Genomic DNA, 106,952 nt, shown 5'->3' with positions numbered 1-106,952 from the left:
CTGTCTTTAAAGATCTTTTAATTCTTGCTGGGTTTTTGGGTTTTTTTTTCCTGCAAGCTGCATGATGTAGTGGCTAGATCTCCTCTGCTTCTACTCTTATGATGTTTTAGTCTATAAATATTGTGGATTTTTAATAAAAAAAACTATGAAAGACAAAAAGATGAAACTGCAAAAAGCAGGGCTGATAATAATAAGAAAATACACGTTAAAAAGGCATCTTTTTTTCAATTTCTACACTGAAATCCCTTTTTTATACATTCGAGTACTTTTATTTGCACTAAATGGCAGTTTGAAGCCATTTTTTTTCTCGAGCTTCTTGTGATAAGGACATGCTTTATGTCAGTTCAGGTTGATATATGAATGCAAGCCACTGATGGAGCCTTTCAACTGTTAATAAGGGTTCTGGGAACTTGGCGCTCTCAATAGCAAACAAGAGTTTTTGAGTTTGGTGTTGAGAGGTTGTGATGTCTTAGTTTTGCCTGCTGCCTAAAGACCGGTCCTTTGTGAACGACGTTCTGTGTTGTTGCTCAGCTACAGTTGCGATGCCCGCCCAGCATGCAAACGCTGCTGATAGTCAGACACCTAAACTGGCCTCCTGCACTTCTTCCTCATCCTTTGGCTCAGGGCCGTAAAAAGCTGTCTTCACCTATTTATGCTTCACGCCAGACGTGTCCGTGAGGACCACTAAGAATGTTGTTGCACCACTTCTTTGCAAAGGATCGTTACCTCTGAACAATGCTGTGCCTTTGTTGTAAGCTAGCCTTGCCAACGACTCGAAAACATGAACTGATTTCCTGTTTTTTATCACGTATCACAACTGCAAGCCTAATTCAAGTGAACTGAATATCATAGCTGATTACATGTTGTGTTTGTATCATATTTATAGTTTCCAGATCTGCATTGTAAGTTTTGATATTTTAATACTGTAGATCTGTTTTTGTCTTATTTAATGTTTTTTTACACAAGCTGTGAAAACAATTCTGCACTTTAATCCTGAACGTGAACATTCAGACTCTGAGGAGTTGACTGTGTTTGGTTTCCTTTTGATCACAGCTTTGAATAAAACTGTTACTCCTTAAACAGATCCGAGACTCAAAGGGTTCTTTTTTCTGTCTCAGATTGTAAAGTTTTTATTCTGAGGTGAAATCCACATAATTCACCATGTCCTTCTGCTACTAACTGGAACTAGAAAACTCCTGAAGAAATTTCCACACACCACAAACATCATATACATAGACCCGACGTGGACTGGAGCTGATGTAGCGGCAGGCTGCCATCTTGGATGGGTTTCCATTTACCCCCAGTGCATTTATTTCTACTGAATTTACCCAACAAAATAACGTGTTTTATTTAAATTAGACACATGGTATGGCATGATGGTTAAAATGTAAATATGATCAAATAAAATAAATTGAAATGTAAAATCTCAAAATGTAGCTTAAAAAGGTCAATAGTAGTGTCACGTGATCTTCTGTCAATACTAGTACACCGGTTGTTGCAACCGTAGGGTGCACGAAAAACGGGCATAGTTGCTCACTCTGCGTTGATTCCAGTGTTTAGCAAGTAAGGGACCTATCCAAGATGGCGGCAACACTGTCACGCTTTCCAGCACCCAATGGCGCATTAACGTATTCATGTCTGACTGGCACAAGATTTTGGCCATGTGCCATAAGCTAAGCCACTGTATGCACCAGGTCATCAGCACCTCAAACCCTCTTCAACAATTGCGCATGTCACCAGTAGGTGGTGGAAGCGCCTCGTGATTTTTATCTTGAGAGGCGCTATAGAAATAATATTTTCTTCTTCTTCTTCTTCTTCTTCTTCTTCTTCTTTTTCTTCTTTTTCTTCTTCTTCTAATGAGTGAGGTATGGAAGTTTAACAACTTCAACAACAGAATTTGAACAAAAAAATTAATTTGCTGAAAATCATCTGCAGATTTTCTAAGTAAAATTTTCAACTGCAGAAGTGGGGTGACCTTCTGGTGATCCAAGCCACAGCAATCATTAGATTCATGGAGGACCCAAACATGGAGACAGCCACTGAGAAGGAACGCTCAGCCAGATAAGAGGAGAACAACTCCAGAGCAGATCCTGATGGGCCTACCCAGTATCCCAGTTTATCTAGAAGCAGGTGATGGTCAACAGTGTCAAAGGCTGCAGTCAGGTCCAGCAGGACCAGAACAGAAAACTGTATCACTGAGTCAGAAGGTCATTAGAGACCCTAAGAAAAGCTGTTTCAATGGAATGAGCTCTACAAAAGCCTGACTGGAAACTATCATAGATGTAATTTTTTGAGGGGAAGGGGGGAACATACCCCCACCCCCACCCACCAACACCACTTGTACCAAAGTCAAGTTTTGACCCCTGCACTTTTTACCGTCCAAAAGCAACATCACGCTATAGTAACTAGACACTGGTTGAGCACTAGGACCAAGCGGAAAACAACCATTTGAGTTGAAGTCGTTTCCATTCTGTAAAGATGTCTTAAACCTGCACTCTTTTCCCTCTTTCCTATTCACTCTCTCTCTCTTTCTTTACATTTTTATCACACTTGTCTATTTTTTGCTCATTTTAAATAAATTTAAACATTTTCTAAATTCATTTTTATATTTGTACATTTTTTGTTTTTGTGAAGCGCCTCGTGATTTTTATCTTGAGAGGCGCTATAGAAAAGATATTTTCTTCTTCTTCTTCACTCTGAAGTTGCAAGTGTGACATTTTTCTGGCCAGAGAGGGCAGTGGGGTCTGAGTGGCATTTCATCAACCCTGTAATGCAGGGGCAGGGAACCTATGGCTCACGAGCTGTATGTGGCTCTTTTGATGATTGCATATGGCTCTCAGGTAATTCACAGAAACCACAGTGTTAAACATAAAAAACATTCTCGTGCATTTTAATATCCATCCATTTTCTACCGCACCTGTTTAATAAGCAATACATTCTCACTCTCAGCACGTCAAAAACCAACACTTGGTCAGCCACCCTCCGCGTCAAACCCCGGACGCCAAAAGTGCCCTTTTTCGTCACTTATATACGAAAAGGGGGTTTTCCTTTTCTGACTGCTTATATATATATATATATATATATATATATATATATATATATATATATATATATATATATATATATATATATATATATATATACACACACACACACATGACTCTCAGGGAAATACATTTCAAAATATTTAGCTTTCATGGCTCTCTCAGCCAAAAAGGTTCCCGACCACTGCTGTAACGGGTCATTTAGCACATACTGGCTAAAAAAAGTTATTTTAAAATTTTTAAAAATTGCATAATATGCCTTTAAATATTTGCTCTGAAGACGTGCATTTTTTATTTTGGCCAGCAGATAGCGCTAAAGTTCCACGTGAGACCTGTGTGTTGCCTACCAGTCAACTGGAACGGTCCTGTTTTTCCAGAAGAGTTAACCGTATATCTTCCGGTGACCTTTAACAGTCGTCTCTCGGTAAACTGCGTTTCTCCTCAATTAAACGGATTAATGCTAAAATCAGGTCACTGTTCGCTTCTAGGAAGATACGATTTGTGAACACATCCATCTACGTCTTCCTGGAGCAGTCTTGTTTGCTAATTTAATCTCAAACGCTGGCAGCGGTAATCTGAGATTTTTCTCTGAACTATTTGCATATTGTGTTTGGCTGTGTCGATAACAAAGACTCAAAATCATTGCTTTTTATTGCTCACCTTTTATTTGTTGTCAAATTTCACATCAATAAATGCAAACCTTTGTTTTCCTCATTTATGAGATCTTGTAAAATGGTTTACTTTCACGCAAAAAGGTTTCATTTATTCAGGCTGTAACCGTCTACTTCTTTTAAAAATCGTTTTTACTAAAGCTCTCATCAGTGGCTTCTTTTTCCCTTTTAAAATCATTGTAATTGTATTTATTTACTTTGATGACGCGCTAAACGACTCACTTCACTTGAAAATAATAAAACGCAATCCGTGGGACTATGGGACCCTGGCAAGATCCACGTGACAATCCTCCCATCCAGTCCACGTGCGATTGTTTTCATTCCGACTGGAGAGACACTCTGACGGTGCTGCTGCAGAGCGATGCTGCAGAGCCTCGTACGTCGTGACGTGACCGAGTCGTCTACAGCCAGCAGGCGGCTCGTGAGTTTTAAACAACCACAGCGGTCGGTGAGTGGAGCATCAGAGGCAGCTGCTGCCCTAACACAAACTGACAGGCTGACTGGCCGAGGACCAGGCTCAAACGCCGCACAACGCACCGAGTCGCGTCTTTCTCTCTTCGTGTTCACGTTCTGACGGGAAACTGAAGGGACATATCCACGCGGGAAACTTTCTAATGGAAAATTCGTCCATTTACAACAACCGGCTTCGGTCCGCAATGTTCAACCACGGTGAGTCTCTCTCTCTCTACAACTGCTGTGCATGCTTTGTTTTAATAAATGATTATTCAGAACAATCAGAATTATTTATGCTGATTAAACGTCAGTGAAAACGCAGCTATCCTGACGTCATCAGAGCATTTTTGTGCGCGTTAAGATGTATTTTTCCTCGTGGGTGCTGAAAATTTCCGCTCAGACAGCAGAGCTGGAACACTCCGTCCCGTTAAATGGAAACCAGTATAAAGCCTGGCAGCTCGAGAAACTGCAGCTATGCAAAACTGGGACCAGACTATGCACACTTAACCATTCCTGGATCAGGTAGGGTTGCGTTGGCAGTTTTATTTACATTCATATTTACAAGCAGCTCTAGATGTCTTTATGAAAACTGAGCTGCCAGGAAGCTGTTGGGTGCATCTGATTAAAGGTGGAGAACCAGTAGCCTGGTTGGTTAAGTGTTTGGACACAAATCATCATGTTTTGGACATGTATACAATCTACATCAGATGTGGGAAATTCCTGCCTTCCAAGGCCACACCACCTTACTTGTTTGAGTTGTTTCTTTGCTTAAACACACCAGATTTGAATCAAGAGTTTTTTTTTATTTCATTGAAAATGTTTGCCCAAGCAGGCAAGAATAAGTAGAAAGTGAGCTAAACAGCCCTTTTTCTAAAAAAAAAAAATAAATAAAAATAGGAGTACATATTTCAGCATAACACCAGATCTAGATTCATATACAGAGCAAGTGATCATCACCTACCTGTCTTTTTCCAGTTCAAGTTTTAAGTCCCGCCCCCTTCCTGGTAAGTAAACTGGACAAACTAAGACAGCCACATGAGTGCAGACACTGTCTCAAAAGAAATAAAAACAACATGGCAGCACCTGTAAATCCCAGTTTAACTGTATGGAAAATGGTAAATGGCCTGTATTTAATATAGCGCCTTCTAGAGTCCTGGAACCCCCCAAGGCGCTTTACAACACAATCAGTCATTCACCCATTCACACACACATTCACACACTGGTGGGGATGAGCTACGATGTAGCCCCAGCTGCCCTGGGGCGCACTGACAGAGGCGAGGCTGCCGAGCACTGGCGCCACCGGTCCCTCCGACCACCACCAGCAGGCAAGGTGGGTTAAGTGTCTTGCCCAAGGATGCAACGACAGCGACAGACTGAGCGGGGCTCGAACCTGCAACCTTCCGATTTCGGGACGAGCACTTAACTCCTGTGCCACCGTCGCCCACACCAAGAATGTGGAGAAGGGCTCTTTACGCACGCGTCTTGACACTGAGATGACTGATCAGGTGTTGCAAGTCAAGCATTCTAAACTTTATGTTATAATGGGTTTTTAAAACTAAAATCATTCACTTATCAGGAAAAAACAGGGAAGACAATGTCCACACTAATCATTTAATAAGTAATTTCTTCATCTTCAAAGTGTGTGAATGTGCATGTTACATCTTTGAGCGTCCCCGAATTCACCTTTTACATCTCTGTGAAATCATTGTGTTTTTGCCTCAGATTTGACATCATGGTGATAAGTTCAAATGTTGGTTTTTCCATGCATCACTGGTGCCTCACTGGCAAACTTACAGCGTATTTAAAACCTCGCCAAAGTGTCATTTATACACTTCAGTGTTTCATTCCTGAATTAGTTTTATTAATGATTTTTGAACCCAAATCTTAATGCTGCTGAGATTAGACTCTTTTAGAAACGTTTAAAGGTAAACAGCAACTGCCGGGACAATGTGTGGAGGGAATGGGTGGTACGGTCCACCATGGTTAACATTCCTCAGAAACCCCAGAGGAGAAATGTTGCCATCCTCCCTGCTGTCTGTGGCTGAGCTGACACCAACACTGGTGGAGGATTACAGCAAGGAGGAACCACAAGAAAAAAAATTGAAAAATGACAAATCACTATTACAGAATACCCACTGGGTTTTAACACTCGTGTGTCCCGTCCCAGCTCTGCCTAGCATCTGTGGTGGTTTATATTTCATTGATCTGTTTCTTTGTTTACATTATCTTCTATCGTCATCTTCTATCGCTTGTGTGTGTGTGTGCGTGTGTGTGTGTGTGTGTGTGTGTGTGTGCGTGCGTGTTTGTGCGTGGTGACAGCCAAACAACTGCCTGCAGCATTTGCTTCTGTTCCTTAAGTGATGGTAAACGGTGGCAGAGGCCACAATAAGGTTTCCTGTTGTCTGATCACGGATGGCCCAGAGAGCTCTGAGCCATCGATGGGTTTAAAGAAACAAATCAATATTTGTAATTCTGCCAGCAGGTTTCCCTTAGAGGGCAGTTAGGAGTAAAGACATTTGTTGTGCTTTTTCGAACAGACAGAATCATGAACGACTAAAAACACGAGTCATTTAGACCATCACTACTTACATATGGAGCAAAATGTTTCAGATGGGCCAGACTCTGAGATTAGTCTATCATGTGTGATAATTGTATTTACTTAGATTAATGCATCATTTGGCTTTCTAAAACCCACTAAAAATCCATTCACTAGTTTATTTTAAGCATCAAAAGTCCAGAGAACCAATACTGAATGTTCAAATTGTATCTCTACTAGGGCTGTGCTTGCTTAAAATTAAAAGGTACCTAAAGTAGAAATCTAGAGTTTTTACTCAGCATTGCACCTCAAGCCCCTCTCTCTACTTCTGTGATTATAGCTATAATACATTGACGCCTGTCGTTTATACACACACACACACACACAGACACACACACACATTTATATATAAACTTGTAGACTGATGCAGAGTCTACAAGTTTCTGCAATCGCTCAGAAATGCTCTGTGATTGGCAGCAGTATTAAGTGGTCTAATCAAATTGCATGGGTTTCTATTGAGGGCAAGTTCAGCAAATACTAGTTTTGATGTATTTCCTACATTATGTCATAGTACAGGGTAAGAGTATCACATTTGTGGATTTCTTAAAAAAAATCAAACAAAATTGATGAAATGGGGAAAACTGATTAAAGTCTGGACCACACTCAAGGCCGCCTTAATGCACGGGCCAACTGGGGCTGTGGCCAGGGGCCTTTGAGGTTTAGGGGCCTATCAGCTGGTTAAGGTGACCCTGACCACATCCCTTGTTGTGAACATGAGTGTGATTTGCAAGTCTGTGGCCGTCCAGTGTGACCGGCTCTGTGACAGCTGTAGCGCCAGTGCCCTATACACTGGCACTACACCACACAGAAATGACACATCTGGCTCCTACAACAGCTTATTGAGCACTCTCACAACCAGAGTTAGCTTCCAAAAGTCTTCAAGCACTGCTTGAAAACCTACAACTCCCATCTGCAATGGACCAATGAAAATACACCCAGGGAGTGACTCGAACAACTAGTAACAAGAGTACAATGCAAGAGTAGAATTAGCTACATTAGCAACAGTGGAGGTTACATGCAGGTACATGTGGACCACTTTTTTTTTTTGGGGGGGGGGGGGGGAGTTTTGTTTCAAGTCTAATAAAAGAAGTGTTATTGAAATCTTCCTGCCTAAGAAAAGGTGTGAGTAGGTGTGTTTGCAAAGGCTGGATTTTCTTGTTTTGTTTTGGGGTTTTGTGTTTTGCCATGGTACTTTTTTCTCTTTTCAGCATTGCTGTTTTGGTTAGCTGTCTCACTTTTTGGGGGAGTGTGGTTGTGACCTAACATGTCCTACAAGAGCAAGATCTTGCAGCATACAGCGTGCCACCTCACGAGTCCTCACAGCGTGGCATGAGCAGTTCTGTGCAACGGCTGAAAAACCCCAGTGTTGTCCAGGCTTTATGTATTTACTGATTTTTGAATTTCTTCCAACATTTTCAAACATTTCTGAGAATTGCAGGAGTATCATGAATGCCACAAGTTGCCACACTTTTGGGACATATTTTTGTTGGTAAATAATGAAGATCTTAATGTTCTTGGAGCAACACTTTAGTCACTAAATCCAGTCAGTGGTCCAGGCTTGTAAAGAGATGGTTTCCCATCCAAATGGAGGGAGAGAACTATCCAGTTACCTCAGAGTGCTGACATCAGTCCTGTCTCCGGAGCTCTCTTTGCATAAATGTTTCCCTAACCAAAGCTTTGTTTTTGTTTTCCCTACATGTGCCTGACTTCTGTTGGATGATGGAATAATTTCTCCTGTTGATCATTCACCCTCCTCTGATCAGACGATGAGGTAAGGCACCAACGGTTTTATTCACTTCTGCTGCTGAGAGACAAAACAGGCTGTTTGTTAGGACCCCTCTGACCTCTGTTATCCCACATAAATGACATGATGGTTGGTTAATGCCAAAGCCTTTTACACCCGATGGTCATCATTGTTCACTTTGGTTTTATTAAATTATTAGCTTGATTAAAATGTTTGCAGTGTTCAAACTGAGCCTGATTTCTTTTGTGTGTACGCTGGGTGTGTGTGTGTGTGTTGGATCATTATGTTTTCGACAGATTCCTGCCTAAGAAAAGGTGTGAGTAGGTGTGTTTGCAAAGGCTGGATTTTCTTGTTTTGTTTTGGGGTTTTGTTTTTTGCCTTGGTGTCAGCTGAGAGTCAGCTGTGTTTGTTTTTCTTATTCTGATGTTGAGTTTCCCAGATTTAGTGATGGTGATCTATTGTTATCCCTACCAGAACAGTCTCGCCTCACTGTTACGGCTCACCCGTGTCTCCTCTGTCCGACGTCTCGTCTACACCACCAGACCTTACAGCTGTGTTTGACCTGGCTGAGTGGGGTGAAAACTCTCAGTCTGGTGTAGAGGAGTAGATCTGCTTGTGTGTGTGACGATCCTTGGTTTTTTCCTCAGTAGCATTCCTGGCCTGTGTGACAAAGCTTGTGTTGATGTTGACAGAGGGAACACCTTGTCAGCATCTCCCACTTTAGCTTCTGGCAGGGTGACATGTTTTGGGTCCTTTCACTTGTGATCCAAGTCTTAATAACTTTGATTTGTACTCTGTAACTCCCACCATTAAACCAAATGGAAATCCCTTCTGAAAGTCATCACTATGTCCAGACTGACGTGACTGAAGTGTTCTTCCTCTGCTGCACCCACACATACCCGGGGCTGCAAACCACACGGGACTCTGGGTTGTGGTGTAGCTTCCTTTTGTCAGCTGAAAATATAACTTAGTCTCACACACACACACACACACACACACACACACACACACACACACACACACACACACACACACACACACACACACACACACACACACACAGTGATGTCACTTGGCGTGGACAATGCCAGAAGTGGATGGCTGTCTCTTTTGGAGAAGCCTTCTCCACAAACACAGTCCACACTTACATTCCTCTGTGGCTTTTACTCAACTAGCCATTAGCTTCTTGTGCTTTAATTTGCAGCTTCCCTCTGCAGTCCATGTGAAGTCAGTCTATACCGGGAGTTTATTAGCACATTAGCCTGCTAGCCTTTGCAGAAGATGCTTGTTTCCACCTTCCTCCTTTTAGCCACATCTGTTTTTCTCATTTGTCGTCGCTGTGCATGTGTGTGTGCATGTGTGTGAGCGTGTAAGCGTGCGTACACTCTTTGCATTCATTCATAAAAACTGGAATGACAGAACCTGCAGCTTTGTGCGACCACATCCGCAGGTTCACAGACTGACGTGTCTGTTGGATTACCATACAGTAAGCAAAAACATGACAATGATGCCAACAGAATGACACTGGATGGGTTGGGTCTAGCCTGGCCTGCCAGACTCGTCCTCTGTTTAATTCTAGACAGAGAACTAGTCTGGTTACTCACAGGCAGAGATAGGGATGGGTACCTTTGACATTTGAAACGATCCGGTGCTAATTCCCGGTACCTAGGAAACGATACCGGTACTTAACGGTACCAATTTTCGATACTTTTGAGTGTTTATTATTTTAATTCTCTTTTATAATTAAATATATATTTTTCTCAATATATAACAATATTTGATATATATCACGATAGATAACATTCAACTGTTTGTATTTTAACATCGTCCTTGTAGTTTTATAAGTTATAATTAAACTGAAGCAAACATCTTTACTGTGAACTTAATTTACTGTGTATCTTCATTCCTTTTGCCATATTTTTTCATTTGATTTTTCGTACTGGGAAGTTAGAATTTCCGAGGAGAAAGCGAACACACCATTAGCTGATAACAATGGTAGCAATGGAAATGGAAGCTAACATACCAAGCTAACGTTATCTTAAACAGTTTTTTTAGCTGCTGGAGCAGATTAAAACGATGATGCCTCACACTTAGATCGTTGTCACTGGTTTCGTCTTCACCCGTCACATTTAGTAAAGTGAAGCCAAACTTTAGAGCGCGTTCATATTCTTCTAGTCAGGAATTCGGAGTTCCGAGGAGAAAGCGAACGCGCCATCAGCGAAACAGAAGCTAACATATCAAGCTAATTATATTTACCTACCGGAGCAGATTAAGATAAGGATGTCTCACTTAGATCGTTGTCGCTGGTTTCATCATCACTCAGTTACCCATCACATTTAGTGAAGTGGACCCAAGCTTTAGCCTGCGTTCTTTCTACCATGCTGCTCTGTTTACAACACGCTCGCAGCAACCGACGACATGACGCTCTTGCGCATGCGCAGCTGTCTTGGCAAGTTCTCGTTATGATGGACGGGTACCCAGACCCATTGCTTCCCATATAAGGAAGCATGGGGCTAGATGGCCTGGCTAGGTTGGGTCATGTTGTAAAACTTAATTATAACAACTTGTCTTTGTTGCTCAACAGCATGTTATTCAATGAATCAGTCTCTTAGTTCTGATGTTTGTAGTTCCATCCTCAGATAACACAAGTTATTAAAGGTGTTGAACATTTGTTTAAAGGGACTTTAAGGAAGTTTAACAGCCAGTACATGTATAGAAATTTAAAGTATCTTTCTCATACGTTCTCCTGCAATGCCCTGGTCTTGTAGAATCAGAGTACATTGTTTGTCTTATTTATTAGAACTGTGTAGAACAGTCTAAACCTGTAACTTGCACCGGTACGGGACTGACTCAGCAGCTGTTTTCGTTCAGAACTGTACACGTACAGCATGCACGAGCTTACTATTGAAGCTGCAGTTACGTCTTTAGCCTGAGGGGGCAATCCCGAGCATAAAAATTTCAAACTCCTTAAAGTCCCTTTAATCAATACATTTGCATTGGTCTCTATAGGCATGAATGATAAATGATAAATGACCTGCACTTGTATAGCGTCTAATTTTATATTAGGTGCATCTAACCAGTTATATTTTTCTCTGAAATGAGATCAAATCAGTGCTTCTATGGGTTGTCTCCACTCCGCACTAGAAAATTTTACTTTATTTAGAGACGTGTCATAATTTCTCCCCAAGCCCCACCGCCACAGCCGGAAAAAATTCCTAGGGGAAACACTGCAGTGCTCAGTAAGTATATAGACATAAATGCATAAAAAAATGTAAATACTTTTGTCAGGCACAGTCGGGCATAACGTTAAATCTCTTTTTTTAAAAGCAAAAATACATTTTAAAAATGTACAGTGTACACTCAAAACAAAACGTATTGGCTTTCGTGTTATTTAAATCTTACCGAGGAGAGTCAGACTCTGTTTCATTCAACTGTGCGATGTGCTTTCTCTTTAAGTGTTCATGCATCACCGAGGTGCTGTCTTGATACGCAAGGACTGCTTTGCAAATAATGCAGGTAAACTTTTTATTTGCCGAATCCAGGCTAGAATGCTCCCAAACTTTAGATGTTTTGGTACGCGTAGCTGCGGTGTTGGACACCGCCATTTCAGTTAGTTGGCACTCAGCAGAGAAGCTATTGCGCATGTACGACTCTCGGCTGAGATTGTAATGAAGTGAGGTGCCTCACTCGGTTGGAAACAACATCGACGATGAATTTCATTGTCGACTATTTCTATTGTCGATATTTGTCGACATCGACAAATCGTTGCAGCCCCATTTTTGAGTACGATTTAGTTACGGCACCCACAGTCCTGCACTGTCATTCAATCTCTTGATTACATTATCTGAATTAATCTGCATGTCGACAGCAGTGCCACACGGTGTGATAGTTTTATAGGGTGAGGCACATCACTCGTCACTGAAAACAAGCCCTAGATGAGGTATGTGGGTCGTGTCTTCTGAGCTTGTAGTGATGCAGACATGCTTTCAGCCTGTGGATTTGGCTTTGACAGGCAGCCCTCTGGGTATGTGGAGTCTGATGTGAGGGCAAACAATCAGGTTAGGGGACAGGAATACAACACTCCACTGAATACGAGGCCACTGTGAGACAATGATGAAGAGATGGTGGAAGATGAGTGATAAAAGAGGGATTTGTTCAGTCTTCTTGAAGCTGTACAAATCCCTGTAAGCTAATGCTCTTTGTACAATATCTCTAATGCAGCACTCATTTAGAGGTTGTACTTTTTAAATCTCTTTGGTTAAAAAAAATGTAGCTCGAACGGTTTCTAAAAGGCTATCCAACCATATTTGGCCAGTTTTTTTTTAGACGAGTGTCCAATCAGACTTATTAGTGTGTGGGGCAATCAGCAGTGTGGAGAAGATAAGGAAATGTTTATCTGAACGACACCTTAGAGCAAGTGTATCAGATGTGCTCCGCGGAGCATTTTTATGTGGCCCGCGAGATAAATATAAAAAATATATAAAAACTGACCCGCTGGTTGATTTTACCTCAAAGACTACAACTCCCATGATGTTTTGCGGCGTTCGCGCAGAGCTGAAGCGCCCCCTCCTTTGTGTTTTTTCCAGCGTTTGCTGCCGGTGTCTGCAGCTCCGCTGTCTCGGACAAACTAAACACTCCTCTCACTCAGGGCCGAGTTTACTCAGCTATTTGCCGATGTTGAAGCCCAGAAACAGAGATTCTAGCCGCTCAGTAATGTGTTCACGACTGAAAGAGAAAGTTTTCCAACTAACTTCCAGACAGAGCTGATATAACTCCAGCGAGCAGCGACACGCTCAAATCAGCATGACTCTGTAGCTGCTGTCGTTTTTATTTTTCCTCCCGGACACACAACAACGTGGTCAAGCTGCTCATGTTCATCAGCACAAACCTATGTGAGCACCTGTTGTCATCTAATGATGTCATTATTATGATGAAGATGAACAAAACAACAGGAGTCTCCTCCTCAGCTCTGATCAACCCCATGATGCAGGTATCTGGCTGGAACAGGTGAGCATCACAGTAAACCAGTGGAGCAAACTGAGCTTAAAATATTTTGGTTTTATGCTCTTTTTCTGCTCCAAAACATGAAAGTTAACAGGTGAGATATTGCATTTTCATTAAAGATAAAATTATAGTTTCATTTTGTTGTTGGCCCGTGAGAAAAGATTAGAGTAAAACAGGAAGTAGAAAGGCTGCAGATAGATGAATAGAATAGAAAATCCCTTTATTGTTCCTCAGTGGGGAAAGCTAGACGTCACAGCAGCGATGACACTTATTACAGGAGAAAAAAAGGAGAATAAAAAATAAGAAAAATGAATAAACAAGAAAACATAAATCCTGAATAGATTTTAAAAATGCTGAATATACCACAAGTAATGAATACCACTGATGCCTTTTATTTAAAATTGACTTGCTCGTGTGTAATTTGGTTATTCCACATTCATGTTAATGCAAAAATAAGTTTGTTTCCAAATTAAAAGGTTCAAAATTGCATATATGTTGATAAAGAAAATGTACAAGTTTACCGTCACTTTAAAAAAAAAATTAAGTTTGGGCGACTTTGTCCCATATTTTCATTTCGGCCCAGTGTGAATTTGACTTTGACGCCCCTGCCTTAGAGCATGAATGTCCTGCAGTAAGCGTTAGGTGGATTTAGTCTGTGGGGATCTGCTGCTGGGGTCATGTTAACCCACGTGATCTCTGCAGGAATCACTCAGCAGACCAGTTTTCACATTAATGCATAATTAATCATGCTTTTATTAACTTTAGCTGCTTCAGTTTCAGAGAAGCTTCTTCATGTTGATGTTTGTGGTGTTGTGCATTTTAGCTCACTGTCCTGTTTAATATTGTCCTGAGAGTCATTGTGTTGCATTCGTTCAACAGTGGCCTTTAAAAAATGATGTTTTGATCTGAAAACACTCAAATAAATGAATATTTTGGGCACTTTGGAGTGCGTTTGTTCAAAATTTATAAGTTTTTACCATGTACCTCTTGTGAAAAGACTTTGCACTTTTATAGTGGTTCATTTATTTTTATTGCTGTCAGTTACACAATAAAAACAACTTTCGTGGAAGTGTAAATGTCATCATCAGTAGGTCAAATCCAACGAGATTTACCTAAAATTTCAGTCATGTAGGATGTAATCTCCATTTCTACAAACACAGGTTGTTCAGGAAGGGATCTACATTTGAACTTTTACACAGAAGCACATTAAAAAAGCCAAATATCATTTTAAAGTTATTGATGCCGCCACCAAACACTTTCCCTTACCAATGTCTCAGAGACATTATGTCCAGCATCACAAGCAGTCTCCTCTGAAATGTTTTTTTTTTCAATTATCTTTTTATTGGGTTATTTTCAATGTTATTAGCAGGAAGAAAAAAGGAACCGTGTGTGTGTGTGGGGGGGGGGGGGGGGGGGGGATTACATATATATGCTCTGCCCTAACAGACTTAGGACACCTTTGCCATACAGTTTGCTTTCAAGTTTCACCTCTGCTAAAGATCTAGTAAAGGTCCCCACATTTCTTGAAACACATCTTTTTTGTCTTTTAAGATAAATGCACGTTGTTCCAGTCTCAGAGTGTCCTTTAGAGTCTGTAGAAACAAGTTGAGTGATGGAGGTTTTCGATGGTTCCAGCACAGAAGAATACATTTCTTTGCTATGTAGGATATGACATTGATCCTCTTGGAGTGTGAGGGGTGTAGTTTCTTGTCCAGAACGTACCGAAGAGGTAGTATACAGGGTTAATGTCCAGTTTTGGTGATACCACTTTGGCCGTCAGGTCATGTACTGGCCTCCAGAACTGCTTGAGTTTCTTGCATTCCCAGAAGACATGAATAACCGATCCACCGCTGGATCTACAGCGGTGGCATGAAATGTCCTTTTTTAAACGTCCTGATCCCAACTCCGCTTCACCACTTCCTTCCTGTTCCTCCACTTGGACAGCTGAACCGATCTCGAGTCCAAGTGGCTTAAATCTTCACTTCTGCAGATGTCGTACGTCAGCCTGAGCTTCTCCAGCCTCCACCCTCAACGCTGTGCATGTAGTTTGGTTGGAGGGCGACCTTAAACATTCCTTTAGTGTTTTCTCTTTTGGGGGGTGGGGGGGGCTGCCAGGCCCTTTACTGCTATAAATAATCTCAGCCCAGTTCCCATGGCTCCTCTGCAGTCCTGTCATTCAGATGTGGGATACGCTGAAATGTTCTCTCTGATAGGTTTTTTAGACAATCACCATTGCTGTTGGTGCTGTGCAATGAATTAAAAGAAAGGAGCGGTCGGAATTGATATCACACAAGTGAAAATGTGCTAATATTTAGCATTATGAAGATCTTCTTCCAGCAAAAACCAGAGATGTCCAAACCTCCTCGAACGCCTCTATCCTGCATGTTCTAGTTGTTTCTCTGCTCCCACACACCTGAGTCACATGTTCAGGAGGTCGGTAAGCTCAGCAGGAGCCTGTTTATCACCCACTGATTAAAATCAGGTGTGCTGAAGCAGAGAAACCTCTAAAACATGTTGGTTTGGGACCCAGCCAGTACATCAACTCTTGTGCTTCTGATTTCAGACCAGTAAATATTCACTTAAAGGTCTTTAAACATCACTTTCAAACTTGGCTGCAGACCATAACAGGACCAGGATTAAATTAATCCCTGATTCTCAGTGTAGCTTAACTGAAACAGACATTTTATTATTAATATTTAAAAATTTAAGACATCATATCATGACTTTTTTTTTTATGGTCAAAGTTCCAATAGCAGGTACATCTTCATTTTAGCCACTGTGGATTAGCCTGACAAGCCGTTAATATATAATCTGGCCACGACCCGGAGAAAGAGCTCGGTTGTTGGGTGGGATCTACTGTTGTCTTTCAAATAGTGTCCCCATGGAAAGTGTTTGGACCAATCAGAGCAACGCACAACATGACATCGCTACGGAAGTCAGTCAGCGGGGCAGGCTACCATACACCGTCTGGAAGAAGGAAATCCTTTTTCTAAATAAAGGACTTAATTACCTCTATCTGCTCATGTCTCAAAGAAAAGCCCAAGTCTAAGTCTTCCAGAGACTAACCGTGGACATGAATAAATATAAATTTTTATTAAAAAGAAATCTTATTGAGTAATATACCAACATATACACAATTATGCTATAAATCAAGTTATCCACCAGCAGTGAGCTCCTTCATGGTGGGTGAACTTCATTCTAAATAAAAAGTCTGTCACACTCCTAATTCAATTAACACAAAATCTACTGTGTGACGCTGCTGCGGGTTATCGTGATGGGAGACGTGTTGTTAGATGAACAGGAGCTAAAATCTTTTCTTTTTCACAGTTTTTTATCACAGGACATTTTCAGAGGGAGTACATGAAGACTGATGATCAGGAGCCTGACTCAAAACTCAGGATGTCTTCATCTAATCTTTGTTCTTCTGGGAATAAAGTAGGAGGGGTTAAAGTGCAGGCCCAGTGAGGCTGATAGCAGCTAAGGAGCCAGCGTGGCGTGTTCAGTGTCAGAAACCAGGATGTGACCTGACGTCTTCAGAGAAATTCGCAACTGCTGAATGAAATAAATAATATTTACAGTTATTCAAAATAATTATTTGCAGATTTTATTTTAATATCTCATCCAGCACCGATTAACTCCTCAGCAGCAAACGGTCCCTGTTCTCTTTTAGTTGTAAGGACAGGTTTTTCCACTCTCAGATTTCTGTGATGGTCTGGGTACTTTTGCATTAGACGTGATTACATACTGATGCATAAAGATGAGACCAGCCTGGTGCTCAGCTGCAGCAGCCTCCGCTCCCCTCTTTAGGAAAACATTTGAAGATGATCCCACCGTACTGCAGGATGGTGAGAGGAAATTCCAGCCGACACAAAAAGGAAGAGCTGGAGAGATGGTGGAGATGTCCACGAGGATGGTTGCTGTCCCTGAGCAACATCACCTCCTTCATCATCCTGGACATCTATACAGGGACATAAATGCAGACCATACATTTTACAGACATCCAGATGGGCTTGACACAGCATGCTGACTACTGACGTAAAATAAAGAAGCTGCTGCCTCCGTGTCATGTCAGAATTAAAATCTGAATGTTTGTCGGAGCAGGGTGAGAACAGCTGCGTTTTTACTCTGTAAGGTTTTGCTTTTTTTCTTCTCAGGCCGTGTGTGTGTGTGTGTGTGTGTGTGTGTGTGTGTGTGTGTGTGTGTGTGTGTGTGTGTGTGTGTGTGTGTGTGTGTGTGTGTGTGTGTGTGTGTGTGTGTGTGTGTGTGTGTGTGTGTGTGTGTGTGTGTGTGTGTGTGTGCGTGTGCGCGTGTGTGCGTGTGTGCGCGCGCGCGTGTGTACGTCACTTAGCAGCCAGCCGTAATGAAACCAGACCCTGAAGCCACAGCGGCGGTACGCCACTGTTCAGTAAATATTTACAGCTCTCTGGGTAGTTTTACAGAAGAAGTTTTTTGGGGCTTTTCTTTAAAAAAGCTACATTTCACCCTGAAAACTAAAGAATTGTATCTGGTATCCAGTTGTCCGAGAGGAGCAGTGGTTTAGTTGCCATTAAATTTGTATTCAGACAGTAGCATCACTTTGTATTAACCTGTATTAATTTAGTTTTCTATTTTGCCACAATCTGATATTTTATTAAAAAGTAAATCCTTCACGACAGAAGACCTGCTTGGAGAAGTGATCTTTAATTGAAGCGTCAGCTGCTGCTGACCGAGTGTCCTGAGAAGGAGATGCTTGAAGTTTCTGTCCTCTCCTGACCTGATGCGACTTTGCATTGGCTCATTTCTCTCTGGCTTTTCTTTTGATCTTCATAAATGTATACATTTCATCTTGCTGGTATGATTTTCTTTGTGTTAGGAGACTAGGGGTTTGATTGTGTGGTGAACGTGTTGAACAAATGAAGCGTTTTGGGGTTACGCAGATGGCTGGGTTTGCGAGTAAAGGGTTTGAAGTGTGCGTCTGAGGATTTGGGTAAACCTTGTAAAGACGAAATGTGTGTTTCATCGAAGGATCAAAGGCGAAACACGTGGCTCATGGCTCCCATGGTGTCCTGAGCTGTTCCACATCACTCTCTGTACCTTTTTCTACCTTTTTTCTTCCTGCTCTTTGTCGCTGGGGAGCCGTGTTTCAGGCACCTTTAGGTTTTCTTTTTAATTCTCTCTGCTATTTGCTACTTTAATACCGACTCAAAAAGTCAGTCAAATATTTCAGCAGTTTTTAAATAATGATTTTATTTAAAGAAGCAAAGCTATCCAAACCAAAGCAAAAACTCCACTTGTTTAATCATGAATTATTTTTGATTAACCGCCTCATTTGGACAGCTGCGTTCGGTTTCACTAGTCAAACCCCGACCTGATCGTTGCCAGTTTTGAATTAAGAAATCACTTCTGTAAAACCTGTCTGTCAACATGAAGCTGAGAGGTCAGAAGAGCCCAGAACATCTAAAGCCCAGCAGGCCTCATTTGGTCAGGGTTAAGATCAGAGGTCACAATTCTTCTGTGAGAAAGACGAGGTAAAACTGATATCAATGGGAGAGTTGCAGTGTGACCAGAAGGCATCTTGGTCATCCTAAAGACTTTAGGAAGATCTGCTGACTTAAGAGACAAAAGAGGAACTTTCTGGAAGACGTGCATCTCCCATCTGGAGAAAAACTAACAAGCATTTCAGGGTCAGAATCTCTTCTTGCTGTAATTGATGGAAACATGAATTTTCCTCTCTTCTAGAAAGATGGAATGTCTGACCTTTGACCTTAAACACTGGGGCTGAAAGAGTGAGACAGTGACATGAGAGCCTCGTTACTTGCACTGATTGTAGCCCGTTTAAAACAAGTAGTGGCCATCTTTGTTTTCTCAGTAACATCCCACCAACAGAGCGCTGTGATTGGCCCGCTATGAAGCCGTCGCCATCCTTGTTTCGCTCAGTTGCAGAAACATCCCACCCACCTGGCTGATGGAGCACTGTGATTAGCCCACCAAACAGAGCGCTGTGATTGGACCAGCACCAGTAGTACGGAGCTGCTTTGGTTCCAACGGAGCATGACTAGACCGATCATTTAGCTTCGGCAAACTGATGGTTTATAGACTAGTGGTTAGGTTTAGGGGGCGATAACCTTTTCTATACAGAGTCTAGTTGGTTTGGCTAACTTTTAATCATAATGTTAAAACTGCATCATGTATTTACTCACGTTATCGGGTCTGATGTTAAAATGTTGACAGAAAGTAAAACTTCAAAGGGACAAAAGATTTTTCACAGGGCTGTATGTGGTGGCAGACTTAAATTAGAACATTCTCTTTGCTCTTTAAAGGTTTTGGTTAGAGAAGTATAAAAGGCAGTAGCGCTTGAAATAATATTTTCTAATTTAAAGGCACTCCCAAAGAATTTGCAAATATTGCTTGAGATTTAACCAAAATTGCTAAAATACAGTTTTCAGAAAGCCCTGGTTGGTGGTGTGGCCCAGCAGAGAGCCATAGATTCAATTACCGTTTCTCTGTGTAGAGTAACTTTAATTAAAGGCAGTCGTGTGTGTGTCTGTGTTTAAGGGTACCTATAATCTAAAGTTAAAAGAATACAGGGGGCACTCATTACTGTCTGGTTCTTGGAGCTGACCTTACGAGCAGCTAATGACTTCCCTATTTCTACTGTTGGAAATAAAACCTCCTCAAGTCTGTTTTTAGTCTCCTGGTCACTGAAAGAAACCAGAAAAACATCCGGAACTCGGAGAAGACCTACAGGTTGTCAAAGCAACCTCATTATTGTGTGAAACGCCACCTATTCAGATCTTTATCGCTGGTGTTTATTTTATGGTTTCCTTGTAAAAAAGGTATTTAAGACTTCACTTAATTCTGTTTCTGTTCTAATATCTGGTTTTAACATTTTTCATCACCACGGAACAGTTTGAAGCCCTGGTCACAAGATTTGAAACATCTGTAGACATATGATCAGAATTTCATCTATTTTTTCAATAAATCTGCTGTGGTCTCTGATATGAATGAAGGACTTGTGTCATTTTCGGTGGGGAAAAGGAGCTCTGGTGCTCCTGTTTGAGGGGTAGAGGTTTGTCTGAGGTCTTGAGGTTAGAAAACAGCAGGATTACGAGTCTTAATAATAATCATGATTCATGATATTCATGATTAGCTAATGGCAACGTGACTTTTCCGCTGCCTCTGTTCAGTCTTATTTCTCAGGTTAAAAATGCAACATGGATGTGTTATGTCCTTAATCAAGTCTGTACGTATTCTGGCATCACTTTCAAGGCTGCGGCTTGTACAAAATACCGCTACTAGGTTCATCTGGAGAGCCAAAAAATGGGAGCTTTGTAGTGGCTCGTTGTAAAATACAGCTTTGTGGTTAAGATTCAGTTTTTTATTTTTTATTTTTTTTTTCAGTCTCTATATCAGCATCGCCCTATTTAGCTTCACTGCCTTCACAGTATTCACCTGTTCTATCGTCCTGCTCTGCTCAGAAAAACCCATAAGCCTAAGTTATACTTCTCCGTCTGTGTCGGTACGGAGACACGCGATGCCATTATGCGTTGGCGCAAGGGCTCTCCAACGGGCACGCAGAGGGTGACGGAGACATGCCCAACTTTTTAACTATTCATCAAAAGTGACAGAAGTCGCAAGCTTGTGATTGGTCAGGACGCCGCTTCCTTTAAATTTGTCAACAGCACCATCATTGCACCCTCAAAAATATTTAGCGGCAAACACAGAACAGATTGAATAACGCCTCGCGGAACAAGGCTGAAATTATGAACGTTTATTCACCCGTGACTGAGGGAATACAAAGACATGCAGCAAGTGTTTTTATTTGTGAACGGAAATGATGAGAAATGTGGGTTTAGAGGTGGCGGTCGCATGAAGAGGTGGAGGAGAATGAGGGACACATTTGTCCATGTTAAAAAGTCTCTGAAATACATTAAAAGAATATAAACAATAGTACATACACTATTGTGGACCAGATACTGTAATGGTGGCAGGATACCCCAGAATAACGCTACGCCCTCTGTTGTCCTGCCAGGGAATTGCTTTGCAACAATCCCCAGGTGACGGAGAAGTCTTAAAGTAAAATGTCTGCATCACTGCGTGTGCGTCTCTTCCTCATAGAGCTGACGGAGAAGTATAAATCAGGTTTTAGTGTTTCCTCAGTCCAAACGTAGGTCTACGGATCATTGTGTATTTGCTGTTTAATTGGCTATAGCAGGGGTGGCGTTAGGCCCGGCTACTTGGGCTGAAGCCCCGGCTGTTTCATGAAAAGCCCCGGATCTAAATCGTGGAAGTAACATGCAGTACCAAAGTCCAACAGAGAGGGAGCAGCTGGCAGTAGTTTGTATACAGCCTGCCTGAGCCTCCACCACTGAAGAAGAAGCCCTTCAGCAGCCGGCTTCTTCTGCAGTCTCTGCCTGAAACGCATGAGTGAAGATGGACATAAGGACGTTTTTTAGACCAAAAGTACAACGACAGAACCCCAGCTTTGATGAGACTGGTGCTGACTCAGGTTTGTGAGTCTTATTTGAAAATATTTGTTGTGCTGCTGGTTTGCCTAAAGTTAGCTTACTATCAGGTAACGTTGATGGAGAAAGAACGGGAATATTTACTATCATCTCACACTAAACACTAACAGGAAGTTCAGAACAATACTCTGCCCTGAAAATGCTTAATATGTAGCTTCAGATTAAAAATTATGTGGTACAAGACATATATGATGTTGACTAGTGTGTGTCACGTGTGTGCGCGCGCGTGTGTGTGTGTGCGCGTGTGTGTGTTAAGCTCAGGCCCCCACAATGCAGCTCTGAAATTTAGTCAAACCTGGAAGTGAAATAAATTGCTGTTCCAACCTCATCCGCTGGGGGCTGGTGTCAGAAGCGAGCAAATCCTCATTGACTCCCATGTTAAAAATACCAATTTCACAGCAGAAATAAACATGTTTACAGCCTGGTACCAAACATGTTTTTTGTTTAAATGATCTAGTTTATACTCATGACAACTCTGAGGGGGGTGAATTTTTTTCTCACTCTTCTGTTTAAGTGTATTAAAAGCCTAAAATTCTGTATAATTAATGAGCATCAGACCCACGTGACCACAGAGCTAGCTCCGGGGAAAGGCCTCAGTAGAGCCTCGGCCTGGCTTGGAAACTGCTCCGTGATTTTGAGTCTCTGTGTGTGTGTATTCTTGTTTGGATATTATTTGTGCAATTGTTGGACAAAATGACTTGATGTGGCATTAATTGCACTAATAGAGCGTCCAAGGAGTCTCCACTTCATTTTTTTCGGTAAGTAAAATTATATTTATGTATTTTAGGTCACTGCCGAGCTGAGCTTAGATTTTAACATGTACTGTTTAACCATGAAATTTAAATGTAACAGGGTAAAACCCAGTGCATTTAACATAATGCTGCACTTTAGAAAATGGGTTGAAATATAACATGTTGGTGGAGCTGGGTTCCGACTATCGGCTTGTGGAGCTCTCGGGAGACCGATGTTTTCCACCCTTATCCCCTCCTCGCAGCCCGGTCCATCTCTGTCTGATCGCGACTTCTGTTAGCTGCGCGGGCAGATGGCTTGTGGAGCTCTGGGATGGAAACCTTTCCACCCGGTTCTCCCCAGCGGCAGCTCTGCGCATCTCTGTGTTCCACCCGGTTTTACCCAGCGGTCAGCCCAGCGTATCTCTGACTCAGAAGCTCTGGTGTTGTGCACAGTTAACTCCGGTTGTAGCTAGGTTGCTACCTCCGTTAGCTTAGCTCCCACCTCCGCATTAGCTTTTGGTTAGCTTCAGGTTAGCTTGTAGCTAGTTCGACCGGGTGTCGTCAGTCAATCCCAGCCTTACAGCCCCACCCTCAGCTCCACCTCTCTTCCCTTTTATGGAATGCTATAGGCTTTGGAACAAGTTCCACTCAATATTAGACGGTCTTCCTCTTTCCAGGTTTTTAACCCTTTGATGCATAATGGTCACTACAGTGGACAGGTACTCAAAAAAGATATATATATTTTTTTGCTATTAAGCACAGCTGCTGGAGACTTTATTACATTTCAGCCCCTCCATTTGGACTTCATTAGGTCAAGCCAACATATTTCATGTTCAGAATGCACGCTGTCCACTGAGGTGGACATGTAATAAATTATTAGTAAATTAATAAATGTTATAAAAATATTTTATATTATATTATATAACATTTTCACACCTAGAGATGAGTGAAAAAAATTGTTAAAAAATCATGGTTGAAGATTTCATAATTCATGCATCAAAGGGTTAAAGCTAGGTCAAAGCTTAATTTCTGATATCTGGTTTAGTATTTATCTGTTTTTATTGGTTCATGAGTTTTTCAGTGTTTAACATTTTTGTCCTCATGAACTTTTGAGAGTGGCTTTCTCTGACCCGAGTGTTTCCCTGTCTATTTTCTTTCTGTGGCTAATACAGGAAATAGGGGTGGAAGACTATTGTTGTGTTTAACCTGCATGTGAAACTCTGAGTGATTGGGTATTCTACTATTTTTTTTAGTAAACACAACCTTTAAAACACATTGAAAGGCTGATTCTCTCTTTTTAAATTTCAATCTGAACAATCTTGGATCATATTGTGACCAAGGACAAAAATGTGCAGAATGTAAAGCGTTCCTCCTAGAGCTCCTGAAAGACACCTGTTCCACAGCAGACCACCAGCTGCCTCTTGTTGCTGCTTGGTCTGATATTTATGTTCAGGAAAAAAAAAACTTTGATGATCTACTGGATTTAATTACAAAGAAACTTTAAAATACGTGAGGTTTACTTGTTTTCACTTAACACAGCAATTGTTTTTGGATAAAAGGCCTTTCAGAGATGTTAAAATGATTTTAGCACTGGAGTTTTTAACAGTTTTGTTGAGGATAAACCATTTCGGCCGACAGGGTAGTGTGGTTCTGACACCAAGTTTATCTAAAATTACGTCTGTGGTCTTTTTCCACTCAGTGGCTTTTCTTGTGACATTGTTTCTACTCTAAGAACAACCACATCAAATTACATCTCTACATCCCATAACATCCCAAGACAATGCGGACCAATCCCTGGTGCATTAAAGAACAACACAAATAGGAATTCCTGGGAGACTCGTGGAAGCTGAAACCCTAAACCTCTGTCAGGTCTAAGAAATGTCAGAAACCTGACAGAAGTTTTTAGTTGTTGTGAAGTTTAGACCCATTTTTAACTGATATCTGGTCAAAACCTCATTATTCTTGACTTCATAAGACAGAGAGGGAGAGAGAGGGAGAGAGGGAGACTGTTTTCCTTTGGAGTGAAAGGATTGGTTCATTCTGAACTAACCTAAAGCACCAAACGGCTCCGGCTGCTGACTTCAGGATCCTCGTGTTTTCTGGCGTCTGGGCTATTAATAGAGCTAGCCTTAGAATTTGGTTTAGGGCAGCAATAAGATTCCTCCCCCCTAACTGATGGAGAAGAAAAGGGGGAAGCATCTCTTCCCCAAAAAATGTGAATTTCTCATCTTTCTAATTATGTATTTAAACCCTTATGCATGTTTCTGTGGTAAAAGCTTTTAATCTGACCTCATCGGTTTCCTTTACATTCTTCCTCTGGCAGCTATTTTTAGGCGGCATGGCATGTCTTATCATTTGTATGCTGATGACTCCCAATTTTATGTTTCATTAAAACCTCATGAGTCGGTGCAACCGGCCGTGGATTGCCTGAATGAGGTGAAGGGCTAGCTTTATAATAACTTTTTACATCTGAACGAGTCAAAGTTGGAGGCTATTTTATTTGTTCCTCCCTCTCCCACTGCAGTTAGTCCTGTCCTGCCACCCTGTTTTCGCAGCTTAGTGAAGCTAACCATCACTAACCTGGGGGTGGTTTTGGACCAAGAGCTGCGGATGGACTCTCACATTAGCCAAGTGGTTAGATCCTGCATTTTCCAGCTTCGCCGGCTATCAAAGATGGAAGTCCATCCTGACTAGACGTGACCTGCGCACAGTGATCCATGCATTTGTGATCTCTTGCTTGGATTATGCGAATTCCCTTTTTTTATGGATCCACATCTTCCTCGGTTGCGCGCCTACAGCTGGTGCAGAATGCGGCGGCCCGCCTTTTGACACACACCAGAAGGAGGGAGCCATTCCTCCTGTTCTGGTCCAGCTGCACTGGCTCCCGGTGCGCTACCGCATCCAGTTTAAAATTTCACTTCTTGTTTTTAAGTCACTCTATCTTTATGTGCCTCTCTTCTTGACTCTGGTTCAGCCCTACGTACCTGGTCGAATTCTTCGATCAGCAGACCACCATCTGTTACAGGTCCCAAGTGTTTGGGTGGGGGCGCGAGGAGAACGAGCGTTCTCAATCTGCGCGCCTCGTCTCTGGAACCAACTCCCTCTAGCAGTGAGAATGGCCCCCTCTCTCTCTGATTTTAAATCACCCCTGAAGGCTCATTTTTATTCCTTGGCTTTTACTTCAGCCTAGCTAGCATTTTACTATGTTTTTGTTTTATTTTTATTGTTTTTATAGTAGTTACTGCACTACTTTTATTACTTCTTTCCGTGTATTGATTTTTATGCTCTTTAACTGTGCAGCACTTTGGTTGGCCTCGGCTGTGTAGAAATGTGCTTTATAAATAAAATTGAATGGAATGGTTCCTCTTAGGTGTTAGATTGATTATTTTAATACTAAATACATGAAAGGTAAAGTCCAGGCCCAGAGGTGTGTTCTGCAGGTGCTCTAACCAAACGTACCCTGCTGACCGACATGTTTGTTTACATGTTGACGAGAGCGTCTGTCCACACCGGAGCTGCACATTATATCAAATATTTATCCTCGTCACAGTATCAGTGTCACAAAGGCTTGGTCTGTTGTGTCGCCTCCCTCTGGGGGAGTCCTGGGCTTACTAGGAGGAGACCTTGGGGCAGATCTGGGAACACCTTGGGATCTTCCAGGAGGAGCTGGAGAGAGGAATGTCTGGTAGGGTTGGGCATCGTTCAATTTTGAACGATTCCGATTCCAATTCCTCTTTTCGATTCCGGTTCCTATCAATTCCCGATTCCGATTCTTTGAAGACATGACATGTTTTACATGAGCCAGCTAACCACGATCCTGCTAGATGAAATCTTAACTTCAACATGAATTCTAACTATGAACAATAACATCGCCTTCATTTAGACAAAAACATGTTTTGGAGAAAAAAAGAAAAAGACTTGCAGCACAACCAGTGTGTTTGTTTCTGACCACAACCAAAGTCTGGAAGAAGCGTCTGGGATGAGAGGCTAAATGTCTCCAACACATCCAGAAACGTCCAGCTGTTTTCAGCTAAAACTCTCAGGATGATCATGTCCAGGATGACTGAGAACTACACCTCCATGCTGCAGCAGCATTCAGTCAGAACAGAAAATGAAACCTAAATGTAGCTGCTGTCAGTAACAATCTAACAGATTTTAAACATTAAAACTCTCAACAGAAATAGTTCAGAAAGGAAATTTAAATGTTCACAACTTTGTGTGTGATTTATTATTATTATTATTATTATTATTATTATTATTATTATTATTTATTGTGGCAGAAGCTGGTGTGGTCCACCACAGATGAGCTTCTCTAGCATGATGACTTTTATTATTCTGCAGGTTATTGTTCAGCCTTCTGACGCTCCGTGTGTGTTTTTATTTCTGCAGTGAGACAGACTCACCTCACACCGTCCAGAGTTTGTTCTTTAAAGCTTCTATTAAATCCACCGTGTTGCCGTATCTTAACAAGTTTCCTCTACGCTGCAGGAGTTAAAGTTTACATTACTGAGTAAAAGTTCGGCAGACGCGTTGAAAAGCATTGATCACAATTTGCAGATCACGTTTATTTTTCACGGAGATCGGCCGCAGATTCCTCTTCTGTCGGCATACTAGGAATTGAAACTAGGAATCTAAATAAAAACCATTAAGCGATTCCGGGAAAAATGAACAGTTGGAACCGGTTCCAATCGATGCTCGATGCCCAGCCCTGTCTGGGCTTCCCTCCATGACTCAGTGGTGGAAAACGGACGGATTTCCCATTTACCAACTGGTAGATGCTTTTGGCTGAGATGATGGGATTTTAATGATAAACTAAATTAGAGGAAAATGAGATTTTAGTGCAAATTTTAGTATTGTTAAATTCAAGATTTATACCAATTTTCCCTAATGTTGTGTAGCTCTAGGACTTTATAGTAGAGGCTGACCGATATGGTTGTTTTTGGTTTTTTTTTTAAGGCTGACGCCAATACCTATTTTAATTAATTTTGTTATCTAAAGCCGATTATTAAGGCCGATATATATATATATATATATATATATATATATATATATATATATATATATATATATATATATATATATATATATATATATACAGTACAGGTCAAAAGTTTGGACACACCTTCTCATTCAATGTGTTTTCTTTATTTTCATGACCATTACCATTGGGAGATTCTCACTGAAGGCATCAAAACTATGAATGAACACATGTGGAGTTATGTACTTAACCAAAAAAGGTGAAATAACTGAAAACATGTTTTATATTCTATTTTATTCCAAATAGCCATCCTTTGCTCTGGTTACTGCTTTGCACACTCTTGGCATTCTCTTGATGAGCTTCAAGAGGTAGTCCCCTGAGATGGTTTTCCAACAGTCTTGAAGGAGTTCCCAGAGTGTTTAGCACTTGTTGGCCCCTTTGTAAACGGCCATGGTCATGAAGATAAAGAAAACACATTGAATGAGAAGGTGTGTCCAAACTTTTGGCCTGTACTGTAAATACGTTTTAGCAGCACATTGATTGTGAAAGACAACTGAACACTCACTGTGTGCAGTAGAGATTAAATAAGTCAATAAAGCTCTTAATATTTATTGAACATGAAATATAAAACTACTGTGCACATCTGATGATATTGAGGGGAAAAAAATTATTGGTGGCCACGAGATACTTAATGTATCTCGTGGCCACGCATTAATATCTCGTATCTTATTTAGCTCTTCATCTAATCTTTTATTTACTTTGCGCTACATTTGAATGTCAACAAAATACTGTTCATGGCTCCAATTTCCGCTTCGTTCTCAGTCGAAAATGCTTTTTTCTTATTGGCCAGTACTTTTGACTCATTTACAATTAACGGGTAATTCAAACTTCTCTGTCAACAATGCATCTGTTAGCTATAATTTTTTTCCAATTAGGTAATTAAAACAAAACAATAGATGGTGTAGTTCTGCTTTTTCTTTCATGTGTCTTTGAGATGATGTTGATTTTATTTCCAACGCAGATGTGGTTCAGTGGGGCGTTGTTGCAGCGCAGATGTTGGTGTTTTTGTCTTAATCTTTCCACTCACTCAGACACACACACAAACATTAGTGAGTGCAAACACACACTAGCACACATCTGGAGTGTTCGAGTTTGACCCAAACACACAGGAGTATCAGATCAAATGTGATGTGATGATGAGTTTGGTGCAGACGTGTTTAACTAGTGAAAATCTGACGAGTCAAAACTACATTTTTGTTCAGCAACTTAACCATGTTTGTCCTTTTGGGGTCAAGCTGGAAGGGATGGGAGCCAAAGGAAGGAAGAAACAACAAAAATCCCTGTGGATAGTTGAGATTATGCTATAATTCAAGACTCTAATCTGTGGATCTGTGGGGTTGCTTTGAGCCTTTCTCCCGCTTCCTTGGCCTCGTTGTGTTACCGTTGTTAATTCCTCCAAACTTGCCCCTCACCCACATCCTTCTCTGCGCATCACTGTCAGTCTGCCACCGTGACTTCAACAACGCTGCTCTCAGAAGCCACGAAGACCCGAAGCACTCTGAGAGAAGTTCATCCAACTGCAGCTCAGGAAAAGGCTTTATGCTCGTGCCAGTTCAAACTTATTCATTCAAGTCAGGATTCTTGTTTTCTCCAAACTCTGGAGCCATGCCCAGATGGTGCATTTGGCTACTAAAGAAGAGCATTCACTGTTTAAAAGGTTAATAAAAATCAAATCAACCAGCCTATGCTGCACAGATAGTTCAGTTAGTTGGAATATTTATTATTTGTATTTTTTTAATATAATTTCAGCTTTAAAAAAAGGATTTTAACAGACTTTTTTCACAACTTGGCAACAAGAGTTCCGGTGTTACAGCTGGTAGGAAAGCAGCTCTTAATGCAATGCCATCTTGGGTCTGATGTTTGTTACGCAACTCTTTCCACATCTGCATGAATCCCAGTTCCAAACTGGTTCCCACCACACTCACGCCTGAAACCAACAGCTGATTATGAAACTTCCAAATTAAATCACTTTTATAGGTTTTCCTCTGCTAAGCTGCAGCGTAATAAAAGAAACTGTCTCAGCTAATATGGTCATTCCCAGTGATATAATTGATCATAACAGTGTCTGCTCTGGTTCTGAGTTATAATTGGCGCAGTGCTAGACTGCAGACACTTTTATCACCTGGTGTGCGCTTTAGGTGTGAGCTGGTGTGTGCACCACATGCTTGCTCTGGTGTAGGTTTAAGAATCACACAAAACTCTTCAGGAGCTACAGCAGGACCCATTTCTTATCCTGATGTGTACTTTTAGATTTCTCAGTGGGTTATAGAAGAGCAACAGGAAGAAAAGGTGCAATTACTATTCAGCAGTTTTTATACTTTTGCACCCATATCTGGCACTGATACTGAACTAGAGAAGTCGGTCTGCAGCATTAAAACAATACAGCAGTTAAATGTAATGTCCTGAAAAACCTAGCTGGTATGCCTCAAACTGTAATCTGATGCTCGGTTATTTTTCTTTCCTTCCAGCGAATCTCAAGAATGTGGCTCTAAAATTAGCTAAATGAGAAAAATTACTTTTTCTTCTGTCCAGCACTGTGTGTAATCACACTCCACTGAAAAAAGGCAGCTAGAAGCCCACAACACACCTCATCCCTGGTGACGTCCAAACCTCAGGTTATAGTTAACTATAAGATTAGTTAATGCATGAACTGCTTGTAAACGTTAGGATTAAGGTTCAGTTTATGCTATTCTCAATCCAATAATCGAGTTTAGTATTCCTTAAAACGGCCACTGTGCAGGTGTGTGTGCATCGGTATGTGTGTGCATGTGTGATTGTTAAAGTTTAACAATGTTTAAAGGAAAATTATCTTTTTCATTTTTAGAATTAATTTTCCTGAGCCCGTATGCGTTAAAATGACCCTTTTACAGGGTTAATGTAAAGTCAGTCAGACCCCTCCGCCCCCCTGTGGCCAGAGTAACACACTTGCAACTTCTGAGTCACCGTACTGCTCCCCTTAAATCATGTATCTTGCATGAAGCAGTAACACTTTACGGCAAACCATGTTTACACCTCAGGGCAGACGAGCTACACCTGGTTAGCATTTATTGTAATGTGTTTTTCAGGGCGGAGCCTCAGAAGAGACAAAAAACATTTATCTTGTGGAGCTAAAAAAATAAAAAGAATGTCCGACCACAATAGGGGTCAAACAGAGAGTCAAGATCAAGAGTTTTCTGAATAACAAGAGGTCCGAGACAAATAAAGATTCAAACTGGATGCAGACCTAACTGTAATCCTTTTACGCTTGTAAGTACAACTTTAAAATGTTGCGCACTTTCACTGGGTTTGTAATTATTTCTAAATACGTTTGTTGGGTGGTAGTGATCACGTCCCGTTCCGTCACTGATCACGCACTCACCCCAAGACACACACAAGCTCTCTTCATACCAGGCAAACACTCAGTCATCGATGCTTTATCATCGGTCCTTGTGTCTTCATACACCATAGAATTCTCAGAGCACTGCACTGACCCTGGCTGGTGCCTCCAGCTGTGGCTAGCTGCTTGGATTGTAACTTGCCTGCCTGATCACCCTGCACTCTGACTCCATGTTTGGGTTTGCCAATACGCTACAAACATTTCCTGTGGTCACATTATTCCTCCTCTCAGGAGTCATAATATTTACTGGGAACTCTGCTAGTCAGTAGTAAAGTGGCTAGCCGACACACTGGTGTTGCAGTCTGCTTCCAGCATGCTGCTGCACCTGCATGTTTAAGATCAGGGGTCCCCAATCCTGGTCCTGGAGGGCCGGTATCCAGCAGGTTTTGTGTTTTTTCTGCTCCAACAGATTTGATTCAGTGGTTGAAACGCCTGTGCAGCAGCTCATCAGGCTCTGCAGAAGCCTGTTAATTAGCTGCTGATTGAAATCAGGTGTGTTGAAACTGAGTTCAAACTAAAACATGCAGGATACCGGCCCTCCAGGACCAGGATTGGGCACCCCTGTTTTAGATTATGAACACAGTTGACTTGTTTAATTAAGTGATGAATCATTCCTGTAGACACTCATGAAGGCTGAGGAGACACTTCGGTAGTTAGATTAAAGTGTTATAAACATCAGCGTACAGCGAGGAGGAAAATTTCAGTTTGGTTTTATGACAGTGAATTAAAATAGGCACCAGGGGGTGGTAAAATCAAGCCGAAACTGCAAAGATTCCTTTAAAGTCTGATATCTTTGTCTCTTGTGCTGCACCTCTGATCTAATTCTTTATAAATGATAAATGACCCACACTTCTATCGCACCTTTCAGAGTCAGAGGACTCCAAAGTGCTTTACACTGCAGTTTATCATTCATCTATTCACACACACACACACACACACACACACACATTCACACACTGATGGTGAAGAGCTAAAATGTTGCCACAGCTGCGCTGGGGCACACTCCCGGGATTCGGGATCGATCCTACAACCTTCAGATTACTGGACAACCTGCTGTACCTCCTGAGCTACTGCTGCCCCTTATATGCAGTATATAAACATAAAACATTATAGGTCTGGTGTGAGAAGTACGACTCCTCTGCAGCAGTCTATTCTAGATCATCTCGGTCTTCCCCTCTCATCACGAGCAGTGTCACCAGCAGTGATGGCTGATGTGTGCATACAGCTGGTAGACCGTTAGTGTGTAAGCGCTGCAGCTGAAGGTGAAACGAGGTTTTCCACACAGACATGGAGCAGCTAACAGCTGGTTGGCATACTCCTGTCGGATCGTGTGTTTCTCGACCATCTGCAGGATGGTAAGTGAAGTGTGTCTTCTGCATTTGGAGGAGAAATGAAGCGGGCTGTGCAACACGACACAAGGCTCCTGCACCAGGATCCTTTATTAATGAGCTTTTGTTTATTTTGATTATGTCCTCCAAACCGCTTTGTGCTCCACCTGTGAGGATGTGGCGGTTTTAAGGGTTCAGGAATCTGCTGTAAATCGTTTGATTATTCAAACACAACCCAGGTGTGAGTCCCATGTAAAGGATGTGATTGATGCCTAAGTGTCTGGCTTCACATACGAGTTAGTTGGCTTCTGACTTGTTTGAGCATCCAGATTAATGAAGTGGATTATATCCCTGAGGAGGATAGCAAAGTATGTAGTTAGAGCTCAGGTCAGCCAGGTGTCACCCGAGTCACTAACATCTGTGGAGGCTCACAGATGTGACAGTCTGGTAAAGCTCTGATTCAGAACAAGCAGGCATCCCTATTTTTCCTGGGATTGTGACACTTTAGAAGTGGTGAGACTTAAAGGTATTGCAACAGTTTTTAGGAACAAATAACATCGGTCGAAGTCTGTAAAGATCTGCTGTATGATGCAGCAGCCTCCTGCTGCTCAGCGGTCCCTTGTGTGGTGTCTGTCTGCAGGCTGCTGCTGCCTGTCGATCAGTAACGACTCAGTCAGGACGGAGAATCTTCAATGAACCTGAAAGATTGGAGGGAAAATTGAGGCTTTGCACCAAATACTGGACCCAGATGAAACATTAAAGTGTTGTTAGTTAGGAGAGGAAATGCTCATTTGCTGTATATTTATCTCTATTCTGATCTCAAACTTTATTTATGAAAGAACACACGCCAAAGGACGTTGACCCGGAGCTGTTGCAAAATCATGCTTTTGTTGGAAGTCTCTCACAGACTTCTGGATCTGACTCTGGTTCTCACACTTTCAGGATGTTTTGTTTTTCTGTGGTGTGAATATTTAACAGCTGTGTTAAACTTTTCACTATCGACTGGGATTCACACAGAAAACCTAAATAATAGTATTTATGTGTAATGTATTAACAGATCCTATTTTTCAGAACGGGTGACATGTTATTAGAAATAAATTGAATATTTTTTTCAATAAGACTGGGTTTAAATGGTATTTTTTCTGTTTTGCCCTGCAGTGTTAACTCACACTTGACAAACGTGAACATCTTGTGAGTCAATGGGGTTACCGGCTACCGTTAAAATAAGTGATGAGTCTCTTAGTCTCATTGAGGCTGGCACCTTTAAGGGAACACAGGAAGCTCAGTCCAGACGCTGATGTAATTTCTCTTATTGCATCTTTTTAAGACACAATGCAGCTGTGTTTCAGCAGATCTGTGGCTCCCACTTCAGTCCTCAGCGGTGTTGTGATAAGGCACAGCGGGAGCCAAAAATCACACAAAGTGGTTTTGTGTTTGTGTAACGTGGGAGCTGGACGGGGCTGGAATTCACCGTAACAACACCCGGGCCACACACACCAACCTAACCCGCTGACTTCCTCACACCAGGGCAAATGGAGTCCACCACCAACTCATGTTGGGTTTTGTTGGTCTCCTTTTGTCTCACAGGTGTTTGCTTCAGTGCAACAAGCTGGTGTAAAATGTACTTCTCGCTCCTGTTTCACGCCGTCATAGGTGACTTGTGGATTCTTGGTGATTCAGCAGCAGTTTGGGATTAAATTCCTGTGTCTTGTTTTGAATAATTACAGGAAATGAGCCCCACAAGTCATAGAAATGTCTGTCTGCCAAAGGTAGTAATATAGAGGGCAATTGCCCCGTTCAGGGCAAACCAGGCTTTCTGTTTTTGGCTTTAGATTGGCTTGATATTGTACTTTTTTCATAAATTATCCAGGTTAGGTTACACCATCCATGGTGCTGCTAATGATGAAGTTCAGAAACAGCTACAGATTACAAGCAGGGCTGCACAAACACCCTAAAATCCACAGTAGAGGCTGTAATTATTGTAGTATATGCAGCTCCTTTAAACATTTGTGCTGCAGACGTCTCCTGAGGAGTCTAATGGTGAAAATAAAAGGCTGAAGTGATCCAGAGGGATACGTCTGAAAGTCGCTCTCTGCAGGCGGGTGTGGGTTCACTGAGGTTACGAGGTGTGCATACAGCCTGGATAAGCCACAGATTTCAGAGAGACTCTTCCCTTTGCTCACAAACCAGAGTGAACTTGAATTTAGGGTTGATGCATTTAAGTGAATCAAACAATGGAATTCCTAGCTTGTGATTTGTGCAAGCCTTTCCCTTAACCTTTGTTGTGCATTCCTACCTTCTGGGGGGGGTAAAAACAAAAGTGAACAAACTGGTTTCCAACAGGAATCTCTCCTCATCAGATAAAGATCCTTAATTGAATGGAGGAGGAAGTGTAGGAAGTGTAAGTTCAGCAAATCCAGCAGCTCCGGGTTCCTTTACTATTGTGCACCAATATTTATGTTCCTGCTGAGATGCTGCTAAATGCTTTAGAGGGCGTCGGCGTGAGCTGGGAGTTACTGTACTGCAGCTGGGACGTTTGAGCCCACATTAATGTGTCTGCACACTTATCCCGACCTGTGAGAGCCACACGGGGTCTAACCGTGCGACCGCTGCACTTTTTTAGTTTGAGATGAATGAACACCGCTTCACTCATAATTGTGATGAGATGTATCGTTCGTGCTTCTGTGAGCGGCCACTTAACAGTCAGAAGCAGCAGGTGGCACTGTCCTTCCTCCCGTTGTCCATGCTAAAGCGTCTGCTCAGATATGTGCATAACGAGTCCTGCTTTCATGCAGATGCAGGCTGGAGATCACAGCTCTGCTGCTGAAGCTGAGCCAAGGCCCTCTGGCCTGAGATGACATCACAGTACAAACGACAAGAAAGTGACCTTTTTTATCTCGTTGCCCATGATGATGTCCAGTTTGATCCTCCCAGCCGTGTGACGCTTTGCTTTTCTCTGTGTGCGCAGGCCAGCCTGCAGGTTGGTGCAGCCTGGTTTTGTGTTTCTCCGGCTGCGCCGCGGTCCGTGATGATCACCGTCATGATAGAGCCAGAGAATATCTAAGCAGCCGCCTGCCCAGACAGCGTCTGTCGTTACAGGAAGTAAACGTCTCCTTCCTGTGCTTTTCTCCTCACCCTCTCATCCAGGCCAGCTCTGAACATGTGTCCCATAAAACGGGGGATTTGCCTGCTGTGTGGTTTGTTTAACTGGTGTGTGTGTTGACCTGATGCTATTTTAGCTGCTCTCTGTCTACCACTTAAAGCGGTAGCAGTTGGCACTCCAATGTCGGGATCATGTAACGTTTTTCTGCTTCTGGGGGGAGAACTAGCTCCTGTTTATCCTCCTCGGTGTCACATTAGCATCAGATCTACGCCCAGACACAAGCGCAACGTTTTCAAACTACGTGTTTTTTTGTTGTTGTCAAATCTCTGGTTGTGCTTCATCTCTGGGTCCGTCACTCTCCGTTGAAGCCAGAAGCACCATCAGCCACTGTTTTGCTTCACTGGTGTTTGGCTTTTTGCTACAGAAACTCAAAATGCATCAGCTCACACTTTTAGACTCCTTCACATCTTTACAAAGTCCAATACGGGGATTTAATCACAAAACCCTAATTCTTTAAGAATGAGGGATATTCCCAAAGATTATAGGAAAAGCTCTGTGCTCTGGCCCACTTGGGTGTTTGTGTGTATGAGCGTTCGATAAAAAGATTATTTGTAGTATGTAGGCCACACACTCTCACACACTCACACACACGCTGGTTTTGTGCTGCACTGACCCTGCCAGCTGGGAGGTTTGTTGGATGTGACGGCCTTTTTAAGGACCCAAGCTGCCATCTTCTAATTTTGAATTTCCACTTTTCTTTCTACCTGCTGTCCACGTTAAAGTTAGATTCATCCTGTTCTGTTGCAAAAAAAATATTTGACAACCATCTTTTGTGGTTTTCTAAAGGTGCAGCTCTAAAAGCAACATAGATTTCCTTCATGTCCCGTTGTTGTGTGTTGTTCTCTTGGAGAATGAGGTCACATGAGGCTCTTGTCCAGATGACAGGGCAGATGTTGGTCTCCCCGGCACTTCGTCTTAAGGCAGGAGACTCGTGCACACACAAGCTGCATGAAAGCTGCAGGTCAGGGAGGAGACTTTGAAACCCTCCAGATTCAGAGAGGCAGAAACTGAAGCTGTACCTGTCCCCCAGTGTGAGGGGATACGTAGGGAAGAACTGGATCTCGTTGACTAGTGCTGAGGCAGGGACAGTGGTTTTGTTTGTGTCATGTGGAAATCCTAAAGACAAAGGTACCTCTCAGAGGAGTTTTCTACAAGTTTCTGTTGTAATTCTAGAGCGATAAGATGGCAGCAACCTCAGAAACTAGCAGTGACACAGAGGTATGTATTCTTCACCTTCTGCTGGCATTATACTTACTATCTCTCAGTATGTTTTTGTGAATTGTTACCAAAAGATTAAAACTGAAGCCATATAAAACCTAAAACACTCACATGGGTGTGTGTAAACAGGCTGTCGAGACTTTTTTCCTTCCTGTCTGTCTTTAAACTCATCATGTTTGACAGCTTAATGCATCATAAGTGTTGAGTCTGGTATGCTATACACCATTAGAATACTACTGGTTTACTTTGAACAGCAGATATGGAGGAATAAGTAGTGTTGTGATCATGTGACTATGTGATCCTGTTGCTGTAGGATGGGATTATTTCTGTCCCGTGTCTCTGCGCTGAGCCAGCTCCACACAGAGCGCTGCTATCACCATCCAAACAACCACAGCATTCACACAGAGCGCACATGGCTCGCTTCACCACCTGCTCCTGGCCTCGTCTCAAAGAAAAGCATTACTGGATTTTTAGGAAATTACAGCATTATGCTGTGGCCGTATGTGTTCACGCTCTCCCACACAATGCCAGCGTGCATGTGGGTTTTGGTGCCAGCGACTGTGTCGGCTGTGTTTCCTGTCATTCTGAAATGCGCTCTCATCATCGTGCATCAATAACACCATGCTGTATAGTTTCTTTATGACTTCTGGCGTCTTCTGATGGCATTTCCCATGTCGTACAGGGAGCATTCAAAGAGGGCTTTCCCCCCTGAGAGCAGCACTAAACGCAACAAATCATCATCCATCAGCGGCATGTCGGCCAAACGCACAGCCACGATCCAAGAGTAACAAAGCTTCACATTCAGCTTGTTTATTTTCTGCTGGGTTTCATGTCCTTCGATTGTTTCTCAGCGACTGCGTAGAGGTTTTATCCCCAGTGAAAGCCATGCATTGCTTCCCTCTGACAAACTTGGTGTTATTGTCCTTACGGAGGTTTCTTTGATAGTCTGACTGCTTATTGACTTCAATTAAAATCTCTGGTTCTGACTGTATATTCACCAAACAGCACCATGGTTAGCTTTAGTTTCCTATTTGTGTTGTGTGTGTGTAACAAACAGCAGATTCCAGGCCAGCTGAGATCTCCAGGAAAAAATTCTGCTGTTCCCGTTTTGAAGCTCAAAAACACCATAAGTGCATTTTTATCAGTATTCCAGGAAATGCCAAAGAAGCCTGTGTTGCAGTGAGATACGTCACTGCCAGAGACAAAGTTTTTGTCCGCATGCCGTGGCTTAATTTCCTCATTTATTTGGCGTTGCTGAAAACGTTGACGGGAAGGAAGTCCTTAAAGCATATTTGAGTAATGTGAGGAAGTATTTAAGCTGTCTCCCTACACTTTAAAGTTTATTTGTCATTACCTAATTCAGACCCAACTCAGACCTTCTGCAGGGAGGTTTTCACATGTATGACATCATCAAACCTAAAGTCTGCTTGGTCTGAACTGACCCTGGATCTGATGCAGAAATTCTAATTGGTTCAAGTCTCAGATGACATGCAGCCTTTTGGGAGCTTCTGTGTTTTAATAAAATGTGTTAAATTGCGGTCAGAGTCCACCGAGTGTTATTCTAGTTTAAGAATCCCCTCACGTGCTGAGGACGTAGCGTGACCAAATATGGTTAATTGGGGGCGTTTCTGTTTGTAAATGATGGCGAACGAACACAAGCACCTCGGTACGCACAGGTGGGATTTATCATCAGACGATTGCGGAGGAACGTGTGTAGGAGACGCCGCCGCATGTTTCATAAATCGGTCTTCTGACTGTTTGTACACACATTCTAAATTTGAGTCGTAGGAGGGAATATAGGACAGTTTCCACACAGGTGTTTCCAACTAAAACCTTCAAGCTTATGTTGTGTTTTGCCATTTATCGGTGTCCTGGGTCATTGGGAGCCCCAGCAAACTTTCATATGTGATACAGAGGCTCAAACAACAGTTTCCAAGTGTCAAACAAAATCCTTTCTTAGGACACTTTTAATGTGTTGCTGGAGGAAAACATTTTGTGAAAGTAAAGCAGGTTGCACGTTCATCTGAGATCATCGATTATCAGTTTGCAGCTCTGGATTGTTTTCCAGTTTAAACCTTATCTTTCTGCCTTACAAAGCAGGAGGAACGTACATCCTCTGCCTGCACACTGTGAAGTCTGTCCCATCATTAGGTTTTAAAGGTGATGTAACCTGATAGCATCTGAGGCTTTAAGAAGCTCTGAAGCTACACTCGTGTTCAGGAATGCCTCTGAGGGAAAGAAAATAACAGAATGCCTCTTTAAAATGTCTCAAAGTCACATTTAAATGGATCATCCGAGGTTTATTACAATTTAATTATTTAAATGCATGCTTCCCCTCCAGTCCTCTGTCGGAAACAGAAACTACTAGTAGTTTAAACTCCTGGTGATGTATTCAGCTTGTAGCCTATGAATTGGTGGCGTGAGGCTCATCGATGCTGCTGACCAGTTCCCCGGGGCGCTGAGCGGCTCGATGAAGCCGAAGGACACCGTGTCCTCTGGGACGGAGGTGTATAAAAGCCAGAACTGCTGCTCTCTCTTCTTCTCTGCCTGCTGGAGTCTGTGTGAGGAGCAAACAGGGAAGAAGAAGCAGCTCTGCATTCAGATAACAGGGAAACAGGTGAGGAACTGGGAACCAGTAGGTAATGGTCTACATGCAGGAAGGAGGTGTAAACTTAATTTTATGATCCTCTATGTGGGGATGAACTGATTAGTGATTTGATTTAATTCCAGTAATGAATGAATGAATGTGGTATTAAGAGGAGTGGCTACATGATGTTTTTACTCAGCTTTGCCACATATTCAAGCAGAAACGTGGAAGCTGAGGGTGATGAGCTCTGTGGTCCTTTATAGGTGGCAGAACGCTGCCGGTTGGACATTGATCTGAGGGTTAGAGCACAGGAAATGAGGCCCAGTTCCCCCTCTGCCCTCAAGCTAGACATCTCAAATTAAACAAACACAAACTGTAAAATTACTGAAAGAACTTTTAGATTTTAAAGACAGGCGTTTAAGCATTTAAGGAAATTGTGGACATTTAAATTATTATAAGGGTTAGGCCGACGGAAAACAACCTTGTTTTTTAGATTGGATCTTTTTTACCTAATCATTAGTGACTTTCTGGGTATCTGCAGCTGGGACTGTGCTGCTGTATATCTGTACCATTTATCTGCTTAATGGTACATGGTGGTTGTTGTTGTTGTTGTTGTTGTTGTTGTGCATTTCTCTGATTCCTTTTCATTTCTTCATCCTTTTTTCTGTCCGGTCTGGAATCATTCTGTCCCTCCGTCTCACCACTCCTGCCTCTCTGACCTTGTGCATCGTGTGGATTTTGGGGATATTTTTCCCTTCCCTCCTTTTGTTTTGTCACTTCCTTTCTGACTGGAGATTACGAAGTGCAGCATAGCCCCATTTGCAATGGAGGACAGTGACCATGAGCCTCCCACTTCGTCAGACGAGCAGGACTCCTGTCCATCGTCCCCTAATCACAGCATCACCCATAACGCGACTCAGGTAGCCCTTAAAACAGTCCCAGAAATCCTGATTTGGCTTTTGTTGTAATTAAAAGTTTTAATATTCAGATAAAGATTAAATTGTATTAATTCTTTTAATAATAATTTTCAAAGTAACCATTGAACTCTAAAAATACTACATTGGGAATTAAAATCAGCTGAAAAACTATTCTGTACAATTTAAAGCCTTAAATTAGAAATATTTGTTATTTCTAAAAGCGTGTTCCCTTTCATATCGGTTTGTACCGTTCCCCGTCTGTGTTTTCCTTTATTCTGTACCGATCGCTTTCCTCCTCGCCCTCTGCCACTCCGTCCTCTCTGTCCCCCACCTCCTTCAGCATTCCAGCCATTCAGACGACTCAGAGGTGGAAAACATAATGCATGATCCTCCACATCATGGAGGCCACAGCCATCAGCACCCGCTCGAAGCTCACGGTGCAGACGGCGAGGCTGAGGGCCTGGACTGCCCCCACACCCCGTCTTATCTGCGGCCCCCGGTGGCCGGGCGGGCTCAGTCAGACTCGGGTTCAGACATCAGCCTGCCTCTGGGCAGAAGTGTGGAGTTTGAGCTGCCGTCTCCTGTCAGTCCGTCCAGACCCCGGAGCCCCTGGGCTCTTTTTGACCCGTACAACAACAACGAGGTAAAACTGGTGGAGAGGAGAAAAGGAGCTGGCTGGTTTATTCGCAAGTGTACTGATGTGTCAGCAGGTGTTTCTGGCTGTTTTTTATAGAAACTTGTGGGATTCTGATGAAATTTTAAGCATTTGATGAAATTGTGGAATCATTACACAGCCATCAGTGAAAATATGCTTTTCCATGATGAACCTATGTTCTGTTTGTCTTTAGGACCAGGACAAGGAATATGTGGGCTTTGCAACACTACCCAACCAGGTGCATCGTAAATCTGTCAAGAAAGGATTTGACTTCACGCTCATGGTGGCTGGTAAAGCCTCGTTTTCTTTTTTTTCCTGGACATTTGATCCTAAGCCCCCAGCCCGTTTTCCTTTGAAGAGACGGCTAATCACAGGGTTTTTAGGCCTCGCTGATTTTGTCTTTGTTGTTCTTTGTTTGAAGGTGAGTCTGGCCTGGGAAAGTCCACGCTGGTCAACAGTCTGTTTCTCACAGATCTGTACAAAGATAGGAAACTGCTCAACGCTGAAGGTGAGGACACCACCACCACCACCGTACACGTTAGTCTCGTAGTGGTTGATGTTTTAAACCAGAGCCTTTTCCATTTCCTCCCAGAGAGAATCACACAGACGGTGGAGATCACCAAACACACGGTGGACATAGAGGAGAAAGGTGTGAAGCTGAAGCTCACCATCGTGGACACACCTGGGTTTGGTGACGCTGTAAACAACACTGAATGGTAAATGCCATTAAAGAGTGGAAATGTAAATGAAGCAGGCCTGTCCAGTAGCTGAGAGCGTAACCGTGCAAATGTTTGTGTTAAAGCTGGAAGTCTGTGGCCGACTACATCGACCAGCAGTTTGAGCAGTACTTCAGGGACGAGAGTGGACTCAACCGCAAGAACATCCAGGACAACCGCGTACACTGCTGCCTCTATTTCATTTCCCCCTTCGGCCATGGGTATGGGAAAGCTGTCTCTCTTTCCTCCCCCAGTGGGAGATGTTAACCCACAAACGCTGCTTTAAATAATTACTAAAAGGATGGACACTTCTGGTGCACTTAGCCCCATGAAGCAGTTCTCAGCTTCCTTCAGCAGACTCCAGATCAGCTGCAGAGCTTTCGCACTAATCAGTATTTGTGCTGATTTGGTGTTTTTAAGCATGAGTGTGCACACGCTGCTGTCCTCTTTGACCAAGCTCACTATTAAACTCAAATGACCCTGCAGAAGTGAAGAAACTGCTCCCTCTGCTGGCCGACCTCAATAATGACACATCAGATATGTGCATGCTCTCTTCCTCCAGCCTCCGACCTTTGGATGTTGAGTTTATGAGGGCTCTGCACGAGAAGGTCAACATCGTCCCCATCTTGGCCAAAGCAGACACCCTCACCCCCATTGAAGTAAAAAAAAAGAAGTTTAAGGTAAGACCATTTCTGTTGAAGCAGCTGAAGATCTAGAAGTGGCAAACAGAAACTCGCGTCTGTCCCTGCAGATCAGAGAGGAGATCGAGCAGTACGGAATCAAGATTTATCAGTTCCCAGACTGTGACTCTGATGAGGATGAAGAATTTAAGCAGCAGGACCTGGAGCTGAAGGTGAGCTATGTGAGTTTCTTCAGAAGGTCGTGAAAAGCCAAAAGACACACTGTTGCACTAAGAGAAGGAAACACAGCTTGGCTTACAGATTGAATTCGTTGTGGAGATTTTATTTATTTATAGCTGGTTTTACGTTTTGTTTTTTAAGGAAAGCATCCCTTTCGCTGTGATCGGCAGCAACACGGTGGTGGAGGCCAAAGGGAAGAGGGTGCGAGGCCGGCTCTACCCCTGGGGCATCGTTGAAGGTTTTACAATCCCTAAAAAAACAAACGATAAACTCCACGTCTGTCTGCTTTTAGCTTCACCTCCTTCCACCCAGCCGCGACGCAGCCTCAGCTGCTCCTTCTGTGTGTTTCAGTGGAGAACTCGACACACTGCGACTTCATCAAGCTGAGGAACATGCTGGTCCGAACTCACATGCAGGATCTGAAGGACGTGACCCGGGAGACGCACTATGAGAACTACAGAGCTCAGTGCATCCAGAGCATGACCCGCATGGTGGTGAAGGAACGCAACCGCAAGTAGGTTCCCGCTGAGGGACACGTGGTGCGCTTTGACTGAAATCTGAGCTATAAGACGAGGATATTTAATTAAACTGTTGATTGTTGATGAATGTCTCTTCAGTTGTGATGTTTGAGGGATTTCCAATGTGTTCTACAGTAAACTAACCAGAGAGAGCGGCACAGACTTCCCAATCCCCATGGTCCCCGGAGTGGCAGAGAGCGAGACGGAGAAGCTTATCCGAGAGAAAGATGAGGAGGTACGGCACGCCGACCGCGCACCGGACTCCGTTCCCGACCGAGAGCACGAGTCTCACCAGAGCTCAGAGCAGCAGGAACCCTCAGATCCGAGAGACGACCGAGAACGCTGAGTTCCTCTGGCTCAAATGTACCCAGATGTCCTTTTAGAAACCTCACGGTGTCGTTTTAGAGGCTGGGAGGTCAGACGCCGGTGTCGTCTCACCTTGGAGGCTCATCTGGACCCAGAGCTTTAGATCGGTTCCCAAAAGTAGAAATAAAAGTTCATTATTAATTATCGTCTTCCTAAACAGTCAGCATGGCTTCAGCCTGAATAAATAATAAATGAGGATCACTGGTGAGTTCCCGGTTTGATTCACATTTACCAGTAAGAACTCCTGAGGGATTTTTATTATAGATTATTAGAGCAGATAAACTGTGTCCTCTTCTATGTTGATTAAAAAGGTGTGCTAGGGTTACAGATAATATTATGGCATCTATAAAAGAAAAAACATAGTTTTTGTTCCTGGCTTTGCACGGCAGAAATACGTTTACATTCCCGGTGATGTGAATGTTTTCATGTTTGATTAGCTGGACTGTTTTGTCTGAATTATTTATGAATAGTAAATTATAGCTGATAATGTGTCAACATTGTGTTTTATCATTCATTGTCTCCCTAGATTATTCATGCAATATCTATTAAATAAATAAACATTTATTTTCCTCAGTGTTTTTATTAATTTTTGATGTGAGACAAAAGTTTAAAACGTCACTTTAAGAATAATCCGCCAGTGCGATGGCTGGATCATCTCCAAGAATCCAACAGGAAGTCCAATCATCTAGAACTCGTGATTAATGAGAGTAACGCTCATTTGGATTTCTACATTGTATAAATCAGCAGCAAGCTGGTGTGTAGGTGCAGGGGGCAGGTCATGTGATCTAACATGGAACACGTGACCTCTGATATTGATTTATGCCGTCACGTTTAAATAATCCAGTCAGATTAAACCCTCCAACGTGCTTAGACTACTGCTAAACTCTGAAATCTTCCTCTCATCACAGCTGCGGAGGATGCAGGAGATGCTTCAGAGGTACCAGGACCATCTGGTCTCTCAGAAGGACGGCCATTAACGATGGATCAACGTCCACATCGGAGACAACGGGAATCTTTCCTTCCACTTCTGGACACCGACGCTCTGAGGAGGTGGTAGGAGGAGACGTCTGATCTTCCGCTCCACTTTAAAACATATCAGAACTTTAATTTCCCCGCGTCATCACCAGGGCTAAAACTCACTTTTCCTGTTTAATTTCTATCTGTACGTTTTCTTTCATCTGTTTATTTTCTGTTTCACACTCGAGCTGTCCCCCTTGTCTTAAATGTTCCAGGTTTTATTTCATACGGATTATAATCTTTTTGACGTTAGTTTTATTTGTCTGTACGTTTGTTTTAAAAGTTTCTGCTTGTGTTTTTTTATATTTTCGGCCTCTGATGCCTGACTTTAATATCGAAGGTCTTCAGTAATAAATCCAATAACTGGTGCACATTAAAAGAACATTTATTTGCAATAATTAGATTTTCCTGAAAGTAGAGACGAGTAGACCCAATGTTTGCAGGAGAGTTGCATCTTTGGATGGTGTATTTATTTTTGCATGTTTCTTTTAATGATAACTCTGATTGCAGATGTTTGTGACAACAGATGTTTTTTTTTATTATTTTGCTTTATCTTGATGTTTGAGTGTTTATGTTAACATTTACTTTACTTATAAATCTTTCTATCAAAGTCTGATGGATTCATATTTCAAACTTTTTTATTAAGAATTATGATCAAAATGACTTCTGTGGAAAAACAAAGCATTCCTTGAGTTTTGTCAGGTAATATTTCTATTTCTGAATTTGTTTTATACTAAAAGTTGATTTATGTTATGGTTTGTTTGTTTTTGGGATGGGGGGTGATATATTTATGTACTGAATTTATAATCTGAATGAATATAAGGAGGAAAGCATACAAATGATACTATAATTCTACAATTATATTGTAATAAAATATGAATATAATTTTCTCCATCAGATATTGTTGATTTTATTATTTATTTTTTATTTTTATTTATTTATTGAGAACCTCATTAGCTCACACCATAGTGTGGAGCTATTCTTCCTGAGGTCTCTTTCAATTTCATTACAAATATTTTACAAAACACCCCCATCCCCATCCCCACACACACACACACCCAACAACAACAAACTCCAGGAGCTCATTATAATCATACCACCTCAATTGCTATAATAATATACCAATAAGTTACCACACACTTCAGAGTTCATGAAAAATCTAAATAGGTGAAAACGGAGAGTTTACACAGAGCAATAAATAACTATATTCAAGAATCAAAAATCATATCGCATCACATCCATAACAAACAAAAATTATAGAAGCTGTCATATCAGTCACATTTACAATTCACTGTGCAAAATTTACTGTTGTGTAAACAAAAAAAGCTTTAACTTCTTTTGAAAACATCTTCTATTGTTCTCTAATAACAAAAATCTCGGTATGGCATTCCATGCAACCATGGCTCTGTAATAAACTGCTCTTTGCCTTTGATTAGTTCTGCAGCGCGGTAGTGCGCACCTTATGTCACTTATCTGTCTCGTCTTGTAATCATGATTGTCTGAAAAAAATGATAATTTGTCATAAATTATTTTAGGTATTTTTGTAGTTATTATATTTCTTATAAATGTGATCAGTGAATATTTTAATCTGCATTTCACTGTTAACCAGGCCAACCTATCATGCATCATACTAACATTTGTTCTATAATAACAACCCAGAACAATTCGTGCAGCTTTATTTTGTGCCACTTGTAACTTATTTAAATTCATTTCACTTGTATTAGACCAAATAACTGATGCATAATCTAAATGAGACAGTACTAATGTTTGAACTAAAGTTTTTATCTGCAAACGAGGAATAAATTTACAACAATATTTGATCGTGCCCATACTTCTTCCAAGTTTCAGCAGGACATGATTTATGTGACTAGTCCATGACAATCTAGAATCCACAATTACCCCCAACAGTCTTGCTTCTTCTACCTGCTCTATCTCTGTTACCTAGCTTCAAATGCAGTCTAGGTGTCATTATGTGTTCAAACACGGCTCATTTAAACTGAATTACTTTTTTTTACGCTTTATATAAACCCCTTAAGGTTTATTGAAGCAAACTGAACTAATCCTGAACTATAGAGGATAGGGGCGACGGTGGCACAGGAGTTAAGTGCTCGCCTCGCAATCGGAAGGTCGCAGGTTCGAGACCCGCTCAGTCTGTCGCTGTCGTTGTGTCCTTGGGCAAGACACTTAACCCACATTGCCTGCTGGTGGTGGTCGGAGGGACCGGTGGCGCCAGTGCTCGGCAGCCTCGCCTCTGTCAGTGCGCCCCAGGGCAGCTGTGGCTACATTGTAGTTCATCCCCACCAGTGTGTGAATGTGTGTGTGAATGGGTGAATGACTGATTGTGTTGTAAAGTGCCTTGGGGGGTTCCAGGACTCTAGAAGGCGCTATATCAAATACAGGCCATTTACCATTTACCATTTTAGTTTTATAATTTAATTTTATTTACCAACAGGAGGTAAAACCAACCATATTTACCAGTTTTAAAGTGACTGTGTGTATTTTGCCTGGCAATAGGGGGCAGTACATACCTAAATGCAAGCAAGCAGTATTTTTGTGTTCGAGTAGGTAAGAACTTACCAACGGATGGCCATTAGGGTCAAAAATCCCTGAGACCACAATCTCCAGGAAAAGACACGTTCCGACTTCCTTTCATAGCTGGCAACGAGTAAAGAAGTAAATGTGTAAAACAAAGTTAATGAATGTCCAAAGTTTTGTAACCATTTGTAAATGTGTTTTGTCCTCACGAGCTCCCATAGAAGGAAACATGGTGTCTAATGTGGCGTCGCTCAGAGACTTGGACCCACTCCCGTATAATTTGTACCTAATTTGTATGGTTATATGTTATGAAGCCGCCAATATTTTTCAACAACTGGACATCATTTAATACATTTTCATCAACATTTCTATGAATATTTCCAGAGATTAATGGTGAAAACTACACGTTGTCTCTTTAACATCAGTCCACTTTTGATTACAAAACCAGAGTCTAAAAAAGGGTCAGTTCCAACTCTGCCTGGACAAAATTAAGAGAAGTATTTGGCAAATTGTTTATTTATAGTTTTTATTGGTTTGTTTTACTTGATTTATTTCCTGATTATCATATTTGTAGGGTTAAAGAGCTTCATTTTTTTTTATTTGCATTGAAATGACTGAATAAACTACACTCAAATGCATCATAAAAGATCATCAGCTTACTTTATGTGGCTAGTGTAATGAGTCACAAAATCTGATCTCACAACTTTATAAAACAGATTATTTTATTCAATATTTTGACGTTCCTTTTGAAGTGACAGAAATCATTGCTGGTAAGCTGATGAAGGTGGTTGTTTGGATTTTCTGACCCTGTGTACCATCTAGGGTTAAGATTTCATCATCACTCTCTACATCATGATTAGACCTCCACCGTGCTTTACTATAGGTAGGCTGATCTTCCATGAATCACTGTTGCCTGCAGCATCACTTGTAAAGAGCAGGTTCACAGAGAAATCATTTTTAGTGATCTTTCAATGAGTTTAACATGCAGGCTGACCATAAAATTTGATGGAAAATGCTTGAGTCAGGATAAACCACATAGATCTATGTCACACTAAATTAGCATTCATGGACTCATCTTGGCTCGCAACGAGGAAAGTTGTTGTTTTAGCATCAAAGACAGAGGCGAGCATGTCTCAGCTAGTAGAAGCTAACTGTTAGCATTAGCAGCTCCACCACATGGCAGAATTCCTTCAGGCTTCCGTTATTTGTGGAGATAAAACATTAATGTTGCAGATAAAACAGTCAGTTGTAGAGTCACATTGCCGTTAGCCAATTAGAGGTAAGTCCAAATGTCGGGAAATAAGACTCAAATTCCTGCTGTCTGCTGCCACTTTCTCCAGCTGACCTCTACGTCCTTAACAGTCTCATTTATTCATACTAGAGACCAGTGAAAATCTATTAAAGGTGTGGGAAACTTGTTTAATCAATAGATTTGCAGTGGTCTCTGGTAGAAATGAATGCCTTACAAGCTGTACTCCGGGCAAAAATAAAGCCCCTAAGTGCTTGGATCAGCACGCAAGTCTGCTGCGGCAGAGAGTGGCAGAACAAGACATATCTTGTAGTCTTACTTCCTGATATTTGGACATCTTTCCTGGGATTGGATAACAGCAACGCGACTATCACTGACTCACAACATGGATGTTTTATCTCCACAAATGACACAAGCCAGGAGTTTTTTCTGTGGTGTGGTGTTGCTAATGCTAACAGCTAGCTTCTACTAGTCGGGACGTTCTCTGCTGATTCCTGGAGGGTAAACCAGCCTTCCCCGCCGTGAGCCAAGATGAGCGAGTCCATGAACAGTAATTAAAAGTGTGATGTATATCTGTCAGGCTTTTCAAATCCTAGATTTTTTCCATCTATTTTCTCTCAGAAGCTAATGCAGGACATAGGTGTGGGAGACCATTTTCATGTTCATGACTGATTATAATCAGAAATAATCATAAAAAAAAGTTTTTTCAGTGTTCCACACCTTTAAAACATGAGTAGACTTTTAATTTTTTTTTCTACAAATCCTGCTCAAACCTTCTGATTCCTTCTTTGCACCAAGTCCTGGAAGCATCCTCAGTTTAATAGTGAAAAGTTCTTCAGTAACATTTCAGGTCGAAATCCAGGGATTAAGAAGTTACTTTAATTCATCAGATAAATGAATCACAAAACAGGCAGGAAATTTGTAAACATATTAGAATTTATTCCTTTTTTTTTTTTTTTTTTTTTTTTTTTTACAAATTTTGAGTTGAATATATTCTCCAGAAACTTTTTACAGAATACATGTATCTCTATAAGCAGTCCAACATTTACAGGCTATATACAGCTTGAACTTTCTCCATAGGGAAAAACATACAAGGATACTGTTGCTTCTTCAATGACATTTATTCTTGTTCAGCTAAAATACAAAAGTAGTTGCTCAGGATTATTTCAATAAAGTAGTGGAAAAACTGTTGCTTGATATTTATACTACAAAAGAAAAAAAAAGTTATTTTACAAAAAAATATATTAAAGTGGCCAAATATTCTCACAGCAGAAGAGCTCTGAGTGGGTTAATATACAGCATTGTGCATGGTCCCAGAGAGGAAAGGTTATAGAATCGACTACAATAATAAGCAACAGTACGTTTAAAATAAAATACAAGTTTGTTTTGAAGTGTAATGTGACTTAAATGTGTGTCATCTGTTCACAGATCAGTACATTCACATGGACTCAGCAGAGCTCGGCTGCTCTAAGTGCTGTCAGGCTGACAGTAGAAATGTTCACAGTGCAAACTTTGTAAAAGGATGATCTTAATTTACACACATTAGCTGAATTCCTGTCTGTGATTAAATATGCAACAGCTTTAGTAAATATCTCTGCAGCAGCTTGAGGTTCATTCTCACAAACACACATCCCACCACGGTAAAGGACAACTAAAAGCCTGAGTTTCTCACACAATATCCCAAACCATCTTTGGGGTGTTTATGTAGAAATGAATCATATTTGGCAAAAAAATAAAATTTTAAATAAAGAAGCAGCAGTGATGAAACTAGTTTGTGTACAATCACCAGGATGTTGATTGCCATAACTAAACCCTGACAGAGCTGATTTGTTGATCAACGTCATACGTTTAGCACCAACAGCCAGAAGGGGGCGCTGCTGCTACATACTCGCACGCTGATGACTGCAGCTTCTGTTCGGGGCTCCAGCCTGACAGCACGTGCTGCTGGAGGGGAGGAGCTGCTCTGGATCACATTCTCAGACTGCTGGGTTTGGTGGTCTAGCTCTCTGCCAAGGCAAGGAGGAATCTGGTTTCTGTTCAATAACCTGTTTCATTGTACGGGTCTAAACGTCCGATGAGGACTGCCAGCAGCCAGCTGCTTCTTGAACCAGGTCTCCAGGAACCTGTAGTAGCGTTGTTTGGTTGTTCCTGACTGAGTCTACTGTTCTTAGATCAGGTGCCTCGCCCTGATTCAGCCCGACCTCAGCCATGGAACTCCTCCCATCTGTGCCTAGTGGTCCTGAGGGGAGTGTTCAGGCCAGCTTCAAAGTGCTGATGGGGAAGGAGGGCATGGTCACCATAGTGACAGGGTTAAGCACCGTCTGACCAACCAGCTGTGGATGGTGTGCCATCATTTGGGCACTAACTGCTCCCTGCTTACCGACGATGGCGGCCTGGGTGGGAGAGGTACCGTTCATGTGGGGGTGGCCGTGGTTTAACGTGTGAGTGATATGACCCACCACGGCCGGCTGCGTGACTGCCACCGGTTGGGGGTACAGGGTGGGGATGTGCTGGCCCAGGTGAGCCACAGAGTGCACGGTGATGTGGCCGATGGGCTGATGACTCGAGGTGGTGGAAGGAGCCAGATGGGGGATGTGTTTAGGACCCACACCATGGATGACGCGGTTCACTGCCTGAATGACGGAGGGGTGGGACATCGAAGCGTGGGCGATGACAGTGGGGTGCAGATTGGATGCGGTTACTATGTGCGTCTGAGTGGAGATGGGAGGCTGAGTGGGAGCAGTGGGAGTGCAGGGTGGTGGAGCTGGAAGAATGGACTGTGGCTGGGGGGGTTTGTTTTGGGTGGAGACGTGCTGAGCGATGATGGAGGTGGGCACAGCTGTCCCAGGTGGAGTCTGACTCTGCGTTGAGGACCGTGTTTCCTCTGTTGTGTCTTCGCTCAGGTCTTCATCCATTATGTCCTCACCCTCTGCAGTAGAACAGGTGAATCATCATTCCCAAAGAGAACATCCAGGATAAGAAGGAATGTCTATCCCTCTAAATCCCTTGTCTTCTCCCTACCTGAGGCTGTGGAAGTGGAAGCCTGGTCCTCCTCTGGCTGCACCGTCTGCCGGAGGATCCGGTCGATCTCCATTACATCCATCCACTGATTCAGCTCGTTCTTCAGCTCGGCCAGTCGCTGCTGGGTGGCGATCTTCTCTCTGGCCAGTCGCTCCATGTCGTGCTCGTACTCCTTCTCTTTACGCCTCAATGTCTGAAAGAAGACCGAGAGGAAAATGTTTGGATTCTGTTGGAAACGTTGAACAAGAACTACCGGATAGATGGAGTGTCCGTAAAATTAATCTCGACTTTTGGCATTAATTTATTTATTGAAAATCACACAGCCTGTGAGTCTGGCTCTGTCAGAACCTGCTGATCTACTGGGATTTTAATCCACAACCATCTACGGTTTACAGAGAACGGTCCCAAAAAGAGAAAATATCCGGTGAGCAGCGGTTGTTTATGTCAGGCGGTTCTGAAAGTAAAACTGGGTCCAACCAGGTACTGGTGATGTAAGCTGATCATATTTACTGAAAGCAAAGTGAACTAACAGGTTAAGCTCCATCTCTCTTTGTAATGGTGGGTTTTCTGACTTACAGATGAAATAATAAATTTCAGATCTTCACCTATTTGTACTTTAGATCTGTGAGTGGGTTGGGGGTTAAAGTAACGACTCCATAAAAACGAGGAGGGAGAGGGATGGAAAGGACAAGTATGGAAAGGAGGAGGTCCTTCTTGGAAGTGACTGTGCGTGCGTGCGTGTGTGCATGTGTGTGCGTGCATGCGTGACCCAGTTTGCCTTTACCAGCTGACTGAGCTGGACTTCTTCGCCTGCAGGAAAATAATACATCTGACAACTCTGCCAGAGCTAAAAATCACAGAGAACTACTAATCCCTTTATACAGCTAAATGACGGTTAATTTTTTCTTTGTGTGTGTGTGTGTGTGTGTGTGTGTGTGTGTGTGTGTGTGTGTGTGTGTGTGTGTGTGTGTGCGTGTGCGTGTGTGTGTGTGCGTGTGTGCGCGTGTGTGTGTGTGTGTGAGTGTGCGTGTGTGTGTTCCTCCACATTATTTACTACATGTCTGATACAAGCAGGAGGAAGTGACACGGTGAAACCTGATGACTCCAGATCATAAAGTCACTTTCTCAAAGGCCACGCTTCCTGTTCATGTTCTGATGCGTACCAAAGGAACACTTTAGTTTTGTGGCTCCGCCTACGCTGAAGGGTCAGGTTTCTCTGCGGAGCGGCACAATGCTCTCAGACGTAAATAGCAGAGGGACAAAAGGCAGGCCATGTGTGAATGGTCACCTGTCCCTGTTCAGTCCTGATCCAGGATTAGAAACGCACCAGACGAGCTCTCTGAGCTGCGTCCTACCGTCAGCCACAGAAACACGTTCACCTGTACGGTCAGAAACATGACGAGGCTTTGTCCCACATATCAGGACATTTCCTGTCTTGATTATTGACATCATGAGTGGACAGACGTGTCCTCGGCTCTCACGTCAGTCGGAAACCCTTTTACAGTCTCAACTCTGAAATGTCCATCTTTGGTTGTCTGGGTAACAAGCCCTCCCACGTTTCCCTGGCAACCCTGAATGAACACGTACGCCTTCGTGTGCCGGCGGCTCTGAGACGTAAATTGTTAATTTTATACTCAGTTTGTCACACAGACTGGCGGGTAGTCGCCACCTTTTCATCCTCGCACAGCCAAAGTCACGGAGCTGTGACTCAGAGTGGGATGAGAGGAAGAACGTTCCTAAAACGCTGAGAGTCGCTGACGATGGACAGAGATTAATCATGTAAACCAAGTCTGCAGCACACGGATCACACACGACTTCATCGTCACATTAATCATGTCACCAGGTCGGTGGGAAGTAAAGTGCCAACAACCTGCTGATGACCACATGACCACGCTCCCCCCCTCACACAAGAAAAGCCTCACCTGAGACCTGTGTGAAAATCTAGATTAGAGATTGACTGAACTCTGTATTAGTGCACGCACGCACACACACACACACACACACACACACACACACACACACACACACACACACACACACACACACACACACACACACACACACACACACACACACACAGGAAACACTGCTGAAAGCGCTGTCACAAGCAATGCGAGTGCCGAGCACATGGCCTTCTAAAAACAGGGAGAGGGAGGACAGGAGGTGGTGGGGGTGATACAAGCTGTACTGACTGACTCACTCCTGCAGCAGCACACGCCGAGTTCTCTTAAAGGGCCAGCAGCGCACCCGGCCACGTTGCAGCTCATGCTAACTGATCTGGCTGCTGCACACAGGTCTTGTGACACTTCTGGTAACCATGCGCCCTTGTCTCGCTCTGCCTTCTGGCTGAACGGAGAACTTCACATGGTGCCTGACTTCCAAAGGCTGGTTTATCAGGGGGAATACCAGCTTTGTTACTGATTCCTTTTATGTAAGGGTTTTTAAGTCACAGCTGGCCTAATTGCCTCATATTAGCTCAGCTCTAAGTGCTCAAAGGTCCTTTATTGTAGCTGTGTTGTCATAATGAAAAAAAAACATTCGCTGAAGTTTCACTTCAAAACTAAACACAACGAAACCGAGAGCTTGTAATCAAATCAAATCCAAGCATTTCCAGATTTATCCCAGCATTCCTGTTTTATCCGAATGACGGCATGTTTCAGGCTGGGATTCAGAAATGAGCAGTGGAGGAACAGGTTGGGTCAGGGAGGGGGTGGAGTAAACTGAGCCTTGTGTTTACCGCTCCACGCTCCCTCCCTACTGTTATAAGCCTGGTGGTACAGCGAGTCCTGCCTGTTGCAGAGCTGGGCGGGGGCCCAGCGTGTGTGTGTGTGTGTGTGGGGGGTTATGTCTCGCAGCTCAGGGTAGCCATGTGCTTGCCGCTCATGTGGCCTTAAAAAATCTCAGAGGGGAAGGAGGAGGGAGCAGAGAGGAGGCGCGTTAATGCATCGGCTTACTTTACTTCTCAGGTTTCTACGCTGCAGGCTCACGAGAAACCCTCTAGGACCTAGATGCATCAGATTTAAAGTTAAAGAGAAACGCCATCTATGGGTTTGGCTTTTCCTCACCCCTCTGAGATCAAATATGAGGAAGTGGAGCTGCTCAGCCTGTTAGAAACTCTGGGAAAAAAAACATGGCTATGCTACAAACTACAAACCAACAATTAGATAACGTTTAAGATAAATTAAATGTGATGCTGAGCCTAAAGCCTCTTATGTGTTTTTGTGTGGAAGCTGCTCCACCCACGTCCTCCTGTTGGCAGCAGTGGACAGGGACACAGGTGGGGAGGGGGGCAGGCAGGAAACACGTCTGCACCAGTCATGTCCAAATACTCTTTTTGTTGTTTTATTTCCAGTTCCTGTTTGTCTCTCCACAACCCGAACATAAAAGCATCTATGTGATAAAGAGAATACCTGCAGCCGGACTGGAACTGTTTAAGAAGTAAACGTGTAAGTGAACGTGCCGGCTGAACACCACACACAGCAGGCTCTTTAATCACATGGAGCTCCTGCTCTGTCCTAGTTTCCCAGAGGACGGGCCAGTACCAGAACCAGCATCACACCTTTCAATGACAGTAAACTGGGTCAGACGTAGACCTTTGCACCAGAGCTTTACAACAGCAACAGCCAGACCCAAAACACACACACACACGGTGACTCATGACCATTTACCAGCAGCACAAATTCTACTGAAGTACAGCTGAGCAGAACACCCAACAGGGGCTGAGGCTAACAGAAACCAGAAGCAGGAGAACTTTTAACAGAGTTTTAAATGAAAATCTAAATTCTTCTCAGGGGTGGACATTAACTTCAAAACCAACCGGCCAGCCGGGCCGGTAACTCTGAATATTTACCGGCCCCGCCAAGAATCTACCGGCCCCGCTGGTCAACTGCCAAAATGAGTCAAAATAACAACTGAACCGTTTTAAATGTAATAAACCTTTATTTTGTACACATTCACAAACATAATAACGTATTCAAGTTTGAATTTGTTTGTTTCAGCTGCTCTCTCTCTCACACACACACACACACACACACACACACACACACACACACACACACACACACAGAAAAGGCAGAGAGGAAATGGAGGACACCAAGTAGTTAAAAGAAAAACTACAGCTGAGCCGAGGCGCACCTCGAATGGGGCGCATCTGATCTGAACTGAGGAGCGGCGAGCAGCGGCCGGACTTCGTGAGCGATTCGCTTCTCGGCGCTTCGGGCGCTTCCGCGGCCGGTGTGTCCCTGGCGTTAGGGTAAACGCCGGCTTTCAGCCACGCCCCCTGCTGCTTCCGTCTGCTCTCGTCTGTTTTCCAGGCGAGGCGCTGCTCAACTCGAACACGGCCATTCTCTGCGCCTCCCGTCTTCTTTAAACCGCCAAGAATCATTCCACCTACGCACACGCTTCTCTGCTTCATACCGTTTTGAACTGTCTCGCTTCTCCTCACCAGTTTTAAAGCGTTTTTGCCGGAGATTTCATCAAGAAATCCAATCCCTGTGGTGGCGCGATCTTCCTACGTGCTTGTGTGTTTCTAGCGTGGTTCCACTTCGTCTTTAATAGTGAACTTATAGTTCACGTGACTATAATTATGCAGTACGTGCACGAATCGTACAAGTGCAGTACATTGCTAGAGGCGCGCAGGTTCACGCGCGCGAAACGAAAACGGCAGCTTCCTACAGGGCGGGGCCATGATGTAGGTGAAAGCCGGTGTATAAATGACAAATAAGGCTTGGGCGCCACCCGGGCGGTAAGTCGTCAAGTATTTACCGCCCGAGGAGAAAATTTAGCGCCATTGGCGCTCGGGCGCTTTAAAGGTCCACCCCTGCTTCTGCATCAGGAAGACTTAAAGCTGCCCGTCTCTCTGAACTCCAACAGGAAAACCTGTTCTGCTGCTCACTCAGTAACATGAAATCTTTAAAAATGGAGGCTGCACTGTTTTGTAGCGATCCTGAGTCCAACTAAATGGGTACAAGGGCCTCATCATCACACACAAACATCTGATGAAGGTTGAATGCAGGCTGTGATGGAAAAGTTGGCCTAGATAGGTAAAATGAGTAACTAGATATATAGACAGCAGCTATTTCTCTAACTTCATACCAGAGCTGAGACCTCGTACACACACACACACACACACACTGAAACAGAACAATCCTCCATCACTCACCTGGATGTATCTCAGAGCACTTCTCAGCACACTCAGGTTGGAGGTTTTCTTTTCATCAATGTTTGGGATGTTCTTCTTCAGCGTTTCAAAGCACTCCTTCAGATGAGCTCGTCTGACACACACACACACACACACACACACACACACACACACACACACACACACACACACACACACACACACACACACACACAGATTTAAACACATCACTGTTTGATTCCTCCCATAAGAACAGATCTGTCATATTTAAATAGATTCTCGTATGACCTGAACTCACCTGTTCTTCTCCAGCTTGTTGTGCACCTCTCTAGTGCCAGCCCTGCAGAGCACAGCCAAACATTAAATGTCTCAAAATAAAACACAAACACTAAAATCCTACCTGGGCTCTTTGGGTTTGTTTTAATTGATATATATAAACGGCCAAATAAACGTTGATAACAACCAACTGGTTCAGACGTACCCTCCAGGCCTCTTCTTGCTGTCCAGCTGGCGGCTGTCGTCGGTAGGACTCCCCTGGCTGATGGGGGCGTTTTGTGGGGGAGTGGGCTGAAGCACAGGGCCCGGGTGGGGCAGTAAGGCATGGTGCTGTGGGGTAGAGACGACTGAACCAGGATAGCAATGAACCAGCTGCTGGAGCGGTTTAGTGTTGTTGATTGGCTCGATGAGCTGTAGGTGATGGTGGTGGTTCTGTATGGGCTGCATGTGGTCAGTAGGGGCTGAATGGTCCGATCTGGGTGGCGGGGAGCACAGCACGCCTGCAGCGCTTTGCTCCTGAGGGGAGTGTGGGTCTCTCAGCGGGGAGGCCAACGAGGGAGCAGCTGGAGGGGAAAGTGTAGTAACAGGCAGAGTGGGCGAAGCCGTAGGGTCGGGGGTGACGACGGGGATGGAGGGTGGGATGGGTGCTGGGCAGAACTCGGCTCTGAGCGGTTCCGCTTTAGAAACATTGTTGATGTGATCTGTTGAGTTACAGTTCCCATCAGGGTAGCTGTAGTCGGTCTTCTGCTGCAGACGAAGCTTTTCTCTCAGCTCATCCTCTGGAAGAAACGGGAGGAGTGAGAGCCTGCTGACACTAAAAACTACACAAACACACACAGTGTGTGTGGTTCAGGACTGAAACTAGGTAGGATGGTGGTGATTATGGGCAAGGAATTCATTAAACTGAATTTAGATGAGATTTGTTCTAATAAAGGCTGAATACATAGATCACATTCTGAAAAACATGTAGTAAAGAGAATTATTTAAAAATAGCTGATGATGGTTTAACAGCTCTCCTGTTACTGAAAATAAATCAAATAACAGATTTACATAATGTGAAGAATGAGACCTTCCATAATCTCTAGCATCACGGTCATTTTAACGGAGGAAGTTTGACAATTCAATAAAAGAACATCTGCCAGCATCACAGAAAAAATAAAACACTGAAGTTAAATCTATCAAACTAGCAGCTGATCTCTGAGTGAGGAAACGAGACAGGTGTCTGTGTCTAATCATTCAATTAGATTAAAAGAAGGTTTAACGGAAGATGCCTCACAAGCCTGAACGTTACAAAAGACCCCCTGCTGAGTGAAATAAACCAGAATGGTACCTTTAAAGCTGAGAAGAGTTCAAAGTTCTAAAAGATCAAAACCTTAATGGATCCAAATATTTTAAATGAGAGAATAGTCAACAAGTTGTTCTGTTTTGCGAAGCATAGATTTCTATGAACTTAATTTTATTTGCGTGAACAGGTGCTGATGCTATTGTGTGTGTGTGTGTGTGTGTGTGTGTGTGTGTGTGTGTGTGTGTGTGTGTTATTGTGGAAAAATCATGACAGAAAAAACACAAAGAACAAGATGTTCTGCTGACTAAGGAAGCCCTTTTGGTGAGATATGGTGTGTTTTTCTCCCTCAGACCGATGATTCTGTGTCATCATGTTGGCACAAACACACAGCAGCACCTTTTAGCTCAGAAAAGCGGTAAAACGCTTAAAAACAGGCACGTTTCTTTAGATATTATATAACTACAGCAGCACATAGAGACACTGGCCTACTTTCTTCCACACACAGTGACCTGCTCTACAGCAGCAGAGGAGGAGGAGGAGGACTCTACCACCCCAGTGCAGCAAAGCAAGAGGAGCGGATGAGAGGAAGCAGAGAGGAGGTCTCACTCGGAGCCCTTTCAGAGAACAGATAACTCCACCAGAGCTGTTACTGCTGCATTCACTACAAATATCAGACGTGTGTCATTCTAATAAAAGTGAGCAGATGAGCAGGAATAAACAAACACTCGTTTACTGCAAATTGAGCAAGATGTCATGTTGATGAATAATTTAGCAGCCAACCTGCATTAGCACACAGTTTTACTTCCCTGTAACAGTTTGTGAGGGAAGAAAAAATGAAATCGGTGTTTCTCTTTCTTAGCCTTGAGCCTGTTACAAAAATCTGTGCTCAGCTTATACTACCGTCCCATGCTAAGTATGCTTCTGTCAGAAGAAAGTACTAAAAATGTACTTGGAATGAGTTTTATTTGATAAACTGGACGTAAATAAAGACCTTGGTTTTTAAAATCTGCTTCATGTGTATAAATTACACGTCTTTGATTTAACTGCTGTTGTAGCTTAGTTTAGATGATGACCGATTACAGACTTTCATGAAAATTAAAGAAATATATTATTGTAAATAGTAAAGACTATTGTGTCTGTAAAAACAATGAAGTTTAAAATCCACAAAGTTCTAATTATTGCATTTTTAACTTGTAAAGAGCATCAGCAGAAGGGACAGATATGTACTCGGCTAATGTGGTTTTCACCTTCATCTTTATGGCAGTGATATGGTTGCTATGGTTACGCTGTGCCACCTAGCAAAATCCCCAGATAAGTAAATTAAACAATACAATTTCAGGAGTTAAATTGAATTATGGGACATAAAAAAACAACCTTAATAAACCTCGTCCTCGACACATCATTGTTATTTAGTAGAAAATACCCATACAATGAAATTTCACAATATTTTGTGTTATACTGAACCGATATATGAAAAAAACTTGAGAGATAAAAATTATTTTGGGATTATTTCGTATATCTGAGGAATGTAAAATGATTTTTTTTATCTATTTACTGTCTTTGAGCAACAGACAACTCTGTCTTAAATTTCAAAATTTATTTTGCTGTTGATGGACTTTATACCGCAGTGGCGCATCTTGAGTAGAGACAATCTTTGGGAGGGATTGCCCAGCGCGCACGTGGTGAAGTGGGCGTGACCCGGCTAATGTTGAAACATTAGGGCGTGGCTTGTTGATAACGCGTCATCGACAGACATTCAAAGCCCCCCTAGAAAGCGCCTGAAAGGAGGACGACCTGGTAGCAGATTTGATTTATTAAACATCGTCGGTAACATGTAGTCACACACTGGTGTCATAGAACAAGTAATTACGTAACCATGGCAACTCCCCGGGGGTCAGCAGAAGTTTGTAAAGCAGACATTTGATTCCTGTCAGGTCTTTATATAAAAAGAAGTTTGGCATTCCCAGTGCCACCGCCCTTTATCCCTCCATGTTTGGGTCCTTGGATTATAAATGTTACATCCAGAATAATTATGTCCGCGTGCGTGTGTGAAGCCCCCGTGTTGCAGCTGAGCTGGTTTATTAATGCAGAGGCACTGCAGCAGAATGTTTCACTGCCACCACTCAGAATAAAAGACACACTAACCAACTTCAAACCCTGCTACAATGAATAGGAAAGTAAAACTAAATTCCTGGCGGACATTTATTAGAACTGTTGGTATTTTTTATTCAAATGCGCTACACAAAGTTAAACCCGTGCTAGTAAACGGTTGTTTTCAGGCACGTTTTCATAATCTACAGAGCAGTTGGAGCAGAACCATGGTTGTTTGCTTTCTTCCTAAATCTGCAAGGTGACACGGGGGTATAAAATGTCATTTTATATACATCTAAATATAAACTTACCACGTGCTTTCTGTTGTTGCTGGGCTTGCAATTCCAAAAACTTGGCGGCTTCCAGGAGCGTCTCGATGCTCATGTCTGTCTAGTCGGGAGGAACCGAGTGTATTTTTGATAGAAAAGCAGCGGAGAGAGGGCGGTCCGCGCCTGATCTACAGACCGGGAGAAGTTCCCAGTAAAGCTGGAGCAAAACGGTAATCGGACCCTGCACCCCCCCCACCCCCCCCCAAACACTAAAAACTCTACCACTGACGTAGAGGAGTTACAAACAAGATGGCGCCCAAACGGTAGTAGGAGCAAATGTGCGCCTGACTCCACCCACAGACGCGTGCGTGCGTGCGTGTGTGTGTGTGTGTGTGTGTGTGTGTGTGTGTGTGTGTGTGTGTGTGTGTGTGTGTGTGTGTGAGAGAGAGAGAGAGGCGCGGGGGGGGGGGGGGGTCGCATGTGGGCTGTTTCAGGTTTTATTTGGTTTGGATTATTTTTACTCATAAATTATATTTTGCAATTAGAATTGAAAAAGAATTTTAAAAAGCTGCTTTATTTGCCATTTTCTGGAATGGAATTAGGAACTTCTTTTGCACAAGTTTTCCCGGTCATTTATAACATTTAAACAAATGATCAAAAGGTTTCAAATAGCCTAGAATAGATTAAAAAAATGAAAAAATATTTAAAAAAACTTTAATTCTCTTATTGAGTCCGTTAAAGAATGGCTACTGAGACCATATGGACTATAAAGAGTTACAATGATCCATGTGAAAGAAATACTTAAAAATATAAATGCTGCAGGATGTCATACTGTTGTCAAAAACAAAAAGTATGACGATCCGACTGGTAAAATCACCCATCAGGATGTCATACTGTTGATAAAAACAAGTATGATGATCTGACAGTGTATGCCACCCATCAGCAAAAAAATAAAAAATAAAAAGTATGACGATCTGACAGAGTATGCCTGTCTGACTGACTGAGTCTGTCAGACAGGCATACTGTGAAATACGGGTATGACAGTCTGATAATGTATGGCGACTGGACAGAGCACTACACCTGTTATGATCCGTTACTGTACTGAGGCTCAAATGATGCACAGTCGAGATAAACATTCATTTCTTTATTCTGTTTGTGAACAAAATCCAGTAAGTTTTAAAAATTCATCATGCAATGATTTAGAATTATCTCTTATTTCTGTTATATATGTATGAGTCATTTCTACAAATGTTTCATCTCAAACTTTTATACCTTTCAGTTATTTAATGTCCAGTTGATTTCCAGCTAAAGACATCCTTAAATTTATAGTCTTATACTCAGTGGCGGATTTAGCAATTTGGGGGCCCAAGGTGACCACAGACATGGGGCCCCCTTACACTAAATTTTTGACAGTCTTATCTTTAACTGGATTTGCGAAACGCTCCCCTCTTCTGACGAGTTTTCACCTTTTATTAGTCCTCATCTTTTTTCCTGTCTTTCTCTCCCTTTGAGTGACTTCTTCCTGTCAGCGCTCCTGTGCTTTTGCCTTTCTTTTTTTCTTCTATTTTCCCTTGTGGCCTATGTTTTCCTTCCTTTAAACATTTTCCATTGTCTTTCACTTTCTCCTTTTTTCTTTCTTTCTTTTTTTTATGTTTACATTGAAAAACGATGTCACTTTCGGAAGTGAAGATAAAAGCTTTTTAAAAGCAAGCTGCTTTTTTCTCTTATTGGAGCCACTAGGATAAGTCCATTTCATGCTTCATGTTTTGACTACTGCTTCAAGTTTGTTATGGACGCTCCCGCCACTATTCTTCTTTTTCTGCTTTCTTCTTATATTATTTGTGGTCTTATGGCACTTGGCAAACAACAATTTATTGCATTACTGCCACCAACTGGATTGGACTGGAATGACTACCAATCACTTCCTGTTTGTGCATCGGCATCTTAAAGGAATAGTCCATTGTGGCATTAACAGAGGGGTGCCGGCGGTCAGGGCTAGGGGGCTCCCCAACATAAGGGGCCCCCAGGGGGCCCCAGGCGGCCGCCGACCTATGCCTAATGGCAGGTGCGCAGATAGGGTAGAGGATGGGAGGGGCTGCCCCCCCCCCCCCCCCAGATTCAGATCGACCCCGATCCGTCCCCCCCAACTAAGGCCAGAAAGAAAACAAAATCGGAGGTTAAGCGCTTGAAGCTCATTTTCCCAATTACAGTGAATGCAGCATGACGTAAACAAACACTGACTCCAGAGGTGCCAAAGTGGTTGCTGCTAGGATGCAGGATGAAGCGAAAAAGGCAAGCAACAATTACTGTGTATTTAAAAAAGACCAACAGTGTAAGAAGGCGGGACCGATCTGTTTATGCATGTTGGTTCTAGTTTCAGTGCATTGTTGTCAGTGTTGGGACTTACTCGTTATAAGCGCCAAAGCCTCATTGCTGACTTTAACAAGTCTCATCTACAAATATGATCCCTCATGAAGTTACTACTTTACACCAGAAGATAGTGGAGATGTGTAACCTTCAGGCTGAGCAAAGTTTGGGAGTTTTTAGAGTTTGAAAAATGCCACCGAGAGGCTCCCAGTCGGGGAGAGGAGGAGACGCGCACAACATGAAGAGCGCAAATATTAGATAAAACGTATAATTTCCGGCAGGTCTGGTCTTTGTTGACTGATCACTTTGTCTGGTCATGACTGACTCTGATTATGAAGCAGAATATTGACTCTGATGAAGAAATTCACTCATCCAGCCGGGACGATTGACGCTGCTGCAGCATCAGACAGCTGGTGCTGCACAAGAGGTGTGTGGAGCTTACGAGCTCCAAACGTTGGGTTTGATGTTGGTTTAACCTTCTTTGGGATGTGATGGATGTAGAAATAATGGTAAAACACCGCTAACGTGACCGACGTAGCGACAATGTAAAAAAAAGACGTGAAAAAGAGGCAGATGCCGATGCGTTATGTATGGAAGTCAAGTGTGCCACATAATCATAACAAAAGTAAAATATAAAATTTAAAAAGAGATTTATATATTTATGTATAAATAAAAACTTTCCAAATATATGACAAATTCTAAATAACATAAAAATAAGAAGGAACATCTGTTGGTCAGGCTGAAAAGTTCGAGAACCACTGCTCTAAGTGATGAGTGAATTTCGTTTTTAAATATATTTTATGTGCAGTTTTTTAGGGCTTTTATGTTTTCTGTAAAGATCGGTATGCTGAAAATCATTTAATGTTTAGCATAAAGCATGAGGTTTTGGTTAGTAATTGATTGGGAGAATAACAAATGACTGATTAAAATAGTGGGGCACCTCTGTCAGTGTGCCCCAGGGCAGCTGTGGCTACATCGTAGCTCATCACCATCAGTGTGTGAATGTGTGCGTGAATGGATGAATGATATACTGTAGTGCAAAGCGCTTTGGAGTCCTTACTCTGAGAGGCGCTATACAAGTGCGGATCATTTATCATTTATAGTGTTGATCAGGCAGAGCTTTGTTGCCAACGTTCCACTGCATAATGGCTTCAAACACGTATATAAAAGTGTTAGTTTTTACGTTTCATTGGATGAAATTACACAAACTGACTGAGCTCTAGTTAAGGCGCTTGCAATAGTTTGTGTATGTGTGTGTGTGTGTGTGTGTGTGTGTGTGTGTGTGTGTGTGTGTGTGTGTGTGTGTGTGTGTGTGTGTGTGTGTGTGTGTGTGTGTGTGTGTTTGGGGGAGGGTACATTGGAACTTTGTCCCCCCCAGTTTGAAAATCCTATCTGCGCACACACACACACCAATTAAAATAATGCTGATAGCGTGGACTAGAAGCCAGTTGATGGGTCACACATTTAAATGATGATCAGGCAGCTGTAAAATGTAATCTCCATCCACATCCAGACAGAATTATCCTCTATCTATTTGCTCTGCTCTTGTCTGGGCTGACGTAGCTGACGGTGCGCGCGGCGCGCCTAACTAGCGGCTGATGCACATTTTACGCATTTGGAGAGGTGGGCTGGATGCTTTGCTTTTACTGGAAGATGGTCCACTTAACGCACGGGTGTAGACTACATATTAATGACAAATGAATGAAAATTAAATTGTGAGTTTTTACTTCATATTTTATAAATAAAAATGATGGGGGAAAACATTTATGATATCTTTTTAAACTAAATTTTCTAGCGCGACCTGCCTGCTTCACTTAAGTCACTGCTTATTAAGATCCGTCCAAAATGGGAAACGGGTAATAATGGCTCTTTGATGGGAACAGGTTGCCGACCCCTGGTATAAGATCTGAGCTGGTAAAACAAAAATCCTCATCAGCAGGCTTTTTTGAAAGTGGGGTGGGGGTGGGGGGGGGGGGGCACAGTTGCCAATCACAAATTTTGCCGGGGACATGTCCCCGGCGTCCCCGGTTACAATGACGCCTATGCACACACACACCAGTTCAGGCCATGACCGGGGGACATGTCATACCAGCAGGAACTTTTTGTTTTTTACAATTGGGATTGTTCATCTTTGTCTACAAAAGTCTGCATGTTTAGGTCGGTTTTCCTGGTATTCAGTAGACATACAGTGGAAGTACAGGCACACCTCAGAAAATTGGAATATCGTGCAAAAGTTCATTGTGTTTTGTCACTCGTTTCAGAAATTTTAAGTCATGTTTTTAGATTCATCAGTGAAAGAGGGTAAACCTGTATTTAATGTAATTTTGCTGATAATGGCGAACTGATAACAAAACCTAAAACTCTGTGTCATAGATAATTACAGTTATGTGAAACAGATGTCAGATGTCTGACATTGTCCACAAGGACAAGAAGCAACTAAAATCCTCTCTAAAGAAGCTGCTTGTTCTGAGTGTCGTATCCTAGGTGTACCAGCGACAGAAAAAACTGCAGTTTTGTCACGACTGTCAAGCTGAATCCAATCAGGAATATAGGGGAATGCTGGAGTCCCTTCTGCCAGTCAAGGAACTAGTGTGAAAAAGGTAGTACTCTGGTCGTCGGGGAATTCAACCCCGGTTTCCCACGTGACAGGCGGGGATACTCACCAATGAGGAGCTGTTGCTGCGGCCAAACATGGTAGAAATCCTGATCCAACTATGTTACAACTGTGATGGTTTTTCTCCAGGTTTTGCTGACAACTCACTCAAACCTTTTTATTCAACACAACATGAAATAAGCCACTTTTAACAACATGTCTGAAATTTCTTCATTCATTCAAACTTTGCTCTGAACTGACAGCTCACATGGAAAACTATTATACTGCCCTCTAGTGGATTCATTTAAAAGTGACCACTAGCTGTCTGAGTGACAGTAAAACACATTTCAAAATTGAGTTTCAAGGCATTTTGGGGCCAAACAATTCTCCATAATTCGGGTCTGGATATGAAGCAAAACAGGAAGTGACAAAAATTGTAGTTCCAGCCTCATCCACTGGGGGCTGGTGTCCGAAGCGAGCAAATCCTCATTGACTCCCATGTTAAAAATACCAATTTCACCGGAGAAATAAACATGTTTACAGCCTGGTTACAAAACATGTTTTAGGTTTAATAGATCTAGTTTACACTCATGACAACTCTGAGGGGGGTGAATTTTTTGTCACTCTTCTGTTTAAGTGTATTAAACGCCTAAAATTCTGAATAATTAATGAGCATCAGACCCACATGCATGAGGCCTCAGTCTGAGCCCCGGCCTTGCCTTAAAACTGTTCCGCGATTTTCAGTCTCTCAACTAAGACCATTAGTTGTGCTGTTTGTGCGTTCTTTTTGGATATTATTTGTGCAATTGTTGGACAAAAGGACTTCCTGTGGCATTAATTGCACTAATAGAGTGCCCAATGAGTCTATACTTCATTTTTTTCAGTAAGTAAAATTATATTTATGTATTTATGTCGAAGATTTTAAGTCACTGCTGCTCTGGCACTAGCTGAGCTTAGATTTTAACATGTACTGTTTAACCATGAAATTTAAATGTAATAGGGTAAAACCCAGTGCATTTAACATAATGCTGCATTTTTGAAAATAGGTTGAAATATGACTTGTTGGTGGAGCTGGGTTCCGACCATCCGTATGGTCTCCCTCACCTCAGTGGCAGCTCGGCGCATCTCTGATCGCAGCGGTGCCTGTCTGTTGCGCGGCTGCCGGCTTGTGAAGCTCTCGGAGACCTCTGTGTTCCACCCGGTTCTCCCCAGCAGTCAGCTCGGCGTATCTCTGACTCAGAAGCTCCGGTGTTGTGCACAGTTAACTCCGGTTGTAACTAGGTAGCTACCTCCATTAGCTTAACTCTCACCTCCGCGTTAGCTTTGGGTTAGCTTGTAGCTACATCGCTTCAGTTCAATGGGTGTCATCATTTGATCCCAGCCTTACAGCCCCACCCTCAGCTCCACCTCTTTTCCCTTTTATGGAATTGTCTGGGCTTGATGGAACTTGTGACACGGTCAAAATGGCGGTGGTGGCCACCTCCTATTTTGGCACAAAAACATAATTGGATCCTATGGACACGAATTGTCTAGTATATATGTCGATGGGGCCAAGGCAAAACAGCAACACCCCCCCCCCCTCCCCCCAAAAACAAAATTGTCCGACATTCTATCTCATCCGATTCTTTTCTAAACTCACAAAAATCTGTCAATAACAAAACTATTTCAAAGCCGCCATTTGTGGATTTTCTGAAAGTTTCCATGGAGTCCATGACAATTTTTTCCCCCATTGATCCTATCGTCTAATCTCACAGCTGAAACAACGCATTCTTAATAATTTGTGCACAGCAGGCTTTACCGATGCGGCAGTAAAATACTAGGTATAATAATTTCTAATTAATATAACATTGTTACAGCACTAAAGCAGCAGAAAAATTAGATTGTGCAATAAATATGCAAAATATTTACATATGAATTGTTTTAGAGCCCTTTTGTTGGCAGAATCTGATATTAATTGTAGCTCTTACACCTGGGAAAAAATGGTTCCCAACACGGTTTGTGTGGCTTTGGCATAGCGTGACATCATTAGTAGTCACAGATCCCCTATCCTCTTTTTTGGAAATGGAAATATAGTCACCCTAATATACTATGCTAGAACGTTAAGAGGCATGAACATTTTTTAAGCTAGTTTGTTTTCCGAATTTGCCTTTGTAGCTTTAAGGGTAACACGTAACAACGTTTTCCGCTTTTACGCTTTTACATTAGATCGAGTCAGAATGTCAGTTTACAAAATCTGCTTTCATGTGAAGCTCAAAAGCTAAAATCCTGGAAAATAAAACTTTGCATGAGAACTGAGTGGAAAACACTAAACTAAACCAGTCCCTTCGGTCAGTCAGGGAACTAGTGTGAAAAGGGCAGCCATGAATAGCTGTAACAGAGTGACAGCCAATGAAAATGCAGCATTCCTTGCTGCAGGATGCTGAAGCTGAGCCACATCAAAACCATCACTTATCTTCCTTCCTGATCTGTTCAAACAGCACAAAATAAAAGCTGTTGTTCAAACATTGTGATAAATAAGTGAAAGTGTTTTGTAAATGATTTTCAAACCCCATTCCATTGTTCGTATTTATGACAACATAAAATGTTCTCACAAAAATATTTTATTGCCAAAGCTTTTCATTTAAATGCAGCATTCACAGTGAGTATTGGTGACTTTCACAACTGCAAGGTTTGTTTATGTGTTGCTCCAGACAAACTGAGCCAGCAGATGTTGATATGTACAAGTAGCTGCTGTAAGCAACAATTTAAATAACATTTTGGTGCAATTAACTATAGAACAATTTGTTTTTTATTGAACATGAACCAGATGAAACCAATGTTTCAAATATCTATTTATGATGGTATTTTAATTTAAAAACTATATACATTATATACAAAGAAACAAACTAGTCCCAATGTTCCAGTGACAAACCAAAATAAAAACAAGTACAGATGTTAAACTTACACTTGCAAATTTACATCTGATCAGTAACCTAGAGAGGATAAAAAAACAATGAAACAATCCTCTGAGGATTTACAACATTTTCTATTTACATAAATACACTACAACGAACTAAATAAACCCAAGTTGTTCATTTGTTCTTTTCCTCCACCCATCTTTGCTTTTCTGCCTCGTAGAAAGGAGACTTACTGAACTCCTTCCAGCTCATCTCTTTGACCATTCCCTGGCTTTGGTAAAGAGCGAACACCTTGGAGGGACAGTAAATATATTTTCCTGCCACTCCGGGGAATCCTGTGTGGATGTGTGGGCTGTTGGGTCCCTGTTTCAGCTCCATGAACCTACAGAGACGGCGATTCTGTCCTTCGCCTTTTCTTTTCGGTCTTCTCCTGCACTCGCGTCTTGGTTGCGTCCAGTTCTCTCTGAAAAAAGTCAGTGGCTGAAAAATCTTCAAAGGACATTTTAGGGTTAGAGAGTCCTTCAGCAGCATAGCTCTGGTGCACCTTTTGTGAGCAGTAAAAATACCGCACATGCCCCCGTTGATAGAAAAAGTGGATCGAGGATCCATCAGTTTCAAATTGAGACTTTGGCTGTCCGCAGGAAAGACAGGTCTTTGTCTGTCTTTTCTTTTGCCCTGGCGGGAGCTGCTGCTGCTGTTTGCTCAAAATGCCCTCTACGATTTTTTCCAGAGAGTGTTGAGTCAGAGGTGAGGACAAAGCAGGTGCAGGAGGGTTGAAAGTAGCTGGCTCAGTAGTGACCACATGAACATGGGATGACTCACTCCCCTCTGTTAAAGAGTGCCACAGTTGTTGTGTATCCTTCAGTTTCTCTGGGCTTATGTTCAAAGAAGAACTGGTGTTGAGCAGTTTCAGCAGGTGCTTCACGTAGCGGGAGATGTGTAGTCTGGTTGTCGGATGCAGAAGGCTGTTAGGATCAGCACAATGAACAATGGCTGCGTATTCCTGATCCACAAGCTTCAGCATCTCCTTGTCCCCACGGTGCTTCTGCAGCAGGTCATCAATGGCCTCTTTCATGGGTGGTGTCCATGACCCACCCACCTGTTTTTATGGGTCCAACGCGGGCGCTACTTGGGTAGGCTCTCAGAGGCAGAGGTGGAGCACATGAAAGATCTGAAACACATTGAAATGGTCATGCTTACTCAGCTGATTGGTGAACTATCTACAATAAGGTGCAAAAATGTTGAAAACATTTCAGTGACTTACCTGGTGTGGTTAGAAATTCCTGAACATCTTCTTTCAGGAGGCCACCAGCAGAGAGTGGAGGGCTGACAGATGGAGCTGAACCCAAGTTGGAGGACGACGTCTGGTTGCTTAAGATCCACCAGTCATTGGTAGTTCCATCTTGCCACTCCTGTCACTCCCTGCGCCTGAAACAGTTCAGTGGAGGCATGGGTTCCGGTGATCCTCTGGGCCTGGTGGAAATGGTAACCCTCTTGTTGTGATGTACCTCTGACAGGAATCCAGATGTTGACCTTTGCTCCTTCTCCAGGTACATGGTTAAGCTGAAGAGTGCCACCATACCTGTACATGATCCTCTCGGAGATTTCAGGGTCACTGAGGCATTCACGGAGAATATGCACTTGCTGTATGCGCCATGTCTTCAGCATGGAGGGTTTAAACAGAGGGACGTCGTTTGGATCCTTAGCCAGATGAAAATGGTTGATCACTTTTTCCACTCTGTCCAGGTGCTCTGTGGGCTGTGGTATCTTGGTCCTGCAGTGCTCCCGTATGTGTTGTTTGGTGGGATTGGCTGGCCGGATACCACAGAATTCGTAGCTGTCCCGGAGCTTCTTGAGGTCTTCCTGATCCACCACAGAGAAGGCAGAAGAGAGAAGCTGGCAGAAACTGCTGTAGAGGGGGTGATGCTCAGACGTACACTCCCTTGAAAAGCGCCTGAGACAGTGAAACAAGTCCAGTTTTATTGCAATGTTGGGGTTGTAATGTGATCGAGAGGCACAAGTATTAGTCACTGGTCCAGAGGTAGCTGCATTCACAATGGCAGGGGTTGTCTTCCAAGCATCCCAGAGGAAATGTTCACCAGGGATGGAGTCTGGGATCTTGAAAGAAGCACAGCAATCCCTGATCGGAAGATACACAAAGATGCAGAATGATTAGAATCATGTTTTTGTCTGCTGTGTTTGCTCTCTGAGCACCAGGTTTCCTGGTTCTGTTAGGATGATGTCATCAAACAGCTGGTCATTATCTTGATAAACAATAAACACTTCTTCCTAATGTTTTTTCCTTTTGCATCACTGTGTATTATAACAGTTTCATGAATTTCTTCCAACATTTTCTAATTTATTAGAAACGTATTTTTTAAAAATAAAATGAAAGAATTGTGTTTTCGTTTGTCAGCCATTTGTTTTTTCTCCTAATCGCTAAGGTTTCACCTTAAAACAGACATAATCAAACCCACAATCATGATCATTAGCAGATTGAAAGGTAAAGAAGAGAGAAGATGTCTGCTCTCACCTGCCCACCCAGTGGTAGCCTGCCTTCTCCACTTCAGCTTCAGCGTACCTCCTGGCCACTCCCTCGTACATCGGCTTCAAGGACTTCTCAGCCTCAAACTGAACCATCACCCAGGAAACAATCAACCAGTTTTCGTTCATGATCGCAAAGCTAGACATTGTCCCTGATGCAAGTGTCACTTTGCGTGCAACTTGTCTGGTGTGGTCAGACCTGAAGGTCTGTCCAAAAGAACCTTGAAGGAGCCTGGACATGGCTGGCTCTTGGCGTCTGTACTCTTCCAGCAGACAGTCGGTGAGATAGAAGCTGGAAACAGAAATTCCACACCACCCACTGACATCTTCATATGAGCCAAACGGACGTGGTGCATTTTCCTTTCTCACAAACTGCCCAGTGGTCTTCTGTCCATGAACTCCTGCCTCAGCATCCCAAACGCTCTCAAATGCCTGCAGGTATGCCAGGTGAGCTCGCTCATATTTGAGATGCATGAGTTAATTCACCTGGTTTGCCATGTCTGATGGTGATTTGCCCGTGCGCCTCAGCTCATCCATTACAGACTTGCAGATGGCCTTCTTATATGTCAGAAATGCAGGCAGAATGTTTGTGAAGTGGCTGGGCAGCTTTTTGCAGCCACCGGGGACTGTCTGCAAACCAGTTTCTCCGACAAGACTTGCAACAAAGTCTGGAGGAAAAGATGTAATACCATCCACTGGTGCCAACAATCACCCGAGGCCTACCCACGCCAGCAGAGACCACCTGAGGATGATGACACCCATGAAGACAGGGCAGGTTGTAATTGTTCCTCAGTCTGATCATGATGTTGCTTTCAGGCTTCCAGATGAAAAATGGGTGCAGCTGGAAGAAGTTGGGTGATGGGAGGTCGGCCACTGTGTCTATCAACTCTGGTTGTGGAGGAAGACGCCAGAGTGGAACTGCATTCCCAACGACGCGAACGGGACGAGAGCTAGGCCACAGTCCCAGATCCTGTATTTCTGTCTTCATCCACAGTTTCTGGTGCTGAGAACAGCTCCAGCTGTTCATATCAAGGTCCCGGTCAGGCAAGAGTGAAGGAGCAGGTGGCTGGGCCGAGGGAACTGATATTCAAAAAGACAGATGATTTTAAAGTCCTTTCAGTCAAAACAAATGTTAAAGAATGCGTGGAACAAATGATTAAGCTAAAGTTAAGTAAAAACGTTAAAAAAAAGCTGTCTAGATGATTTCCACTCTCACCCTTTTCACCTCTGTCTTCAAAATCAAGCATTCTCTGTGCAGAGGAGCCAGCAGATCTTGTGTTTGAATCTGAAAAACGGAGCCATCTTTCTGTTGTTGTTTCAGGAATAATGGATCAGATCAAATCATGTGATGTAGTTGTGCAATTATCAGCAATAAACAGATGTTTAGTTCAATATTAGTGGAGATCTACCGTTAGATGACTCCAGGCTCTTTGTGAAGCTTGATGTTTCCTTTGCCAGGAAGGCCAGCTCTGGTGGCAGGGCCACAGGTGTCTTCCCTTGTTTACTGGTTGGCACTGGTCCCAGAACAAGGTAAAGAAAAAAGTCTTTGTGTAGCCTTGATAAAAAAAAACTGTTGAGAAAACAGAGCTTGAATCTTCTCACCATCAACTGTTGAGGTTTCCAGTTGCTCTGGTGCATCAGGAGGAGGTCTGGACAGCGTTGCAGACGGGACTAAAAGAACAAGCATCAGTTATTCCAGCAGTTACAGAGTGTGCAGGTGTTGGTGTTCGTATGAACTCAAACTCACACAGTTACTTTTCCTGCTTACCACAGCTTTACACATAATACTGGGAAGGTCAGTAACAACCTCTCACTAATCAACCTAAGCAGGAGGAGTAACAGCACCCAGTGCACAAGCATGCATTCAACTTATAGTGCAAACCCCCACTTCAATGTTTTTAGTGTACAAGACATGCAAAAAATAAAAATAACACATACTCACTGTGTCTGGAATCACATCTTCTCAGCAGGAATTCATAGTCCTGAAGGACTTTTAGTGCAACAGTAGGAAGAGACACGTGGAACAGGAACCTGGCCAGAACGTGGCCATGACAAAAAGCAAAGGCAGAACACGGCTCAGTTTTGAATGGCAATTCTTCATGCAAGAGAATAGCTCTCCAGTCCTGAAACCTCTCATTTAAAACCCTGGTTTTGCTCGTGGAAGTATTCTTGACACATCCTCTTCTCTTTTTGCTGCAGCTACAGAAACTGGTTACACACACACAAAAAAAGCAAACATCAAGAAATGGGATACACAACTGCAAGTAAGACTCAAGAATAAACTGACTGCATTAACAGTGTTACCGACTGCTCGTGCTCAGCAGGTCAGAGGGTGAGATGTTCAACATGGTGCTCTCCAACTCTTTGTCCTCGTCCATTACTGTAGTGTGGACAAAGATTACAGCACACAGAATGACAAATATGATATCAGTTCAGGATAAATGTCAAACATTACATGTTTCTGTCATTTCAAAAATGAGAAACAAGATATGAATCAAGTTTCTTATGCAGAGGTTCAGGTGGCATGCTTGTATCCTGTTCAGTGGGTGTAGAAGCTGAGGCAGATTGATGTCTCCCCTGCAGGTACTGCTGCAGCTTCTTCATGCGTGTCCCGGGGAGGCAACTCTTTTTCAAGATGAAGTCAGCATACCCATCAGCTCTACTGTCCCAGATTTCCTTCCATGTGCTTTTGGCCCAGGAGCCAAAGCCAACCTGCTGCTCATCTTCACAAGAGGCTTTGACAACACCTGCCTCGTAGCCGAGGACAGACTTGATCTGCAAAACTGAGAGCAAACTTTACAAATGTCTGCAGGCTGACCTTGCTGTGATCCTCAGCTGAGCTACAGACCCAAATCCTCCTCCTTCTGGCGGTTCTTAATGAGGTACAAAGTGTATCCCACATCATTTTCTAAAAGCCACCTTCCTTTATATTTTCCAAATTGAAGGATGTAGTCTCCCAGCAGCTCTGTAATGTCGGTGGTATCCCCTCCTCTCCTACGAACTGTGGCCAAAGCATTTTCCGTACCATGTCCTCCTTCATGGACGCAGACCTGTCCTGCAAACTGGGGTCATCCTTGATGCGCTTGGCTTCAGGAGAGGGCGCCTGCAGGAGATATCCAAGGGGCCCCTTACGGAAAACCACACTCAGCTTTCCTGGATAAAATACCATTGTCCTCTGCATCTTCGCCTGGTAAAGTTCAAGGACATTTTTGATTTAGTTATTAGACACAACAATATAAAATATTTTAAGATTTGCTTGCATAGTTTCGATAATGATGTCTTTGTTCTGGAGCTGATTAACTTCAATAACATCTCTATCAAAAAATGAACCCAAAACTGTGTGTGTCTGTGTGTATGCGTGTGTGTGTGTGTGTGTGTGTGTGTGTGTGTGTGTGTGTGCGTCTTCCCTTCTCATTACAACATTCTAAAGATACAACTGCAAACAAGATGAAGAGAGGCTGCGTTATATTTAATACTGTCATCACACCTCACTCGACTATCTGCCTTTATTAACCCATCTCTATATTTATTGGCTTGATTAACAAACTAGACAAACTGTTCCTTAGTAGTAAAGCTCATTTGATCCTCTTATCTTTGTAACACAACACCAGTTATGTGACTCGCTGTCTGTATTATAGAATCAAATAGAAAACAATAGTACTTTGAGTAGGTTTAAATAAAGTTTCTATTGTTGCTTCTCACCTGAGGAACTCTGTCAGCACAAACTGGAATAGCTGGTTTTAAACTGTAGTGGGCTGTTTCTGATGAACAAGCTGCAATAACATGTAAATCACCCTAGGTCATTGATCTCACTGGGGACGGTGCCTCACCGTATTCCTGGCTCCACCTCCTCACACGCTTCTAGTCAGCTGCGCCTTGATTCGTGGAATAACGTTTTACCGTCGTATAAAAACACCGTCAGCTCTGATTTTTGCTAATCACCATGAAGTTTAGTCTGCTGGAGAGAAACATATTCCTGAAAACAGCTGCTGACCACAGGGTAATATGATTGTAATGAAATAGCAACTCAATAAAGTTAGGCCCAGACTTATTCAGAACTCTGATGAATCTAGATTTAAAGAGATTTTCTTTCACTCAATAAGCAGATTTTAAAAATGCGAGCCATGTACCTCTCTCTAAAGATAATGGCTTTTATGCTAGCTTTCAATAGAGTTACGGGGGGACAAATTATACCAGGCCTGAACCTGCCACCTGTCAGAATAATAAACAAACATCCAGAATTCTTGATTTTTAGTATGCAAACACATCTTATGACCTCCAGATCAACCTCTCATTCCAGGTTAGGTTTGATGTTTTTATGCAGGCATGGATCTACCCATCCCTCTGGACTGTTGGTGCTGCAGGATTTGGAGTTGGATTATATGATAAAGTGTTGATTTGTGTGGGTGTTCTGTGTTGTGTGATGTTTGTGTCTTTCTTGTGTATCTCAATGTTTTTTAAACTGTTATTGTCCTTTTGTTTGTTTATTCTTTCATTTTAGATTATTTGTTTACATCCTGTTTTTTCTTCTGCAGGTCATGTGGTTGTGTCGAAGTTTCTTCTTCTTTTTGTGACAGTGCATGGGACTTGGCACACCTGATGCTGCCTTTTATGGGATTTGTGAGTTATTTTATTTCTTTTATTCTGCTGCATCCATGTGTCCAGAGGCTCTGCTCCAGGTGCATCCAGCTTGTGCGTCACTTGTTTACTGAGGTTAATAATATAACTCCGATCACTAAATCTTCAGTTTTACTAAAATTGGTTGAAGTTAAAATGAATACACCCCACAACAAAAACTACGACATCTAGTATTGGTATGACCACTGTGATTTTCAAAGACAGCAACAAGTCTTCTAGGTGTGGAATTAACAAGTTGGTGACATATTGTGACATCTATCTTTTTCCATTCTTCAAGAATAACTTCTTTTAGAGCCTGGATGCTGGATGGAGAGTGATGCTCAACGTGCTGCTTCAGAATTCCCCGCAGGTATTTGGGTTCAGATCAGGAGACTTGGCCTTTCAATCACCTTCACACTGTTCATCTTCAGAAATGTAACAGTAGCTTTAGATGTGTGTTTTGGATCATTGTTGTCTTGAAAAATGCAAGTCGACCAAGTGCACGGAGTGATGGCAGCATCTTCATCAGTATAGAGCAGTACGTTGTTGAGTTCATGATACCATCAATGAAATGATGGTATCATGAAAGCTTCCCAACACCAGCAGCACTCATGCAGTCCCACATAATGACACTGCCACCACCATGTTTTACTGTAGGCACCATGCATTTCTCTTTGAAGTCCTCACCTTTACGACGCTGTACAGTTTTAAAACCATTAGTTCCAAAAACAATGATCTTTGTCTCATCACTCCAGAGTATAAAGTCTCAGTAGTCTTCTTCTCTTTCAGCATGGGCCCTAGCTAATCCTAGGTGTGCTTTTTTTGTGCATGGGCTTTCGGAGAGGCTTCCTTCTTGGACGATACCCATGAACGCCAGTGTGTGCTGTATGATGTCACCGGAAACGGTCACTCCAGTTTAGCTTTCTACTACTTTAGCTAGCTGTAGTGACCTTGCATGGTGATTTTCAACCCTTCTCATCAGAAGATGCTCTAGTCTACTTGTTAACTTATGTGGATGGTCTGGACGTCTCTGTAAGATGGTTGCACTTCCATCTTTTTTAAATTTCTGGGTCACTTTTGCTCCAGTATTTAGACCGTAATGTAAAGCTTTGCTGATCTTGTAGCCCTCGCCTTTTTTGTGTAAAGAAATTATTTCCTTTCTCAGATGTTGTTGCATTTCTCTTCCATGTGGAGCCATTGCTGACAGCATGAAATTGGAAGGGCTTTAATTTGTAAATAATTTTATAGTCACCTGTCTGCTGGACACCTCTTAAATTAATCTTTACTCACCTGTGGTTGAGTTTTTTTTCTTAAGTGTGGCTTTTCTCCTAAGAGTAAAACTGGGGTGTACTCATTTTTGCAACATGGGCTTGAACAGATTTGTTAGAAAAATCACCTTTTGTGTGCAAATGAACAAATCTTGTTTGCAATCAATGGCCCACGTTTGTGGGAATATTTTGTAGTATGGTATCCAATAGAAAATTTTGATTCTGAAAGGAAACTAAATGTTTTCTGATGAATTTAGTGGAGTGTACTCATTTTTGTTCAGCACTGTATGTTTATCTAAGATGAGGGCACAACATTGTTGTCCCTAAATGAGCAGAAATGTGGTCTGTGACGTCAGAGCAGACGTACAGATTGTAATCAGTCTCTCCCTGCATGGGTATAATTAATAAACCATATTCTGATCAGTTCTGTAACCATGACTCTTGTTAAGATTAGTTTTTTTGTATGCTAATAGTTGGTACATGTGGACTTCTGTGATAACTTTTACAAACAAGGTCATATGTGTACTAAACTTGCTTTGAGCCAAATGGTCCTAGGGGCTTGGAGGAGGCACTAAGGTGGAGATGAGGCACGTCTCCCTGAGAAACTGAACAACTGCACCCTGCAGCTGTAACTGATTTTGATGATACAGAAGCAAATTCTTCAACTACAAAAGGTATGATAAATGTAAATCATTTAGACTTGTGTATTTAATTTTAAAAATATTTCATCTAATAAACGAGGTTAGACAAAAACCTGATTTTAATGATGACCCATCCTACATACATCTACCCCCTCTTATGGCCATACAAAGGTTCTGCATCAATGAAATAAATGTAACAATTATTAATACTTATTTTGACATTAAACGATAATTATTCTTAATTCTCATTAATATTAAAATAAAGAAAAAATGCAATAATATAGAACATTTATTCAAAATGTTTACAGAATTTTGAGAACATAGTATAAATCACCCTTAAATGTAAACAAAGCAGGAAATGTGATACTGATACTAGTATAAACTTGCAGTTTTCAAGTAAATAAAACAAACAAGACTTTTCAAAATCCGTTCTAAAAATCAATACTTGTGTTTGTCTGCGCAAACCATTTTAAAATATATCTCATTTACTGAACACTTGCCACTGATTTCAGAAGGGAATTCCTCAGGTAAGTGCGCAGCTGGTTCATCAGGTCCTTGTTGTGACCCTCGACCCAGTGCATCTCTACACTTACACCTCCTTCCTCTGCAATCACATTCAGCAGACACTTGAACAGAAAGTGTTCCAGAGGGCCTTGGATCCGGGGCTGTGAGGGAGCAGCAGGGTTTTCCTTCAGGTCCCTTTCCTGCACCGTTTCTGTGCAGCTGGAGGAGTCCATGTCCACATCCTCACCTGCTGCACGTTCTGATACATCCTCTGTTACGTTTTTTCTTTCTTTGCTCGACTCATTTAATGACACTGGACACTTGGCAGACTCGTCTTGGCTGCTGCTGTTTGCTGTGGAGACGGGCTGTCTTTGGGAGGAAAGGGCTGTTTCTGACGCAGCCGTGGTCACACTGGTTTGACAGCTGGTTCCAGCACAGGGAGGAGCTCTGGGAAGCTCTCGCAGCTGACGGTTCTGTTCACGTCTCTTCTGTCGCCCGTGGATCCAGGTGTTCTCCACAGCTGTCAGAAAGAGACTTTGCTGCTGGGCTGTGCAAGGCACACGTTTATGCAGCACCTATGGAGCACCACAGAGAACCATTAGACCCAAACCAGCCAAGTCTTAGGAGATGATTGCTACCTTAAAGATGCAGTTCAAATAAATGAAAAAGACAAATGCAGAAAAGGATCACTAAGACAAACTATATCAGTTTCTTCACGTCGAGCTTACCCTGAGCTCCGTGAGAGTTTTCTCCAGCAGAGTAGTGACGCTGTCCACAGAGCTGCTGCCGGTGCAGCCTGCTGCCGAGGCCTTGACCTGGAGCTCCTTTAGTCCTTCCCGAGGAAGCGTGAAGGACAGCGGCTTCTGAGTCTTCTCCAGTTTACGCTTCTTACTGGGAGGAGACTGGGACAAAACATTCAGGATGAGGTGACCAATCTGCACAGGACATTTTTATGTCCAAAACCAGCACCAGAGGGAAATGCTGATTTTTTTTTTAAGTTCTGAATTTCCCCCCAAATGGTTGAAGTAGGTAACTAAACACCAATCTGATTGTTAGGTTTTGTGGTAGATCTTCTGGTCTGGCATCGGTTAAGAGACGGGAAACTATCTGAAGTCTAACAGCAAAACAACAGTGCTGCCAGCAGGGGGCAGTGTGTTCCCAGCACGAGTTATCTCACACCTTCATGTTAGACACTTCTGACAACAAAGATGCTTTAATGATGATCCAAAGACACATTTCCCAAGCTACATTTATTGTTCTGCAACCTAGGAAGAAGGAGAGGTCCATGAAACCAGCTGAGTGACTAAACAACAGCCTAAAACAAAAATCTGATATTTAACCTTTGTTGTTTTATTCTATTGCCCTTTTTAATTGAAGGCTAATTTTAAATTTAAGAATGACTCCCGAATCAGTAAACATTTTTATCCTGGATGGATGCTCGTTTCCCAGCTTCTTCTGTCTCATTGCCTCTAAAGAGATGATGGTGGAGGTCGTTATCCGGCCGTGTCTGAATGGAAACTGCACCAACACTGCAGTCAGGCTGTGTGTGTAGGTTGGGGGGCAGCAGGAGGGGTTTACAGGAGCACAAGAGGAGCGACAGAATGGCCGACTGACCTATAAACAGCAGAGAGGAGGAGCAGACCGCAACCTTCACTCTGCTGCACTGATTTTAAGTTTCTGTTACTGTTTTTTTTACAACGCTCATAAATAACTGGACATCTCCATAAAAATGCTAAATAAATACATTCTGTAAATGCATGTGATCTGGCTGCGGGTTGGATCTTATTTATCTCTTGTCCGTCTCAGACGTCTCTCCCGGTTCCATCGACACTATGAGCCCTGCAGCTCTTTGCACGAGGAAAATAAATCAATAACATCCATCAGGCTGAACCTGCACCCAACATCCTTGACACAAATTCTTTACCTGATACAAAGACACACAAACACACAAAGACTTCAAATCAACAAGCAGGAAACTCAGGTGTGCAGCCCTACATCCCGTCCTCGTACCACTCTGCTGCTCTTCACTCTATCATTCATCCTTCTTACCCATTCCCACCTCGCTGCAAGCTCTCCTGTGGTGAGAGAGGGACAACATGTGACCCATTTTTTCAAAATGTTGACACTTTGAAAACATAAAAGTCTTGATTTTCAGATTTCACCTTCAGGCAAACATCACAAACCACAGTCTGATTCTTTCCAACCCCCTTCCCCCCCTCCTATCCCTACCCCTACCCCTAGTCCCAAACCTCTGGACAGGCTTTCCTGATTTGATCTCCAGCCAGAGGTGTGTATGAGCAACAGTGAGCCTCCAGGCTGTGTGTTCATCCGTGTCTTTTATCTGTATTCAGTAGATTTAGACACAGTACAGTTTGTCTCCATCTTCTTCTCCTAAGCTCCAAACAAACTGCAGCAATCACAGCAGAAAATATTTCAGTTGTTTGCTCTAAAACAGCCAAATGTACAGGCTGAAGTCAGCTGCAACAAAAAAAGGACCATTGTTCCACCATTTCTCCAAGACACCACTGAGGAAGAGGATCTAAGCTACTAAACACAACATCAATGGGTGTGAAAATTAATATTCCAGCATAAACGTAAACAATAATAATCAGTCTGCAACACCTTTAACATGAGGAGTCCCACAAGGTTCTGTTTTAGGGCAGGGGTGTCAAACTCATTTTAGCTCAGGGGCCACACTGAGGGAAATCTAGTCCCAAGTGGGCGGGACCGGTAAATTAAAAACAACTTCAGATTGTTTTCTTTGTTTTAATACAATCAATATAAAACAAGGCTGGAGCCTGAGGACAGTGTAGTACAAGTACAACACCTGAAGTGTACTTGAAAATTTGGAAAATAAATAAATAAACATTCCTTAGTGATTCAAAGAGCTTACAGATCACATGGCTAGATCAGTTTCATGCAGCACTTAAAAGTATATTTGACTCACTTTACTTTACATCTTTTAGCTTTCACCAGCACATCAATATCAGAAGTCACATCCTGAGTGGCAGCCAACTTCAGGATGTGATTCAAGTTCTTGTGTGGGCCTTGAGAGCAGCTTTGTTGCATTTATACTCATTACACAGAAAACTTGCTCACAAAGATAAGTTTATTTTCACTCTACATTGTAAAGTATGAAAATAAAGTTTACACAACCATCTCGCGGGCCGGATTTAACCCGCTTGCGGGCCGCATATTTGACACCCCTGATTTAGGGTCTTTAAAAGACCAATTTCACTCATATTTTTAATTCATTAGCAGTGTTTCAGAAACTAGAAGTGAGCCAGATCCGAGTTGGGCTTCAGACGGCAGGATTTAGAGGCTTATTTCCTTTACCTTTAAATTTGGAAATCTGAATCTCTCACTAGATAGAATTTACTCTCCAGATGTTTTCATCTGTTTACGAGTGTAACTGGTCATAGTAACTAGGAGGCTGCAGTGGTAACAAGGTGGTTAAGTGGGTCACAGTTGTCATATGCTGCATGAACAACACACACACACACACACACACACACACACACACACACACACACACACACACACACACACACACACACACACACACATCTACGGAAACATGCAAACAGAATTAGGAAGTGAACCGTTAACAGAATCAGATGTGCAGAAACTTCAATCATGTGACCGTTTACTCCACACAGTACACGTGTTGGTTGGAGTGGGGGTGTTGATGACAGCGATCTGCTCCCTAGCGTGAATCATGGTGGATCTATGTGGAGATGGAGGAGGATGGAGAGGGAGGAATGTAGGCCAATCATTCTGCTCAGCTGCTTTAAAGACCATAGCAGAGGACTCCTCCACCTAACTGCAGCTCCATCTCTCATCCTCAACCTTGTTTCTTTCAGACTTTCTTCCTGTCCAGACAAGTCAGTGCCCTGGCAACCGTTGCCTGGCCACAGCATGGCAGCAATTCCATAAACATTTCCCCTGAGGAGGTGAGTAAATAGCACATAATAGAGCAGGGTTTGGGATGGAAAAAGGACAGAAGTAGTGTAGTTCTGCATAAAACTCAGGACGTGACCGTGTTCGGCTCCAAACCCGTCGAAAACCCTTTAAGACCTTTAGGACGACTCATTTTCTGTTTCTAATTTCAGACGAGACCGTTTGTTGTTTCTGTGAGGAACCCTGGGAGTTGTTTTTGGCCTGGATATGTTCTTTACTGCCCTTAAAGGAGAAAACAGCTCTTTCACCTTCACGATACAGCTTAAAAAATAAAATGACTAAATTGTTTCTTCTGGGTAGACATGATTGGTTAACTCAATCTGAATCTACTCAATTAAACTGACTTCTAATTAGATGAAAGAAAATGGATAAATAAAATAAACAAACATGTGTCCTCTGCATTAGACACCGATGACCCGATCGTAGCTAAGGAGGTGACTTACAGGGACAATCACGTCGTCATAGAAACTCCAGGCCAGCGCCCATCTCATGGTGCGACCTTGGCAGAACTCGGTGTGGGTCACTTTAGGCACCTGAATGCGAGAGAAACACAACACAGCTGGATGTGATGAAAAAAGTCCTACCAGCAAACTCAACACGTACAATAATCGAGTTATAAAGATGCAAATTAACTAAATCATCAGAATAAATAATAATGAGAACTACAAACGTTTCTGTCAGTGATGATCGTCTTCCATTTGTTTTAGGACTAAAGACTCAAAATGGCATCTTCAAATTAAATTAAACCTGATATACTGTTGGAGAAGCTCCTTTAGATGAAGAACAAAGAAATCAGCTGAGGAGAGAATTAAGCAACGGGCGATAAAGCTTTAGTGCATTAACGAAATAAGATTTCTTTTTACACTCGGGTTAAATCGCAGCTTCAGCCTCTTCCTGGACGTTGGCCAGAGCTCTGCACTCAGTCTGATGAGCAGCGACGGCGGCCTCAGACCTCCGGAGAAGGCGAGCAGAGGCAGGTTTTATTTGTGGCTCACACAGGAGCGTTTTAACCCGCAGTTTGTAATTCCTGCACCGATTTAAACCAGCTGATATCAGAACCAGCGTTTGCTCCTTTGCTCGGTAGAACTCACCCTTTGCTTCCTCAGCTCCTCTTTCAAAGGTGCCAGGCTACATTTCTTCCCCAACATGCAACTGTACCACCTGCAGAAAGAAAAGCCCACATCAACCATGACCCAGACTACAAAGCACAGATCAAAGGGTGCGCTTTAGGGAGCAGAACACAAAGAGGGAGGAAAACATCCGGTGTGCAACATCCTGCAGCGAAAACAAAAGCAGTTTGAAGTCGTCCCGAGGTGGAGGCCTGATCAATAATCTCTGCTGTGCAATAAAGAAGAGAGGTCTGTCTTAATCAGTGAGTGGTAGAGTCCAGCTGGGGCAAAGATGAACACATGAGGGAGTCTGGAGGCGAGATGGGTTAGGCTGAGTCCTCCAAGCTAAAGAGGAGAGACACAAACAGCCCAAACAAAACATCTGTGATGTTATGAGGACACAGGGCAGCTCTGACAAAAGCTGAGCCCAAAAATAAAAAAGAAACAGCTGCAGGAGCAGTAGAAGCAGCCAATTACTGTTTACTTTGTTATTTGAGTGAGGAAATATCACATCATGCTCTCAGCGTCTGCAGCAACAGCATACCTCAGTAGTTACTGAATATTTTAAAACCCTTTCAAAACCAGCAAATGTGACCAAGAACTCAAGCCAAACAAAACAATGCTTCTTTCAGTTTGTGGGTGCACCTTTGTTTTTTCTTTTTTATCTTTTTGTTTTTGTCCTGCACATTTTAGTGGATTCACATGCTCCGACATCAGTAAATGACCTCCTCAGCTGAGGCCTGCTGATCAACCAGGAGCAGATCAACATCTAGAACATGCAGGACGGGGATCTTCAGGGACCGGGACTGGATATTAGAGGGAGACGGATTAATGTAGCGACATGAATGGCCTCATATTTGTAACCCAAAGGTCACAATTTCCCAGCTGGGTCAAGCTGGAACTTTTGTTCCACAGATTATCCATCAGGAGCCGGGAAGTCTGCTACACATCATCTTTTATCTGTCTGCTGTTCCGTCCCAAGATGAAGGACACCAAGATTTTAAAATAATAATTTTAATAAACTGTTTTTACTGTTTATTACAATCATATAATAATCATCATAAATAATCATCATGGTTCAGTATAAATGTATTTAATTACTGAAATGACTTATTATTCTTTGGGTTAATAATAATTATTATTCATGATAATCAGTAATGTGTGATCAGTGACCAGAAGGTCATTCACACGTGTACACCTCATGCAGGACTGAATCCAGGGCTGCATGGTGGCGCAGTGGTTAGCACTGTTGCCTCGCAGCACGAAGGTTAGGTTAGAAATTGTAAGTCGCTTTGGATAAAAGCGTCTGCCAAATAAATAAACATAAACATAAAAGTTAACTTGCTCTCACATGTCTTTGCTCCATAACAAATAGCTTTGTGACGCTGAGAGGGCGTGTTCTGAGGTTTTGTTAAAACCAAATCGCCACAGCTCAAGTTCAGTTCTTGAACCAACCAGAGGACGAGGGACGGCCGCCTGAATCCTCACTAAGCGTTCGGTCATGCCGATAGAATTGCTCCAAATAAACGCACCTGTAGCCAGCTGACGTTAAACTCCTTCTGAGTTATTGATTTTGAGACGCAAATAGTTTCATCAGTCGTCGTGACCCGGAGACATCTCAGGACCGATTTGAGTCGCACTAAGGTCCTTCTACCAACCTCGTGCTCGGAGTAAACCATCTCCACCTGACATCTCGGATCCACAGAGGGTCTCCTGAACTGGGTGAGGTAGGCACTTCCCGACAGATGGCGTCTAATGCTGTTCTCTCTAAGAAACCATAAGTTAGCTGCAAAACAATATTTTTCACCCAGAACGCGTTTCTCTCTCTGAAAGAAATCTTCTGACATATCATCCAGGCATCCAAACCTCACATTTTATTTTAGCTTTTCATTCAGACACAGGTAAAGCTTTTAATAACAAGTTTTAATATCAAGCTGTTACAAATTATCATTTCAAATTGTCACCTTTAAATTGTCACCTTTAAATTGCTAGTGATAAATTCTTAACTTTTTAAACCTGACTCTTCTTTGAAATGAAATACAGAAATAGTGTATATTTGGTTATTGAATAAGCAAAGATTCCATTAAGTCTTTTGTTTAATAAATAAACTTTTGCTATTAATTTAAATATCTTAAATTAATATTTGGATTAAATATAGACCGAGCCCGTTGGCGTATGAACTTCTATCGATTATATTAATATCCTAGATATTTATATATGATAGAAGCTTCATTTGCTAACTTGTTTGATCTTCTTCAGAATCTAACAAAGCTGATAGCAAACAGCATTAATTCTAGTATGTTGTAACCACGCTACATTAATCAGTCCAAGCCAATAATCAGGAGATCTGTCTGATACTTTTTTTGTGTAAAATAAATATTTATTTTAATGAAGCAACTATAAATTTGTCAAATGAAGGGGAAAAAAACATAGATAAGATGTAAGAATGACCCAAAGGTGTGTGTGTGTGTGTGTGTGTTTGTGTGTGTGTGTGTGTGTGTGTTGCAAGCATCAGCTGACATAATAAAAGATTGATCATCTGTAATATTCACAGATGTTGGCCACTTTCCTCACAGCAGGAAAGAGGAACACCCAGAATCTGCTCTGAGGAATCAAAGAGAGCAGCTGCAGCAGCATTTAGTCGCTCCTCTCATGACTTCTAAAGCACAGGCATGTAATTAAAGTCTTGATTAAAAAAAAGAACTTTTTCATATCAATAACTATGAATTAGGAGCATTGCATCAGCTTCAAATGCAGCTCTGAGCTCCTGTTTGACAGTAATTAGCCTTTTGGTGAAAGGAGGAGGAGATCAGGGTGGTGGGGGTGTCTCATGGACCAAATGTTAACGGCTGGCACAGTTTCCATGGACACCTGGTAGCTCTGGTGTCCCAGCATGCTTTGGGGGAGTGACAGTCGGCTCTGGTTGGTTTGTCTGGAGCGTTGGGGTTGTTAAATAAATCTGGATTCACTCCAGCAGTCTCCTCGCTGCGCGGGTGTGACGCAGAGACACATCAGAGCAGGCAGGTGTTAACATCCACGCAACACACGCTGAAAGAGGCAGAGCAGGTGTGACATGTCTGATCAGTTTTAATTGCTCCACACTGCCCGGGTCTCAGTCGGCTGCCCCGGTGACAGCCCAGCTAACGGGGGTGGGGGTGGGGTGAAGTGACACTCCTCACCCATCAACGCAAACACAGCTGCTCCCTGTGGATTCCCGGATGCAGCGCAGGGTGTGTGTGCCAGGATCATTACAACAACTGAGGGTGAGACAACTCCATCAGCATGCAGCCATCCATCTGCCCACTTCACCTCCTAAACCCAGCGACTGTTCACACCTCTCCAAACCTCTGACTCCATCACAACAGCAGCACAATGTGTAGGTCTGATCAAAAGAGGTTGTTTTTATTTCTCCTCACCTGAGACGTTTCTTGAGCTGCAGGCTGTCATGAATGATTCTCTTAACAAACTCCAGCTCGCCTCCCTCCGCCATGATCTCCGTCACCCCGCCCGTGTTCACCGAGCTGGGAGGAGGTCGCCATGAGTTCCTGGAGTTCACCCCCTGAAGAGAGCAACAAGACAGACAGAGATTAGGACCAAATCCTATTAAGAGACCTATTAGCATCATGTAAACAAACAGTGTTTCATGTCAGAGGTGAATTTGCTTAAAGACCCTCCACGCAAAGCTGAAACCTTCAGAGTGGAGCCAAGAGTTTACCTTGGCTTCTAGCTGGTTGGCAAAAAAAGGAGGGTTGCACATGCAGAAGTCGTACACTATTTCTGTCTCTTCCTTCAAGGCGTCCATCAGTAACGTCTTTTGTGGGACTTTGACAACTAAAAATAAGCAAAAACAAAGAGGTGAGGTTTGTAAGCTGGTTTGTACAGTAAAGTCCTACTTTATTCTTCTCAATTCTATTACTGGTGTTAAAGCTATTGCTTTCAAACTGGTTCCAGTGATTCTTGAGGCAGAAATGTGACCACCTTCCCATTAGACAGCACTCTGTACCCCTCTGCTGACCAGAAACTACACTCAACTGTTCTGTGGTTCAGGTAAGAACACTAAAGGGAGGTCTCCAACTGCTTCACAGCAATAGCTGTTTACAGTGCTGGTAGCCAATGTAAAGGCTAGCAGGTACCCTTTTCAGTTTGCGGACCATCAATAGAAAGCAAAAGAATAAGAAAGAGAGTAATGTCTTTGTAGGTGAAGCAAAGAGTTAAAACCAGAGTGAACATTGCTTGAGGGAGCTAAAGGTGGCTACAAAATCACAGACTGGTGGTGACCTGGCTTTGTTGCTACTGGACTTGTAAGTAACATTTATTTTTCCCTACAGTCTAGATCTTTTTATTTTATGGCTGATTTCGTGTCCGCTCGTGTTAGCGTTAGCTCGTTATTAGCATTAGCTACAGCAGGCTGTGGCGGGGATGTTTCCAACTGTTGTAATGCCAGTTTAACCAGTAGGAGGGAGAGAAGCAGAAAACTTATTTAGTGTTGCTTTTAATCTGGTTATAAACCAGGACTCAGTCACTTTAGTGGACCAGTCTCTACTGGCACACAGAAAACTATAAGTGGTTGTGTGTTTCATTGGATAACAAGACACAAAACAGCTAACAGGTGATTATTTTTGATGAAAACTACATTCCAAGTGGAGTGATGCTCCAGTAGATAGATCTAAACATCATGGAGAAAATGCTTCAAACTGAATATATGTATATAAATGACTTTTCCAACAGTGAAGGGGTGGATCAGCTTTGTTGCACGAGACAAGATTTGGTCTTCTAATGCAAACTCACCTTTAATCAGGTCGGACATGTTGTTCTGATCCACGTTCTTCTTAGCATAGTCAAAGCAGATGTCGTCCACCTCTGTGGCCAAGAAGTACCAGCCGTTCATGGTGGCCCCCAGTAAAGGATAGATGCACGATGCTCCGGTACCTGAGGACACAGGAAACACGTGCACGTCTCTGATATCTGACAGGTGAATGAAGCAGAGATGTGCAGCAGTGTTTAATATAAAATAAACAGGATGTGATGTTCTCCTGGCTAAAGAGCCAATAAATGTCAGAGATAATTCAATCATTCAGATCTAACAGGCGCCATTATTCAGTCCAGGCTCAGGCAGAAGCAAGATACGTCACTAAAGGGATCGGCAGAGGTGATCCAGCAGGGACAAGGCTGCGTCATCCTGCTTTAAAACAGCTTTTGGGTCACTTATGGGTGACCCAGAGTCCTACAGATCACACACACACATACACACACACACGGGGACGTCACAAAGCATTTTTGTTTCTCTGACAGAGAAGACACCAGCAGTGACAGGTGGGCTGGGAATTGGCACTGGGAACACTGGGATGACAGAGCTTATGTCTAAAACACAAATGTTTAACAAGGGAAGCTGAATAAATACAAGCAGTTGGATTTAGAATGAGTCGTCAATGGCAGTGAAGGAGTTAATTACGTCGTTAAAAAAAATAAAGTCACGCCCTCAGAGCTGTGATGACGATTAATTAGATCTACTAAACCTAAAAGGTTTTCTGAACCAGGCTGTAAACATGATCATTTCCGCTGTGAAGTTGGATTTTTCAGATGGGAGTCAATGGGAACTGACTCCCTTCTGGAGCCAGCCCCTACTGGAAGAGGGGGGAACTGGAAGTTTTGCCACTTCCACGGTGGTTTCACTTTTAGCAGGTAGAGTTGTCCTTTGGTCGGGAGGTAAAACACCAGTATTTAGATACCGATGTCGATGCCTCTGCGCGGCTGCTTCTGGCCGTCGATCAGGTCCTCCACCCAGTGGATGTAGTTCAGACGGAGGGGGACTGTGGGTATGAGGCGCTCCAGAGGGATCTCGATCGTCAATCCAAAGTCCTCCTTCAACAGGGTGCAGGTCAGCGCCCTCACCGCCTCCGGCTCTTTAAAGTTCACCCTGAAGGAAGAGAACGTTTGGCTCAATGAGGCAAAAACTACAGATGATTTTTCCTGTCTGATAAGACGATAAATACATAAATAAATGAGGGAATCTATTAAATTTATTGTCACCAAAAAAAAAAAAAAAAAACCCAAACCATGTTGAAAAACCTTTATTTTATTAGGGTTGTTATATTTTAAAACATCACACACATTATTGAGCTAAGCTCCCTGCATTACCATAGTTCTAACAGCTGAACAACAATGGGTTCTCTTTAGCGTCTCGCTGGTCTACTTGTTTTACCTGAGAGAACACCTGACAGCAATTTACCCAACAGCTCCTAATGCAGCACTTCATTAACCTGCTGCAGCTCCTTAAACTCAGCCTCATTACTCACATATTAAACACACACACACACACACACAAACGAACACGCATGCACGCGCACACACACACACACACACACACACACAAGGGATGGCAGGAGGGGCCGAGGAGACCATCAATTCAAAAATCCCTGCTGCTGATGACAAAAGAATTCCCACTCAGACCTCCCACTCCCTATTCCCAAACTCTCCGTCCCACCCTTTCAGTCGCCCGTCTTCTCTTCACCACACGTTTAAAGGTTTCAGCTGTCAAGCATAATGAGCGGGCAAGATAGGTGTAATTAAAGCTTTGCAGAGCGCTTTCACACCTTGGTGAATGCAATTAGACACATCCTGGTGATTGGGAGCGTCTCACACCGCACATGGTCGGCATGAGCGATTTCCAGCAGAGGAAAAACATTTAAGATGGAGATCTAAACAACAACGCCACTGTTTTTATTTAATCAAACTGCTTTTTAAATTGTGCTCTTCAGAACAATGAAAACTGCATTCAGATGAATGAATTCTGTTCGTAAAACAAGAAGAGAAACAGTTATTAGAGGCATAAAGACCATTCTTGGTCATAATAAATAAATCCATCAGAAATCTGCACATATGGCCGATTTAATAAGCTAATGCTCTGATTTTATGGGATTAAATCAGTCTGTACAGCTGAAGATCTTCCAGGTTTTGGACATTTTGATCAGAACTTTACATCTTTTAACACAAAATTGAGCCTTTAACGCTTAAATGTTGTGCAACCACTGAAATTCTTAACTGAAAAATCAAAAACTGACCCAGTAAATTATTATTATTACATGTATATGTAATAATAATAAAGACAAGAATGAGCTTTGTGTCTTTCAGTAACATCCCGCCATAATTTAAGCTAAAACAATGAATCACTTGCGTGTCCGGCTCTCTCACTTCTCCTTCGAGGCATCATCAGATAAAGATCAATATTCAAACAGGGAGGGAGCTCACGCCGGTGCTCTATTTTTAGCCCCCTGTGTGTGTGTGTGTGTGTGTGTGTGTGTGTGTGTGTGTGTGTGTGTGTGTGTGTGTGTGTGTGTGAGCATTGCAGAACGAGAGCTCCCATCATCAATAGCAGCAGCACTGCAAATCTCCATGGCAACCACACCTACCGAACAGACAAGGGGAGCACGCAAATCCGGCCACGCTGGAGCAATGGCTGATGGCAAAAGTAGCGTGAGCGTGCCCGAGATGTACGCTTCTCAACGCCAACGTGGGCTTGCCGATGCGTTCCTATGCCCAAACGTAACCACGGACGGGACGCCGATTGGGACAAACATGGAGTGGAGAACTTGTGCGGAGGTGAGATGCTGTGTGTGGACGTACACATGGGGAGAAGATCTTTGTGCACGCACGTGTGTGTGTGTGTGTGTGTGTGTGTGTGTGTGTGTGTGTGTGTGTGTGTAGAATTCAATGAGAATTCTACACACACAAAGAGTGAGAAGCAGAGTTGCTGTCGGCTGATTTTGAGAAGCTGAGTTCCCATGTCAGGTGAATGAAAATGATGACTCCATTAGACTGACTTGATCCAAACACACACACACACACACACACACACACACACACACACACACACACACACACACACACACACGTGACCTTCTGCTACACCCAACACATTAAGACGCTGACATGAGAGCGAGTCACCTGCTCACCAGCAGCAGTGCTTTTATCCACAAACTAACTACTGAGAAAAACGGAGCCGCTGAGCTAAAGACTGCTGACTAGTCTTTATTCAGATACTTTCATGTGATTCTGTAATGATTTACATGTGGTAATTTCATCACCAGCAGTAAAAAGTAGCAATTCTGGTGCATCTTAAGGAATTTTCTTAATGTTTCTGCAAAAATAATAAATGAATTTTAAATAAAGTAATAAGTATAAGAACACTGAAACTGGGTCAGTTTTTTGGCTGAATTGACTCCATGTTGCTCAGATGGGACAAAAATGTAAAATCACATGAACAGCACAGCTGCACGTCCCTGTGATGGTCTATTAATCAATTTGAAATCATCAAGGGTCTTAATTATACCTTCATTTTTCCCTCCATTGCCACAAAATTCATTAATATTACATCTCAGAACAAAACTGGTGTGAAAATTGAACATTTTAAAATGAGGTGTCAGCCAGGCTAATTCATATTTAATAACCATTCCCTCTTCCTAATCCCACCACTCTATCTGCCAGATCTGAGAGCAGAAGCACTGAAACAAACCAACATTCAGTCTGTTTTCAGGGTTAATCCGTTTACATCTTCCATTAAAAAATTCAAATCCATGTTTCTGCGGCTGCCTCTGGTCTGAGCTGCTATCAGTCAGCTCCACTGGTGCACCCTAAATGAGGGGAGACGCATCTCCTCTGAGGATTGAGTGAGTGTCTCCCCAAGATTACTCTCATCCCCTCCAACTTGCTGCTTAAATACTTAAAAACCCACAAGATGACTTTCTTGAGAAATATAAAAACCTGGCTAATCCCTCTCTACTGATGGAACGGCAGGCCGATGAGGAAGAGGAGCCATGTTTCTGCAGACACTTCACCAGAACTGCAACCACATGCAAAAGTCATTCCCAGAATCCTGGACGGCCAATCGGACTGCTGCCAAAGATAAATGAACGCCTGTCTACTGGGAATGTTTGAATGTTGATGGCTTTACAGATTCTAGACAGATGAAAGTACTTTAAATGTATTAATATGTGGGAAAAGAGCAGATACCACTTAGCTTATGGTCATGAATGGATTTATTTTCTTTAGGGACACAGTGATTATTAGGCAGGTGTGACGTTTATAACATGTTTCAAATAAAGTCAGGAGAAGCGCACGAGGTGTGAGAGGAAACTGGAAGGATTTAAAGGCTATCTGAGGAACAGTGGTGCGCCCAGAACATTTTGATGGGGGGGGGGGGGGGGGGCAGAGAAAATTTTAGTGTGTCACATAAGATTGGTCCCTCTGGTAAGTCTGAATGTAAGAAAAAGGAAGATAATTATGTGCTTTGCATGCTCCTTAATTCTTCATCATTATAAACAAACAAAAGAAAAAAACGTTTCAATATTTATTATTTTAGAACAGTTTATTTTGCCTTTTGCTGTCTTAACAAAAGCATCCGCAAAAGCTAACTAGGCTAACGCTATACTTCACTTTGGAAATGGTGAGCGTCAGTGTAATAAAAATGAACTTGTCATCTGTTGTATAATTGCTTTATATAAGTTATTGATCACTACTGTTTGTCAATCACACTTATCATGAGGATGTAATCAAGGGTAATCATGGTAGAGCCGAACATAATGTGATCATGAGGATGTAATCAAGGTAATCATGGTAGAGGTGTGCAGCTTTGCACGCACATCAAGGAATGTATAAGGAGCAGAGCAGGGCTCAGGGGGGTTAGAGCTGCTTGAAGGATTCTACCTGACGAGGTTCATGGATTACATGTGTTCAGTTCTTCACCTATCATGGATTACGTTTTCTAACTGGGGTGTTCAGCTCTCCACCCATAAGCAACGGTAAGAGAAATGTTTTGTCCATGATTGATAACTTGTATGAATGCCGGTTGAATAAAGCCTTGTTGTTCATCTGATATTCAAGTTGTGTTTCATTGTTTCTGGCGTCGACTTGACAACGATCCTGATTAAATAAATATAAAGTGTAAAAAGAGACTTTGAGTCTTTTAAGGTAATTAAAATAAAATAAAACATTTTATTTTAGAACATTTTTGGCGTCACGAACAGGATCAGTCAAGCTATTCCAGCAACAATGAAGTGTTTTTGGAGAAGCAAAAAGGAGCCGAGTGCTTCTGGGGAGGGAACGCCGATTCCCGTGCCGATTCCCGGCTGGGAAACGGAGGAGTTCCGAACCATTGGTGATATGTTAAGGCAGCGCGGTGGACGCCCTGGGCCGTGGGGAGAGTTAAATGGAGTGGTCAGCCCCGCCGTGGTGCTGGACCGTTTGACGCGGATAGAAGTTAAAGAAAAAGCGCCGCTGGCAGGAGTGAGAGATATGATGTGGCTTTTTGCAGAAGCATGGAAAAAACAGGAGTTAGAATTGAGCAGTTGTAGAGAGCGAGCGGCGCAGGAGAAAATCCATGCTGAAGAAGTTGAAAAATCATGCTCAGAGTTTGAGCAGAGAGTGTGTGTGATGGGGAAAGAGCTAAAGCATGCTCAGAATGTTTTGGATAAAACGCTGACTTTTGTGTCTCGAGCGCAAAGGAAGGAAAAGAAGCGACCTCGTAGAACAGGTCCTGCTCAGATCCGGGCGTTTGTAAAGAATGTTGGTGAAGATTGGGACCCGGGGAAATGGAACGGGGATCTTTGGGGGGATGATGAGGAGGAGGAGTGGGCGATTAAACCTGACCCACCACCTCAGCCCTTGTATCCATCATTACAGGGGATAAAGATGTCAGAACAAAGACCTATTACTAGGCGTCGGCGAGAACAGCAAATTATTCCACCAATACTGGTAGATATGGTGGATGATCAGGGACGGCCGGAACTCGATGAGGCGGGTAATATAAGAAGGATGTTACAACAGCAGCCACAACCCGCCCCTAGGCTGCTAACAACGCTAGAGGATTATTCACAAGATGAGTTAAATCACATGAATGGGAAGCTGAAACAGCGCCCAGGCGAACCAACTGACTCCTGGCTTAATCGCCTTATGGAGGATGGCGCGTGTGATATAGCCATAGATGCCCGTGATGCCATGAGATTTTCAGGATTAAGTACTGATGCACAGATAAATGCTGAATACCGGGCTACAGTCCGGGCATTGCCAGCTGATGAAGATTTCAATGTGGGGGATGCATATGCTCTGGCATGTCATGTAATCTATCCTACCACGGCGGACTGGTCTGAGATTAAAGGGCAATGGCAGACAGTGAGAGATGCCATTCAGCGGCTCACCAGACTCACTATTAGAGAGCAAGTGGCTCGAAACGGGGGAGCTGGAGTGGTGGACTGTAACATCTCTAAGGCAACTAGAGATCACCTCATCAGACATGCCCCACCACATTATAAACCCATGGTGACCAGCTTGTTGTTTGGCGCGGCAGACCAGACTTTTGCCGCGATAAAAGATCGTCTTGGCGAACTCACCACGCTGGGTGATTGGTCTGAGACGAGGAGAGAGGGAGCTAGAACTGAAAATAAACCCAGGATTGATCCACATTCAAGGGGTCATAAAGGGGGGGCAATGGGCCCCTCTAGAACAGATCTGTGGAGGGCACTGCGACAAGCGGGAGTGCCGTTTGAGGAGATTGATGGATTGCCCACTAATGCATTGATGGAGAAATGCAGCCAAATGGGACTGAAGGTCCATTGTCAGTTCAGACATTGTCCTGAAAAGGACGACAGGATGTCTGTGTCAGAATTGGTTGGAATGTTGCAGAATGTGATCAGGGAGGTGGCGTCGAAGCCTGCTGAACCTTCCGCCCCTCCCAAGGAATCTTCAGAGGAGGAGAGTTCAGATGAGTGTTATCAGGTGGCGGCAGTGAAGCGTAGAAAGGAAAAACAGCACCGAAGGGAACATGATGATGAATAGGATGAAGGTCAAGCTCGGGTTGTTGCCAGTGCCTCAGGATGGTCAATAAATGATATCAGACCACATGTGGAATTACAGATTTATTGGAAAAAATCAGTACAGACAGTAATGGCATTGGTTGACACTGGGGCGGAGGCCTCGGTAATTCATGGCAATCCTGATAAAATAAAGGGAAACATTGTACCTTTGACTGGACTTGGGGGGCAGATGTTAGTAGGAAAGGGAGTAACTTTGCCCTTAAAAATAGGAAATCAACCTATTAGAAATTACAGTGTAGTAGTGGCTCCTGCAAGGGAATGGATTATTGGAATGGATATATTGGCCGGAATGACTCTTCATCTGAAACATGGTCGATTTTGTTTTGGTATAAACAGAATCCACACCATTTTGGTAGGCAAGGTCAAAATGACACCTTTTCCCATTCCTGAAGCAACACAGGTGGTATCACAAAAACAATACCGGTTGCCTGGGGGTCAGAAAGAAATTACGGAAACTATTAAAGAATATCTGGAGGCAGGAGTTTTGAAAACATGCACCACACGGTGGAATAATCCCTTATGGCCAGTGAAGAAATCAGATGGTTCATGGAGAATGACTGTGGATTATAGAGCGCTGAATAAACATACTCCTCCTTTAACGTCTGCGGTTCCGGATGTTATCACGATTGTGGAAAGGGTGCAGCATCACTCTGGTACATGGTATGCGGTGATAGATTTGGCCAATGCTTTCTTTACCATACCTATCCCTGAGGACAAGATGGAACAGTTTGCCTTTACATGGGAAGGAAGACAGTACACCTTCACCAGATTACCACAAGGGTATTTGCATTCACCCACAATCTGTCATAGGATAGTGGCTGAAAATCTGTCGACTTTAAAGATCCCATCAGGCATATTGCTATCACACTACATTGATGACATCATGATTCAGGGAAACACTAAAGAAGAGGTTGAGCAATTGCTCCCACTTCTGATAACACATATGAAGAATCATGGATGGGAGATAAATCCAGCGAAAGTGCAGGGATCTGCACAGTCAGTGAAGTTCTTGGGAATTATCTGGAATAGAGGGGAAAGAGAGATAACAACTAAAGCTAAAGAGAAAATAGCACGGTTCCCAATACCACAGAATAAGACAGATGCTCAGCGGTATATTGGGTTGTTCGGGTTCTGGAGACACCACATACCTCATTTAGGACAGATCTTGCAGCCTATGTACAGATGCACTCGGAAGAAGGAGCAGTTTGAATGGGGGCCTGATCAACAACAGTCATTTGAACTAGCTAAAGGGGCAATCCAACAAGCGGTTTCTTTGGGGAAGATGTTGTCAGGACCAGTGGAGTTACAGGTTTCTGCAGTAAATGATTATGCTAACTGGAGTTTGTGGCAAAAACAAGATAGGTGCAGAAAACCTTTGGGTTTTTGGTCTAGGAAATTGCCTGATGCAGGACAGAGATATACTCCATTTGAAAAACAGTTGTTGGCATGTTATTGGGCTTTGTTGGTAGGGCTGCAACTAACGATTATTTTCATAATCGATTAATCTGTCGATTATTTTTTCGATTAATCGATTAATCGGTTTGTTATTGTTTAGCTATTTAACCTATACAAGTGATGGATGCATTTCAGTTAAGAACAAAAAACCATAAGAGAATTGTGCAGTTGACTGCAATCTATTTTATTGCACATGAACACAGTCAGCAGTATAAAATGAGCTAAACAGTGCAAAATATCAGTCCAGAATAATTTTTAGCATTAGCTGGAAGCCTGCTCCTTCCACCATGGATAGTGGCCTCATGTCTTTTACCAGCATGTTTAGAATAGAGTTTGTAAGTGGTATGAATTGCTGGGGGGTGAGTGTCTTCTTCCCCATGTAGTTGTCCATCGTTGCTTGTTTTTTTCTGCATAAGAAACACAAATAGACTGAAATAAGTACACATATAAAATAAAGCAGCACACACACTACAACACTAAATCAATATTATATTATTTGAATTAATTAACAATATACAGTGATCATTTATTTTGAGGGTTACGTTCTACAAAATAGCCCGCAACAGGAGATATTCAGAAAAAAAGTAAAACATTTTTACTATTAAAAAGCTCTAAGTAAGAAGCTCATGAGGTTTTTACTTTGAGTCGGGAGTGTTTAAATTAGCCAGAGAAATGTGAAAAATGTTTATTTTGTGTAATACTGTTTAAGAAACATGATAAAAATGTGTTGTGAGGCGTTTTACAGCGTTAGATAGTAAAACAGCCTTTTAATAGTAAAAAAATGACTTTTTCTGAATTTCTCCTGTATTTAAAAATTGAAAGTGTACAACTATGCCGCGTTATATTCACCTGGACACAGCTTGTCTGTATATTTTTCTCCGCGGAGTTGTCCTTTTTTGAATGAGGAACATAGTTATGGGTTTGTGCCGTTTTTCTCTTAACGAGAACATTCTTATAAACAGACGTGCTAAATTTGGCAAGCGCATGATACACAACACGGAGGAGATTCACGATTGCATCTAGTCAATCAGAAGTAGAACACCGCAGACTGACGCGGCAAAAAAACATGTTTAACATCCACTATAACGAACTCAGCTAAAACACTAAGTCCAGCTTGTTTATTTTCTGTTACTTACCGGGCTGGCTCTTCCAAATGACGGCTCACTTGACCGCGGTGCTCTTCCTCTGCTGCATCAGCCCCCACATGCTTTTCGTCTCATGCTTTCTCTTCAGTTTTGTCGCTTCTATTTTTCTTCCGTATTTCCTCTTGTTCCGCCATCTCTCACAGCAAGATGAGCGTCAGTAACGTGATACGTCATGAAAACCGAGGGCACCCATTGGCTCATTTCTTCTTCTACGGCTCCACTGGTAGATCAGTGGCTCATTACTGCCACACACTGGCGGCAAATTTAACAGCTTGTAACCGATGTCAGATTGTGGTAAAAAATAGACTTTATGCGGTAAAATATGATTATTAAACAACTAATCGATGACTAAAAAAGTTGTTAACTATTTTAATAATCGATTATAATCGATTAAATCGATTAGTTGTTTCAGCTCTATTTGTTGGAAACAGAAGCCCAAACTGTGGGGCATGAAGTAATGATGAGAACACATATACCCATTCTAACTTGGGTCATGAGCAATCCTACAACTCACCGCATAGGGGTAGCTCAAGAGGCTAGCATCATAAAATGGAAGTGGTATGTTTCTGAGAGAATGAAACCAGGAGAAAAAGGAGTATCAATGCTCCACGAGCAAGTGGCAGACGTTCCAGAAATGGATGAAGTGCCTTTTGAGGTAAAACCAATCCAGGATTCTCCTGTGAAACTGGGGGTAAGATGGAGCGAACTCACCCCAGAGCAGCAGGAGCGAGCCTGGTTCACTGATGGTTCCTGTCAATATGTGGCAGGAACCAGGAAATGGAAGGCTGGGGCATTTAACCCTGGTACACAACAAGTTATGGAACTCACAGGGACAGGAAAGAGTAGTCAATGGGCGGAGTTGAAAATAGTACACATGGTAATAATGGTTGCCAGGGCAGGAAGGGAAACAACTTCTACTGACCCTCCTATACGAATGTGGAAACTAACTTCTGAGGCAGAACTCCCTGTTAGAGCAACTGCGGGCTCTGTGGGATTAGATCTTAAAATCTTGGAAAGCATCACTTTAGTAACCAATAAAGTGACAGTGGTAAAAACAGGATTGGGAATTCAATGTCCACCAGGAACTTATGCTCATGTGTGTCCAAGAAGTGGTTTAGCTTTGAGGGGTCTAACCATTTTAGCTGGGGTAATAGACTCAGACTATCAAGGGGAAATAGGTGTGGTGTGTCAGCATACAGGTAAAGAACCGTTGGTACTGGAAAAAGGAGACAAGATAGCTCAGTTAGTAATCAAACGGTGTGTAATGTCCAAAGTTGAAGAGATTACTAAACCTACCACTATCACTCAGAGGGGTGAAACTGGGTTTGGATCATCAGACTTTACTGCGGGGGCAAAAGTGTGGGTGGAGCAGCTCAATGGTCCTCCCAGAGCTGGAGAGATTATTGCACAGGGAAAAGATGCTGTGGTAAGTGTATTGTTCCCCGGAGAGGAAAAATGGATTAATATTCCGATAAACAAATGTTACAGGAGAGAAAATTAATGCTTGTCATTCTATCTGCAGTTTTGTATGTATCCCATAGGCGGGTGTCTGAGTGACGGTGGTTGACTGGGTCCCCTTCCCCTACAAAAGGATTGAACCCTTGTCGAGGCGATGGATGGGCTCCGCGGACCTGGTGGTGTCGGATGTTTGGTCATCGTCCTCCATGTCCTCGCTGTCATCGCACTGAGGGCACATTTCTGTTGGGGGCTCACGGAAGGACAAGTGTTGGAAGAAGGGGTCATGGGCCATCTGGAATTGGTTAGCAGTATGTCCAACCGCACTCAAGGCACATTCACATGCAGAGCAAATGACGCTTGCTACTTGGGAAACCTAACATCTACCGGTAAGATGTACCGGTGCAGAGGATGTCTTAAATTCCGAGGAAGGGTGATCAGCCCGGGGGTGTTGGTTCAAGGATCAACAGTAACCTTTAATTCTGCAGCGCGCATCTGTGCATACCATCAGGGGAATGGTACTTGCATACAAAATGGCACAAATTGGAGTATGAAGGTTGATCACGATTTCTGGATCAGGAATGGAACTGTAATCACAGGAGGACACGCCTATTTGTACATATTCTGGGTGCTGCCCGACACAGCTAGAGCTACGCAGACAGCTGTAGCTCCCCTGGTTCACACTTGTCAACAAATGGGACAAATAAGGGTAGCCGAATATGTGCGATGGACTGTGAAATTCCCTCCTATTCCGCCTTGCAACAGGAGGAGGCGAGCATGGTATGACACCGTGCTAGGAGGAACTGGAACTTTGTATGGTCTGGCTAACACAGCAGACAATGAGGTGACACGAACTATGCTGTCCAACACTGGAGAATACACCGCACAAGCTGTCACCAAGACTGCAAGATGGATGCCTTCGACTGTATCTAGTCAGTTAGAAGGAAGTGATGTGTGGAAAAGTGTATTTAAATGGAATCTAAAGCTTTGGAATGAAACTTATGATGCATTGCATAATTTGTCACACATAGGTAATTGGACAGTCTGTTCCTTGCAGACTATTCATGCTGAGACACAAAGAAATAGGTTTCAAATACAGGTAATGAGTAATAACTATCATGCATGGCGAACATTATGGAACATCAGTAGTTCATTATGGCTACAGCCACATGCAGAAATGACGATTTGTAATAAATCTATGTGTACTGGATACTGGGATCAGTATAATATGACATCAGTAATGACTGTGTGTAGATATCAGATACTGCCGGTGATAACCACTAAAGGGTTTTGGTATCTCCATGTTAGTGGAGAGTGGTGGGATGTTAAAACAAATCGAACATATGAAGTAAAACACTGTGATGAGACTGATAAGGGTTTAGCCTGCCCATTGGTAAAAGGACATAGCAATCCATGTTTCACTGATTCAAGGGTCGTACTCTGTGATTGGACGGTCACACCCCCAGAGGAACAGTTTTGGCAGGTGGGTCCTAACTAGGGCTGCTCGATTATGGTAAAAATAATAATCACGATTATGGTGACTGAAATTGAGATCACGATTATTTAGGACGATTTTTCAATTTATGTTGATTTTATTTGTTTTTATTCAGTCATAAAATTGCTCAGGGCACAATCAGGACAAAAATAAGAAACAAGATGATCACTAAAATAACTCCTGATTCCCAGTATAAAAAGACCAATATACTTATAGCTCATAGTCTATGACCCAAGGGCTATAGACCTTGGTTTAACTCATGTAAGTCTAACCAGTACAGACCCAAATACCAACATCTTGCAAATACTGACAGCAAGAATTATACAGTGGCATTTATAACAAATAAACGCAAATAAATTGATGTTCACAAAATGTTGTATAACATTTATTGAGTCGTGTCAAGGTGCTGTAGGAGCGTGCACTAGCACCGTGTCCTCAGAGAGATTAGTTATTAGTTATCAGTGTGAGGAACTTATTTCTACCTTATTTTAAACTATTTATTTACAAGTCCATCAGTTAATGTAATAAATGTCCCAACCACAGCTGCACCCCCCACCCTCCACCCCGGTCTCACAGCAATCGGGCAAGCTGCACGTGTGTTTAGCACGCGCACATTTAGCTGTTTTTAGCGGCTCAGGAGTCCGCAGGTGCGGTGTGTGTGTCACTCACTCTGGTTAATCCAACAGGGAGCCGGCTCCGAGAGCTGTTTCTTTAGCGACTGACACATCACTACATCATTCCCTTTCCTAATGTTGTGAAGAACGGTCCGGAGCGCAGGCGGAGTGTTTAGCTAACCTGCAGGAAATGTCAACGACAGTTATCCAGAAAGTAGCTAAGGGTTACCAGAGATGTTTCTGAGGTGTTCGCTAGGTACTTTTAGGATTAAAAAGTCAAGAAGGGGGTCTGAAAAGCTGCTAGAAATAGCGTCAAAGTCGCTAAGTTGGCAACACTGTGGGAGGAGCGCTTCATTTGCAACTCAGGGCAGCGCAAGCGGGAGGAGCAAATAATCGGCTTGTTTTGTTTTTTATAATCGTTCAAAACTCAGATCGTAATCGTGATTAAAATTCGATTAATTGAGCAGCCCTAGTCCTAACACCTTATGCGTGGCTACAATGACCAATTCCCCACAGGTACCTTCAGTTCCCTTTTCAGGTTGTCTCAAGGGTATACATATGTGGGAATGGAATAACGTGACCTATTGGTTAAGTAATTACACTGTATCTAGTCGGCTGACTAAGATACAATGGGAGGTTTTACACTCCCCTTGGACACTCTCACTGGAACGATTCAAATGCGCATTGGATGGTTCCACTGAAGTGGCAAAATTGATTGACTCTCATAGGTCCAACCTTTCCAGGCTCATGGTGTCTACTCTTGTGGCACAAGGGGAAATAAAACATGTTGCTACATTGATTGAACAGGCTTCCGCTCATCATTGGTGGGATATATTTACAGGCATGTCGAGTACCGCTAATAAAGTGCTAATTCCACCTATGATTGCAGCATTAATTATAATCAGCATTCTAACATTGTGTAATCTTATTAAGAGAAATAAATTGGGTAATAATGCAAAGACTACGATGAAAATTAAAGTGGAACTACAAGGTATGTTATAAATGACGTTGGTTTTGATGGGGAAATGGTGATGGATATGTTACATAAATTAGATGAAAAGTTCAAGAGTGGAATGTAATAAAAATGAACTTGTCATCTGTTGTATAATTGCTTTATATAAGTTATTGATCACTACTGTTTGTCAATCACACTTATCATGAGGATGTAATCAAGGGTAATCATGGTAGAGCCGAACATAATGTGATCATGAGGATGTAATCAAGGTAATCATGGTAGAGGTGTGCAGCTTTGCACGCACATCAGGGAATGTATAAGGAGCAGAGCAGGGCTCAGGGGGGTTAGAGCTGCTTGAAGGATTCTACCTGACGAGGTTCATGGATTACATGTGTTCAGTTCTTCACCTATCATGGATTACGTTTTCTAACTGGGGTGTTCAGCTCTCCACCCATAAGCAACGGTAAGAGAAATGTTTTGTCCATGATTGATAACTTGTATGAATGCCGGTTGAATAAAGCCTTGTTGTTCATCTGATATTCAAGTTGTGTTTCATTGTTTCTGGCGTCGACTTGACAACGATCCTGATTAAATAAATATAAAGTGTAAAAAGAGACTTTGAGTCTTTTAAGGTAATTAAAATAAAATAAAACATTTTATTTTAGAACAGTCAGTAACAAATATATATTTTTGAATTAAGATTTACTTTTTTTTTTATTGGGTTTTACATTTATATCTTGATTAAAGAAGATTAATGTACAGTTTTCAGGGCTGCCAACTTTTGCATTTTTCTATATCTGACAGCGGGCAGAAATTGGAGGTGTGGTGTGAGAGCGTGTGAAGACAGCCCTGGGTTTTCATGAACATGAAGAGTATTTATTGAAGTGGGGAAGGCCTTCCCTGGGGGGCAGGGCATCCTCAGCCACCCGCTGGGGGCGCCAATGCTGAGAAAGCAAGTCTGATTATAAATGTTTCTAATAGTTTTGTGATCTTGTCACATGACTGCTGCACAATTCTTGCTGTTTGAGTAATTTGGGCTCACAGTATGGCAGTACCCCTATATTAAAGGTCCGGTCGGGGGTGGGGAGTGTCACCTATTGAGTATCACTCGCTTACTGCCTTTGTTTATTTACCTGTAATCTTGTTATTATCATCTTCTTCCTCTTCTTCAAGTGTATGAGCTGCTGTAGCAAGTGAATTTCCCTAATGTGAGATTAATAAAGTCTATTCTATTCTAACAAACCCCAAATATGTCATTATCCCATTTGATGGTTTTAATATAGAAAAGAAACAGGTTTGGTACAATAAACTCCAGCTGTGACCTGTGATGCTTCTCAGCATCATTTTTACCTTCATAGACAAATGCTTCATTTGCACATCTGCTTGCGTGTTTCTGTTGCCACAATAATTCAAACATAACTCAGAGCACTTTGTTTTCATGCTGACAATCCAAGCCAAATCCTGCCAGCTCTTTGTTATCTGTCCGTCTGTGAGGGAAAACACCAACAGACTCACAACACAGATGCTACAAAATGTTAATGAGCACTTGTCACTCACAACATGGCATCAAGTGAGTTTCTGCAGCAGGCCAACACATGCAGGCTCTGTCCACCTCTACATGATTGACTGGACACTTCACCATGTTTGAAATAATGTCCACATTCATCTTCATAACATCAGCAATAACAGGGTTCCTCCCCCCCGAGCTGCTCGTTTTAGACACAAAGAACAATGACAGGAGATTAACAGCACATGTTAGTTCTGACACTTGCTGACAGTGTTTTTGTTTAAAGTCTGTTTGAAAAAATGTAAGTTGATGAGTGGTGAATGATCATTTTAGTGTAAAACAAACAGGATCTGATCTTAAAATTTGTCAGCAAAACATGCAAACTTTCAGAAAAAAGGAAGATTAAAGAAAGCAGAAAAGTTCAGTGTTGCTGCTGAATGAGCATCAGAAACGGTATCGACTGGGAGCTGATTGTGTTCCTCAGAACCTCACAGGTGAAATATATGACACATCAAAACAAACTTATGTAAACACCTAAACACTCTTTCATTGACCATGTGTCTGGTCAAGTTTTAGAGTGTTTTATGAATGAGAAGTTACCGTTGATAAAACCTATTAATGCAAAATGTATATATTTTTAAAACTGCGCGAATTTTAAAATATTCTGACTTTAGCTCCAGCCACGGATCCCAGTCTGTGATGCTGAATGAAGTCCAGGACGACGATAGAAAAAATAATGAGAGAAAAGCAAGCAGGCAAGTGTAACAGAGTAAATAGTGTCATTCCACTTGCCATCAGTAAAACAGTTGAAACCGTTTACGTGCATTACGTACTAACGTATCCAGCTGCGCTGGCGGTTAGTCAGTTTGAAGACGGAGCCGATCGAGGTAGGTCGGGTTCTATCAGCACACGTATGTGAGGATTGAGGAAAACTTTCAAAGTTATTTAATACTTATGTCAGTATTTTTATTCCAACAGAGTGTGCTGTTTGATCCTACCAATCCTACCAAAAGCTAGGTTTCTGACCAGCATTCCTGTGTTGACAGGTAATTGTTAAAGTTATGTGTTTAACGGACGTTAGTCAGTTTTAAGACGGAGCCGTTCGAGAGTGTGCTGTTTGATCCTACCAATCCCACCAAAAACTAGGTTTCTGACCAGCATTCCTGTGTTGACAGATTAAATGCTGGTGTCAGCAAAAACTTCGTCTCAAGACTCTTTGTACAACACAACGCAGAGTTAATAAAGAACTGGACCTACCAGTACCAGGGCTGGTATGGTTACACAAGCGGGGTTCGTGCACTTACACAGGTCGTCCGGCGAGGCTGGTGTGCACGTACTGCCGAAACTCTGGATATTTGGAAGCCAGGTAAGCAAAGTCCGGCGGTTTGTCCTTGTACCGGTTCCGATGATGCATGGACTTATTGAGGGCCATGAGGTCAGCTCTGGAAAAACAACAACAAACATAAACAACACAATTACTGCGGTTCATGACATCTGAAAACAGCTTACAAAGTTATTTACTAAATATCCAGCTCATATTAAATTACTGTTCTCCCTGAAATAAAAAATGGACACATTTTAATCATCATGCTGCTTGTTACACATTGCTAACTTTAAAGCTAACTCTGCAGTTACTAATTACGACGTAATATTAGTCTCCATTTAGATTTATAGCAGTTTTTTCTGAAATTCGGTTGTCGGTAATATTCACTCACATTCGTTGAGTCGCTCAGGTCAATGGAAATCCCCAAAACTCACGTTGATGAAACGTTTGTTTTAGTTTCTGCAACTCTCTTCCTGTACGTCGTAAACGTGACCACTTTACGCCAGTGCGCTGTGACGTCATCACAACGATCCAGAAAAGGGGGTTCGGTTCTTTTCAGATCATATTATCCAGTACTTACAATTTTATTTACGTTTTTTTCTTGAATGAAACTGATAAAATGATTTTATTATTTATGTCAAATAGAAAACTGTAAGCAGAGTGAAACAAAAGTATAATTTTTATCTATAAGAAATTAGTTTGAAAATGTTTCAATGCCCAAAACACTTTTTTATTTTAGGTTTTATTTAGGTTTAAATTCCCCTTTACAATAAACCAAATATTGTTAAAGAATTAATACATTTTGAGAACTGGGGATTTCATTAAACAGAAGTCAAGACTGCCTTGGCATCAAAAAACTTGATCACCTGCTGACTTCTCTCCAAACATACAACCTTTCCTAGCTTTGAGGTCAGACTTCTGCTCTATTTTAATACTTTTTCTTCACACTCCCTTCAGAGGCTGTCAGAAGTGTCCAGCAGCAAGAAAAACATGCTGACTGAAAACCATGATACTCCCTCTACTGTGCTTCACAATGAATTTGTCACCATCTACACCTACTCCCCAAATGTTCACACTTTTCTCTTCTATTTTCTCTTGTATTACTTTTTAACCATTTGCTGGATCAAACGTGTTAATGTAATCTGTGCAGGAGACCACATATTAACATTAGATGTTTAGAACCAGGAGTAATAAAAAAAAACTACAAACTTGGAGGTAGTATGGTTTGGTGCGTGTGTATACATTTAAAACCATCTTATCTACGCCCTAAATACAAACGAGCAGAACACACAGATGCAGCTTTTCTTCTTTTATTATATTGCAAACAATAATGACATCCAGTATATTGTTAACAGTTTGCTGAGTGAAGAGTGGTAAAAACATCATGAGCTCTCATGTTAGGGCCAGTTGTGCAGTCTGCAGTCCTGGGATGTGGTTGACAGACAGCTTACAGAGGCTGATGGGAAACGACCCACAGACACGTTGGTCCCTTCACACACCGGCCCACGGCAGCACGGGATTGCTTGGGACCTGCAAATGTCCAAAACTGGATTTTCTTCAGCATTTGCATTTAAACTGCTGTTTTTAGAAGTTTCCATTTTTTTCTTCTTTTTACGGATTACTACAAAATAAAAAGGAACACACAGCAGCCAGACCTCCTTCATTGAGGGAATGGTGTTTAATTTTCTATGTAGTGGTCTGGCATGTCGTAGCGTGACCCTGAGTGGACTTTTCTTTCTAAAGATTGGTCACTGTGTTGATGTCTCAAGATTGACCAGATTGTACAGACAAATGTCTCCATTTTTGGCTTCATCTAGAACACGTAACACATTGGCCTCTTCATTAACTGTGCCAAATTTAATTACAAATGTAACCACTTTTCTCGTCACCTGAAGCCTTTGCCCCAGACATTTTGGACAGTTAGAACGGCTTTTAGAAAATAAAATACAACCTTTGAAAAGGGGCACACATCAAAAGGAGACATCAGGAGAATTTGCTGAAAGAGAAGATTTCGCCTTTAGTCTGCCACAATCCCACTTCATTTACAAGAGGCTGCAAAACCTCCCTCAGTTAGCATCTAACACAACAAACCAGCCTGCCTACAAACTAAACAGCTGTCTGAAGGTCTGAACGTAAGCCGGCCAGCTGCTTTAAAGGAATGATTTTGGATTACTACCTTTCCTTTTTGACTGTAGGAGATCAATAATGACCTTATCCAGCTTTCAGCAAAAAGGCAATATAACGCTCCCCAAACCACAGTAAG

The 106,952-nt window shown here is 42.5% G+C and overlaps 5 protein-coding genes and 1 long non-coding RNA gene across 11 annotated transcripts; 2 read left to right on the top strand and 4 right to left on the bottom strand.

Annotated features, from left to right (window-relative positions):
* The first annotated feature begins 3,914 nt into the window (after positions 1 to 3,914).
* septin4b (septin 4b) lies at positions 3,915 to 45,403 on the top strand. 5 transcript variants are annotated; one of them, XM_054742709.2, is made up of 13 exons: positions 36,906 to 39,487; positions 40,252 to 40,377; positions 40,715 to 41,017; positions 41,223 to 41,319; positions 41,451 to 41,537; positions 41,622 to 41,745; positions 41,832 to 41,966; positions 42,308 to 42,425; positions 42,497 to 42,607; positions 42,747 to 42,843; positions 42,957 to 43,119; positions 43,259 to 43,358; positions 44,398 to 45,403. In XM_054742709.2, the coding sequence occupies exons 1-13, from the start codon at positions 39,341 to 39,343 to the stop codon at positions 44,464 to 44,466; spliced, it is 1,677 nt and encodes a 558-aa protein (XP_054598684.1). In that variant the 5' UTR covers positions 36,906 to 39,340; the 3' UTR covers positions 44,467 to 45,403. The 5 variants fall into 5 exon arrangements, with proteins under 5 accessions (XP_070399297.1, XP_054598685.1, XP_054598683.1 ...); XM_015951604.3 differs by having other exon boundaries at positions 36,908 to 39,487; positions 42,497 to 42,598; XM_054742708.2 differs by having other exon boundaries at positions 36,903 to 39,487; positions 41,451 to 41,745; positions 42,497 to 42,598.
* A 3,989-nt stretch (positions 45,404 to 49,392) lies between these two features.
* Positions 49,393 to 60,646, bottom strand: mnta (MAX network transcriptional repressor a). The gene is made up of 6 exons (XM_015951605.3): positions 60,415 to 60,646; positions 56,933 to 57,506; positions 56,750 to 56,791; positions 56,473 to 56,584; positions 51,312 to 51,504; positions 49,393 to 51,219 (listed from the first exon to the last, which is right to left on the bottom strand). The coding sequence occupies exons 1-6, from the start codon at positions 60,485 to 60,487 to the stop codon at positions 50,543 to 50,545; spliced, it is 1,671 nt and encodes a 556-aa protein (XP_015807091.1). The 5' UTR covers positions 60,488 to 60,646; the 3' UTR covers positions 49,393 to 50,542.
* An 8,945-nt stretch (positions 60,647 to 69,591) lies between these two features.
* Positions 69,592 to 72,285, bottom strand: LOC139062389 (uncharacterized). Its single transcript, XM_070543195.1, has 2 exons — positions 70,763 to 72,285; positions 69,592 to 70,369 (listed from the first exon to the last, which is right to left on the bottom strand). Exons 1-2 carry the CDS (start codon positions 71,245 to 71,247, stop codon positions 69,616 to 69,618), a joined length of 1,239 nt encoding a protein of 412 aa, XP_070399296.1. The 5' UTR covers positions 71,248 to 72,285; the 3' UTR covers positions 69,592 to 69,615.
* Positions 72,286 to 77,570: 5,285 nt separating this feature from the next.
* mettl16 (methyltransferase 16, N6-methyladenosine) lies at positions 77,571 to 105,203 on the bottom strand. The gene is made up of 10 exons (XM_015951608.3): positions 105,081 to 105,203; positions 104,670 to 104,807; positions 88,602 to 88,789; positions 87,661 to 87,801; positions 86,588 to 86,703; positions 86,289 to 86,431; positions 82,855 to 82,924; positions 82,207 to 82,296; positions 78,532 to 78,705; positions 77,571 to 78,378 (listed from the first exon to the last, which is right to left on the bottom strand). The coding sequence occupies exons 2-10, from the start codon at positions 104,795 to 104,797 to the stop codon at positions 77,785 to 77,787; spliced, it is 1,644 nt and encodes a 547-aa protein (XP_015807094.1). The 5' UTR covers positions 104,798 to 104,807; positions 105,081 to 105,203; the 3' UTR covers positions 77,571 to 77,784.
* LOC129163822 (uncharacterized) lies at positions 90,344 to 100,312 on the top strand. 2 transcript variants are annotated; one of them, XM_054742714.2, is made up of 2 exons: positions 90,344 to 90,471; positions 98,881 to 100,312. In XM_054742714.2, exon 2 carries the CDS (start codon positions 98,952 to 98,954, stop codon positions 100,290 to 100,292), a length of 1,341 nt encoding a protein of 446 aa, XP_054598689.1. In that variant the 5' UTR covers positions 90,344 to 90,471; positions 98,881 to 98,951; the 3' UTR covers positions 100,293 to 100,312. The 2 variants fall into 2 exon arrangements, with proteins under 2 accessions (XP_054598689.1, XP_054598687.1); XM_054742712.2 differs by having other exon boundaries at positions 90,361 to 90,471; positions 98,862 to 100,312.
* LOC139062507 (uncharacterized) lies at positions 96,355 to 97,458 on the bottom strand. Its single transcript, XR_011516041.1, has 2 exons — positions 97,331 to 97,458; positions 96,355 to 96,601 (listed from the first exon to the last, which is right to left on the bottom strand). It is a non-coding gene; the product is annotated as an uncharacterized lncRNA (long non-coding RNA).
* Positions 105,204 to 106,952: the final 1,749 nt, after the last annotated feature.

The sequence above is a fragment of the Nothobranchius furzeri genome, chromosome 13 (genome assembly GCF_043380555.1).
Source record: "Nothobranchius furzeri strain GRZ-AD chromosome 13, NfurGRZ-RIMD1, whole genome shotgun sequence".
NCBI lineage: Eukaryota > Metazoa > Chordata > Actinopteri > Cyprinodontiformes > Nothobranchiidae > Nothobranchius > Nothobranchius furzeri.
The sequence above is the reverse complement of the archived record's forward strand: the minus strand, read 5'-3'. Positions and strand labels throughout refer to the sequence as shown.

Excerpts from the sequence above, each read along its gene's own strand:
- septin4b (XM_054742708.2), top strand. The coding sequence starts at position 39,341 with ATGAAGCCGAAGGACACCGTGTCCTCTGGGACGGAGGTGTATAAAAGC. Across the intron at positions 41,967-42,307 it reads ATTTCCCCCTTCGGCCATGG|CCTCCGACCTTTGGATGTTG; the intron begins GTATGGGAAAGC and ends CTCTTCCTCCAG. Across the intron at positions 42,426-42,496 it reads TAAAAAAAAAGAAGTTTAAG|ATCAGAGAGGAGATCGAGCA; the intron begins GTAAGACCATTT and ends CTGTCCCTGCAG.
- mnta (XM_015951605.3), bottom strand. The coding sequence starts at position 60,487 with ATGAGCATCGAGACGCTCCTGGAAGCCGCCAAGTTTTTGGAATTGCAA. Across the intron at positions 56,792-56,932 it reads AGCAAGAAGAGGCCTGGAGG|GGCTGGCACTAGAGAGGTGC; the intron begins GTACGTCTGAAC and ends TGTGCTCTGCAG. Across the intron at positions 51,220-51,311 it reads TTCCACTTCCACAGCCTCAG|AGGGTGAGGACATAATGGAT; the intron begins GTAGGGAGAAGA and ends GTTCTACTGCAG.
- LOC139062389 (XM_070543195.1), bottom strand. The coding sequence starts at position 71,247 with ATGCATCTCAAATATGAGCGAGCTCACCTGGCATACCTGCAGGCATTT. Across the intron at positions 70,370-70,762 it reads GGCTACCACTGGGTGGGCAG|GGATTGCTGTGCTTCTTTCA; the intron begins GTGAGAGCAGAC and ends TCTTCCGATCAG.
- LOC129163822 (XM_054742714.2), top strand. The coding sequence starts at position 98,952 with ATGGATGGGCTCCGCGGACCTGGTGGTGTCGGATGTTTGGTCATCGTC.
- mettl16 (XM_015951608.3), bottom strand. The coding sequence starts at position 104,797 with ATGGCCCTCAATAAGTCCATGCATCATCGGAACCGGTACAAGGACAAA. Across the intron at positions 86,432-86,587 it reads CCAACCAGCTAGAAGCCAAG|GGGGTGAACTCCAGGAACTC; the intron begins GTAAACTCTTGG and ends TGCTCTCTTCAG. Across the intron at positions 82,297-82,854 it reads AGGAGCTGAGGAAGCAAAGG|GTGCCTAAAGTGACCCACAC; the intron begins GTGAGTTCTACC and ends TCTCGCATTCAG.